Raw genomic sequence first — 144,179 nt, 5'->3', positions numbered from 1 at the left:
GGGCCTAAGCAACAACTCCGCGACCAGCTAGCTTCCTGTGATGAGCCTGAGGCATTGGAGGAGTTAATTAATTAATTTGTCTATAAGACTTGACAATCGTCTTCAGGAGAGAGCGAGGGAGTTCAGGGCTACTCCTACCCCTCGACTAGGAACCAGTTAGCAGACCAGTAACTAGCCTTGTGGTAGCTGACTCTGAGACTGTTGAGCCTATGCAGTTAGGCAGGACTAGGTTAACTCTGGAGGAGAGGTCCCACAGACTGACACTCTGTCTGTACTGCGGACACCCTGGTCATGTCATCCGCTCTTGCCTTCTCCTACCCAAGACTCCTCAAACCCCAGCCAAGACTACGACCAAGGTAAACCACACAAACTCTTCTGACCTGACTAAACGTATCCACCTTCCAGGTTTGCTTGGCATTACCGGCTCCACCACCTCTGTTGAGGCTTTAATAGATTCCGGAGCAGATGAGAGCTTCATCGACTCTGTCGTTGCTCGAACCCTAAATATTCCCCTTATCAAGCTCGATAGCCCTAGACCTATTAGTGTCATTGATGGTAGCTCGTTACCCCACGTGACTCATCAGACCACTTCAGTTTCCCTCAATGTCTCTGGTAACCACTCTGAGTCCATTAGACTGTTGGTGATTCCATCTTCTTCCTCTGCTGTCGTTCTGGGTCTTCCATTGCTTTGTCTCCACAACCCACAGTTTGACTGGGCTAATTCCTCCATCTCTGCATGGAGTACCTTCTGTTATTCCCACTGCCTTCGTTCTGCTAAGTTTCCTGTTCTGTCTCATTCACTGCCTCCTATCTCTCCGCCTGATCTCACTTCTGTACCACCTGAGTATCATAACCGTGGCACGGTTTTTAGCAAAGATGAGGTGCTCTCCTTACCCCCCCCATCGGCCTTACGATTGCGCCATTGAGCTTATCTCCGGGGCCTCATATCCCAGTAGCCATCTTTTTAAAGTGGCCTGTCACGAGAGGGAGGCGAAGGAGACTTGTATCCGGGACTCGCTGGCTGCTGGTCTTATTAGGCCCTCCTCTTCTCCTCTCGGGGCAGGGTTTTTCTTAATTCAGAAGAAGGATAAGTCCCTTCGACCCTGTATTGATTATCGCAGCCTTAATGCCATCACAATTAAGAATCGTTACCGTCTCCTACTAATTGACCCCTCTTTTGAACCTCTTAACAAAGGTGCGGTTTTCACCAAGCTCGACCTTCGAAATGCTTACCACCTTTTACGGGTCAGAAAGGGTGACGAGAGGAAGACAGCCTTCAAGACTCCCCTTTGTCACATGGAATATTTAGTAATGCCTTTCAGAGGGACTAACGCTCCTGCTACTTTCCAAGCCCTGATTAATGATGTTCTTCGCGACTTTATTAACATTTTTGTTTAAGTCTATTTAGATGAAATTTTCATCTTTTCCAGGACCCTTGATGACCACTTCCAAAATGTACGACTAGTCCTCCAACGCCTGTTAGAAAATAGACTATTTGTTAAGGCAGAGCAGTGTGAGTTCGGGGTCAGTTTACAAGGTTTTTTTAGGTTTCATTTTAGTTCCGGGCCAGTTCCAACCAGATCCTGCTAAGATAGAAGCGGTAGCCAAGTGGCAGGCCCCCACTAGTCGCAAACTACTACAGCAGTTTCTGGGCTTCGCAAACTTCTAAAGGAGATTCATCATCAACTCTTCTCCTCGGCTCCCATTCTCCATCATCCTGACACCTCTCTGTCGTTCATCGTGGAGGTTGACGCCTCAGACACTGGGGTGGGAGCAGTTCTGTCCCAAAGGTCTCCTGAGGACAACAAGCTACACCCCTGCGCCTTCTACTCCACGCCACAAATTGCTGAGGGGAACTATGATATCGGCAACCGGGAGCTCCTGGCGGTGGTGGCGGCTCTTCAGGAGTGGAGACATTGGTTGGAGGAATCTGAAGTACCTTTCCAGGTCATGACCGATCATAAGAACTTGACTTAGGAAAATGTTGTCACAACATGATCTGGAGCTAATAATCCAGCCTGCAGTTGATACAAAACTCTGCAGCGAGAATTCTTACCCGCTCAAGTAAAAGAACTCACAACATTTCTCCGATCCTTAAAACTCTTCACTGGCTTCCAGTTTCTTTTAGGATCAAATTTAAAATTCTGGTTCTTAATTTCAGATCTATTCATGGTCAAGCTCCTCCTTACATCACTGATCTGATCCAGCCTTACACCCCAGCTCGGGCTCTTAGGTCTGTGGATCAGAATCTACTGATGGTTCTTCGCACACGGTTCAGGACCAGAGGAGAGAAATCCTTCCAGGCTGTTGCTCCTTAGCTTTGGAATGATCTTCCTCTCCCTCTGCGCCTGATGGAGTCTACTGTCTCCTTCAAGAAACATCTTAAGACGTTTTTATTTGTTCAGGCTTTTCCTTGATTTTCTGGAACTCCTGTTGTGTGTGTGTGTGTTTTATCTTGATCTTTAAAGTATAAACTTTATTGAATATTGTTTTGATTGTTTAAGCGCTTTGTGACCCTGGTCTGGAAAAGCGCTATACAAATAAAAATGAATTACTTACCTGAGGGAGGCTAGGCGGCTAAACTCTCGTCAGGCTTGTTGGGCCCTATTCCTGAGACGGTTTAACTTCACCCTCTCATACAGACCCGGGAGCAAGAACACAAAGCCAGACGCACTCTCTTGCCAGTTCCAAGTCCCTCAAGAACCTGGGAACTGTGAGACCATCCTTCCTCCTGCCTGTTTCATTCGGGCTGCTGTATGGGACGTTGAGAGGGTAGTCTTGGAGGCCCATAGAGAACACCCGCCACTGGAGAACACACCACCAGGCCGACTGTTCGTACCCGAGTCTGCTAATTCCCAGGTCCTCCAATGAGGGCACGGCTCTTGGATCACCTGCAATCCCGGCACTACCTGTACCCTCAGCCTTCTTAAGCGTCACTTCTAGTGGTCTAACGTGGGAAGAGACGTTAAGGACTTTGTGGTAGCTTGCACCATCTGTTCTAGGGGGAAGTCATTACACCGTCCTCCTGCGGGGCTTCTTCAACCCTTACTGGTTCCGAGTCGCCTGTGGTTTCACATCTCGGTGGACTTCATCACTGGTCTTCCTCCCTCTACGGTAATCCTTACTGTGGTAGACCGTTTCTCCAAGATGGTGCACTTCATCCCTAAAGTGTGACTAAATGTCTTGGTTGTTAAATATGTTTTATTGCACAGAAATAAAATAAAAAATAATAACGTTGTTTGCTGACGCCGAGGGTTCAGTAGGTCATCCCTCCCACCGGCACGGTCGCGGCTGAGCTCAACTAAACTGAGAAAGTAACGAATCAGTTCATGAAGTTATTCGGTTCAGTACGTTCACTCTAAAGATTCGCTCTTTCAAAAGAAACATTTGCAAACGACACAAAACTAACCGAAAGATCGCGTGGCTTAGGAAACTGGGGAATATTGATAAATTTGAGGGAAGAACCCCGGAAAAAGGGGTGTAAGGAGCCTATAATTGAAAATTAACAAGATGGCGCTGAGATAAGGAACGGATGGCGCCACGCCACTGGGGGAGAACACTGTAATGTATGTTGTACCACAATGTTTTCCAGGTTCTGCTGTCTTTCGGACAATGAGGAATGGATATTGTCATGGCAGTAAGAAAGTAAACTTTATTTCTAAAGCGCCTTTCTAGACCAGGGTCAAAAAGTGCTTTAACAAAAAAAAAACAATATAAAGCTAAAATACATGTTTAAAAGGCCAAAACACATAAGACAAACACAGGTGTCCCAGAAAATCAGGGAAAACCCTGCACAGATAAGAATGTCTTAAGTTTTTTCTTGAGGGAGAGGAAGATCGTTCCAAAGCTTAGGAGAAACAGCCTGGAAGGATTTCTCTCCTCTGGTCCGGAAGTGTGTGCGCGGAACCAACAGCAGATTCTGATCCACAGACCTTAGAGCCCGAGCTGGGGTGTAAGTCTGGATCAGATCACTGATGTAAGGAGAAGCTCGACCATGAATAGCTCTGAGAGTAAGTACGTTTAAATTGATCTTGAAAGAAACTGGCAGCCAGTGAAGAGTTTTAAGGATCAGGGAAATGTGAGTTATTTTACTAGAGCGGGTAAGAATTGTCGCTGCAGAGGTTTGTATTAACTGCAGGCAAGACAGCTCGTTCTTGTTTAGACACCAAAATAAACTGTTACAGTAGTCTAAATGAGAATACACAAACTCATGGATTATAAACTCCATATCGCGTGAATTTTCCTAAATTTAGAGATTTTCTCAGTTGAAGGAAACAGTTTCTGGTCAGTTTTCTGCCCTATTGTTTTGAAGACATGTCTTTGTCAAATACAACACCCAGGTTTCTCAAGCTCAGTTTTACAGACTGACCTAAATCATCCAAGTACTGACTCAACCCTGAAATCTTATCAGGCGCAATAACCAGAGTTTCAGTTTTGTCCACATTTACATGCAAAGTGTTTTCACTTAGCCATTGTTTGATTTCTAGCAAACAGTTGACTAAGCTGTTCAGCCTCTGGGGCTCAGTTGGATCAAATGAGCAGTAGAGCTGGATGTCATCAGCAAAAATGTGGTTAGAAACATCAGGAATGATTTTACACAGGGGAACCAAGTACAGCAAAAATAATAAAGGACCCAAAACGGAACCATGAGGGATTCAGACCTTATTTGATTAGCTGACACACTGAAACTGCCCCCAGAAAGGTATAACGAGAACCACTGTAACACTGACCCAGACAGTCCCACGTCATCCCTCAGTCTTCTCAGCAGGATCTGGTAATCAACTGTGTCAAAGGCTGAGGACAGTTCCAAGAGAACCAGAACAGTGTATTTACCCGAATCAGCCGACATCATGATGTCACTGGACACTTTCAGTAAGGCTGTCTCTGTAGAGTGATGTTCGCAGAAGCCAGACTAAAACTTCTCATTGATGTCGCTCTGATCCAGGAACAACGATAACTGCTCAGACAACACCTTCTCTAAGATCTTGGACAAGAATGGAAGCTTAGAAATAGGCCTGAAATTACTGAGGTCAGTCGGGTCTAAGCCTGGCTTTTTGAGTAAAGACTCCGCAATGTCATGCTTAAATGCATTGGGAAAAAACCCTGTGGAAACAGAGAGGTTTACCATTTTGGTAACCCAGGGTCCAATTACATCAAACACTTTAATAAAGAGCCGACACGGAACGACATCGGACGAGCAAGAGGAGGGTTTCATCTTGCTCACCCAGAGTTATAGGTTTAAAGATGGCCCACAAAGTGGAGACATGCTCAGTGACAGCAGGGGTTTCACACAAATGAGGAGGGATTTTCTCTTTGATCAATTTTATTTTGTCAGTGAAAAATGTTCGGGGTTTCCTCTGTTCCGAGGAACACCGGCCCCTCCCCGGTCTCGTACGTGGTGGTGGACAAGAAAGACAGACACAGTATTGAGTTTAAGAGAAATAATGCTCGTTTAGTGAATTATGCAAAAGTCAGAGATAAGAACTTACGTGATCACGGGCGCTAGCAAGCAGAGAGATCTATCGCAGACGTCTTCGAATGCCAGAACGCAAAGATCAGACAAAATGGTGGATCTTTATAGTAGAATATTCAGGTTAACACCTCTAGTCAAATGTGAATGTAGGATTGGTCAGTAACTGTAAACACTTTATTCTAAGATGGCCGGTCGCACGTGATCGTAGTGGAAATTTACCAAAGTTGTTTTCTTCTCGAGAGAGTTTGATCCCAGCAACTTACTGGCCTGTTGAGTCTTTCAGTGTGAGTTCTCAAACAGGTTCACACAGACTTCCTGGGAGTCTGGGATTGTTTAATCTTTCTGTGTGTGTGTGAGGCTTTGTGACCTCGGCCTTTGAGTTGTGAACCTGAGTTTAGTTTAAGTGAATGCAAGAATAGGATTATTTAATATGAATTAAATATGAAAGATTATCAGTTAATCAAGTGACAATTTGAAATGTGTGCTAAATCCAGATGATTGATTACAGTAAAGTTGTCATTTCCTTACAAAAAGCTCAACAAAGCATTGCTGTCAGCTTTACAGAGGACAGGGGTGATTTGAGCAGCAGGACACACGACAGAATGTATTGTGTTTTTCTTATTTACTGTTACCAGTTTCCGAATTTAATCAGATCTGGCAGTTTCCATCATCTTCGACAAAGTCTCTTCAGACTCAGAAGATCTTCATTTGTCTAAGGGCACCGTTTTTTCAGAATTTTCAAGTTTGATTCAACATGTGTCACCTGATCCAGTATTTCAACACAATGATTAGTGAAACGGTGAATCAAACTGTCCACGTTATGGCAATCACTGAAGAAAAGAGGTCAACATATCAAAAAAACTGTCTGTCTGTCTCCAGGTTTACGTCCAGGTTAAACAAAACAATAGAATGATCACTCGGATGGACATCATGAACAGATACATTAGAAATGTCCGGGCCAAGAGTAAAAACTAAGTCTACGATGTGGCCTTTTTGGTGAGTGGGTTCAGAAACATGTTGCTCAAAATTAAAGGCTTCAGTTAAAGTTAAAAGTTCTTCAGCAGAGCAAGATGTGATCAACATGAAGATTTAAGTCTCCAAGAATAAGAACAGATTCCATTTGAATAATAGAAGATAAAAAGTCACTAAAGTCCTTCAAGAACACAATGCCGCAGGACCAGGTGGAAGGTAGACTGATACACGATAGAAAGGTCTTGTTGAAACAACTAAGATCATATGAGACTCAAAGGAAGTGAATTCCTGTGACTGAGTCACTTTGCATGAACAACTATCTCTATCAACAAATAGGCTTCCCTTCAACAGTCCAGCCAGCGGGACAAAGTTCATTAAGATTACAAACTCTTCCTCTCTCCGCCATGTCTCCTAAAGACACAATAAATCCAACTTTTCTATTGTGAATGGATTATTCATAGAAAAGGATTTATTTGAAATGGAGAGAGCATTCAACGAGCCAATGTGCAGCGCTGATGATGTCACTGAGGCGATGACAACGGAGCACAGTGGGACCTTTCGAAGGCTACTCCAGCGGTCACGTGGGTTGTAGCTGGACCGTTTGGGTAGCTCCGGAGTAAACACCGAATTAAAAAGAAGAAATTAAAACATCTGACCACCACTCCTGCGCTTTGTAGGCTAAGTAATATAGTAATATAATAAGTAAATAGTAAGGAGACTGTAGGAAGAGAAATATTCTTGTGAAAGAGATGAACGAACACTGGAAATCCCTGTCAAGTCGTTGTTACCCTGAAAGAGTTGTCTCACATGACAGCGTCACAGCAAGGTAAGAGTTTATTTAGCAAATGAAGAACGGAACAACTCCATGTACAGCTCCTCATTCTTACTGTCTTATTCTTTTAAGATACACTATGGGGCTTGACTGATGAGGCTTTGAAGGGTCTTCAGAGGATTTTAGGAGCAGGAGCAAGTCAGCATGACATCACTGGAACCATGACTCATGACTCTGATGGTTACTCGTGACATTTGTGATGATCTGTAAACAATTGTTTGATATGAAACCTGTAATAAAGCACTATTTGATGTAATTTCGAATAATGGTCCCATAGTATTCATCCCAACATGATCAATGCAGTTGTAACATCAGAGATGCCTATAATTGATACCATTTAATGCATAAAAAAATGAAAATTAAGTTTTAATGATAACAGTGAATATATTTTATAATGACGGTGATAAATATTCATGTACAATATTCATATTGTAGTTAATAGTTTATCCAGGGTCAAAGGCATTTACGCATTTAAAGTTTACTACTGAAGTCGTTTGTTATGTGCATGACATCAACACAAGCTGAATTATAAATACATTCATTCATTGAAAAAGAAAATTGAAAACCTCTGAACAAATTAAAATATGTCCATTAAAAAGTGGAGAAATTTAATTGTCTTCAGTGATTTTCTTTAATCGAGCAGGACTGGAACACATGTTTATCAGTTAACCACTGAAGCCTGAGAACTTCTAGAACAACCAGGAGTCCTGCTTCCTCAGTTTTACTCTATATACACCAAATTTTGACACAGGTAATATGAGCCCCCATGACTCTGCATGTTCATTATCAGACCAGTTCTAGAAGGCCAAACCCAGGCTCGATATCGAGTCTAGTGTAAATACTAATACTCAAGGCATGACCAAGTTGTTCAGGACTGTTGGTCTTCTGTGACTCTCAGACCAATGAAACCTGGTCTGTGTAACCTTTGAAACTGCTAAAATAACATGCTGGTGGAACTATAATGATAGCTCCTCCCAAACCGGAAGTAGTGTTAATCAAATATTAGCCTTCTAGCTTCACAGGGTCTCAAATGCCAGCCTCTTGTAGTTAGAGGATTAAGCCTTTCATTTCCAACTGGCCACATTGGTCTGTGTGACCTCTGACACCTCTAAAATCATATGCTGGTGGAACCATAATGATAGCCCCCCGAGTTGGAAGACAGCATGCCGCTTTTAAACAAACAATATCTCATTTTATTCTTGTGGTGTGACGGGACTACATTCTGTGTACGGCAGAGAGATACAGTATTTATTTATTCATTTATTTGTCAGGGACGATGCAGTAAACATAGTTACAATATGAGTTTCCAGATGATGCGTTGCATAAAGAATTGATAGCTTGTGCTAATTTTCAACTCCTGTCCCTGGTTGGGCCTTTTTACAATATTTACAAATACACAATAAAAGTATTTTGTACAAAACTATTGTGAAACATTTACAGCACATTCAAAAATCATTTACATACACAGTGCTACTTACAAATGGGTACATATTTGATTTGTTTTCAACCAGGCCTTTAACCTTGAGGTGAACATTTTAAACACAGATATGGTCTTAACTTCAGTGGGAAGTGAGATCCACAGCTTTGCACTTTTGTATGAAAAGGCAGACTGACCAAATGAAGTGTTGCAGAGTGTGATCGGGCAATTGTGGTTTATAGATCCTCTCGTGACTCTGTAATGACGTGACGTGATACGAAAACAGCTATACGCATGTTTTGATCTGATTGTACATCTGAGGTGTGTAAAAAATCATGCATTTAATCTGTTTTCTAGCTTTGTCTTTATTGTGACTTCCTTTAATTAAAGTTGTTGTATCAGAATGTCTTAAAAATCAAATTTCCTTTTATTTTGAAAGACTTAAATGTTGTGTAGCACTGCTGTTATGTGGCAATATAAATGCATTAAGTTAAATACATTAATCGTTTAACAAAAGAACTAGATCATGTCTTTGTCGATGCTTGTTTTACACCCTAAACTCCTTCTTATTAGCGTGTGTGTCATCACCTCTGCACAAATAGAATAAAATAGATCGGTCATAATTCAGCCAAATAAAAAGAAAAAAGTTAATAAAGGGGTTCATTGTGTTGTTATCTAAGCTATTTATTAGGGCTGGTGAACCAGAATCCACTCACATTAGTGACCGGTATGACCAGTAAAGGAGAGGCTGCAGATGTGCTGCCCAGCGCGTCAGGCCACGCCTGTCCAGCCTGGTGACACCAGTGCTGTGTCTCAAATCGCATACTAGCGTACTAAAAGTTAGTATTTTTAGTGCGTTAGTGCGTCTCAATTCTTAGTATGCGAAATTTAGTGCACTAACACGCCCACAAAACTGAGCATGGTTCGATGGACACTAAACACACTAAACAGCCGCCATCTTAGTGACGTTTTAAACGGAAGTTACGTCATATATAAATGCATATATATGCATATACTTACAGGTGCATTTTCCGCAGCAGTAGGAGGATAAACACGTCTTCGCTGCTGATACCAGCTTAAATATCTCGCGATTATTTAGATTCTCATATTTTTTCTTTATTTCTTTTTCCAAAGTTGCAATACGTGCTGCCAGCAGGTGTCGGCGATAGCGTTCAAACAGCTTGTTGCAACCATCGTTAAATAGTAGTAGAAGAAGAAACTGTCATGTGATCTCCGGTTAGTGTGTAGCAGCAGTGTTTGATTTGAGACATACTGTGGAGAATTTGCGTACTAGTTAGTACGTACACTAAACTGATGCATACTAACTTCTAGCATACTAAGAGTAGTATGCGATTTGAGACACAGCACAGGTTGAGTGCCTCACCCAGCCTGAAGGCACCAGGCTGGAGGCGCCAGGTGAGGCTGAATTGACTGGGTTTGAAGTCATGCAACCACAGAATCACTGCAGATCAGCAGCAGGAGCAAACAGCATGAGGCGCAGGGCCGGGTCTAGACAGGCATGTATGAGGGGGCAGCCACAAATCTTGAGGGGGCATTGTGCCAGGCCCCCTCTTGCCCCTGCCTAGACCCGGCCCTGGTTTGAGGGGGCACAACATTTATTTGAGGGGGCCAGGCCCCCTCTTGCCCTTGCCTAGACCCGGCCCTGATGAGGCGTCTTGTGGACTGAACCACCAAGACTGTTTGTGCAGAACAAAGCTTCAAGGAAGACTCAGGATGTAACTGGGCCTTGTTTCATTGCTGTAATCAGTAATTTCATCGTCTGACGGAGAACTATAAATATTAATGTTTAAAATTGTGTTGGAGAAATATAATTAAAAATGATTTCATCGCAATTAATTACAGTTAAAAACGAATGCCTTTAAAAATCATGTGAGCTGAATACAACTAAAGTGTGATGTATTTAGAGGTATCTTAAAAAGCTATTGATTTATTGCATAGTTAAAATCATGCGGTCAATTTAAATTCCACGCTGAAAAAGTATTGAATGTGTTAACTGTTTTAACTTGTATACTTGTTATATTATTTACTACTTATTTATAAAGTTCATTTTTGTTACTTAAACACTGAGTATTTAATTATTGTATGTTTCACTGAATGTGTTTATCTTGTTTCTAAAAATGTGTTTGTTTGTGTTCAAAGGTTTTTCACCTGGTTATTTACATTGCATCAAACTTCTAAAATAAATAGAGAAGAAAAAGAAAGCAAAGTTGTGATGAATGGAATCTTCTGAAGTCTTCGCGAAATTCGCTACCTTTTCAAGTGGAGAGTTTTGCACACTGAAACCTTGCAACAGTGAAGGCACTTGACAGGGAGAGAGGTAGTCGATGCCAGGGTCGTAACAATACGAAAAAAAATAATACAAAAAGCCAGACCTCAGTAATTTCAGGCCTATTTCTAAGCTTCAATTCTTGTCCACGATCTTAAAAAAGTGATAAGTTTCGATACATCCAAGAACGACAACAAGAAAAACATGAAAAGCATGATGATGCATGGAAGCATCTTCCGAGGACCTGTACACAATTCTTGGAAGCTCAAAACATTCCAGTTCTTGCGTGGCCAGCATGATCACTAGACGTGTCACCCATTGAGCATGTTTGGGATGCATGTTTTTAGTACACCCCGATCCAGATCGGCGTGTATGACGGCATGTTCCAGTTCCTGCCCATATCCCGCAACTTCGCAAAGAAAATTGCACTCTCTCTAGTGGCCATTCTAAGGCACACCTGTGCAATAATCATGGTGTCTAATGAGTTAAATGAATGTTAATTGGGAGCAAAAACAAGTGTGTTTATATTTTTGTTCAGTGTATATATTTAGTAGACTTGCGATATATCTTAAATATAGTTATTGAAAATGTGTTTAAATGTCTTCAGATTAGAGAAAAAAAAATTTAATACAAAAGGTTTTTTATACAGTAACTGTATGGTGCTCCTCCCTTGCTCAGACAGGTGTCAATTGCGATGGCCCTGGCATGCCCAAATGATGTTTTTAAAAAAAAAAGTTTTACAGAAAATATGTTTTTAGACCATTTTTCAAACAACAGAGTTTGTACGGGGTAAACCCTTCACTTCCCAGGGATCACTTTCCCAAGCCACATGTTGTAGTGATGGGATCGACAGTTCTTTTGAGTATACTGAATCACTAGAATCAGTTAATTAAAATGATTCGTTCATTCACCAAATCACTAACTCGGTGCTTATGGAGCCCTGACTGCAATTTCTTCTATTTCCTGAACGCAGCCAAACAATCCGTTACTAGGTTTAATGATTCATACCCAAGGTTAACATCCACTGCACTTGAGGAACAATGCAAAAGAAAAAAAAAAAAAGGACGCCCGGTGTGTTCACGGACAAGGACCAGTGACATTCGTGAGAAATTTAGCACATAGAGAAGATCTTGAGGTGTGTTCACAGCCGAACATGAATCCTCGTTCACTGAACGAATCCCTGACGCGCGAATCACCGGAAGAGAATCCTCTTCACTGAACAAATCTTTTTCGATTCCCCGGATGAGAAACTTTGTTCATTCACTAAACAAATATTTTTCAAAACCCCGGATGAGAATCATCGTCACTGAACGAATCTGTGTCACGCGAATCACCGGAAGAGAATCCTCGTTCAGTAGCAGCCTAACGTGACAGACTGTTGTGTGTAGACGTTTACAAACAAACATTGCAGCTGTAGTAAAGGTTCTATTACTTTTTAAAACAGTGTGTGTGTTTCCAGCCTGTCTAATAAACAAATAAAGTGTGACTAAATGTCTTGGTTGTGAAATCTTTTATTGCACCGAAATACAATTAAAAATATAAATATCAACTTAAATATGCAATCAAAAAAAAAACAACCTAAATACAAAAATAAAGAACCTAAACACACACACACACACACACACCAAAAGTGTCAAACAAAGGAAAGATTGTCTCTCTTTTCATCCAAAGATCTAGCCCCTACTCCATTTGCATTTAAAAATACCAGCTGGCTGACTTTTGATGTGCTGAGCCGATTTCGTCTCCGATATTATTTGCCCCATCTTGCTAAAAATTCTCTCCGATGGATCAGATGTGGCCACAATAGAGTCTTCTCTTCATTATTCGGTCTTGGATAGACCACGCCTCCATTTTGCCACTATGTGAGGGGGTTTGAAAGTATGTATAAGCGGCTCCTGCACAAAAGCACGGACCGTCTTGACTGGAACTTGGTTGTTGTGCTGCTGCTACCTCTTCTTCAGCCTGCTGGTTGGGGAGGTTCACCTTTGCAGCAGAATTGCTGAGATGCTGATAGGCCCTATTTGCATCCTCATCCCTGCCAAAGGCCTTCCTTTTGAACCTGGGGTCCAGTGCTGCTGTTTCGGATAGCAAAACATGTACAAGGTTTCTGCCTGATAGTAACAACAATGATAATAATGTTATTGTAAACATATTTCATAATTTTATTACTAATAGTAATAATACTTGTGCAATTAATAACTCTTTGCTCGAAAGCTAAGTGGCTAAAATTAGTTCTAGTTAACTTTTTTCTTTTTGATTTAAGTGACACTGATCTCACACCCTCACTGAGTGTTGAAGCCAGTGAACAGAAGCCTTGATTGAAGCACCTCTACAGTCAAGTTTCCATGGCAATGACCTAGGTCAAGCCAGACAAGGAGGAGCATAAAGCTTGATTGACAGTTTTACAACTTTGTTTTGATGCAACTGTGCTAGTTAAAAAAGAAGCCTTCAAATTCACAGTACTATCAGAACACTGCAATAATAAAATCATATACATACCCCTCTCCACTAATCTCAACGGTGACCTCAAAGGGTTTTAACACCTCACAGGCCTGCTTGAGTTCCTCCCACTCCTCCTGTTTTAGGGTGGGTAGTCTTGGGTTTATTAGGGCCAGAGTTGTGATTACTGCATCCTTATTTTTAATGATACTCTGGACCATGTAGAGTTCCATGTTGTAGGGCAGTCTTTCTTTAGACGAGCTTCTGGCAAGCCTAACTGTTTCTGGGTGGCCTGTAGTTTTTCTATGGAAACTGTGCTCCTGTGCAGATATTCGACAATAGCCTTCACTTTGTCAAGAGTTTTTTTTTTTTTTTTTTTAAATCGGAGTCATGCCACCGCTTACAATTAAGTTGAGGGTGCGGGCAAAGCAGAACAGGTGAGGCCAACCTGTGTTCTGAATTGCTTTCACGACATTGGAAGCATTGTCAGACACACAGGCAGCCACCTTGTTTGTGATGTCCCATTCCCTTGCAACTCGAATAAGCTGCTCTGATTGTCTGCCTCTCACTCATTTGGAAGCAATCCAGCAGGACAGAGACCATCTTATATTCATTTATAAAATGGCATGTCACTGACATAAATGAAGTTGTTGTTCGTGATGTCCAGCAGTCTGTGGTCAGACAGACAGCTTTGGCTTTTTTAACCTTTTCTTTGATTTTTTTTTCCCGTGTTTTATATAGATCGGGTATGATGGCATTTGAAAGAGTTTTCCTGCTCGGTAAAATGTAGTTTGAATTAAGTTCCTTTGTAAACTGGCGGAATCCAGTGTCTTCCACTATTGAATATGGCTGTAAGTCCAGTGAAATCATTTTGGCCAGCATCTCATCCAAGGCCTTTTGTCTGAGTGGGTCAATTGGTCTTGACACAAAATGTGTTTGTCTTGATTGAGTTCCACTACCACTAGGCCTACAAATTGCTCCTGTTGTGGCAACAGCAACTGAGCCTGGACCGGTGCTACTGGCCGCAGCAGTGCTGGTGGTTGCACTGACTGAGGTAGTGGTGGTGTCACTGACTTGGACACTTGTGCTGGCTGGAGCAGTTCTGTTGCTGGTCTTTAGAAGCAGGGACTCTCACCTCTTGCAGCTGAACAGTTGGGTGTTTGGTTCTTAAATGCCAGATTAGGTTTGCTGTGGACCCACCTTTTGTCAGGGTCAGGGTGCGGAAGGAAACCCAGGCGCAGAAAGTGTCCGATTGTCAACCTTGACAGATTTATTAGCAGCAGGCAGAGGGATCGTCACAGGTAGTCCAGGAAATATACATCCGACAGGTACGATATCCAGAAAAACAGGTCAAGGGCACAGGCAGGCAGAAAAACGTACCAGGGTCAAAACCGGGAAGGCAAAACAATCTCGAATTGGAAGTCTGAAATGTGAAACACGAACTAGACAAACACGGGACAACAAGTGTTGAACCGAAAAAGACTGAGGGAGAGTGAGCAGAATATGAAGGCTGCCAGCAATCACTGGCAGCTGCAGAACACAAGACAGGTGGAGACAATGACAATCAGCAGGGGGAGGGACCGGAAAGGAAACTCACAGACACAGAAGGGAGCAGGTTTCAAAATAATAAAAAAAACAGGAAACACCAAGAAAGACACATGAGACATAACAGTTCTTCCTGATCGCTTTTTCTTCACCCAATAATTAACCCGCTTTCTCACCTTGATCATATTATTATTACTCAGACATTAATTTATCCTACTTGGCTCTGATAATTGTCAAATTATAACTATTATCAGAACTCTTACTTTTTTTCCTCCATACTTTAATTTCTCTAAAGTATTTCTCGTTCCAAAGTTTGTATTATTTTGGTTTTGGCTTTTAGATTTGAAATATTTCTTCCTAATAATTTCTCCCCTAATATATGCTTTGAATGCCTTCTATCAAATTGATGAAGTTGTTTCATCTGTGTTTAATCCAAAATATGCATTAATATACTTCTCAATATGGTTAATAGAATCTGGGTCTCGTATCAGGTAGACTGGAAGTCTCCATTGGAAACATTGCTCAATTTTTCAAAGACGCATCTCAATGGAAATGCAGTATGGTCTATGACTATATGCTGTACCAGGATCTTTTAACAAAAGGAACCAGCACTCCACTACAAAGAGGAATAGAGGGAAAAGTACATAAACTTCTCCCAGAGTTTCCCAGTCTCTGTCTGAAGGAAGAAGTCAGAGTCCGTTGGGGGATCAGAGAGGAGAGGGAGCATCAGTCAATGTGACTTTTTAGGGGGATTTTAGATAATTGACCTTCCTTGGCCAGACCGGGGTAGTCCAGATTGAGGCGAGTCTCTCAGCAGTCTCATGGTGATCCAAAATGGGCGAATCATCAGTCAAGCCAAGCTGACAACTTCTTCAAGCTGTTATCCATTGCGCGGACAAGGTCGTTAACCGTTTAGTTTGCAGCCAAGCTCGATAAACATTTGAATTTCCATCACAGATTTCAATAATTTGTCAAACTTTTCTATAAACCAGGGACCTCATGTAGATTTTCTAATATAAACGATCATACACTTAAATCCAGAAAATGGTGCACGTACACATGATTTACTGAGACGATCTGGGGCTTATTTGAAACATATTAAAATGGAGTTTAACAAGAATAAAACTTTAAATCAGTAATTTAAAGCAATGAGTAGTGACGATTATGTGAAGATGGTATGATTGTCTCTGACACGAAAATATTAATATTATCACATTTATAAAATAAAAACGTTTTGTTTACAAATGACAAATGAACAACTGATGTGATGTTGTATTTATATAAGTGTGTTTTTCAAGGCGACGCTCCGATCGCTTGATCACATGAGGGCTTTAGTTGCCTTTTAATTCTTCAGCTTCAGTTTGATAAAACGTGATTGTGAACAACTGCGACTCTCGAAGAGAAGACTTGAAGCGATCAGAAGCCGATCATTTTGGTCGTTATATTATAAAAAAAAAGCTTATAATTCCTTTCAAAAATTTTACATTTGCGTGAAATAGCATATGACAATATTTTGTTTGGTGATTAATTTAATATTCACTCGTGTAACTACTAACACTTTTGTGTGTGTTAATATTAGATCAATATTGATCATTAACGTAACTCTGATGTGAACATCTCAACATGACTAGTAAGGCATACATCTGAGCAGTAAATAAGGACGTATGCCACCTTCAAACTTGTCGGGAAGTTCGACCTTTTTAACACTTTTTTCCTTATTGATCCATATGGACTTATGTATGTCCACACGTTTTTTGTGCGTACGACCATTTAGTACATGAGGCCCCAGGTATCGTCCAGCTTCAAACTGCAGAAACCCAGTTCTCATAAATCCACATTAGTATATATATAGATATATATATCTGCTGAATTCATATGTCAGCAAAACACAGCCTTGGATAATTTAAAGTCAGCATGGGAGAAAGGGGGATTTTCTCTTCCAAAATAGCAATGAGGCTTTGGAAAATGTTTGTTTCTAATTCAAGGACAAGGACAACATTTCACGTAAAGCGGTTAAAAACAAGATGGCAACATTCACTGATTCTTGCACAAAGAATAATTTGATCAAACTTTAAAAACCTGTTCCTCTAAATTGTAGTGGCTACAAGAAATTATTCAACACCTTGGTGAGAAAAAGAGGTTCCTACTGTTATACATGCATTCGTATTTTTGACAATATAAGATAAGACAGGAAAAAGGGTGGATGGCAAAAGTCACATCTTAAAATTATAATTCAAATTCACTCTAAATTCACAATTAATATGTGCTGTGACAAATTGAGGCATAAAATACCTGTTGTACGATGAGACCTTTTTAACATGTGTGTCTCAGAATAGCCGGACTCTACCTGCAGGCACAACCGCAATAGCATAAACAATAGCTGTAATTCAAAAGGATAGTATTAAGCAAGTTGATTGCAAACACTGGCGGCTCCACTGACACATCTCTTTGTTCTTACTGACAGTTTAGATCTCTTCTCTGTTTTCTGTCACATCGCCGCTCAGGTTACATCACTCCCTTCTCTCAGTTTAGCAAAGTCCCTGGCGTCGTTAACATCCACTTTGTGTCACAATGAATCCTCAAGCCATAATGATCAACTCTGTGGATTCATGGCTTTGGGCGAAGTTCGGCTTGCACTGTTGGTGATACTGCTCCCTCTATTCAAGTCCAGCTATTTGAAAGAGAGAAAACAGCAACAAAAACCACCCCAGTGCTCAGGCACGCACTGCGAAACCTGACATTCTAATTAGTTTTAAAAGTAATTGCTCGAAATGATTAGTTGAGTTGGGCCACTTTCCCCGTTACCTCTGAATTGCAAATATAATTGCGATGGACAGTAATTGGCCACAACAGACTATTGGTTATTGTTGTCTTTTGTGGCCTTCTGCATCATTACCAAAGCTTGGGCGCGGTTCAGCTTTTGAACTACACTGATCGAAGAAGAACACAAACACACACACACGCAATGCTACGCTTACCCATGCCAAACTCGCCTTCCCCACTTGAGCCCACTCCTCGCTCCACAGATCTAAGTTGTTTTCCATTCTCATCATTTTTTTTTACTAAACTCGTGTCTCCTCGTCCTTTAACCTTGAGGGGAAACAGACAGCTCAGCAGGGAGGGAAATGTTGCAACGTCAGAAAAGAATGTCCATTTTTAGATTGAAAGTTACAAAGGTATGTTTTCTTAGTGTAATGAGGTGGTCAACTATTGAGCTAAGTAAGTGGTTTTCATCCCAACCTTGCATGGTTTCTCTTTAGAAATGGGGTTTCTCTGAAACCAAATGCATTTTCAAACTATAACTAATACTAGCACAATGTAGGATCGTTTGCATTTTTTCTGGCTTTTCTGGCATCTCTAGCTGCAAGAGTCTTGAGCTGTTTATTTGCTAAAGATGAAAGAATTTGTTGGGTCAGTTCTATCGGTTCTTAGCCATTATGGAAATGAAAGGAACTGTTGTCTCATATACAGTGGCGTAACACTGTTTGGTGTTTACTGTATGTGTTAAGATGACAGTTAAAGAGGGGGGTGCGGAGCGTTGATGGAGTAAGACGTGTTGTGCGAGTCTCCTGTAGATTTTGTCTAAAAATTGTCATTCAACGACCTTTTCGAACATTTTTTCAAAGTTCATGCCTTTTGATATCACTCTTGGATTAATGGGACATGTCAGGCAAGAATTAAAAATCGCGAAAGGCTGCCGAACCATTTGGGCCTGATCCACAGGTCGAGGCAGCGGCGTCGAGTGACTCGACCCTGCCCCGAAAGCCCTTTGGCATTGCCGGCAGGTAGAGACGCAGAAGCCCTAAAGCTTAAATGATTGGCCTCACTGAGGAAGTACATTGCCGATATTTTTCAAAACGAACTACGTGCAGTATTGGGTGAAGACTTGAACACCTTTAAAAGTGACCTTCAGTCTGTAAAAACGCAACTTGCTAATGACAAGAATACTATTCAATCACAGCTAAAAGACATGAAGGCTACTGTTAGCAGAATGGAGGAGTCACTGTCTACACTGCATTGAGGAGCACAGTGAGCTCCGGAATAAGCATGAACATATTTCAGCTGAGTTCGCTAAACTATAGAGAGCAAATGTGAAGATCTCGATTCGAGGTCAAGAAGAAATGATATAAGAACCGTGGGAGTCCCTGAGAGTCTGGTCACAAATACGGTCACTGTCTTGAAGCTAATCAAGGAAGCTTTGAAGCTTGAGAAGGCGCCTCTACTTGACCTAGCGCACCGGACCAGCCAGCCCATGCCGAAACCTGGTGAACGGCCCCGGCAGATCTTGTCAGAGAGTTGAGGATATTTATTTTTCCAGACTGCACCGCCAACCGGTTCAGGAAGGAATTACGCGCGATGGAGGGGATTCGCTATGGTCTTTTCTTCCCGGCACGCCTGGCTCATCACGGTAAACAAAGAGACTTTACCTGTCCAGATGATGCGATGGCCTACATAAAGAAGATTAAAGGTCGGTAAAGTGACTATTCATCATCAAATTGACTCTTTCTACGGATATATTTACGTTTTCTCAAAAAAATTGAAGACTATATCTTACTTAAACTAAACTAATAGTGATAACAGGTCATGTGAATGTATCTGTTTACTTGTAGAAAAAAACGTTGCCACTCTGTCAACCATCACTGTTGAAATTTTCAAAGCTACGATCGATTTCAACCTGGTTGAGGGATGTGGTACACTTACTCAAAGTTGAAAAAATCAGGTATACAATGAGAGAGTTCACAGAAAAAATATTTCATATATGGAATGTATTTTTGACCTATTTTAAAGTTATACAGATGTTGCCGGACTGAACGATAACAGTTCATAGATGTGTAAAGTAATGAGCTGGGGTGGTGTGGGTTGGGTTGTTTTTGTGTCTCTGTATTTTTTTAAATTATTGTTTTGTCTTTCATTTGTCATTGTCTATCAACCAAAAAAACAAGAAAATGCAAATGTATGTATGATGCCATGTCCATCTTCTTGTCAATAAAAGGTATATATATACAGATCCTTCTCAAAAAATTAGCATATTGTGATAAAGTTGATTATTTTCCATAATGTAATGATAATAATTGAACTTTCATATATTTTAGATTCATTGCACACCAACTGAAATATTTCAGGTCTTTTGTTGTTTTAATACTGATGATTTTGGCATACAGCTCAAGAAAACCCCAAATTCCTATCTCAAAAAATTAGCATATCATGAAAAGGTACTCGAAACAAGCTCTTAACCTAATCATCTGAATCAACTAATTAACTCTAAACACCTGCAAAAGATTCCTGAGGCTTCTAAAAACTCCCAGCCTGGTTCATTACTCAAAACTGCAATCATGGGTAAGACTGACGACCGGACTGCTGTCCAGAAGGCCATCGTTGACACCCTCAAGCAAGAGGGTAAGACACAGAAAGAAATTTCTGAGCGAATAGGCTGTTCCCAGAGTGCTGTATCAAGGCACCTCAGTGGGAAGTCTGTGGGAAGGAAAAAGTGTGTTAGAAAACGCTGCACAACCAGAAGAGGTGACCGGACCCTGAGGAGGATTGTGGAGAAGGGCCGATTCCAGACCTTGGGGGACCTGCGGAAGCAGTGGACTGAGTCTGGAGTAGAAACACCCAGAGCCACCGTGCACAGGCGTGTGCAGGAAATGGGCTACAGGTGCCGCATTCCCCAGGTCAAGCCACTTTTGAACCAGAAACAGCGGCAGAAGCACCTGACCTGGGCTACAGAGAAGCAGCACTGGACTGTTGCTCAGTGGTCCAAAGTACTTTTTTCGGATGAAAGCAAATTTTGCAACATTTCAACTAAAACAAATGCTAGTTGATATGTATATTTCCTTGGTCAGTTTGTGACTTTGACTTTGACTGTCAGTCGAAGAGCCAGAAGGAGGCTTTATATTGTAATACAGGAACAAGAACATGGCCGTGGGACCACACACAGAAAAACACACAAGCATGCTGTTACAACCAACTATTCATTGTATTATTAGAGAGGAGAACAACTAAAACAGTAGCCTGGGTTGTATCATATTGCGCTACATTTTCCAAATTTAATACAATTTAATACACACATCGAGCTCTCAAACAACGAATATGAAGCTACCGATTGCTCTCGCTCGCTCTCTATTAAGCAAGGAGGGATATAGGTCAACCCTGTCAGACTAAGGTTTCTGTAAACCCCCCACGCCCCTCGTCTCCACCTCCCACTTGTTCATCACTCCTTGCCTGAGGATAGAGGTCCCATAGCTTTCCATTAGGACCTGAGTGAGTGTTCCGTGTGCAGCCGCGGCCACCCCACACTCCACACACACGATCCCACCCACCCGCACCATTAGTGAGAAGAAGCAAGAGTGGTATTTGATCGCCTACAGGGAGGAAACACAGGAAATCTCAGGCTGTAAAGAGGTTATGAAAAATATTCAACTCTTGTTGACTTTTGGCCTGAAATTCAAAAATTCATTAGTGCTGTGTCAGCACAGTGTGTTTTTTTTAATCTTTTTATATAAACTTGTATGATGTTTTTTACATCTTAAATATGGTTGACGTATTTAAAAAAAACAACTACATTTTAATGTGACATTTTTCTAAACTATTTCCACCATAAGGTTTTTTTTTGCAAGTTTAACCGTCTGTCAATAAGACCTTTAAAAAATATTCATACTGGGACAAGGAGTAAATTATCCTGGTAACCTGGTTATGTGAGCAAGTTCCAGAATATTGAGACCAAAACACATTGAAATTTGGCTAGTAATGATATAATTGTTCTTTCAAATAGAATGTTAGAATAATAGAATGTATCTAATTATATACAGTGTATCCAATACATTTAGAACATTATACTTTCTTTTTACGATATGGGTGGTGATGAGGAGTTTGGCATCCGTCTTCGCTCTTGCAGAAAATGTCTGCAGTACAAACAGTACAAAAATAGCTTTTTTTTTCCGAAACACCCCAAACAGCATTGTCATTTAAGTCATCAGAACACTGCTATTTTCCTTTGAAAGACTCAAAACTTTGCATGGTCTCTTCATACATCTTTCTAATGTTTTTTTTAGCATGGAAAAAGGGTGGTACCCATTCAAGTACAGACGTTTAGTAAATACACCCATTATTTGCTGAATCTTTCACAAATACAATGTACAATAAAATCAGGTAAGGATCTGGAATGTAGGAGAAAAATACCCAAATTGTATTCCAACACGTTTAAAAGACTACTGCAGGAGTCTCAAGCTAAATCATGGAAGATAGAATCAGTAACAAAAATAATGTATTTTGAACTGAAATTGTTTTTATCCTTCTTTTCAATCACTGACACCGCCATCTTATATGTGAAAGACTAAACATGTAATATTCTTGATGAAGTTTCATACTTTGATTATTAGCTTGTGAATATTGACACACAGGTTTTTGTAATCATCACACTAAGGACCCAGTCGCCCCTGAACCATTAGCATCTGTCAAGTCTAGAACTCTGAGGCTTGTGCAGCATCAGGAGGACTGGAAATCCTCAAAGCTGGAAGAGAAGAGCAACGCTGGCCCTGCCTTCATCTATTGAAGCTGTTCAGTCATCGTCACACACAAATAGAGAATCCTTGAGAGGATCGCAGCTCTGCCTCACATACAGGAACAGTGAGAGTGATCAAACTCGTCTGTGAAGTCTTGATTAAAAAGAACTAAGAGGCTTGATTAAAGGAAGAAAATGAAAGGAACCGTCAATGAATAGAGCAATTCCCTCATCAACTAACAGCATTGGGGAACACTTCAACGTGTTTGACAAGCAAAAGTTTGCCGCGAAAAAAGTCTGCCTCTGCTCCTGAGAAAATATGTAGGAATTTCACCATCAGTGTACGGCAGAGTGTGACCCGAGTTTACTTTTGGGTCACACTCTCTACCGTGGATTTGAAAACAAACACCATTAACAGTGACGGCCGACTTGTCTCGTTTAAAGTCTTTTCTCATGCCCACCTTTCACCTCTCTTTCACTTTTAAAGGATTTAATTAACCTGAAGTGAACCTGAGAATCCAGCACACAGATCCAGCCTGTCTACCTGTCTCAGCATCACATCTCCTCTACACTTCATCTATCCCTCGAGCTTCTTTCTCTTTAACCACTGACAGTGTTGAAGTAATAATTTCCATTGTAAGAAAAAAGTCAACTTCCTGAGAAGAACCTTGTTCAGGTTACTTACTGTGACTGTTTTGTTGGGGCAGCAAAGGCAAAAGAAAGACTTAAAATGTTTGAAAATCTTCCCAGACAATACTTGGGTAATAAAAATAAAGAGCATTAAAATAAATAAATAAAAATAGTTATAAATAAGAGCATTACAAGGTGTAATTATTTAAAATATATATATATTTAAAAACAGAAAATGGACAAAATGGGTTTTCACAACAAAAATCACTATATTAAAAAAGCCTCTACATAAGACTTTAAAACCATAGTTTTCTTCATTTGCTTGTTTTTAATTGAAGGTTAAATGAAGAGAATGTTGATGACCTGAGACATTGACTTTACCTTAAACATGTGTTTATAAATAGAGAATACATACACCAACATCAGCACAGCAGCTACACTGGTCAGGCTGACACTGCCTGACTCGGAGCTGTAGCACAGCTCAGCACAGCTGTCTGTTGTCTGCTCCCTCTGATCTCCATCTCTCTCTTGTTCTGTCCACTCAGCATGAAGATGATACCCACCTCTGCACACTCGTCCCTTTTTACTAGACTAGCAAAATGAGAAAATCAAAAAAAAAATGTAATGCAGTTCATTTGCAGTTCAAATTTAAGATATTAAATTACTTTTACTTTTAACAACAGAGGTTGTAAAGGAGAAATTATTTTCTTAGGCTTGATGACACTATATGTACCTTGTAAGAACGGGTTTCCCCCACCTGAAGAAATCATCTATTGCATTTTTTTTTTTATTGATTCTTACGTCGGATCCTTAAAGTACTTGATCTCTCGATGTCTGTGTTTGAACTGAATGTATGATGTTTTTTCCCAGTGCCAAATGTGTGAGTCAGCGAGGAGGACTGGTTGACATGTACAATTATGGTGACAACACAAAAATGCAAAAATGCACAGTCTTAGATTCACCTAGCAGCGACCGCTTGTTATTTCTGCCTTTTTATGTTTAATTTAAATTATTTATTTTATATATTAAACCATCCTTCTCTCCTTTTAATGTAAGTTAAGTAAGTAAGTAAAGTAAAGGTTATTTATAAAGCGCCTTTCTAGACCAGGGCCACAAAGCACTTTAACAAACAAAAACAATATAAAGCTAAAATACATGCTTTAAAATGCCAAGACACATGGACATACAGGAGTCCCAATAAAATCAGGGAAGCTCCTGCACAGATAAGAATGTCTTAAGTTGTTTCTTGAAGGAGTCAGTAGACTCCATCAAACACAGAGGGAGAGGAATCGTTGGATCGTTCCAAAGCTTAGGAGCAACAGCCTGGAAGGATTTCTTTGCTCTGGTCCTGAACCGTGACCATGAATAGATCTGAAAGTAAGAACCAGAATTTTCAAATGAATCCTGAAAGAAACTGTCAGTCAGTGAAGAGTTTTAAGGATCGAGGAAATGTGAGTTCTTCTTGTTCTTCAAGTACTCCGCCCTGAAGATGCCTTTGTTGATCTCACGTCTCCAGGACCCCCAGTCTAGTGCCCTGTCCTCCCACCCAACACCCAAGGCCTTTCCGATATGAGCGTTTATCTCTGTATCCGGAGAGAGATTGTCTGAGATAAGCGAGCCCAGATCGGAGGTTGTCTACAGATGCCAACTCAGAACTGTTAATGGAGATTGTGGGTGGAACTGGAGCATCCTGGGCCATTGCATCCATTTTCTTGATGTTTATGGTGAAAGCAAACTTCTAACATGCCTTGGAAAAGTGGTCCATGGAGCACTGAGGGCCATCTCGTGTGTGGCTCGCAAGAGCAGCGTCGTCTGCAAAGAGCATCTTTCTGAGGAGAATACGTGTAACGTTTGAATTAGCGAGCAGCCGTGACAAGTTGAAAAGTTTTCCATCATGACAGGTATGGATGTAGACTCTGTCGAATGAAAACTTGAAGGCAGAATTCAGGAGAAAAGGGAAGAAGATGGCAAAGAGCTTTGGAGCACATCCTTATTTCAAGCCGATTTTGATACTGAAGGGCTCAGATGTTTCACCATAAAAACTGAAAGTGCCTGTCATGTCCGAATGAACGCTGCAACTTACAAGACCGAAGGCTTTAGTTAAATCGATGAAGGCAAGATACAATGGTTGACGTAGCTCCCTGCACTTTTCCTGCAGCTGTCCCACGAACGACCCAACCTGAAGCCACATTGTGGGTGTGGGTATACACGTTCCGCTAAGACTTGCAATCTGGTGAGTACTACACCTTTCCCAACGATGCTAAGAAGAGAGATGTTGCGGTGGTTGTTGCAATCGCATCGGTCACCGGTTTTCTTATACAGTGTCACAATGTTTGAGTCCCTCATGTCTTGTGGAACCTAGCCCTCTTTCCAACAAAGGCAGAGGGGTTCATGAAAATGGGGTAGCAGTCCTGTTTTCCCTTGCTTTACCACTTCTGGTATAGCATCCTTACCTGGAGCTTTGCCTCGTAGTTGGCTCTGAGTCAAGTTCTTCCATGACTTGAAAGGGCTGGGATATTGTATTTTCTGTCGGGCTGTTTCCCTTAACCTTTGCTTTACCAACAGCTGCCACAAGGCAGTTGTGCTATTTCCCTATGGTTGGATCTGGGTTGGTATATACCAGGTCGTGTCCACACACTGGTGGGCCTGCATACCTTACCTTCAAGGCGCTCAGCTCATCTCCCGTCCGGATATCCCGTCAGGAACTCGGTCGTGCCCACTGCAAGTCTGCTTAGACAGGCACTGCCACAGGAAGGCCTCTAATGTGGACACATTTGTGTAGCATTAACGCCATCCAAGGGCAACTCAGAGAGTGGTCCCGCGTCTATACTTACACCTGGAAGGTAGAGGCTATAGAAAAAACGCATACACTCCCTTCGTGTGAGCCTGACATCCAGCCCCGTCCAGCCCAAACCTCACACAGTGGCCAATCTAAGACACATCTGTGCAATAATCATGGTGTCTAATAAGCATCTTGATATGCCACACCTGGAAGGTGTGTGGATTATCTCGGCAAAGGAGAATCAGAATCAGAATCAGAAATCCTTTATTTGTCCCGCGAGGGGAAATTCAGTTTAAACAACAAGTGGCCTTGACATCCCACCTTATGAAGGCTCTGGAGCGGCTGGTCCTTAGTTACCTGAGTCCTCTGGTGCGCTCCTCCATGGATCTGTTGCAGTTTGCCTACCAACCTGACATCGGCGTGGAGGACGCCATCATCTTCCTTCTCCACCGAGCACTTTCTCACCTGGAGTCCCCTGGAAGCACTGTGAGGATCCTTTTCCTGGATCTAAGCAGTGCTTTCAATACCATCAGGTCAGACATCCTGAGGGACAAGCTGGAGCTGTCTGGAACGGACACGCACCTCACAAACTGGATTGTGGACTACCTCACCAACCGTCCACAGTTTGTGAGGACCCGGGATGGTGTTTCGAAGACTGTACTGTGAAGTGTAGGGGTCCCCCAGGGAACAGTGTTGGCACCGTTCCTCTTTTCACTGTACACTGCAGACTTCCAACACCTGTCTCCCACCAGTCACCTGCAAAAGTCCTCGGACGACTCCGCCATCGTCGGCCTCATTAATGACGGGTCGTACCGGGGACTTGTCCAGGACTTTGTTGACTGGTGCCTGGAAAACCACCTCCAGATCAACTCCGGCAGTCAATTTCCGGCGGTGTCCCTCCATCTCCCCTTCACCACTGAACATCCGGGGACAGGACATTGAGATTGTCACGTCTTACAAGTTCCTGGGTGTTCACCTCAACAACCGCTTGGACTGGGTGGATAACACTGCTGCTCTTTATAAAAAAGGGCGGAGTAGACTCTACCTGCTCCGGAGGTTGAGGTCGTTTGGTGTCCAGGGGTCACTCCTGAAGTCATTCTATGACTAAGTAGTGGCCTCTGCCATCTTCAACGGTGTGGTCTGCTGGGGGAGCAGCATGACAGCAAAGGATAGGGCTAAACTGGACAGCATTATTAAGAAGGCCGGTTACGTCCTAGGGCGCCCCCTGGATCCTGTGGAGGAAGTGTCTGGGAGGAGGATACAGAGAAAGCTGGCCTCCATGAGGAAGAACTCACCCTCTCCAGCACACACTGAGGGCATTGAGGAGCTCCATCAGTGATAGGATGCTTCATCCCCGGTGTGTGAGGGAGAGGTACCGCAGGTCCTTCCTCCCTGCTGCCATCAGACTCCACAATAAGAACACAGCAAGATAAATATTTAACAGCTTTTCTTCTTGTTATTTTTGTTAATATGATAGTGTATATATAATATAGGGCAGATTGTTTATTCTATTCTATTTAGATCTTTCTTTTCATTTTATTATTCTATTTCTGGGTGTCTTTTATTTTTTTTATTTGAGGTATTGCGCTTGCTGTTGTTTAAACTGAATTTCCCCTCACGGTACAAATAAAGGATTTCTGAGAAGTGCTCACTATCACAGATTTAGACAGATTTGTGAACAATATTTGAGAGAAATGGTTATTTTGTGTATGTGGAATATGTTTAAGATCTTTGAGTTCATCAAATAAAAATGGGAGTTCAGTGTAATATGCCAATATGCAATTTTTAACCAACAATGTTTCCTTATTTCCGTCAGGTGCTTTTCTGTGGGTGCTGCAGAACTCTTTTTGAGTTTGAGTCTGAAAACTTGATTAAAGTAGCCAAACAAATCTTGTTTTATGTTTTAGCCATTGGCTTGGGTAACCACATTTGCGGATGGTACAACCCTATTATTTTTCACCTGCATAAATGAAAAATGGATGAATACATAATACAGGCATGGGAATAAAAGTTACAGTTGAAACATTAGCTGCAGCCATCACAGTTCCTAAACTCAAAATAGATGATCTCAATTTAAAATTCACAAGTGTGACACAATGGTGACGGGCAGAAGACCACAATTTATATATGCTATCCAGGACTCCTCCCCAGATGAAACACTAATAGACTCAGGGACTCATTCATTCCTCGTGCTATTAGGCTGTTTAATTCTGAGTTTGGGGACAGGAGTGGAGAAAAAAGAGAATGATGTTCTATGTTAATCTTTGTATCCTTTGTCTTTATTATTGTTTCCTTGATCTTGTTCTTGTACTTTAGACTTAGATTTTGTAACGTTGCACTTTTTTCCATCCATCCATCCATCCATCCATCCATCCATCCATCCATCCATCCATCCATCCATCCATCCATCCATCCATCCATCCATCCATCCATCCATCCATCCATCCATCCATCCATCCATCCATCCATCCATCCATCCATCCATCCATCCATCCATCCATCCATCCATCCATCCATCCATCCATCCATCCATCCATCCATCCATCCATCCATCCCTCCCTCCCTCCATCCATCCAATACTGCTCAAAGCATATCAACCCAGAGGGTAGAGTTAAAAAAAACAACATATTAATAGATTCACTTAAGAGTCAACTGTGTTGGATAATATACTACACTCTGAAGATGAAATCCCAATAGTTTTGTTTTTTTGGTCACAATGAGAAGTCAGAGCTCCCTCTATGGGGATGAACTGAAACAGGGAGGCACAAAGATCTGATTACGCACTTTATCTGAACACAAGCACCGTGTTGACATGCAGCAGATGAATATTAAAACCTTGAGAAAACCGAGTTGTGCTTAAAGCTAAATTCTATATAAATATTTCCTTTTTCTTAAGATGAACATGTACACACGATCTTGAGCTATCATCCCAGCAGGCACGATCACACTCAGGCAGATAATTCAGTGTCACAGGAAGCCGTGTATCCGACCCTCTGGCTCTCTCCAGACAGAGGAAGCAGCTGGACAAGGACTCACGGCGTCCTGGAACTCACTTTCCCTTGGGGAGCTGAAAGGAGCAGAGTCCCTCTTTGCCTCCGAGAATGACCAGCTGAGCTTCAGTGACGCTGTTTGTGATTGTAAAGTGCTGCTCGTCTGCCAAGAAAGGTTGCTTTAGTCAGAGTCAGCAGGCGGATAAAAGAGCAACTTAACCTGCTTTTTTTTCTTCTGATTTCCTTCATATTTCAACTATTACAAACAGGCTGATCCAAAATATAGATATCTTGGTTAATAATTTTCCTCTAGCCACAGTGGTTCAATATGTGATTCACAAGAATACAATTAATAACTTTTTCCTCTGCTTCTTTAAAAAAAAAATCCAGTTCATTAGAAAGTATTTTACGCTTACAACACAAATGTATGTATGCGTCGGCTTTAGAGTGTTTGATTGTATATAAATCACAGATACACTGTAACTGAAAAAGATTCAAATCAACGATCAATTAGAAGAAAAGAAAATCTATTATCTTAATGTCTGCAAATGGGGCAACAAAAAATGAAGATATTGGTTTTTAAACAAGCCCTATGTAGTTGCATTGATACATAAAAGTGGTTCATCACTGTGTCATTACAATTAGGAGAAATTCAACCTTTCTCTGCCTAGTACTCCATTGATAATAGGAATGTGCTTGTATTGCAAGTCGGAGTTTTTATCTTTTTTTTGCAGAAAGGCCTTCTGTAAACCTCTGATCTGGACTTCTGTTAGTGATCCTCTGCAACCAACTGCCTTTATTGAGGAACACGCTAGTTGATGGTCATGATGGTATTGACCTCAGACACAAACATGCTTGTGTCCCAAGTCATGTCAGGTGACACACATGCACACACACACACACGCTATTCATTCAGTGATATGCACGCTGCTTACTAAGTGCACATCAATATTTCATGTTTAGATGGCAAACATCTTTTTAACTGCCGATGCAGACTTCTGAAATATTAAACACCAGAGCTTTTGTTATGCCATAATGACGAGAAGAAAGAGTAAACAGGGAATTAATTACTCTACGCTCTCTCGCTAGAGACCCTCACCACCAACGGAAATGTGCTTTTCCAAGTTCAGCTTTTGTTTTTAATTCATGGAAGGGTTGAGAATGTGGATCCTTTAAAATAGAGCAAATTAAATATATAAATATAAATAGAAATAATGATATGAGTTTCTATATTGTTGGTTAACAACGTTGGTTATAGACCGGCAAACAACAAGGTGGTAGACTAGTGTACTCAGTGGAGGGTTTAAGGGAACACATAACTTGGTCAAGTCGGTCACCAGCTTTTGGTAGAAAATGAAAGAAGATGTTTTCTTAGCAGGGTGGCTGGACCTTTACTTCAAATTAGGGTGGGAAGCTTGGCCATCCAGGAGAGACTCAAAGTTCATCTACTGCTCCACTGGAGAATCTATTTAGATGGCTTATCAGAATGACTCATCAATTCCTCAGTAGTGACGGGTTCCCAGACTGTCCAACTGGGAGCAGACTCCCAGACAGACCCAGAGCATGATCAGTGTCCCATTCCTCTACTTTGGCTGCCAATCCCTGGACCCTATCCTCAGAGAGGCTGAAGAATTCCCTTTAAGTGATTTAATATATCAATACATCTCTTCTATAGCATTTAATTGTGTATATGAACGTAAAGGGTTAAAAATACATAGATACAAAACAGACAAAAAAATGTTTTATTATTATTTTTTCAAAAAGCACCCAAACAAGCAAGTCAGTCAGAGTCACTGTCAACTTTAATGATCCGACTGGTTGGGCTTTCGGCGAGAGACCCAAAGCTGTGCAGCGGCCAGAGCTATTGAGGACAAAAGAAAAGAGGAAAAAGGGAAATGCATCAAAATGTTTAGTTTGAGAGAGAAATGTAAGACACCGACAACTTCCTCGACTAGTCGGCTAATATGGGTTTTTAATGAGGCGTTTGACTTGATAAAAGATCTCGTCATGCGGTCAGCTGTGGTGTTGGGCCCTCCAGAGGAGTGCTGCTGCCCAATCAGATGGACAGAAGGTTGGTTGACCTGTTTCCAGGGTTGTGGTTGCTATGACGTGCAGTGACATGACAACACGGCAGAATGGAAAACTAGACAATATGTTGTCCAGGCTTTGGTCAATCTGACACACTTGCTTTGAACTTCCAACTGACTCATGAATATGAATATATAAGACGCTGAATTTGAGACACAATACAAAGGAGACAATGGATGAACCTTTTTTTCTGATGATGTAACATCAAGTTCACAGCAATTATGAAAGTGAACGAGATTTTCTAGAAATCAAAAATATATAGTTGTTAATATACATAAAACAATTTCCCAAAGGAGACCTCCAGAGGGATCAATACAGTTTTCTATAAACAAATGAGAACATAGTAAATAAGTTAATACATTTGTCAGTTTTCTGGTAAATTTGTATGTAAAAAAAATAATAAGCTGCTGCATGCAACTACCTAAGAGTGATAAAATGTTTTTTTAAATAAGCAATTAAAAATGGGAATTCTGTGTAAGATGTACGATTTAGACAATAAATAAAAACTCAAAACATATTTCCTCATTCAATCCCTTCCCCATACTCAATCACCATCATTTTAAACAGAGTACGAGATGTAGAAAAGTGTAGCATTTAAAGACACTTTTTATTCTTGAAAGACAAACATAAATTCTCTATTCATTGTTGAGATTTATGATCTTGTCTATTCTGAAAACATGTGGAATATCTAGTTTTGGGACCAACATACGTTTTAAATTATTCTTGAATTTTGAACTATTGCAGGCAACATTAAATGATGTGAAGTTGAGTTTGATATACTTGATGTATACTGAAAATATGATCTGTTATTCACTTGTTTAAGAAGCAAGTGGTGTTGTCATAGCTGGCTAGCACAGCATAATTGAAAATTGCTGATTACATAGTTAAAAGGGTTACAGGTAACGGCTTCAGTGCGACTCACACTTTACATGTTATCATTCAGGTTGGAGGCTGGAAACTGCATGAGAACATTTGTGACTGCTGAATTACCTTAAAACAAACACGGCCTCGGATTAGGGCATACGGAACTGGACCATAGTTCCTTGAGTCATTGGAATCCCTGAGGTTATCTCCTTCCAGCCAAACGTGCCCGTTCGGTACCTACGGGGAACATATGGGAAGAGGATGAATATGATTTAGAGGCTCATTTGCTTTGTAGATCATGAATTTAAAAGTGAGGAGAGTTGTTTAGAAACATTCACCCCCTCCTTTTGACGTCAACCTGCCTGTCCCTCTTCAACCCCATACCGTCTTAGGAGCGGGGTCATGGGTAACAGGCAGGGTCGGGGAGGATTTAGAGCAACTTCAAACAGGGTCATTAGGCTGTTGGCTGAGATCTGCGCCCCTCGTACCCGGGGAGGGCAGAGCAGAGAGGGGCCTGAGCTGGTCGGGCACAGCAAGAGAGAGAGAGAGAGAGAGGGAGAGAGGGGAGGGGGGGCTAAGCAGTGTCCAAGGGTCTTCACCGTGGTCCGACCTGCCAGTGGGGCAGTCATCCAAGCAGGCTCTAATTCACAGTGACACCAATTATGATTAATCTCATCACTTTAGGAGAGTAGGCTTGTCAAGGCCCTAATTAAGTGCGCTGTCCCCCATATATGTGCAGACAGGATCAACAACACATTATATTGTCATAATGGGCATCACAAACTGCGAGTCTATTTTTGTGTTGCTTAACTTTTTTAACGACAAAAGCCCACTGGATAACATTCATTAAAGAATATAATGTACGCCGGCGTGATGTCAGGTCTTCACCTTCAACTCAGAAGCTATTAAGCCCATCAGGCTGTGCTCTGATTGGCCCGTCAGTCACATACAGTGGGGAAACAACGTTTCATATTCAATAACTGAGACACATGACTGACGTGACAAAATCACGAGCCAGTGACATGTTGACCGAACACGAGGTAAACAACTTTGTGAATAATGACGACACAGATGAATATCATTAAAGGAGTCATCTGAGAAGCATATGTCAGCATGCTGGATTCCCACCATTACACCTCATTAACATGGTAACATATGCTGGCTCTCAAGCACAGGGCAGAGAAACACCACTGTTTGTCAACCGCCAAACCAGAACACCTCCAGTTTGCAAAAACTTCTGATCAGTTAAGACAACTTCTCTGATAAGACGTGTTGTCTTCTTCAGAGAGAACAGAAAAAGCCAGAAGAATTTGATCGGAGTTAAAATTCATCGACAATTGATCAAGAAAAAGAAGAAGAAAAAAAAAAGAAACTTTTAGATTAATGCATGTTGGTGCATTTTCTGTAATTTTCTATACAATTAATCAAAAATAACTGGGAGGTTAAACCCTAAAGGTCCTTTCGGCCTCAAATGAGTAATTATTTTGAGAAAACCAAAAATAAATCAGAGAACAATACATTTCAGAAAGTTGTTGACAAAAGTCAACAATATATCTATTATGGACAAAATGTGATTATTATGTGATATTAAAAACGACGAGCTGCTTTCATGTGTGCTGCTTTTCAGGTGTGGTTGACAGCAGAGAGTTCTTCATTCTGGTCTCCTACCTAGGTCCAATACTCATGGACATAATTAAGGTAAGTGATCATGTCAAACTAATACATGATATGAAATATAATCCTTAGTCTTGAAGGCCATGCTCTTCTTTGAGCAACATCAGATATCATCGTTTTGACACTGAAGCTCACACTTGGTGCTTCCTAAAAAGCGACAGGTAGTTAGCCATCCGGGAGTTAGAAACACAGGGAAGCACTAACTGTAAGTAAGTAAGTAACTAATTTAAATTTATAGAGCGCTTTTCCAGACCAGGGTCACAAAGAGCTTAAACAATAAAACAATTCTCAATAGAATATACACTTCAAAGGTCAAGATAAAACAAAGAACAACACAGGAGTTAAAGAAAATCAAGGAAAACCTGCACAAATAAAAGTGTCTTAAGATGTTTCTTGAAGGAGTCAGTAGATCCATCAAGTTCAGAGAGAGGAAGATCGTTCCAAAGCTTAGGAGCAACAGCCTGGAAGGATTTCTCTCTTCTGGTACTGAACCGCGTGCGTGGAACCATCAGTAGATTATGATCCACAGACCTCAGAGCCCGAGCTGGGGTGTAAGGCCGGATCAGATCCAGAATTTTAAAGTTGATCCTGAAAGAAACTGGAAGCCAGTGAAGAGTTTTAAGGATCAGAGAAATGTGAGTTCTTCCACTTAAGCGGGTCAGAATTCTCGCTGCAGAGTTTTGAATCAACTGCAGGCAAGACAGCTCCTTCTTGTTAAGACATGAAAACAAACTGTTGCAGTAGTCCAGGCGAGAAGACACAAACGCATGGATTACAAGCTCCAGATCATGTTCCGACAACATCCTCCCAAGTTTAGAGTTTTCTGCAGTGTTGAACAAGAGACATGTCTTTATCAAATACAACACCCAGGTTTCTCAGGCTCAGTTTGACAGACTGACCTAAGTCACCCAAGTACTGACTCAACCCTGGAATCTTATCATCAGGAGCATCACCAGAGTTTCAGTTTTGTCCACATTTAGCTGCAAAGTGTTTTCACTCAGCCATTTTTTGATTTCTAGCAAACAATTGACTAAGCTATTCAGCCTCTGGGGTTCAGTTGGATCAAAAAAGCAGTAGAGCTGGATGTCATCAGCAAAAATGTGATAAGAAACATCAGGAAATCTCTGAATGATTTTACCGGGGGAATCAAGTACAGCAAAAACAATAAAGTACCAAGAACAGAACCTTGAGGGCCTCCACACAACAGATCTGCCGATTCCGACCTCATTTGATTGGCAGATACACTAAAACTGCGCCCAGAAAGGTATGATGAGAACCATTCTAACACAGACCCAGACAGTCCCACTTCATCCCTCAGTCTTCTCAGCAGGATCTTGTGATCAACTGTGTCAAAGGCTGAGGACAGATCCAAGAGAACCAGAACAGTGAATTGATCAGCCGACATCATGATGTCAATGGACACTTTCAGTAAAGTGATGTTAATGGAAGCCAGACTGAAACTTCTCATGGATGTCGCTCTGATCCAGGAACAAAGATAGTTGCTCAGACACCACCTTCTCCAAGATCTTGGACAAGAAAGGGAGCTTAGAAATAGGCCTGAAATTACTGAGGTCAGGCGGGTCTAAGCCTGGCTTTTTGAGCAGAGGCTCCACAATGGCATGCTTAAATGCATGGGGAAAAACCCATGCGGAAAGGGAGAGGTTCACTATATTGGTAACCCAGGGGCCAACTACCTTGCTGCTGCTGGCTGAGTGCTTTGATCTTGTATTGGTCCTCCTCACTCCTGACCACTTCTTCAATCACCAGGTCGTTCCTCTCCTTTCTAGTGGCTTTTGACCAAAACTTGGGGGCTGTTCCCCACACCAAGCCAGCTCTCCCTGTCCTGCCAAAATGTTCTTTATGCATCAACCTGCTGATGGCCTGGTCAACAGCTTCTTGAGCTTTCCACTTGCATCCTGTACAAATGGGTCAGTCAAGTCTCTCAGCTCTTAACACGAGTCTGGCCTTCTCCCGTCCTCAGTACTGTTGATGTTGTTATCTTACACAGCTTCAAGGGAGATAAGGAGCTGGTAGAGGATGAATTGATAGCCCCAGACATTTAGCTTCCCTCGAAAGTGGCTCTTGTCGATCCTCTCAAGATTGTCAGTGAGCTGTTCCATGAACTTGGCAGGCATATGGATGTCAGAAAATCAGCCGTATACAGACTTCCCAAGCTTCCCAAGTTTTTCTAACCTCTTTAAGGGGCCTGGTGGTACACAGTGCTGTTTGGAGAAGGCTTGTTGCGTCATCCATATAACTCTGCAAGGCTGGTAGTCTTTGGCCGAACTGTGACTTTACTCCTCAAACCATACGCTTCCTGCCTATTAGAATCACTTCAAAGGCTGCAATAAATAGGATAGGAGAGATTAAGCAGCTCATTGCAATGCCTTTCTCAGTCTGGTGCCAGCTAGTGGTAGCTTCCTGTGTGGTGTAACAGACCTGGAAACTGCTGAAGTTTTTGGATATTAGGCTCTGGATGTTGGTTGGGACATAGAAAAACGCTAGTGGGGGACAGAACCATAGGCATTTTCCGGTTCCAGCCAGAAAACTTGGAGGTCTAACTTCTCATGCTTGGCTCTCTGGATCCGGTTCCAAATCATGGTTGAATGCTGAGATGCCTGTCATCTGGCAGCTGGTGTCAATGTAGATGTTCTCTAAGAGATAGGTGGTCATCCTCTTTGCCACTACTGAGAAGAAAATCTTCCCTTCCACATTCAATAGAGCAATTCCTCTGAACTGGCTGATGTTATGGGAATATTGTTCTTTGGGGATGAAGGTTATCACTGCTTTGAACCACTCTGATGGGACGGTTTGGGTCTTCTAGGCAACTTTCATTTGTTTCCAAAGGAGCTTCAGCACCATCAGGCAGCTCTTGCATACCCTGTAGGGCACATCGTGGTGCTGAGGCAGACTTGCCCAGAGTGCCTTCAGACCTTCTTTCATCCACTTTCCTCCAGGAGTTCCTGAGTGACCGCCTCTCCTTTACAAGCTGGAATATCTCATTCTCTCGCCATCCTGGCAATATTCTTCCTTTGCACCATTTCCCCAAATCTCTCCTTGCCTTCTTCGTATAATGTTACCAAAGAGGTTGAGCTTGATGGTTGCACTACCTAGCAGATATTTTCCCAGGATAATGTGCAGATCTTGGTCTCTCCCTTCTTGTTGGTGGTTCACTCTCTTCTTGATGCCCATTCTGTGGGGTTGGCACCTGGTGTTGTCTGTGCTTCTGATGTTGAGAAAAGTTATATTTTTCTCCCTGTACATCTGCAATTTTGGGAACAGTAGCACTATGGTGCTCAACCGGCTGTTTCCTGCTTGTCTGATCTGCTAACGCAGACCACCCACAGGTACATTTTCTTACGATCCGCTTATTAGTGATCGTCATTCCAGTTGATACCAAGTTGTCCGTCATGTTTGGTCCATTTTCCATCCCGCCACTTAGTGGCCCTTTGGGCTTTTCTTTCTTATTTGTGCTCGTAGACAGTTATGGTGTCCATCTTGGAGAGTACCTGTGGAGTGGGTAACTAGCCCGTCCACACCTGGTGCAGTCTTTCCTGCTGTCAGTTATTCTTCCCTGACCCCCTTCCAGACTTTCCTGGATACCAACTGCCCTATTTGCAGTAGTCACTGGTGTGTCCGATCCATACGTAACAGATGGGTGATGAGAAGATTAACAAAAGTCATCTCTCAAAACTGTTGTTTTTTTCAATGTCACAAATTTTGCAAAAATGATATAAATGTGTATTTTGCGTTTGTTCTTTGTGCTTGAGTTCCAAGATCCATGTTTTTATGTTGTGCAGTTTTTGGAAGCATGCTTTTAGGAACATTCTGCACAGAGGGGGTTGAACTTTTGAATTTAAAATAGCTTGCTTATGTTCTGAAAGAAATTTTCCCATCCTTAACAACATTCCCCTTAAAGCCTGCAACAAACAGCCAACAATAGTTACCCAGTATAATAATAAATGCATTTGTTGAACATAAATGAATTTCAATTCAGGTCAGAGGCTATTCTGAGACTGGTGTCCTGCAATGCAAGATACACTTAATTAGTATTTTTGTCAGTGACAGTGAAAAATAGGAATAAATCAAACGAAAATCAGTTAAATCCATTAAGAAAATAGTTTACACAAGGGGGGACAGCATATTTTGAATAAAATACATAAAACAAAAAATTCATAAATTGTCATGAGAACAAATTAAATTGTATGATTGAATGCTCTTGATATTATCAAGGGCAGTCAATTTTATGTTCTTTGTTCCATTTTACTTTTAACCCCAAATTACTAGAGTGCACTTTGGAATATTGCAATAGTTGATAATGTGAGGAAATGTTTAGCCATACTCACCAAGAATTCACCAAAAAAAACAAACAGTTTTAAGCATCTCAACATAGTCCTACATTTTTTCCTTCCCCAACAACATCAGCTCTTTAAATCCATGTTTGTGTTCAGGTTGAAGACTGTCTTTACTTTTGCATTTCATCCACTGAATGATACTCGGCCTGATGTCGTTATGCCCTGAACCTATTCTGTGCATAGTCTATAAAATACTCAATAAATTTTAAAACATAGCACACACCTCTACGCCCACCCATCATTGTGTCCACTCAGCTGGCACTAAATCTAACAGGCTTCAGAGAGATTGCAGTCCTGAGCTGTGGGTGTCGGAGAAAGTAGTAATAGAAAAGCAATGACAGTGGTTTCACCAGGAGAACCCCTGCTCACTTTCTGGTTTCATCACGGTTCTGAGGAAATATAGATGTTTTCCGAAGCTGATATTTCCACCAATAACTCACATACAATGTAGACTTTTGTTCACAGAATTCTGCTGTTTTAGGAGTATTTAGTCGTTTTGTTGTGCATCTCTGGAATCAAAACAACATACCTGTCTCGTTTGGTTAAACACACAATCACAAGGAACAAAGAAAAACAAAAAGGCTTTTTACACATACAATTATACTCACAAATGTGTGCGTCTTGATGAAACTTGAATCATTGGTGACTTTATCACCTCCCAAGCCGATAACCCGTTTACAAATATTCTCTTTTGGGTTGAAAGGACTTTTTGCTACAACTACGTCGCCCCTGAACAACACACAAAATAAGGACAAATGAGTTGAAAGTACACGCCTGTTCTTTTTAGTCATTTCAACAGTTGAGCAAACCATCACTGAGATCAGATTCAATTCGGTTTCCTCCTACAGTCCAAAAACGTACAGAGGTTGATTGGAAACTTGCAGAAATGTTCTGAGTGAATGTGTGAATGGTTGTATGTCTTTGTGTGTCCAAAGACAAACAATACAGAGAACTACTGTTCAGCGTGTCCCCTGCCTCTCGCCCGTAGAAACTGGAATGACTCCAAACCCCCATTATGGAATAAGCGGTAGAAAATGAATGAATGAAAAATGCCCCCCTATAATTATTATACATGCAAGAGTCATTCATAAAATAACATGACATTTTTGAATCATAGAAAGATGCGTATGATGAGCAGACTTACTTTTCTATTGTGAAACGACGCCTACTGATCCTCTCTGAGAAAACAACATCATGGTTGATGATGGTGGGCTGCATAGATGGACCGGAACACTGAGGGGGTGAATGATAGTTTTTCAATCCGGTTCAATAAAAAAGGAAGAGTTATTTAAAATAACTGCAAATACAAACCAAGACAAACTCTCCAATGTACTCCGTTGCACAATGCAGAATGCAGCCTGTTTGAATTGTGTAGCCGACAAAAAGCAGGGTCTTTCCAAGAACTTTGCGAAACATCTCCACCTTTGGAAAACAAAAGAAATAAAATTAAAGTTAAGTTATATGAGCATATTGTGGCGTTTTGTGTTGTGAGGTTGTGTCTTTTGAAGACTGCAGAATAACCACTCCTACCTTACCATTGAGGTTTGTTGAGGAAAACTATTTACAACTTTATTACATTCATGCATTATAAGGTCAAGCGAATCATCTTTTATTGACAATTTAAAAAGATAGAGAAGGATGCTGAATACCTGCAACTGATTTTAATGAAGGTTAATTAAGATTTTGAAACTCTAGAGGTCTCTCAATTTACTTTAGGTGAAGAAAACGGTTCCCACAGTTGGACTTCTGCTCAGATGGCACATTTCCTGGTGTTTCATTCTCAGCGGCGCAGCGGACAGTTCACACCAGAAAACTATCCTGAACTTTGATCCCATGGAGGATGAACTAATCAACACCTTGTGATTAGGTGATGGACAAAACACAGAAACTGTGACTCATGTACCCGAGCAGCCCAAGCCTCTGACACTGTGGCACTTCCTCCAGAATCATTAAGACATTTATCAGCATCTGTCAGCACCATAGAAACACGAGCATAGCATAACTTGCTCTAAAAATCCTTGTTAATACAGACACAGGGACAAAACCTAAAGCTTTTAAAGAAACACACCAGAGACACCAACTAATGGAAAAAGGAAAGAAAGCAAGTCTGTAATCATTTCCTGATGGAACAACAGAACACTCAAGCCACACCTGCAAAAGAAATTGATTAACATATTGTTTGGTCGAAAAGTTAATGATTTACACCAGGTGATGGAAGCATGAATCAACTGTGGCCCTAACGCAAAAATAAAGATACATTGATTGTGTAACGGACTGAATAATATAACTCTCAAAATCCAACTTTGTATCCCAACTCAACAAGAAAATATTTTTTCCTTTAATGTTTATTTTGGGTTACCATTTTGATTTTTTGACCATTGACCATTTTTACCATTTTTTTTAAGGAAATCAGCATCAACATCCCTTTCTCCTCCATTCACAATTTCTCTCTCCATGTCATCCTTGCCTCCCAGGATATTATTAACCAAAGCAAGCGGAGCGGAAACCAAAGCCCCAAATCCATGGAGCCCTGGAAATGACTTCCCAAAAATGGACAAGGATTAAAGCCCCCTCCCCCCTGTGCCTACCCTCCTCTCTGCAACAGACCAAGTGTCAGGTGGCTGTCCTGTCCATGCCAAAGGTGTTACCCCTAATCCCATTACCGTCCATCGACTCATCTTGCTTAAATATATACACAATCGTACATACATACATACAAACAAACAGACACACACAAAAATATATATACATGTATATATAAATATATATATGTATATATATAGACAGACACACTGCTGTCGAATTCGGTATGATCGACTCAATCTGTATCCCTTCTGATCCAAAACTTTATCCTTCACCTCCCTGTGTGCAGCTCTAGGGTTCTTTTTTGCTGGTTCCTGTTCGCCCATGGCAACCTTAATTCTTACCACCACTGCTGGATTCAATGTTCAAGCAGTTAAATGCTGTATGTTTGAATTACACTTTTCAGACATATTTGGCAAAAGAAAATAATTGAATTTGGAAGTCACGGTGGAAGGAACTGCACTTAACTAGGTTTAGACTGCATTTTAAAGAAAACATGAGAGCCAAATATTTAATAAAAACATTATCTCCTAATTAATCGTGATCAACGGTGAGCTGCTCACACCCTGTTTATTGTTCAACAGCTCAGTTAACAATACGGTTTGCCAAGGGGTTATGGCTGCACATGTTGTCTGGGTTGTCATTGGGAATCCCTGTGACTGAACATCTTTTCTTTGCCCTAAATCAACACAACTCCTGCCTAAGAGAAGTGTTTTTGATTGGATTATACAGATGTATCTATAAAAGCATGTACAATTAACTCCATGGCAGAAGTATGTGCTTTTCAAGTTTAATTTATTATAAAGTATGGCTGAGCATTATACTGACATACAGAGAGTAACACCAGTACAAAGAAAGGAAGGGAGAATAAGTTGACAAATTGCTAAAAAAAATTGAGTTTCGTTTCCAGTGTTCAGCATGCTAAAGCAGCTTTCATTGAAGGAGCTGAATAAGACCGATAAAACATGTACAATGTTCGAAATAGCCGTGAACCACCTGCAATTTTGCAGAAGTGTAAAAGTCGAATCGGGTATAGGTGAAAAAGCTGCGATCCACGCATCCAATCCAAGCGGTTTAATAACTATATTTGTGTTGGCGTCACGTGCCGCCGCTTGTGAAGCAGCTGAAAGCAGCAGCGTCTCTGAAGAGAAGATGTGAGCGGATGTTTGGAGAGGAAAAATCGCTTCACAAGATTCAACACCACTAACTTTATTAAGCATCTAGGGAAGCATCAATCAAAAATATTAACAGAACTAAAAGAATAGAACAAGAAAAATGAAAGACAAAGCAGTTAACTCTGCTGTTCTGTAGAGACGAGAGAATCTTTCAGTCGACTGCGTGAAAGTCAACAATATCAAAAGTTCTTGTTAGTGTTAATGATGACTTCATCATTGGAATCTGCCTTAATCCAACAAATAGTGAGTTTTTGTTTATTACCGGAATAATAATAATAATAAATAATACTGAGTAAAGGCTGAACGTTAAATTTACATTCAGGACGATCAATAATGACACAAAAATACATTTAACAAGTTACTTTACTTTAGTCACTTTGTTCCAAATTGTCACCCTTAGTATTTTGTTGTCAAGTTGTTGACAACTTGTCATCTTTACAGACCGTCTACATAGACGATACAGGGTAACAAAGTTTACAATTAAACTTATTTATTTTTCTTTTTGTTCTCAAAATGCTGATGAACATCATTTTTTTACTTTGAATAAATACCATCTTTGTAATTCTATATGTTATTATTGTAGTGATACTTTTATCAGTATTTCGTGTGAAAGGATGGTGGGTGGGTGTGATGACTACTACATTTATTAATTGGTTGATATACTTCTAGTTGTAGTACCACAAGGAAGAGGGGGATGAAAGACCATCAGGGAATGATAACTTCACCGTAGAGGAGGATCTGTGAACACTGAAATTAAAGTAGAGAGAGAATAAAGAGTTACAGTAAAGTTATGGGTTAGAAAGCTATACATTATGTAAATGTTGGCATAATGTGGTTTAAAAGTTGTTTGTGTATTTGCAAAAGAAATGTAGAAATTGCAGAACAAATGTTTTACTTTCTGCAATTTTGCAAAAGACTAAAAAAAAAGTATTTCTACCACTGTGTGTATGTTGTAATAGATTAAAGATATTGTGATTAGGGGTGAAACAAATACTCAAGAATTTAAGAATCAGCGATAACCAAAAAATGACAAATGAATGTCTTCTCAACTCGTCTAATCATTAGCTTTATTTTACGTTCCTATATTAACGCCATTAAAGATAGGGGAGGATTTTTCCCGTCAAACAGAACATCTTAGCCTCTCTGGCCTGTGGATACCTTAAGAGGGCTTTTTTGAAAAACAAGAAGAGGAAAAACACAAAACTAAAAAGGGACATTGCAATACCCTACATTGAAGGTGTGTCGGAGAGACATCTTCAATGTATGAAGTCTACAAAAATCCTAAATCAGAAGCTGGTCCATTCCATGAAGAAAAAACCCAAGTAAAAGCAGAGGAATGTGGTGTATGCTGTCCATTGCAGTGGAGAATGCCAAGAACTGTACATCAAAACAACCTCCAGTGCCGAAAGTCAGGACTTTGCGGTCCATCTCCACTTAAAGGTCACAGGACACTCGTTTGAGGGGAGCAACGTACAGGTGCTGGCTAAAGAGGAAAAATGGTTTAAAATAAAAATAGAATCATTCTTCACTAGGCTAGAGAACCCCTCTCTCGACAAAGATGGGGTCATTCAGGCTCTCGCCCTAGGAAATTCTTATTTTTGCCTATCCTATGCAATCCATGAAATAAACCAAAATATCAATTATACAACGCAGAAGAAAACGCAAAAAAAAACAAAACAAGAATTACTCTAAATTCTTACTTCTTAATCATTTCACATTTCACATTACAATTACAGTCCTTGAGTATTTTACCTTTCGATGTTTTGTTGAAACTCAATAGTATTCTACACAATATCAGTTCATCACTAAGTCCATTCCATAATTTAACTCCCAAAAATGAAACACATCTATGTATCACATTAGTTAGTTAAGACACACAACACTCTTATATTATCATTTTTTTATTGGAAGACTTTGTTCTCTTTGCTCTAAACAATATTTCGAATGTTTTTAAATGTACAATGTCTGAGAATTGAAAGATGCCAGACTTAATTAATTAGTGGTTTTCGCAATAGGAAGCTTTGTTGATTATTCTGTTAACTCTTTTCTGTAGTTTTATTATAGGACCAATATATGTCCTGCATGCATTTCCCCAAACCTCAACCCGATATGACATATATGGCATTGTAAGTGAGAAGTATAATATAATCCAGTTTCTGCAGTAGTAAGGAATGATTAATTGTATTAAACGCTTTACGTAAATCAACAAAAACACCTACAGCCTATTGTTTCTTATCTATAGCCATAGCTATATTTTCTACAAATCCCATCACTCAGTAACTCATCTTTGTCCAAAATATTATCCAATCTGTTTACAAAATATTGTTTGAGTATTTTTGAAAACTGAGTTAGCAAAGACAGCTGTCTATAATTTGATATATGTTTTTTATAGATTGGGATCACCTTAGCCATTTTCATCATATCGGGAAAAATACTTGTTTGAAAAGATTTATTACATATATAAGTAAATGGTTTGAGAAAACAGTCCATTACTTCCCTTATAAATGACATATCAAGTATAAGTACAATATAAGAGATAGTAGCATTTTTTGTATAGTCTAATAAGAGATATCAATTTATATATATATATATATATATATATATATATATATAGTACTTGTCCTTTTCCTTTGTTATGCATGTCATGAATTCCCTATATACAGTATATATATATATTTTTTTTACAAGCTTTTTCCAACCCTTCTGTAACCCTTCATGGTTTTCTTTTATTTTGGGGGATTTTGTCTTCACCCTTTCAATAGACAATGGTGATCATAATATAACTAAAATGTATCTAAAATTCCACGTGTCAGAAGGAAATTGCCCATAGAGAGAAAGAGTCTCTCAACAAAGCTTGTTTTGTAAAAAAAATAAAAAAAAAGGCGGCTACCTTTGCAACTACAAATCAGTTTGTTCCCCTTCTCACAAAGAAATACATTTTATGAAGGCAAATTAGGTGCAGATTTGTGCAATCCCATCAGAAACCACAGATTGAATGTGAACTGTAATGTAAGCTTTTTGAAAGTTCAAGTAGCTTGTTACTCTTATAGTATTGTCTGGTTGCATTGTTATAAAAAAACATTTATATGTAGGTATAAAAATATTCAATTTAAAAGGTTGCAAATAAATACATAATCAATTTTGAAATGTATATTATACTTATTGGAATTGGAATATTAAAATATCTAAGTCATTTACCTGAAGTTCAACCTTTTTAATATACAAATTATTGAATGAAATTATTAAAAACAAACTAATTCTACCTTTATATACAAAGTATTGAATTAAATAATTAAAATCTTAATGGCAATCGTATACAACTATACCCTTCTCAATAAATATAATATAAATAGTTTAGGAATTGAAGAAGAGATAGACAGAAGACAGATGGGAGTTTTGATCTTATAAGACTACAATGCTTTTTTGGGGCAAACTCATTGATATGGGAACCGTGTTAGTCATTATGTCCAGAAATGGTCAAAATAAGAATATAACTCAGTCATGATACTCTGTTGTCAGCCATTTCATAATGATTTTTGTTCTGCTGCACACCAAACAAGTCACATCAGCCCAAAGGGTACACTGGTCATATAACATGCCAGACAGATCACTCCAGGTCCATATAGATCTTTGGTTGGTAAAATGAGCAATCAGCTCAATTTTTCTCATTTAAAACTTTATTTTCACCTTTATTGCATGAGCAACACTTAGATAAGTCAGGTGTAATTTTTTCACCTGTGAGGGGAACCAGACTCATTCACAAAGCAGTGAACAGTCTTTCAAACAGCTGCCTTCATATCTGTTTCACCCCCTTCTCTTTTCAATCCAGTGTGCATTCATCATAGGTAGGGATTAAGGGATTTTGCATAACAAGATCACACGGCCAGTGGTTGATATCAAGAGAGTCCATATGCAGCCACATGGTTTTCACAGGCATCCTCAGTCATTGATCGTGTGCTCGCATGTGGCGTGAACGACAATAGTATCACCTATGTGTCTCAGAATGAGGAAAAATGTGAGCCACAGTTGCTCCTTTGGGAATTATGGCAAGATGGACATCCACGGAGACATCTGATTGGATCACCATTACTTCCAACTCCCACAAGTGCAGAAAATCCATTTTCCCCAAAGCCCAGAGATGTGGCGAAGAACAGCACCTAAATAGAATGCTATATAACAGTTGTAAATTAACCCAAAGTCTCTTAGTTAATCCTGGATTACACGCTAAACATGTTGCTGGGAAAACAAAGAAAGTCACTGCAGCCTCCCCGTCACAACCATCTGTGACCAGCAGCCTCCTGTGGTCCCTGCGCAGTGCAACAGTGGAGGAAAGGGTGATCCCAAATGAATAGCTGGCGATAGTAAACACCTCATTGTGTGTTTAACTCTGTGATCCTCTTACTGAGGGAGCACAATTGATTCACAGCAAAGCAATCATGAGCACATGAATAAAGAAAGCTGCTTTCAAAACATCAACTAGAAGCTAGAAAGCTACAAAGTATGACTGCCTATCACTTTGTTCAGCCAGCTGTCACAAGCATTTTGATTGAACCATTTTAGCAACGGCATAAATCAAGCTCGGATACATCAATGTGTATTTTTTCGCGCCATCTACTGAAGCATCTTGTATCAGCATAGATGAACCACTTCTTGATGTCAGAGGATGGTTTGCTCAGTCAAAATAAGCTTTTAGTTGCAGATATACATGTATTTTTCTACCTTCCTTTTTATAAACACAAATGCAGCGCACAATATGACGAGAAACATATTTCTCACAGTGTCAAGATATCAAATAAGTTATAAATACTAATATTGTTAATTAAAATACAGATGAATACAGTTATCCAACACAATAATTTAGAGCAACCTTTATTTCTCCATATGAGAACACAACTAAGGTAAATAAAAATTATTAAAGCCTTTACTGTCTATTCAAAAGGACAGTTACATTTCTAAAAATGAACATTCAATATTCAAGAAAAGGAGACTTCACATCTTACTCCATCCAACTGCTCATTCACACACCTATAATATGATTTTCCTTTGATTTATATTATTATTATTAGATGTATCAATTTAGCATTAACAAAATAGGTCCATGGCCTCTGTAACTCACCCGCACAGCACACACAGTAAAAAGGCTGATTCAAAAATGAGTGTGCTGAGCACTACAGCCCTCTTGAGGAAAATCCAGTAAAAAGAAATATGAATCGAAATAATAAACTATAAAAATGTCTTAATAATTAATTGCAATCCTTCTTCTGTTTTTTATTTGTTTTTGAAATACACATAAAGACGACAATCACAGACCTCCTTGGTGCAGGGAATAATAATAGGAGAAAATGATATTTGGTTATTTAAAAGCCAAAATAATATTCTGAGTATTAATATTCAATTTGAGCTTATTGGGGTCATATTACATTTTTAAAGTAGAATTACAGCTAAGGGTCTCCAGAGAGTTGAACCTGCCACTGGCCACAAATTGTTAATTGATAAACATGACCAGTCTATTAGTGCCACAAAGAGAATGTCAATTCAAACAGCACATGAGGGCCTCGCAGTCACTCCATACACAACTAAATTAGGAAAACATGGGCTGAGAGAGGGAGCTGGGCAACAGGGGGGCTAAGAGGCTTACAAGCCCCTTGTCAGATATTCCTCCACTCCCTAAGGATCCCAGATGGAATGGAGTCTGGAGGAGCAGGCAGCATCAGAGAAGAGACGAATCCCACCTCTGATGTCTTCCTCTGGGCAGCAGAAGGCAGGAGGGAGGGGCTATGGTCCTGTTGCGCGATGCTTAATTTGATCTTAATGTGAGGTATAAAAGGCGGCGGTGTGACAATGAAAGGGGGGCTGCTTCTTCTATCAATCCCAACAGCGTAATCCTGCTGATTTGGATGCAGACACCTGGCTGGAGAGTGACAGATGTAAAGATCTCAGTCATGAATGTGGAATCCCCTTCTCTTCAATTTGTCTTCTGTTAGTGGCTTAATTAAAGTTACCAATCTCCATATTGCTCTTTTCATTGTTGCCATGGGAAACACAGCCGTGAAACAGCTGAGCGAGGCGACAATTTTGAGAAGTTTAAACTGACAATGAATAGGTCAGCTGAAGCAAATAATGACCAAGTGATATGAATACAACTGGTACGAAGTGAAAGGAAGTGTGGGTTGACACAGTCCCCAGCCAATTATACTGAATGGAAAAACTATCCACTAAGCCTTATTGTATTGACCACAAGCGTGGATGTAGTTCATGCAGGGCGCTGAAAGAAGTGACCGATCTTATCTTTTGTTTTATCAGATTCACAAAAGAGTGTTTTAGATTTGATCAGCTATTCCTAGCATGACTTAAAAATGTTGCTTTTGCCAGTTGTTAAAAATAAATTTTATATTAGACATTAGTTTATTAGCTAAAGTAGGAGACATGGTCACATTCAGTGCATCACAATCAAATTGACCAAAATCAAAATTGCAATATTCGGTAAAGCCAAATAAACAAATGATTTGGAGTCATTATTTTTATTAAGGAATAAGTAATCTAAAATATTAAATCAAGTAATCCAGAAACATGCTTTTGTTGTTAGGGAATTCCAGGAACAATGAATTGCACAAACACATACATTGTCATTTAAAAGGAAAGAAAAATAAACTTCTTTTAGCCGCGAGTCATTTCATAATCATTTTTTAGTTTTTAGTTTTGCTGTTTTTTGAAACAGTTGAAAACGATTTGTGCATTGTTATTTTACTACTGGTCTATTATTTCCCTTTCAACAGTGTTAAAAATAGAGTCTATTGCCCAGGCACAAGTGTTGTACTGCTTCTTCTGCTTTACCAGGAAATGTCTGACATGTTATGGCTGCTGCTATTCTATAGTTCAATCAGATACTGTGTCAGGATGAAATGGACAATAAGAATCAGCATAAAACAACACACACGTAACATTGCTCATTGAAAAAGGAGTACAATTATGTCTTTGTGGTTCAATTAGTAGGGAGTGTTGAATGTGTCACTGACTTGTTCAAAAGCCTCTGAGCATGGCTCACACCAAAAAGACCTTCTGTACAGTGTATGGCCTAAAACCTGGCAATCCTTAAATTACTTTTAAACTTATATGTTTTTGCATCAGGCAAAAAAAGAAATCTGCAGAATAATCAAGCTCAAGAGAGACAAAAACAGAAAAATAAAATATATTAGGATTTGAACCCCTCTTTAGAAAGATTAAGATTTATAAATAATAGATGGACTATTCTGGCTATTTTTAAAGGGGTTTTGGACACATCATTTACTATCCAAAGATTGGTCGCGGTTTAAAAGAAGTAAGCTTTTAAGTCAGAGACCATATATGTCCATAATGGTCAATTACTTTAAAACATCCACAAACAACTACATTTAGTTGGCTATATATGGGATTTAAGGATGGAAAATATAGGGAAGCCAAACAACTTTTCTACCGATAGACATGTTAACAGAAATTAATGTAAGCTTCGAAAACCTAATTTCTGCAGTCAAAGAAAAGATGAGAAACAGAATGTATCGAATTTTAGATACAAATGAAAGTTGTCTCCTCTAGCTCCTCAATGTATCTATATAGGACACGTCAAAAATACAAAGTTTATATTTAGGTAACATTGGAGTGAAACACCAGTGTAGTTGTGTAGTACTACATTCACCATCCAGTAATGTTTGTGTCGTTTCTTTTACTGTTGATGAGATAATTTCCACTACAATAGACCTGGCATTTGTATAGTATTATTTAACATGATAAGATTAAAAAATGTATTAAAGGTGGTGATAAGATAAAATTGAATATCTATAGAATCTTATTTGTCCTTTAACAGCATACATTAAAGTAGACGATTAACAGTTTCAGAGCATTGGAAGGGTCGACATGGAGCCCATTCAGCCTCGAGGCAGGAATTTAAGACCAGGTGACTGGCACGGCACCGAGGGTGTAGAAAAATATTTCTACTGTAGTGTTTTCCCTGCATGTTGCACTACTGGCAGCCTGGGATTAATTCGAGATGCAGGTCATCTTGTTTGTCTGGTATAGTCTTCCTTCAATGCCCAGTGTTGTCAGTCATGATATATTCCCTTGGTCTTCTGTCAAGACGTGTAATTCTCAACAGTGCTGTCAAAACAGCAAGAAGGCCATTGCTGAGAGCATTCAAGAAGTGAGCAGTTGGACAATCGCTTCTCCCGAGCCTTAAAGTATCTGGTGATCTTACACAGCCTCTGACCTTAAGCCGACACTTTTTTGGCAGCTGTCTGGATAGTTATATAGATTACTCATTAATTAGCACATGCAAATAATTATAAATGCCAGCATTTTTATTAGGAAAAAAACGACTTATGGTTTATGGCCATTTACATGCAAGCTAAAAAAAAAACATGTTCAATGCAAAGTGTATTTGTATAATCTTAACTGTATGTAAATGAATTAAATTTAAAAAAAATGTAAGCACAGATTTGTATACATTACTTTCTAAGAGAACATTTGAACTGTGAGATAAAAATGACAGTCACACAGATAAGTGTTTTTGATACAGGCTGGTAAAAACTCCAAACAATTGCCTTTTTGCTTAAACTTAAACTTTTCCGTTATGCAATTTTTCCTGCAAATACTAATCTTCCTGTAACCCTTATTTCCGCACAGGAGGACCTTACCCTTTTAAATGTGTTGATGGACTGAACAAACATTTTAAAACATATGTATTTAGTACAAATAAGTTTACATTTTTATTAATTTCAAGTAAAAAATGTCCTTGTTTTTGGTTTCGTTCATAAGTGAGGTATTAGAAAATTATGAGAATTACATTATGTTTAGGGTATTAGGGCATATTGCAGCATCTTAAAGTTAAATGGCCAAATTATCTATTTCTAAAACAAAGTTATTAACTTCACATCCAGACAAACACCAGGAGGGTGGTTGCTAAATATTTAAAAAAAAATATATATCCGTGGGTAGACGTAGCTAATTTCTGTTCCTTCTTCCTCTAGAAGCCTATCAAGCTGATTTAATAGAAAAGGGGAATGGGATAACCATATTTTCCGATCGGATTAGGTGTGTAAAATCTCAGGTCGGGAAGATATGAGTCAATAACACCATAAGGTGCCATTGAGACTTCCCAATTTACCCCCCAAAAGCTGAGATTTTCAAATGAACTTCATATTCATTGCATTAACAATATATTAAGCTGTTAGAAATGCATTGGTCAAGCTTCCACTTTTAATAAATTACCAGACAACTTACATGCAAACAGCAACATATGTCCACCCTGTCATGGACAAATATTAAAGTAAGTAAGTAAGTAAGTGATATTTGTAGAGCACTTTTGTGACCAGGGTCACAAAGCGCTTAAACAAGTAAAACAATACCCAATAAAATTAAAGCAGAGTAAATGTAACTAAATTGTAACTCTGTCATAGTGAGATATCAATTGATAGAAAAATCTATCAGAACTTTGAAATATTATATATATATATATGTATATATATATATATATATATATATATATATATATTATAATATAATATATATATATATATATATTATATATTATATATATAATATTTCAAAGTATATATATATGTATATATATATATAATATTTCAAAGTTCTGATATTTATTTCACTATGACTAAGAGTGGAAATGTTAAGCTTGACAGCTAACAACAATATATTAATAGCCACTGCTTCAGCCTCCATTAAAGAAAGACAAAATACTTTTAGTGATTTCAGTGAGAAAAACAGTGGGTTTCTTATAATGACAGGGTGGAAAGCAATTTCAGGGACCCATGCAAAATTTTAAGTATGATTATGAAAATAGGTTATCAAAAATGACGTATTATATCAGTGATGCTGTTTATTCCCACATACCCGGACACTCTTCGACGCTCATTTGCATAACTGTTGGCCAACCACAAACTATCCCCGAGTGTACAATTATTATATTATTATTTATTACAATTTAACCACTTGTTACACACACTGTTGTTATTAGAGCAGTGCGTGTGACATGCCAAGATCACGTACATCCAATAAAAAAAGGTATAAAATGAAGGCAACACATTTGACTTATCAGTGTCCTGATATGTTGCCACTTATAATAAGACCTCAGACTTTCATTATTTATCTACATTTTCATGAAAACTGAGTGAGTCTGAGGAGGATACCAAAGGTCCTTCAAGTGATATTGAGTCAAATATTCGAAGGTGAATTTAAATGGTGGAAATGATGTTAGCAACAAAGCAGCATTAGAACTTGTGTTACATATGTAGTTGATCATAAAAAATGAGAGCACCTGGTGTGTCATTCGTCCATGTACAAGGAAAAGCAATGATGATTAAAGGACGCAAATCTCTATATGTTCATGAAGCCAGATTAAGTTTACCTCGTAATTTCCTTATGATGCAGGGCAACAATATCAAAATTATTGTTAAGTTCAATGCAATACAACAGATTGATTAAATATGAGGATGGAATAAGCGATATGTCTCTACTTACACCCACATTGAGGGATTAGATCCTCATCATAAGGACGTCTATAAGCACAGACTCAATGTCTGACAGCTTCCTCGCAGAGCATCCAAACGATCTGTCCCGCTATTGGACGAACTGCAGTAAAGTCGATTCTGATTGGACGTTGCACTCCAAAACAGACCGGCATTCACATGCATCGAAGCAGCATGGCAGCTCCGCATAACACAGAGAGTATCCAAGCTGAACGACCAGCCTTCAATACCACAAGTTTTCAGAAGAAGGCGCGAAGCAAGTTATTATCCATACCTGGTACCAGACCCTCAGTCCAGAATGGGCAGCTGTTAGTGTCGACTGGTGTCACGTCACTCGACTTTCTGCTCGGTCAGTGTTTGGATGTAGCATTAGCTCTTAGTTAGCATAGACTTACTGATGCTTACTAAAACAACGTGTTCCATCTACATTTTAACTTATTAAATAATGGCATTTTTCTTATTAAACCCTTACATTCTCGTTAGTCGAGTCACTTTCATATATATAAGATAGTATTTATGGCTCTTTTAGTGTCATTATGTTACGTTCAAAATAATTACCTGCAAATGTTATTGTGATTCATGGTGCTTTGCAAAAAATAACAAATATTAACTGTATATAGTTAAGATAAAAGTGGAGGGATGTCTGAACACGGACAGCCCATGCTTTAATTGAAATGCTCTTTTTGGGAATAATAGACAGCCAATTTATTTTAAACTTAAATTGTTTTTTTTTACTCTGACGGTTAAAATTACAATTAAATGTTAATATTGCGCTTTCCTTCTATCAAACAGGTGGTGGGCTTGCAGTTGGAACAGTGCTCCTCATTGGTGAGAGTTTTATTATGTATTAGTTACTTTCCTGTCATTTATGCCACTGTGCTTATTTATTTACACACATGATGTATTGCATTTTTACCATTCATTTTTAGTTGTTTGTGTTGTATTATATGGGGGTATATATGTATATGGGGTATTGCAAAGGTAAGCTTTGTGTTTGTCACATAAAGATACTCTAGATGTTTATGCTATCAAAGGTTACAATAGAAGGCAATGTTTAACCTTTTTTCTCAATCTTTTTTATTAAATCATTATCTGTAAATTGCTACTGGACATTAATCTATCTGCTCTTTTTAATCCTGAGCTCGACTGTATGCCAGTACATACAATAATATGTATTCTTCTTGTGGATCTCAAATTCTGATTTTTATACTTGTACTTAAGCAGTGAATAGATTTCAATTTTGCTCATGTAATCTGATAATCTGATATTTGAGTACCATCAGAAATAATGTTGCCATTACACAGTTTTGAGAAAAAGCAATAGGAAATTATAGCAGATGATTCACAAGTTGCTCTATGTCCTGAAAGACAGTCATTAAACTCATTAGTATGTCAAACAAGAGCAGCCACTTTCTTCCCAATCCAAAACAAAGATGAGCAAACTCATCTCCAGGGAAGATGCCTGCAAAGGAAAATAGACAGTTTTACATGCTATCAATGAAAAGAAAATATATCTACCATGTCTGAAATGTTTTTAAATAATCCATAACCAAAATATTTTTTACAGGGAATTTATTTTTTCTAAATGTGTTTCTTTTTAAATTAATGGGGTCCTTATCTCATTGTTGGTCATCAAATTGGTGACATAAAATGCAACTAACTATTATTTAAGGTCATATTTTAAGTTTTTTTCATACATAATACATAATAATAACAAGAAGAGCTTTAAGCAAGTATGTGTTGCTGATGCAAATTCAAAACCATTCTATTTTGGCAATTTACACCGGCAACGTCTCTGAAACGTCATCCGACAGCAGTGATTTTGAAAGGTTTACTAATTTTACTGTTGCACCAACAAATTCATTTGTTTCAGTTTGTTGGTGCATGACAACAAAGCATTTTAAAACTGTATTTTTAAAGCAACCAAATTTCACTAAAATATCCAGGTAGAAAACAATTGCCTGTGGGTACCTCCTTTTTACACTTTGTTTTTACAGGAATCATACCTTTTTGCTACTAAGAACACTAGGTTTTATTAATGAAGTTTTATTTTTTTAAATATATATATATATATATATATATATATATATAAAAGAACATAGTCTAATGATGGGCTTGAAAGTTTTAGTTCTCTACAGACCCGAAGTTAGTTACGGATCACTGCTGGTCGACCTACCAGAAGCCCCAGATCTGTTAGGTATCCGATTTAATCGATCGTCTATATTATTAATCGTCTGATAAGATAGATGTGTTAGATGAAGGATGATTATTGGCATCATTTACTTCCCATCTGTTTTAAATTGTTCTTTTGGTTCTGTTTTAATCTGACCTTTAGGTTGAGTTGCATAACATATAATCTACTAGTTTAAGGAGATGGTTTTTGCCGTTCTCTTATTTAACTAAAGTAATTTTCAGTGCTTTTGGAGAGTCTTTTGTTGATCCTCTCATCTGGACGAATAAATATGATCAAACACAAATGATTTGCTTAGGGTGAATATATATTTTCCAAAATAACATTGAAGTAAGTCGGTTATCTTGGGACACAAATGTAAAAAGCTTTATCGTTATTATTGGTATTCATCATCGTCTAGGCCTTCTGCGTCGACAGACAGTAAGGTTAGGGTAGTCTTGTTTCCCCTTGAAGCTGTAATTTGTGTGTAGCCAAGGCCTATACCAACTGATGATATTGCTTTGCCCTTTAATTCATCCCCCCAATCGATGCAGAAGTCAATGATTACACACTAATGTGTTCTTCCCTTCCATTTTGTGAATCAACGTACGGTTGGTTTCATCCAGTAATGAGAGACACAGTAAAGGTGAAATGTGTGTGTACGCTCTCTGGTGTTTGTCTCTGGCAGAGTGTTGTAAGATGGCGTGTATGTCTGTGTGTGTACATACACACACTTGTATTGTTGTATGTGGGTGTAATGGGATTGGGGGAGTTTGGACTGTGTGTTTGTTTGTGTTTGTTTCAGGCGGTAATCAAAAGTCTGCCCCTTTAGTCCTGATGGCCTGTTTGCAAGACACAGACATTAAATTATCAGACTTGTCGTTGTCTTTATCTTTGAAGTGTCTTGAGCTGTCCGTCCTGATTCATCAAGCAGTGGGGGGATCAGGCCAGTATGGCTGCTGTCTGCAGATCTCTCATCTCTCCTGTTTTGTTAAGTAAGAAACAAAGCACTTAGATCCAATAAATTAAACATCAGTATCTTTTATTCTCTTGTACCAATATTTTTTTCTTATTTTTTTAATACAGATTCATAAACGAAAACATTAATTTTCCAAGTAATGTTACCTTTATCCGAATCACTTGTTAATTTAATCACAAATTGTTCTCAAAATCAAAATTACACAGATTATTGTAAAATAGTTTGATCCAATAAGAATCAGTCATTATTACCATTGCATCATGTACAATGAGATTAAAGGTGTAAAAAATGTTGTTAAAGCATCATTATTAAAATGCACATAACAGGGATAAAACAACATTAATAAGTTAATAAGCAGTCAGTAAAAACAACGCATGTCACCATTCATCCTGTTAAATTAACTGCTAACCCGCTTTCTACGTGAATTAATATGCTAGTTTCTTTTATATTATTTCTTGCATGCATTTCCATTATTTATCAATAATATGTGGGTTTTCTGTTTTAACTATGTTACCCTGTTCCTCACTGTTTTACTAACTTAATTATGGCAAAACACCAAATGATCAAGATCACTGGGACATGCTGAAAATATACTCATTGGAAGCTATTTTTTTAAGGTTAAACACTTAACAGCTTTTTTAATGTAAAATGTTGATGTCACAATACCAACTAACAACTTCTGCAGGTAGGTGATAATCATTGCATTAAAGGTCACCAAGATATGATTCTTTGATTTCTTGTTTCTTTCCTGCACATGCCCAAAACCCTGATTGAACATGTAAAACTCAAACTAAATAATCAAAAACTTGAATTAGCTGGAACCATCTTAAAGACAAATATGACCAATATATGAATAATTATATGAGTAATTTAAAAGATACTGATGTCAAATTAAAATCATTATTGAATATTAAAATGTTTACATAAGGTCGCTTACCAAAAGGTCGCTTTAAAATATGATTTTCTTTAAATATAAAATTGAAAAATTAATTTCATGTTCCTTGTCTTGTGTAACCTTTGCAGGAACATATGCTAGCCATGGTACTGCTGACAGTTTATCTTGAATGTATATTGCAGTTTGTTCATGACGAGACTTTTTATTTACTCTTTTTAATTCTTAGGTACCTGAATTATGTGTTGACTAATAGTGAGTAGCTAAATACCTTCAGCAATATTCATACATTAAAATCAAGGGGAGAACAGTGACCTAGATATATGTCCCTCCAGCCTCACCAGACATGATTCAGGACTCTTGCACTTCCCCTCTCCTTTGTAATATTTGAAAGAACTTCAGGCCTTTCTTCCGTTGCTTACCCAGAGCAAATGCAAAACGTGAATTATTATACCGTGAGTGTCCTAAGTGGCTCGTCCACCTCAACGATATGACAGTCCTCCACCCCTGTTGCTCTCCTGCCCCTCTGCCACCTCTAGCCCCCACTTCTTACCCCCCGCCTCAACAGCCTAATGACTCCTGGAGGTTTCATTTGTAAGGCTTCCATAGAAATACAGACACAATAGGCCCCATCTTGAGAGGGCCCATCTGGGAGTCTTTGTGGGGCCTTCTGAAAGCCACAAAGGCCTGCTGACCTAGAAACCCATCAATAAGTGAACAGGGAGCCCCACCGACAACAAATTGAAGAGCCCTGGAATTTCCTGGGCCAACCTTAGTCTGTAGGTAAGGACATAGACGGTTGATGTGGGCGGAGGGAATTCTCTGGATGTTTGTGGATAACACTTCAGGATGTCATTCCCAAGCTGTCGGCTGTTTGTTGCCCCTTACCTTAAACTGTCACTGCTGCCTTTGTCCCCTGCCCACCGTTTTACATTGTGTGAAGAGACCTAGGAAATCTTTACAAAATGGTGATTGTGACAGGAAGCAACAGCAGCATGCTGGGTAGAGTTATGAGCTCTACATGGGGCAGGGATCATGGTGATGATGATGCTGTTTTAGTTTGTTGTGAGGGTGAAATGGATAAGGAAGAGCATAAACAGAATCCCTAATAATGCATATTTTAATTTGTGTATATTTTTTTTACTTCAGAAGTATTGGAATGGGAAACTTTTATCTTCAATATGTTCCTAAAAGTTATAGTTACTTTCAGGTTTTTTTCCTGGTGACAATGAGTTCTTTTCTCTCATGTTTTCATTTAAGGTTTTTAATTATCATTGTAGAACTAATGCTTAAGAAAAATAAAAGTGTCAAAAGTTAGTAGTGCAGTAAAACCATCAACAACAGCAGATCTAAAATTGTTATGTGAGAACACCATTGGAAAACTGAACTTTAGGCTTACCATATCTTTAATAGTATTTTCTTTTGTATTTAAACATTTGTTTTTCCAGTCAAAATTAATATAGTAATTAACAGCAATGTGTGTCATATGTGCCCATTATAATATAATGAGTCTAGATTACAGTGATGTAAAATGCTCAGACAGGATATTTGGTGCAACGGGAATAATAATGTAATTACAAATTATATGATTAATCAAGTACTTCTTTATTTACCTGTGCCACAAAAACATTTATGAATGTAGGTCCATTTTAAAAAAGGGCTTCTTACTTTCTAATTAATTTATGAGCTTTTACCTATTGAACTTCTTTTCCCCAATTCAATAAGATATTTTTTTATATTCTTCACATAAGCAAAAATTGTTATGCAGCTTGTTATTGCTTGTGGAAGTTTTAGTGAAAAGCCCTGTGTCTTTTTGGTGTAATGTGTAATGTATTTTATTACACTGGTTAAAAATGCTATCAACAATTTGAAAAAAAAAACATTGGCAATTTGAAGACAGCAAAATAGTACTGTCTAACATTCATAATAAAGTATGTGCGTTTTTCTTCCAAAACCTGCTCTAAGTTCAAATAAATATGGATTAAAGCCACATACCTCTCTTCCTGTTAAAAACCATTAGAAAAGGTAAAAATATGCACAGTGTAATACAATCATACATATAAAATGTATTATTTTTATTAGCTTAATCTATTGGTGTGTATAACTTTCTTTTGAGTGTTATTAGACAAGAAGGTCTGTTCTGGGATCTTTTTTTCCCTTCTCCACTAAAGTCTTACTTAAACTGTTAAGTGACTTGAGATACATTTGTTATGATAAGACAGTTTAAATTGAATTGAATATAATAGTTTTTGTGAATTGTGTTGCATAGATGACAGTTCTTGCACACAACAGAGTGGCGTGTCAGATATATTATTAGTACTTTCCTCGTCTGGTTGTCCTCTTTCTGTCACATGGTCTAAATAAAAGCTACCTCTATATTTAAAGACAGACGTTCAGGTGAATCTCCAGGGCAGGCAGCTTGTCTCACCCCGATTTATCAGATAAGTTGGTGATCTCTGAAAGGCTGACAAAAGTACGGTTGAGAAATATTTGGTAGACCCAAAAATGAAATTCAGGTGCTACCATGATTGATTTAACTGGTTTAGTCCACAAAATATGGTCATTACACCAATTGAAGTCAGACACTGTGATGTGAACTTCTTGTTACGGTGTGACCAGATGGGACAAACTATTCAGGAAGGTGCTGCGGCTGATCACTGACTCCCTTCTTAAGGCTAGTGGACAGGCTTTCCCTCACTGATTTATTGCTAGTTTTCTTTTTTTTAACAGGAAGGAACCAAATTTCATTGTTTTACCACATCATTAATACATCTCTATACTAATTTATTGTCCTCCTTTTTTATTCCAGAGGAAGACCGGTATGATAGCTATTCTCGCATGATATTCAAGTACTTCTTGGCAGAAGGACTGGTGTGTCGACATGAACTATTCTTGGCCGCAGCTCAAGATAAAACAACTGACATCATCCAGGTACGTCCGTCTTTGTAATGTATGGTGTAACCAAGAGGTGTCCAAATCTTATTGGAGCTGGACCACATTTCATGACATGAAAATGAGCCATGGCCAAATCTGAACATTGGCATCAACATTTTCTCATTCAGGAGATAAACATTTAAATAACCAATCTTCATTGGAACTGAGTAAAAAACCAAAGGGGACCACTTCCCTGATCCGCCAAACCGACACAGATCTGTGTCGTTATACTCGGGGAGAGCTCCCACTCCTTCTAAGGAGCGCCCACACCGCACAGGGATGTTCTATCGGCTACCATATTCAACAAAACTACTATGTGTCAAGCTTGCAGGGACAGAACACACCTGTCGGTCCAGCTCAGAATGACCCTGGCCTAGAAAGTCGCTTTACAAATATATTTACTTTACTTTACTTACTTACTTTGTCTGGTCTCACACACTAAGTTTTCTGACTTTCATTCAGAATCCTTTTATTTGTCCCGCGAGGGGAAATTTGGTTTAACAACAGCAAGAGCAATATACCAAAAGGTACTGGAGGTCTGTGGTTTATCAAAAAAAACCTTTCCAAACCTCTGGTTTGTCAATTTCCCCGTCCACCGGCAGAATGCAGCGGCCATCTTGCTTGTTTTGGTTACCCTGGCCACAAATCGAAAAGATTTCTGGAGCTTTCCCAAACTTGTGATCGGCTACAGCTCTTAAAAGCCAGGAGAAGTTTTCATGTCTACATCAAGCCCTGTAGCTTTGACATTAGCATCGGAATAGCTGCATGCTACGCCGTCGTTGGCTCTTCTCTCTCTCAGGTGCAAAGGCGTAAACCAATCGGGAACCCCATTAGAGGGCGGAGCTTGTAAATACCCCCCGGGCCGTACTTTGAACATTCTGCTATAGCTTGTATACCAATTTTCAGGGTTGCCCAGATGGCTAAAACACAAATTTACGTTACCATGACACATTTCCTGTTGTGGCGACAGTGAAGTATTGCCCAGAGCATAAAACACAAGACACAGAATATGTTAACGAAAATCGTGTTTTAATGCTTTTTTGATCTTCTTAAATAAATTAAAATAGAGTGATGGATTTCATTTCCACATCACCTGCAAACTTAAACAAAAGTAGTTTTTTTTTTTATTGTCAAATACAACATCTAAATTTTTTTTTTTCTGAATTGTAAGGACAAGAAATGTAATGAAATGTTTTCGTAACTCAACAGCTAAGATATAGTTGTTAGCAATAATGGTTGGGCTCTTATTGACCGCATATAGGATTCCCCAAAATATGCCGGGGTCAGTAGGGGTATTTTAGGGGTTGTGGGCAGCATGGTTGTGGCATTGTTGAAATGTTTCCTGATGCATCACTCTATAAAGCCGGCTGTAACACCAGAAGCTGACTGCCACCCAGGAAATGGGGGTGGGGGGTGTGACTCTCCTACTGATTGATAGTGGGAGGGGTCACTGCTTCACCCTCTCTTTACATATCAAAGCTTGATGAAGACAGGGGAACTCCCAATGGGAATATATCACATCATTTAGTGTTTTCACAGCTATTCACATTATTGCAATCTATACCTGCAGTTTGTGTGATTTTTTTTTTTTATTAATTTTTTTACCAGTAATTAATGTTGAATGTGATCAATTAAAGATTCTGTATCAGTACACAAACAAGATGAATATTAAAATATATGTAAGGTAATCTTTTGTATTTTATTCTGTTTTATGAATATTTTAAAATGTTTAATTCATAAACCAAAATGTTTTGTAGTGAGTAACACCAATTATTACTTATGGAGATGAATTTGGTAAAGACATAGAACTAGAAAATGTATAGATGTAGAAAATTATTAGGTACATTATTTTAATGTAACTGCACATATAATAATACTTTTTAAAACTGAACTCAAATCTTCTGCACACTACTATGGTGGCAGAGGACATTTTCAGGTCCAAAGATTTATGTTTAAGTTGTGGTATTAAGCGCGGATTTTTACAGTTTTTCAATACATTTAATACATAAACAAGTTAATATGTTCCTTACTGCTTTTGTTTTTAAAGTGTTTGATAGTTACATGTAAGGTTTAATTAGGACTTTTGTTAAATCCTATACAGTTTATTTATTTATTTATTTGGAACAGGCTTGTTAAGGGGTATTTTAGAGACTTGTTAGTTGTTATGAACTTGAAATAAATATAGGAGAAACAATTATGAAAGTACATTAAGAATCTTTTTCAATTTTTTTGGTCTTTTAAATGCTATTAAAATTGAGTTCTGTTTTTCATTATAATATTATAAATGTGGACATCAACCTGTGATTCTGATTAATCATTGTTTTATGTTGCCTTCAAAATATATTTTGGTAGTTTCATTTAGAACTAGGAAAAGTGTTTCAGACTCAAACTATTCATAGAAATTTGTTTAAATTTATAAGAGAATGTTAAATAAACACTAAAAATGAAATATTTGCCACAACACGTCTGCTTAACAAAAGATTAAAACAAGGTAACATGCTTGCCCTTGAATATGCCAGTGGCCTATCCAGGTAAGCAACTCAGACAGTGGCAAAACGACAAAAATCATGTGACCACACCCTGACTGCATGACTGGAAATCACCCGCAGTTTTGATAAAGGGGTTACAGGTTCAAGATAATTTCAAATTTAACTGAATGTTAATGGTGGCTGATTCAAATTAAATATTTTTGTACAGGAACTTCCTGATCCCATACTGGATGATGTTGCAACCCACAAACCGGTGGAACAGCCCCGGCTAACTTGTGAGACTCGACAGGATGGTTTGGACGCGATGAAGATTGCCTGGCGATATCAGAATTTACCAAAAATGCAGGTAAGTAAGTAAGTAATATTTATTTATATAGCGCTTTTCCAGACCAGGGTCACAAAGCGCTTAAACAAACAAAGCAATACTCAAAAAAGTATATACACTTAAAGGTGACTATTTCTTGACCTTTTTTATTTGAAGTCAAAAACCTCTCTCTTAATATTGTATGGAACAGGACTGGTTGGCTGGTCCGAGTGAATCAGCAATTGTCTCCAACACTAAATCCATCAGCCTCTAAACTCTTTTGTGGAGTGAATGAAGCCTCAGCCTCTCCTTTCAGAGTTGGAGCAGATTACTCACACTTAGCTAGCAATAGGTAGGCTTTTCACTGCTCCTCAACCCACATATACACACGCCTGCACCCCTGCTTAGCCTGGGAAACAAGACTACTTTGCAGCCTGTGCATTGACATGTCTGCTCGCTCAACCTTGTGACCCAGACCTGCGCCCTTGTCTGTCCCCCAAATCCTTTGCCATTCCCCCTTCCAGGGTCGGCAGCGCTACACTACTTCTTCCGCTTTGAGTCGAGGTGACCCTCCCCGACTCTGCAGTCTCCCTCTTTTTGTTGATAATCCATATCGCTATGTGGATTAACAGCACACAGTGTATCCCTGGGGATCCTATCCTTCATTCTTTCTCCCTGGAAACTTCTTTTTATCTGTGTACGTTTCTCACCTCTCCCCCTTCCCCTGTAAAATCGTCTTTACAAACCACTAGTAAGCCCCAACAGAGGATTTGCATCCGAAATTCACCCCCAGAGTCAACGCTTACTTTCCCTTGCGCACACCTCTCCTGGACTGGCGTATTGCGTCTCTCTCTTGATGAAGACATCAGATCAAAGGTGAGGCCGTCAGGGTAGGGATGGAACGCTAAGCGGGTTGCCCAACTCACAAAGAGAAGATGAGCCCCTGACCCCCCTGCCCTGCTGACCCCCTCGTCCTGCCAGAAGAAGAACACATCGGGGGCTCTAATCCAGATTAGAAGTAGATTAAGAGCGCCTCTAACAATGGAATCCCTGGTTTCACTCAGAGAGAGGAGCTAAATCTCTCTCTTTCAACTGCAGGAAAACATCCGCCTTCCTCCGCATCCCCAACACGTTTTCTTTCACAGCCAGAAGTGGACTTTAATGCGAAGAAATGATTAACACTGTGGCAGTAGTGGTTATTTAACTCCTCTCCTGTTTCAATGTTAAGGAGTGACCCATAAACAATGCAATTGCTTTACCATGGTGTTAGGAAAACACAAATTTAACGCTTCATTATTTTCTATACACTCGCTGAAGTTCTGAGCTTTTAACATCTTATAGGCTTTGTCTTCATAATGTTTGATATATTATGCTCATGATTATATTTGCATTCATCCTCAGAGTACCCTCGCCTCTTCTTCACGGTTTGGGCATTACTACGATGTGTCCAAGACAATGGATTCAGAAATTCGAGAGGCGGCGAGGTGCCACCACTTTTACCTTCCAGAGCAGCCGGTGCAGACATCGCCCCCGCACAGGTAAAGCAACTAGACATCGTCCTGCAATTGCCTGGAAACCAATAAGACATTATGCTGAGAATTGTGGTACAGCACATGACATTGTCAACAATATATAGGGAAACAAATAAGACATCGGCCAAAAAGTCCAGATGAGCAAACATGGCACTGTTCACAAGATATAAATCAAAAGCTCATGCATAGTCTTTTTGCCAAGTGTGTATGATGGAATTTTAAGATTTTTCTTTTTCATTTTTATCAAATGATATAAAAAAAATTAACATGATAATTGAATTTGTAAGTTCACCATTTCATCGAGAATATTACAAAATTCCTAGCTCATCTTATCATATTTTAAAATGCCACAATCCAGATCCATGTATGTATGTAACATGCTTTATGTTAGTCTTTTCATTTGCAATTGAAAAGTAATAGAAACCCTCTCACACAGGCATTGAATATTCATCCTCTCATCAAGGTGCTCTTGTATATTCAAATGAGGGTCTTGTTTGCACAGCAATGGTTTCTCCTGCGTTGAGTGCACTTAGAGTTCATAGGTCAGTCAGCGTGTTTGCATGGAGAGTGCTGCTAAACACACAAGGGCACACGAAGGCGCACTCACACACTCTTGAGTAAGTTCAACAATCTGCAGAACAGAGATTGTGCACAGACTTTAGTTGTTTTTGCCCGATTCTATTCAAGATAGCTCCAATGCAAATATATTCATGGCTGTGGACGTTCTGTCTTGGGCATTTTAAGTTGAGATTTTTACTTGAAATGTTAGCAAAATTAAGTGACTTAATACTATGTTTTAGAAGTAGATAAGCATCAATGCCCATGTTGGGAAAAAAGCTCATCAGAGGTCTCCCTTAGTTTAAGTAAATTTAAGAAAAGTTTGTAACCCCCATCACAGTTATATATTTTTGTTGTTGTCATAAAAATACATTCATAGATAAAAAATACTCTTTTTGCCACAATGATTTATCTTGAAAAAAATGTATTTTGTTTAAAAATACTTTTGCCTGTTGTCACTCAAAACGCTTTATCTAGACCAGGGCTGTGAAACTAATATTTCCAGAGGGACAGAATTTCTGAAGGATGGTCCATTCTATAGGCCGGTCAACCCCTCTACTACTATCTCCTGTTGAATATTATGCTTACAGAATAATGTATACATAATTTTATAAACCATTTAGCATGTATGTATTGAAATAGCAACAGCTCATAATAATAATAATAGTAATACATTTTATTTTAAGCACCTTTTAAGAGACTCAAGGTCACTCCACAATAACACCAGTTGGTGGAGAATAAAAACGGCACACAAAACTAAAGCTTAACTAAGTGTCTTCTCACTTTATATTCCTTGGAATGATATGCCTCTGGCATTGTGTAGATATTTTATGTCCATTCGTCGTTAAACCTCTAGTTTTCTCTGTTTGCTTTGCTTTGCTTTGAGACAGCCATCTTGCATTAACTAACCTGTAGCTTCTCTTGCGTTACAAAATGACGCAGATCTTTCGTTTTATCTTATTTTTGATAACCCATCATTGATCAGTAAAAAAAAGAAAGAAATCATGTTAAATCAATTTAACAATGGTATTAAAGAGATGATTAGACATAAATGTGTGAAAATATTCTCAGGCTGTTTTTTTTCTGGAAAATATCAGCCCTCATTTTATATCGGAGTCAGTACATTTATACATCCCAACATTGCCTGACCTCTTAATAACATGTTGTCTCCTCTGGTCTTGTGAAGGTGCTGTCAGTGGCCATGTGAGTGACAAGTTGGCACTACCCCTGCCATCAGGGCATCTGAATGGTTTTATAGATATTGTAGACATTTTGACAGCAGGAAACTACACCTGCAGAACACAAAAGTGCCCCCTCCTCAGACCCAAATCTGAGATCCATGCTTATATATGCGCACACACACAAAAACTCCTTAGCAAGCTTCGCCCCCTTGCACGTGTCCACAGCCCCATGTTGTTACCCTGGCTGTTAAATTGCTCCGTTTCACTTGAAGGCATAATTGGCACCAATTGCTCTCTAGGTGATACAGATCCTGTTGTTTAAGACCAAGCATCCCCCTCCTGCCCTGCTTCCTTCCCTCAATGAAAGTGGAACACTGATATAAAGAAGCGGCTTTCTGTATGATCCTAATTAGCTGAGTCGCTAGCCCCTGCAGCTAAGCACCTAGATCTTATTGGTACCTGAATAAGGGGAGCTCAGTAGGGGCAACTGAAACACAAAGCTGCCCCACACAATGGCTACCAACCAAAGCAACCTTTTGCTCAAGAGCATGTCAAACCGTCCCTGCCCCCACCACCTACCAGGGCATGGGCATAGATGCCTATGACGTCTGCTGTCCCTTATTGACCAAAATAGCTCTATCATTAGCCTCAGCGGGGTCAGGAGCTGCTATTGTTGGAGGGTGTCATTGAAATGGAGTACATTAGTGCAGTTACTGCAAGTGTAATCGGAACAAGTGTGTATTATTGTTCTTTATTTAGGCCTTTCGGTCTGTAACCAATCTATGTGTATCAACTCCTTGCAGATCGATTTGACAACTAACAGAGAGACCCACTGTGACTCACAGCAGAGTGGTCATTACAATAGTAGGGCATTCTTAAGTGGAGGGTCGGTGTAAAAATATGGGGTTTAATTTCTTTTGGCCTTCCTGTTTGCACAATGCAGACTCAGCTGTTATCAATTAGTTTAGTGGCAGTGGCGCATGTCACCTGATTTAACACCTTAATGCTGCTCTCTAATATTTTATGTTATCAGCCTATTAACATGGCGACTACGTCCACCTTCTCAGACATCATCCTTGTTTATGTTAATGCATTTGCACGTCTCATCTTTCTGTCGAGGCAGATAGCAGTTCCCCTGGGAGCTGACAGAGAAGCATTCATGTTGTAATTTAATCAACCAAATAAATTAATTGGATCTCTTGATAAGGATCATCTTTCTGCTTCAGTGGCCCAAGAAAGGCAAAGTCAGGAGGAACTTGTTGCTGTCACTGAAGTTGTGGGGATAGGCTTTGTCCAGAATACAATAATAATTTACAAATGTAGAGTTTAAATCTGACCTTTACTTGGATGATGCCTACAATAATGACTTTTTCCCAATTTTCATTTCAGTTCCATGTTGCAGTCGTATTCTCAGTTGCTAAAGTCTCTTGAAGAAGTCATACGCAATGAAGGATTTCTTGTGACACCAACTGTGGTAAGGTTCCAAAATAACCGGATGTGGTAAGGTCACCAGTTTATTAATCGATGTGATCATTCACATTAAATGGTTACACAAGTGGACAATATTGTTGGTAGGCCTTGTTTGATAAATGAAAAGCATCATAGTAACTTAAATCTGACAAAGGTAATAATAAACCAATAGTTTTATCACCTTTGTGTCCGTCAAGATAGAGCTGATGTGCCTTGCCGGAAAAATCCAGTTGCCTCGTCTGTCCATAGGACATTCTCCAAGAGGCTTTGTGGCTTTTCAACATGCATTTTGACAAATTCCAGTCTGTTTTTTCAATGATTTGTTTTCAACCATGGTCGTCTCCGATGAAGTCCACTTTGGATCAAAACGGGATCGTGCAATCTAACACTGATGTACCTTGAATTTGGTGTACACCTTCAATGTCTTTAGAGGTTGTTCCTGGCTCTTTTGTTACAGTTTGTATTGTCTGTCTCTTTGATTTGTCATCAATTGCAGCCAATTCGTCTTTATTTCAATTAGTATTTTATGCCATAGATGTGCTATAACAATAGCTTCCAATTGTATTTTCCCCAATATCGTTATGCCCAACTGCTTGACATTGTGTAGGTCTCTTCAAAGTTGCCAAAAAGATGACTCTAAGGGTCTTCCATATTTTCTGTGGTCACCACCCTCCAGAGGAAAGATAAACTATTTTTTGAATCAGCAATGTGTCAATCTGTTAATGTTGAAGGCTGCCTCAGAATATATACATAACACATGTTTCTCACTTAAGAAACTAAAAACATTAAAAAAAAAAACTTTACGCAAGTACATACATGTTGTAAATCCCTAGGTATCAGGAGCACCTTAATTAATTCTAGCTGATTCATTTTAGCTTGTTGCTGGTTAAATTATGTGTTCTGAACTGTACAGGCCACAGGTAATCTGTTGGTCAGGTGGGGTGTTTTCTACCACACCTGTTTTAACTTAATATGAGTTAAGGTTGTGCTTATACTTATATATCTATGGAAGGAAATATTCTAAGTTCTCTTATTAACTCTTATTAAGTATCTTATTAACATGCACTTGGCAAAGACATTGAGAATCAATAACCATGAACACATTTTTGAAGTGAGTGGGATGATAAAAACAGCAGGATTATGGTACTAGATGGTAATTAGTTTTTGGTTCCAGGCTGTTTTTTTGTTGTTTTTTTTCCCATACGGTTGGCCCCTGTCTTTGGCTGGACTCTACTGGCACTAGTCCCTGATTTTCCTATAGGCTCAAATAGAGGAGTTGACTTTGGCCAACGCTTCCAATGTTGCCAGAGCAACAGACATGTAGCTATAGTCCCCTTATGCTCGGTTTGTCCCTGCATACTCGTAATTAACCCCTTTAAGACCTGTTTTGCGAAGGAAACATCCAAAGGTGCAGGCTGATTGTTAGAGCCACTGAAGTTCTCATTTGGAAAGTTTGAGCCAACTGTAAAGGTTGTATGGACACAATGGGGTTTGTTTTTCTTAGGTCCCAGGGATGCAGATATGGATCCATTCAAAACAAGTGCCACGCGATGTGAGAGATTCCAAAAAGACTAAAATAATAGAGGTGGAATGATGATATGAAGTCAATGTATTGATAAAAAAGCTTACTTGATACTTTTCCACTCACCTTTGTTTTGAGAGTCAAGGAGCTTTAATGTTAAAAGCCACTCGTGGTCCTCTAGGTTCAAGTATTATGGCTCAATGTTGTGTTTTTGCCAGTGGGCGTATCTCTTGTTGTTGGGTTCGGTGTTTTAAGGGAAGTCACTGTACCCTTACCCAGGCCCCCTTGGCTCCAGATCATCACTGGCGTGCCAAGAATGTGCTTGGATTTCTGGGTGGCAGCCATATTGGGAGCCTGTCTGACAGGTCCATTGTGCCTGCGTCAGATGGCCTCTGTGATTGGGCAGTTGTGTCCAGTCACGTTTGGGCACTGTGCTGCAATCGTTTGTGCTGCAGACATTACTTTCCAGCCTATGATTGACTTTGTGGGTCCATTCCAAACAACAGCAGTAGATATTTAAATACAGAAAATTTGACACGGAACACTTTATCACCTTGATAACAAATAATACCATAAACCTGTTGTGTGTGTGTGTTTGAAAAACATTTCCTCATACCTCAAGTTGTTGCCTTTGTTTCAATTTCAGCAGCCTCGTAACATCTTGCGGATTGGACTCCACTCTCTTGGTTCGGTGTTGTGGGGTGATGACCTGTGTTGCCATGAGAACCCAAAGTCCAGCCATTCCCTCAACACATTTCTCTATGGGCTCAGGGCATTGCTGAGGTCATCCCTGGCCGTTGCAGTCGTTACAGTGCCATCACACCTAATCCTGGTAATGTGCTCACCATTACACACATACTTTTCTTTCTGCGTTACCTCTCTGTCTTTAAGTTACGTTTTAGTCACATTTAAGCACTAGCACGTTTCAAAAGTCCTGGTTTGGCACTAATGATGAATTAAACTTTACCTCTTCAAACCTTAATCAAGACATTTGTCAAACAGTCATACATTTGAGATGCACCTGTTGATTACATTTATTTTTAGGGGGATTATAAAAGAGCAATTTTGCCAAATAAACTCAGATGCAGAGAGAGTTGGCGTTTCAAATCACAGATTATAATATCACTCTCTCTATACAGTAAATATCTAAATGTTTTTTTTTATGTTTTGGATTAAGATTTTATCAAGGAAAAATAAAACCAAAACTATTACTAAACCAATTAAGCTATGCTTTTCGGTACCTATTTGGACCTTTTACATCAGGAAAGATCTGGGAACCTTAATGAATGGGTTTACATTAGCTGACCTGTTTGGAATTTTATATCCATGAGTCTTTGGCCCATGAAGATTTCCTTTCACTCATTTAGAGTTAGACAGAAAACCCTTGTGACTGGCCTCTTCTTCATTGGCGCTCATTGTTATCCTGATATGACTCAAGCCTGTGTGGGGCCTCTTCCTCAACGCACCAGTCACCACAACACTCATTTGACTACACACTTTATGAAAAGGTCTCTTAATCTATGTTTGTTTGTTTGGGCTTTAATTACATAAAACTATGCACAATAGAGTGTGACTTTGGGTAATTTATATTCTTACAACTGTCCCTTTGTGTGTGTGCATATGTGTTTGCTAGTATGAGTTTGTGTCAAGTCTGGCCTCTCAGTGTGAAGGTGGAGTCATCTGCTGAGGCATATGGCAAACCCCAACCCTCCGTCCCCCAGACTGTACTTCATCAGACACCACTGATGATAAGAGCCATCTGAGATATATGATATATTTTGTGATGACCCATTTAAAAATCTTGTTCTCGAAGTTTTCTTTCACTATAAAGGCCACCGTCTAATAAAAACATTTTAAACATCCGTGTCATCAAATGGTGACCTGGCTCTTCGTCTGTTTGATTACAGTGCTTCGGCCTTGGCCTGGTCAAAAAGGTAGAATGGCTAACAAGCAGATGTCAGCTGTACTAGAAGCAGTCCCCCTGTCACTCTCTGGCTGGACTTCCAAACCCTTAATCTGTCTCCTCCTTCTTCTCCACCCTGGGGAGAAGAGTGAATGAACATGGGGGGAGGAAAAGTGAGGGATTTTTGGATCGAGTCAGGTGTTTGGTGTCTTCGCCAACAGTGAAGGCAATTGAAGGCAGTTACATGAAGAGATTGAATTATGTTGCAATTATTTTAACATTGAAATTCTAATAAGACATGATTCTCTTCAGTGCTCTTTGGAAATGGTGACATTTGAAGTCCAGATTTAATGACAATCATGTTTTCCTTTTTAACAAATTAATGAGTGGTTATGATTCTCCATTGTTGTCCATGTTAATTTAATAATTAGCTCCGTTGACAAAATGCGGTCGTTGGAAGATCGTCTAGACTGGGAACAGTGGGCCCGCTGGCCGGGTCCATGCTGGACCAGAAATCTATTATTGAGCAGGTTGGGACGCTGAGCAAGTCGCTGAAAGCCTCCTCACAGCAGCAAAGAGCCACAGTCCATCTGAAACATTAATTAGGCTTGTCCTGGCCTCATCCTACACTATTATACTACCTCCTGCTGCCACACCCATCCCAACAAGTAAACATGGGGATAGCACATACATACTGTTTATGGAGTGTTTAAAATATGAACACATATTTAAGATATTACATCAATAAATATTTTATTTTCAATAAGTATTATAATACACTGATTGATGGGTTGCAATCCAAGGGAAAAAACACAGATTTAAAATAAATTCTTCTATACACATACATTTATTATATTATGTTGATTTAAACTATTTTCAAACATGCATTCATTTATTTTTACCTTTCTGCTCTTCCTGGTGTAAGGCGAAACATTCTTCTCTTGAGTATTTCTTTCCCTCTTACCCACATTTGCAACATATGTTACTCAAAATAATATATAACACATTTTTTTCATTGTGTTCATTATTTCACAAATTTAAAAAAGAAAAATCGAAGTAAATATGTTTATATTTTGTCTTGATACATACTCGATCATGATAGATTGATCCAACTGTTTCATCAACTCTACACAACAACACTTTTGACGTTGTTTGAACTATGTTAAATTTTGAATTTAGACAAGTTGCTATGTGTTGGTTACATTTTTTTCAAACACAAACATCATACAAATAAAAAATAACATGCCTATTCTCAAACTATCTTTCAAATTTCAGGTCATACACACAAACTGTAAACCCCTCGCCTCCATATTTGTGTGCCCTCTCCTGCAAATGTGGAACGTGTTTTTGAAATGTCAGATGCACCAACACGGTAGCATGGAGGTTGAAAATATGGTCAGAACCTTTGAATAATTTATCTTAGTTTGGGTCAATGAAGAGCATTACATTTTGATTTTAACTATTAAGATGACTTCCAAGGATGACGCATGTTTAATTATGAAGTAGGAAAAAAAAATTAAAAATCTGTCAAATACTACAAAATAAATAGAAAAAATGGAATCGGAAATGGCTAGTGTCAAGGGGCAGCATTTAAAGCAGCAGAAAACATTTAAATTCATTACATGCACAACATTTAATAACTACAGTATGTTTGATGTTTGCCTTCTCTTTAAAAATGTTTTAAAAAAAACTGCTGTGTTATTTAGAACTTGCATGCCATTTATACAAAAAGGTTTTTTATTCATATAAAAAAACTGGTGGTCATACTTTAAATGAAAATCTAATCACAACCAGAAACGGACAACAATAATTAAGATATCAAGTTTTTAATAAAACTGTTTTATTGGTACATTGTTATCTCCGATTGCTGCAGTCGTCTGATACATGTGACCCGATTAGACTTGTACCAAGCACTCCATGTGTAAACTCTTTAAACTATTTTGTCTTTGCCAAGGACTCTTATTTGTGTCCTAACAGCTTCCTTATTATTGCTGTGGCGTTGAAGCTTGGATTCGGCCTTAGACGAACGTCCTTTGCCGCTGAGCTCCATTAACGTTTTTAATAATTTGTTGAAACCAAATGCTGACACCAGTTTTAATTAGTGCACGTGACTGACCTCAGATACCCTCAAAGTGCAGGGTAGGTTTGACAGGAAGACTGCTCTTTCTTTAAAAGTAGGACAAAAATGAAAAGGAATAAGAAAGAGCCGGAAAAAAAGACATGAAGGCATGAAAACTGCATTAGGTGGTGGCAGCCAACACAGAAAGAAGGATGTGAATGATTCAAGAGGCAAGTGATTAATAATGCACTGCTCCCTCTCTCCCACATTCCCAATGTTGCTCGACCTCCTCCCCCCCCCCCCATTTGTGTTATCCTTCGCCCTTTTGTATATTCCCTCCTTACTTTTAAATTCAACCCTGATTTGTCCTCTTCTTCTGACCAAGCCTTTCCAGTAGGGGGAGCTCTTCTCATCAGGCTGGGTCATTCCCCATTTTGCCATGAGAGTTAACAAAGTGCTTGATGAAGTACCACGACTTCAGTCTGTAACCTGTAATGTTTGCTCTGCTGCTTAATGTGAGCAAATGTCAAATAGCCACGTTTTCACCTGTGTGGCCTGAGCGTTCCCTCGCCTCTGTGCTTCATCTCGCTCACCTAAGCCATGGGCAGGACTGACCTGGCCGTGGGAATGATGACCTAATTTAATTGCAACGCTGATGGCCCGTCAGGAGGCTTTTAATTACCTGCTCATGTTTCTCCCCCTCCTCTATGTTACAGAACAGGTCCATAATGGGCAGAATAACCAGGCTATGTGACTATGCCATCGCCCTGGAATCTTTCAAAGGCTCCGAGAGAGAGACCAACCCTCTCTACAAAGACTACCATGGTAAGAACACACACACATGGACTCTGTAGCGTCAGATACACACACACACACAGGCAGTGCATTTAAGCTGTGACTGTGCTGTGGATGGAGGCAGGGCAGCCCCCTTGCAGGCCAGGCTGTCAGTGCACGTTAGTGTGCTGCTGCTCAATCAGACGTGCTCCTCAGTAGACAGGCCGGGGGGGATTCAGCTGCCACGCTGTACCCCCCCTCCTCGCACCCTCACCCCCTCCATCTCTGCCTCCCCCCTCCAGCAGAGCCTCTCTCCCTCTCGCCTTGCCCGCTCTCCATCCCTGGTCCCATACCCCTGAGGCTCTGGAGCAAAGCAGACCAACACTAGGGAATCGATATTCTCACCATCACTCTCTCTTCCTCTGTGCCTGGATTGCTCTATTCCTCACTCAATGTCTCCATCGCCAGCATGCACAGCTAATAAATGGAGGGCAAGGGGCTGGGAGGGAGGGTGAGGAATGCCAAGGAGGCGAGGAAAAAGTAGTGGAAAAGGGACCGAAGTTTACCCCTCCTTGTCTGATCACTTTTCCACCAAGGTTTCATCATTCTCTACTCGCATCCCCCTTTTCTTTCACTCTATCACTCTCCACACATAAAGGTCAGTTTGAGAGATGTGGTATTTTTAGACATGCCCACTCACTCTTGCGCTTTTCCTCTTGTATCCCCCCTTCTTTCTATCCTCGAGTGAGACAACTCCAGTTGTGACAGATGAAGGGACGAGGCGTAAAAACATTCAATTGTAAATTTTGGTGCCACTTAACAGCATGTTTTATTTAGAAAAAATATAATGATGCCATTCTAAGATAGATAGACACAGGTAACAAAATACAACAGTAAATTGCTGCTGATCTCTCGAATGTGCATTTTAAATCTAATTGTTTCGTTTTTCTTCATGTTAAATTTTTTTCTCACTTAAAGATTTTTGGAATGATTTGGTCTGTGTTGGGAAAGCCATTCATTCTTCAGATTGTTATGATGTGTATTTTTGAGTGCAAACACATCTGGTAAGTGTGAGAGTGTGTGCTTGTGTGTTCGTGTTTGAGGCAGCAGTTCAGGGCTGCTCAAAGCATGCTGGGAAGCCTGTCACTGCAAATCAAGCAAGAGGAAATCAACCAAGTGCACAGAGGAGAGAACCCACCATCCCCCTCTTTCTCTGTCTGTGTCCTGTTCTCCATTTCTCCCCTGATCGCTCATATTGTATCCCACGCTTTTTTGTTTGAACCTGAGTTGTACTGTGAAGGTACAACTTTGGCGTTGTTCGCCCACACACTGTATTTCCAAACTTTAGCATTGGGGCACTGAGGACACTCTCTGGCAGTTACTATCTTGCCTTCATGACATCAACTTAAATTCCAAAAGCTCATGAAAATCTTAACTACTTCTTTAAATAGATACAAATGAGATATTTCAATAGTCTTTACATGTTAATTATGTTTCATCATACTAATATTTTTATTAATTACTTTTTTTGTAATTCTATCCATTAGATTTTAAGGTTCATCTCAATTTTTTTCCACAATATTAAGCTTTGAACTATGAAGTAAAGGTCTTAGTTGTTTTAGTGTTTGGGATAATTCAGACTTCATTATTCTCATATTTAATCAATGATTGTTTTTTCTATATTATGGCACACACATATTTTCCACCAATGCTAACTTCAGTGATAATAAAATGTTTATTTTTCTCTATTGTGATTTCATTGGTTTTTGATCACGTCAATTTCTGTGTATAGTGAAAGTTGTAAACAAATTATGTCTTACCAGTGTGTTCAGTTTTCTAAACGTTCTTGTTAGTGTGTAAATGAAGGTGCAGATGATTGAAAAAAGATGAATTATTTTATTTTGCTTTTTCCTACGTTAAAGGAAAAAAGTCCAAGTATCTGTGATATGTGAAAATCAAAGAACTCACTTGGATACTGTCTTTTTAATAATTATCACTATTAATTGCTGTTTGCTTGTGTCATCAGCAGTTACAAATGAAAATTAGATGGAATCATTTTGAAAACATTTCTGATGTTTCATGTTGTTGGAGACCTACAGTTTAATAAATTATCTCATGCCTTTCGTTTAATAAGTGTTTACTTTGTTCGGCCCTCACAACAATTCCAGATAAAAATAGAGTGGAATTCAGCTGTTTAATTGACCATATGTTGTTAGAGGCTAACATTACCTATTCTACTCTATTCATCATTGTTAGGGTTTCATACAGTCTAAAAGCTGTCATTTCAGTAATATTACTAAAAAAAACTCTTCATCACAAGACAATCTAAGAGATCATTTTCCCCTTTTTGTCCCTTTTAAGCTGCTAAAAAAAGAGATAAGCTCCTCTTGGGCTTCTATTACAACATGATGCAACATAATGCTTTATTTATTTGTAGCACTAGACTAAAAGACGAGTAGACAGACCAAAGTAAAAAGATGGAAAGAAATTATAAAGGTAATTATTGCTGGATGGATGCAGAGAAAATATACTGTAAATGTGTATATTAATATATTTATTTATATTACAGCTTTATAATAAATAGCAGTGCTAAATACACAGTTACAGCATTACAAACAATATTAAAAAATATCATCATCCTTTTTTTGTGCTTTGGTTTCAGTTTTCTGTTTCGGAGAATTTTTCAAGAATTTTAATTTTTGTGCATCTGTTTGATTTGTAATTTGTTGTTTTTATAGGTTTAAATATGTTGTAATTTGTTGTTTTTATAGGTTTAAATATGTTGTAAATGTGAAATCATGAAATGTTTTTTGTTTTCTTATCTGTGACTATGCATGCATCTTTACCGTTTTTGTCACAATAGTCTTCGTCCCTAAGCTGTTGTACGTTTCCCTATTTTATCACCAACCTAGATGTATTTCTTCAGCATGCATCCCCTCCATGAAATGAGTATAGACTGTTTTCATTCTAGTCTACATGCATTGTTTTAAGGAAGTTTCATTAAACCACAAAAGCACTATATATGTATATTTATGAAGTAAATGTAAACTTTGTCAGATAATAAACAGATAATCCATAGAATAGAATATTTGTATTCACTTTTGGAATGAATGTGGCAAATAATAATGTTGGTTGAATACTCAGCCCAGTGTTTTGCATTTGATTAACATATTTAGTATTTTAATGTCTAGAGGACAATTTTCTTTGTGCAGGCACAATATTGACTGATATTTGCATGTTATTGTACACTCTTGCTGGATATATAATAGTTGTTTTGCTCCTTTTCTGTCATGGGCTTCACTCTGTCCTCTTGTGTGTCACAGGTCTGCTCCATGTACGGCAGGTACCTCACCTGAACTGTCTGGTGAGTCAACTTCCTGACCATAAAGACCTGGCCTTTAAGCTCAAGAGGAAGCAGTTTAGCATTGAGGTATGTCGTCAAGGTGACCACAGGCAGGCTGATGCTGTGTTTTTCTGTTTTTATGCTTTTTCCCCATCAAATCCATGTCCACCGGATCAGCTTTTCAGTGATGAAGGTTAACATTGATGAATACATCCCTTTTCCCTAAATACCAAGCTTTCATCCAGCCCTTGGTTTAATAGCTCTTCATTATATACCTTTACATCTTAAAAAGCATCCTGCAACAAGAAGAAAAAAATGACATTGTCATTTTCTAAAATTAAAAAAGTTTCTTGTTTGAGAAATGTACTCGCAAACGCATGTTATGCATTCAGCTGCCTATGTCTATTCAAAGCCGGAACACAAAAAATACTTTTCTGAATAAATAATTTAAAAGTCCCTTTTTTGGTTCATTTGAGGGAGGGTCACTATGTGTTTCTTGTTTGTTCTCCATATTTGACCCTAAAAAGTATTTTAAGAAAATAATCATTTCCCTATGTACTGTATGTACTGTTTTGAGTATTGTTTTGATTGTTAAAGCGCTTTGTGACCCTGGTCTCGAAAAGCGCTATATAAATAAGTATTACTTACTTACTTACTATGAGGGCTTCCCCTTGTTCTAACCTTTTTAAATACTCTTAAATATTTAGCGTTTACATTCATCATTTCATCATTCTTTTTTTTTAAATTATTTCCTATAATCCCTCCTTCTCTCTTTTCATCAGGGACGGAGTCATTTGATTTCCGTCCCATCATCACTCTCACTCTGTCAATCAGTCTGTCACTGAACTACCACTCTAGAGAGAAATTAAAAGAGGCCCTTCTCTTAGTGTAGCCTCTTGATTGGTCCTCATTACATTATCATTACCTTATCACACCCTCTGGTCAGCAGCTCTTTGTGAGGTCTATTGTCACAGACAGGAGGTTAGGGGTAGGAAAGGAAAGAACCCCTTATCCCCCAATCGTTGCTTATACTTTAAAGTCAGCCCTTTATATGTACCATCTTTAAAGCGCTTTCCCATCTCTCCCCCTCCCTCTGGTGACCTAATGAATAAACCACTGTGATGTGGATTTATAAGGTCTGTAAAAGTCAAGGTGGTTATCCTAAATATTCTTTTAATTTGGCTTTTGTAATTAGCCAATAGCATCCTTGCAGTTGGTGTAGGGGCTCTGGTCATCTGTTATATGGTGACCCAATTTTGTGTGGCTTGTTTGAAAGGCCTTATTCAGCAAACTTCAGGAAGATAGGGAAGCACTTGATGGCAGAAGTTGAATGTGGTCCTAATAGTGATTCAGTTTTTATTAATTTGATATTTTATATATATATATATATATATTATATTTTTCTTAATAAGTCAACACCAAAATGTGATTTGTGTACTGAATGGTCACATAAAACTGTTCATGGATGCTAAAACAGATTTCATCCACAATTTAGACTAAAAACACACATTATTTTGTCAAAATTGCTTTATTCTATTTGCTGCTGTGTACATATACATAAGCAAATGTTTGTTTGTTTTTTACCTTTGCCTAGGAGGTTATGTGATTGTCTTGTCTCTTAGCAAAATAACTTAAACACAGATGCGTATTTCAATCAAACTTTCAGGAGAAGTTGACAAAGAACATACAATTACATTTTAATGATGTTCTGTACTTCTAGCTAGGTTTTGTCACTAAGTTACATTTCTTTTAACCAGTTTTGGCCTAGTTCCTTAAAAATAGTAGGTAAAAAAAAGTAACACATTCACAGTAAATTGTAACTTCTTACAGGCCAGTTTAAGGTTGGATGCTGTGATCAATTCAGACAAAAGGTGATAATAATAAATCCTTTGTTATTAAATAAACATTTATAAACATAAGAAAAATTTAAATAAATGAGGTGTGCACTCATCTTCATTTTTTGGCCGATATAGATTTTCTTTCCTGTAGGAACTAAAACACGCACAAATCTAACTGTTTTACTTTTTAAATAACAACAATAAAAAATGAAAATGATTGTATCTCATTAAATTAAATTAAATTAAATTAGAACTCAATGTGTTTAATCAAATAAATAACTTGAAAACCAAAAAATTAAAAAAGTGCAGAAGCCGTAAACGAATCAAACCCACGATGTAAGCTTCACAAACATTTGTATTTCTGCCTTATCACCTGACAGGTGGCTTCTCTTTGTTCGAGCAACTTTTGCAAATGGCAATTTATGGAAAGTCAATGTGTTTTTTTTTCTGTGAGTTCATATTTCATTGAAGTGATGCTGGGTTCAATTATACAGTGTTCCGCATTTAGTCTTAAAATGCCAACTATAGCAATCCTATTGTCATTCAATGCATCATTTCCATGTGAGTAACCATCTATGTATCCAGTGGTCATTTATTTTAAGGAGTAATAACATGGAGTTCTAACTCATCGTGTATGAATATGAATAGCATCTTGTATAAAATATATTTCATGGGATGTAAGTCTCAAACCTACTTCCTTTCGTGTGACTTTTCACTGCTTTGCCAAGTGAGCTCATTGACTTGAATGTTAAGATGTGAAGTAACAAGTAAGGAGCCAGTTTAAATTGCAGTAATGATAGTAATGATAAACGGATAACAATAAGTTTTACTTAATGACCCGTTTCGACTGCTTCTCATGCAGCTCCATTTAGTCTTATAAAGAAACACAGCATAAAATTATTTTACATTTTTTATTACAAATAATTGTGCATTGGCTGCCAGTTTCTTTCAGGATCCATTTTAAAATGCTGGTTCTTATTTTCAGAGCTATTCATGGTCAGGCTCCTCCTTCCATCAGTGATCTGATCCAGCCTTACACCCCAGCTCGGGCTCTAAGGTCTGTGGATCAGAATCTACTGATGGTTCCTCGCAAATTTTTCCAGACGAGAGGAGAGAAATCCTTCCAGGCTGTTGCTCCTAAGCTTTGGTACAATCTCCCTCTGTGTTTGATGTATCTACTGACTCCTTTAAGAAACAACTTAAGACTTTTCTATTTGTGCAGGCTTTTTCATAATCTTCTGGGACTCCTGTGTTTGTCTTATGTCTTTGCCTTTAAGAGTTTAAATTATTTTAGGTATTTTTAAACGTGTATTGTTTTTGATTGTTCAAGCGCTTTGTGATCCTGGTCTAGAAAGGCGCTTTAAAAATAACTATTACTTACTGACTTACTGACTTACTTAAATTGTAGAAGTTCAGTTAAGTTTTGGGTTTACTGACTTGTGAAAGTTTTAATGCTAGATAATTATCTGTCTAGTGGTTAAAAGACAATAGTTTCCTTGCAAAAGCTCTGGTTTTAAGAACACGACTATTTACACAATTATTTAATCCTTTAAGTTGTCCTGTAGCTTTTATGCTGTGTTTTTTAAACAAGCTCCTAGGTTGTAGCATGTCTCAAATGTTCCTCTTCAAGGGAATTTCCCAGATAACAGGGTATCTTATCATCTCTCTGGCATCAATCCTTCAAAAATAATTTAAACTTTGACTGTGACATGATGGGATCTTATGTTGAGAAAGACAAGTAAGCCATGAGCTTTCTCTTTAGCTCTGTGACAACGTTTATACTTTGTTTGACCTGCTGCTCTACCGCATCGGTTGGCAGCTGATTGACACCTAGATATGGTGATTGGATTCTAAGGCCTAGTGTCTGGCATGTGACAGTCCACACCATCCGTGCTAATCACCCCATTTACTCCAGCTGCAGGACTTCTCAGCCTGAGGCCACATTAATGCAGCCCTTTCTCAAATTGTCTGCTCCTCATATCTGTGATGTTCCCATCATGCTATCTGTTTTTATCTCTAACTATACTTTGACTCTTAATTTTGACAGATATGTAATGTGGTTTTGAGTGAAAAATGATTGACATTGCCACATCTCACGTGTTTGGCCTTCCTGCTACATGTCAAAACACCTGCACATTCAATCATATCACTAACTAATTACTTTACTGCGCTTTGACTTACACTGACATCGTTTTTTGTTTCACTCTGATGGGTAAGTTCAATAAAATATGATCGTATTTGCAGTAATCCATTATATTCTAACTAGGTTTTTGTACAATTTATTAAAACCTCACCCCTGGCACGATCATTTGTTTGTAGTCTGTTTGTTCTGTGATAAGGTTACCATGGTAACTGTTGACGTTTGAGAGAGTTCACACTGCGGTTGATGAGCAATTATTATCCTTGATGCCTGAAGCTGGAATTAACCCACGGCCTTGTCTGAGCAGGTAGAGAGGGGTTAGGTGTTTTCACAAGATTAACACATACTCATAGACACATATCCAAAGTTGCTGGCTCCCACACATGGCAATACAGACTTGAATGAAGTAGCACAGCCACATACCTTTTCAGACACGACCGACATCACACAGTCATTTCCCTATACCTTTTCTGTGGTTGACACTGACCTTTACCGCCAGTTTCATAATCGTGATGCTTTTAGAGTGAAGAATGCTTATGGTATGCAGATGCTTTCTCCTTTACCTTTGTTTGACCCTTTAAACTGACAGGCAAATGCTCCCCGTGGGGTATTGGGGTTAGGGTCACGGGGTCAAGTACAGTATAAGTTAGGGATTTGTGTCAAATTAGTCGGGCTATTTAGAGGTGTCTGTTTCACTGACGAGGTCTGTCACATATTCTGTAAATACCTTTGATACTTTGCAGGCAGGCTGAAGCCCTTAACCAGTTCATCATCATTGTGTCTTGTTGCTGTTTCAGATTGTTCTTAAGTAAAAATACAACATCCACTTTATGTAGAAAACCGACCTCTCAGTAAATGTTTTAGGGGGGTGGACTCAATCAGGTCGAAGGAAATGGGGAACCATGTGGGCCCGTTTAATTTCAAGGAAATGGAAACCTAAGTATTACATCATTTTCCGAATTTCATCTCCTTTTGGTTATTGTATGGAGATTGAAGTCAGGTTATATATTTGCGTTAAATAATGATATCCTTAATGACTTTGTAGGTTAACAGTTATTTTCTGCAAAATGGAAACAGAATTAGAAGGATGACACAAGTTGGATGAATAAAACTTGAAGATTTAAATCAAGGGGAGGTGTGTAGATTAGGTTAATGTTTCTTGGCATGTCCTCAAAATGTCTTTATGACTGCGCCTGTGTCTGCCCCCTGTTGAAGCCTGTGGGTGCAGAGGGAAGGGTGTTAATGGACCTATGTGACGAGCAGAGCGAAGGCTTGGAGAGAAGGCGGAGGCCTAAGCAGAGAGAAACGGTTAAGTGATTCTCAGGTCAAGTCTCATTAAAATGAGGGCTTTTCCTCAGAGGCACCATATAATATTATTGAGAGAGGAAAATAAATAAAGGAAAAGAAAGATTTGTGATTCCAAAATTTATAAGACAGAGAGCCTTTCCTTGGGGCTTGTTTTTGTGTTGGGGTTTATTTGTTTGTATTCAATGTCAGGGCGTATTTACTCTTCGTTTGCATCTATAGTAATTGTGCTGTTGAAGATCAGACAAAGGTTTTTTGGGGGAAAGCAGAACTCTGCCATTCAATATTTTCCCTCAATAAAGTCACAATGTCTTGATTTAAAAAAGGAAATAAATTCACTGAATCATATATATATGGATCTCTAACTCAGCCATATTTTCCTACCTCTTGTCTCAGGATTTCAAATCAGATGGGAATGGACCTTTAAAATAATATTACATGTGAATAATTTATGCTTCCTTTCTTGGTGCTCACATTTTGGAATAAGGTGTGCTTATTGGTTGGTACATTTATGAGAAGGAGCTCTCTGTGGAGTCTCTTCACTGGCACGCAATGCCCAAGATGCACAATATACATCAGATTTAAATTAATTATTTAATAAGGGTTTTATCTATTCTGCAAATGTGCAAGTGTTTGAAAAGCCCCATTAGTTTGGAAGAATGCAATGTCTTCTGAGAGATTAAAATGCCATATTTATGATATAGGATATTGTTCACTTGATTGACGGGTCCCTAGAATCCTAGAATCAAGTGACATATATCACACAACACATGCATTTATAAAACCAGGGTGCAGTGCAGGGTGCACCACCATCCTGCACCACCGCTTTCTCCAGCTGACCGGTATAGCTGGACCTAAGATCGTGCTTATCAGGTACTCCTCACTGATCAGCATCCATAGCAGAAATATCGATCCTGAGGTAAAATGCGATTGGCCCAAGAAGTCAATCACAGGCAACTCAAACTGACACTTTGTTGTGTTCACCATCAACCAGTGCTCATCAAGATGCTTGAAAATCTGCCTAAGGTCCAACAGATGCCGTAATGACTGATTGGAAACCACAATGTCTTCAAGGAAGACAAACAAAATGTTCAGATACTGTAACACTGAACCTGTCAACCTCTGAAGGATCTGAGCTGCATCTTACAGACTGAAAGGTATGCATAGGAACTCAAACAGTCCAAAAAGTGTAATCACCACTGTCTTTGGAATGACCTCGGCAACCTGATGAGAATTATGCACCGAATCCACTTTGTAGTAAACCATGCCCAACAAATGAACCGCAAACTTCTCAATGACAGAAATGGGATAGCGCGGTTCTAAATGCCTCTATGGTGTACCCAAGTGGCTGCACTCAATTATTGTCTAGTCCGTCTGACAACAGTAGTCTACCAGAAAAGGTTTGTCCTACAGTGAATACTTCATAAACAGCAGCTCCTCTTGATTGCCAGCGCACCACAGCTGCTTCTAAGCGGCATCTCTGCCATTACCTGGCGATCCAAAAGTGCAGAGGGAAACACACTGACGAACTTTCTCTCAAAAGCCAGATAGTACAATCACAGCCCACCTCGGTATGGTCGGCTGAAAACAACTGATGTCTTCCCCGACTTTGACACCTGTGTATTCACACTCTACACAGAGACTCCTCTTGAAGTCAGCTGGATCCAGTCTGTCCCTCAGCCAAGCTGCAGAAATCAGCAATGTTCGTACTCTGTGAGTTTGAGGAGGTGTGCGCCTCAGCAGTTGATGCATGCGCCTCAGCAGTTGATGCATGTACAGGTGTGGAAACAAGAAACCTCTGTCTTCTGAGCTGAGTAAAAAACCTAAACCTAACCTAAACTTTGAAGTTACAGCAGGTTGTCCTCTCGGGCTGTTGCAACAGACAAGAAGCGGCTTGAGAGAGGTTTACATTCCATGTCTTGGGGGATCTCTCAGAATCATCACAAGACTTCTAGAAACCAGAGTTTCTGCAAGGAAAACATTGTCTTTTAACCAATAGACAGTAAATTATCTAGCATTAAAATGTTCACAATTCAGTAAACCCAAAACTTAACTGAACATCTACAATTTTAGTAAGTCAGTAAGTAATTGTTATTTTTTAAAGCACCTTTCTAGACCAGGATCACAAAGCGCTTGAACAATCAAAACCAATACACGTTTAAAAATACCTAAAATAATTTAAACTCTTAACAATAAACAATAATATCTGGAAAATCTCCTCAATGTGTTTAAACCACGGAGCAGGATCGCTCTGTCAGAACTCTGAAAGCTTCACTGATGTGTTGAAACTAGCCGGCCATGGGATTTGGGGCGCTGTGGGCACCTCCATCGGCTACTTCGGCATGAGTATGAGCATAAGTCGTGATCACCAATTTGGCAGAATGAGAAAAGAGACATGAGTTGGATTTACTGTTTATCAACAGGTCATTGGAACAGACTGACACATGCCACTCATAACAGACGTTTGTCTACATTTTTTAGATCCCACAATCCCATGATCCCACTAGGTGAGTGACCGCAACCCTGAGTACCCACTACGGTATAGTTATGTAATAACAAATACCATTTTTCTCTCTATAATTTGTAAAACAAAATTGACCAAACTTACCCGGTCATTGTAATTTTCACTGTTGTGCAGATAAGAATAATCTTATTTTACTAATATTCGTGTTACAAAATGAAATTATTATTAATTATTATTTCAGTGGAAATATTGCTTCATTATTGCAGCTGAAGGTGAATTAGCAACATATTTATTTTAATATATTTGACACAAGATAAATAAATGCACTTCAAATTACAGTTTCCATTAGAGATTCAATCTAGTGGCATGCACACGTACCAAGCGAAGATCTACCAATAACAACTGGCTGAAATACAGATGATACAGGCTCACGTAGTGCTTCCTGCCTTTAAACGGCAGGTGTTGAGAATTCATGTATGGCCACTGTTTATACTGTCAGGGAAACATGTTCAACAATTAAATTTTAAAATTTAAAATAAATAAATGATACAAAACTGTATTGTGCAATTGTCTTGTGAAAAGAGCAGAAGACAGTGGTCCCTATCCACTGTCCAAACTGCTGGTTTACTCATTAACCTTTTTGCAATTTAAGCAGCAGTTGCTGCTCAAACAGGGTGGGTTGGGTTCACAGTTTGGTCCCGCAACTTTTTTCCTCCGCTTTCTTCTTAAAGCTTAACATTTATTCTGATATGTGGTACTTTTGGCTGGTCTAGTGCTATGAGTTTACCATCGCAAGGAAATATTTCATCTCGGAGTCAGACAGTAATACAACAAAACAATACTAGGCATATTTACTAATCCTGCCACAGCGAGTAAGAATGGGGCATGCCTGAACTGGCTATGGAAGTGAAGCTGTTGCATCAGTGAGCAGTGAACCTTTAACAAGGTCCATGCACCACTCAGCCCCCATCACATAAGACTGGCCACATTCGATTCACTCCTGATTAAAGTAACTGCACTTGTTTTCAGCTTAAATTAAGACGGGATATTCTAACTTGCATTCTACCCTACATCCGTGGGGTGTTGTTGGACTATTGGCTACATTTAAGCATGTCTATTAGCATAATGGTACTGACTAGGGAATCGTAGGCCGCTTGGAGCTTGTAAATTGGGTCTTCTCTAGATGTTTGCCTACAGTCTCTCTTAAATAGTAAAGAAAGGCACTTTTTGTGGACTAGGATCTTACAATTTATGCTCTGATTTGAACCATGAAAGCATTATAAATATTGTTTTGTTTCGACTGATGTAAACAATATGATTGATCTTTTTTTCTACAAGGAATTATGTGTTTTGTTCTAAATATAATTTCTTAAAATATTGTGTTGAAAATGTTTGTGGACTGCTGAATTTTATTTACGTAAAAACATGCTTTGTTGTCCTATTTTACTGTCACTATTTATGTTTTTTTGCTAGTAAATTAATGATTGCAAAGGCAAGTATTAAGTCTCAACTTCTAGATGATCCAGAGTAGGATTGGTAATGTGGTCTGACTTGAGCATTTTGATTTTAACCACACTTGCTGTGCTTGGAGGAAGAGGACAGATCTGCACAACACTAAGAGCACCATCCCAACTTCGTATGGAAGTGGTAATATAATTATTTTGGAATGGTTTTTTAAAGGGAACAGAACAACTACACTTCTTTAAGTGGAGGAGGCCTTGCCAATCTTCAGACTTAAACCCAATAGAATATCTTATGTATATTACGTATATGGAGGGAGCTAAATGTCTGAATTGTCCAGTGACAGCCCGAAAAGTGTATGATGTGGATAAGATCTGCATGGTTGACTGGGCAAAATCCCTGCTGCAGTGTGTGAAAACCTGGTCAAGAACTAAAGAAACTGAAGCTCTATTAATGAAAACACAGGTTTATGTACCGAATATTAAGGTATTTCTTCTGATGTATCAAAACCTTACGTTATACAATAAAAAATTATACAATGTGATTTTCTGGATTTTTGTTTTTAAATTATTATTAACAGTTGAAGTGTACCTAAGAGGGAGAACAAATCGACAACACTTTTTTAACCTCATATTTTAGTGATTATGTATTAATTAAAATTTATTTTAAAGATTTATTAATAAAGGTTCGACCTCGCCAACAAAAATCCACTAAGTAAACTGCCTCAATTGCCAAAAAGTTATCTGGCCGGAGTAGTTCAAAGGTGGAATGTTGATCCAGAGCAGGAGCATCCTACTCAGGAAGGCTCTCAGCTCCATCCTAAAAATAACTTTCCCACACTCATACCATTCGGTGTCCTGCAGGGTCAGGATGTGTATTTGTCACTGCACATTGTTTTTATTTTCACTCATTTAGTTTGTTAAAGTTTAAAGGGATGCCTCTATTGTTCATATGTGAAATGATTACTACAATTTTAAAATAAACAGGATTAGTTAATTTACAAAGATTTTGAACGTGAGATCAGAACCAAAGTCAGATGGATCTGTCTGTAAATCGTGGTAAAAAATGTTCTTAACAACAGTTTGGGTGATTCTTTGTTTGAAAAAAACAAATTGGCTCCCTTGATCCTTTCCTTTTGCTCTTAAAACCTTAGAAAACTAGTGGCATTTGTTTCAGTTAATCATGGGACCTACTTAACCCCTGCCATGGTGTATATGGCTGTATTTAAAAAAGGATCCACACTATCAACAGGGAGTTGTTTAAAATGGTGTTGGGCCATTGAGGGCTATTTTGCTGCTGAGTGAATGTGGCCATGCTCATGAATTTTATGAGGGCAAGTGTCCCTGTCCTTCAGAGTTCACAGGTGGCTATTGAAAGGCACGGACAGATGATGGAGGATAGTTAGGACACGTATAAAGGTCTGAATAGGCTTTAATAACACTCTGTGGTTGAGTCAGAGGGCCAAGCAGAGGACAAGTCTGCACTTCAAAAGGCATGTTAGAGGACAAAGTGAAAGCTTTTATAAAGACATTTGTGACCTGTTAGTTATGTGAAAGTCGTTTGACTATTATTTATGCATCAAAAATGGACAAATTTTTCTGTCGTTCCCTAACCCGTGCAATGGTGGTGTGTGTGTCTGTGTGTGTGTGTGTTGGTGGGGCTGCATGGGTATACACCAGTGTGTGGCTTAACCAAACTCTCCTTTTGTCCAAAACAATGATGATTGATGATGAGTGACAGGGGTGTTAGCAGTGGGATCTGGGGGACTGAATGTGGCTAAGCAGTACATGCTGAAACTCTCACAAAAGGTCAAATCTGAGGCAGGCTTCTTCTGATCAGACACGGAGTAATGTACGAGTCGGTATATTTCCTCTCAAAGCCAGCCCAGATATTAACTAGTTCTCCCAAGCATGCACCATTTGTATTAAACACTGCTTCACTAAACTGACAAGCTGCTTTAGAATTTGAATCAATCGATTATTTACATCTTCAATAGATTGTTTTGGGGAAATGTTTTTTACCAGCTTATAGAGTATAGAGTTTGAGGATTAAGTATGAAAAAAGTTGAAAATATTACCAGTGACTCCCTCTTAGCTGTATACAAGTGACCCACTTGGTTCAAAATAAATGCCTTTTTGGTAAATGTTTGTAACAGGCAAGAACATCGCTATTCTTATCAATTATCACTTAGTTTTGTCTGTATTTTATAGCTACAGGTAGGTAAGAACAATCTTTTTTATTAGATGCCAACATTTTGAATGCAATAAAAACTATGGCTGGAGGTGTGTCAGGTTGTTTGTAATCTGAGCCCATTACTGTATTCTTTTGTAGCTTGTTCACATCAATATATTTCTGGAAACTATAGTTGGTTCACATTCCAAATTGAAGTGAACTTTCTCTATGTGTCCATATTGACAATGTCATGTAAAAGTAAAAGCTTTATTACTGACAGTCACTAACTTTCCTGCCCTCATTGTGAACTTTAACAATGTGTAACTGGGGGATGGTCTATTTTGCAAAAGTTGAATGATCCTAACGGAAATGTTATTCCTCTCTCTGTGGGACGAGTGATGGAGTATGCACAGTCATTGTTGAGTTAAACAAAATCTATACATTTTACTGATAGAGACAGAGTACAGCTGCCCCCCATCCCGACAACCCCCGACACACCCACTCTGCCCCAGTGTTGGCTCGGTATGAGGAGTTGCGTGCAAGTGTTTCCCAAGAGGCAATTGCAGATTGAGGGTTCTGAAGGCCTGGGGATGCTCTAGATGGCAGTTAGCAAGGAACCAATATTTTTGCTTGCTCTCCTTCTTCCCCTCCCCCTTCTTAAACTCAGGCTGTGAGCGTAATGGGGGGTGACAGCTCACCTCTCCCTAGCGTGCCTACAGTCTTCTTCAGCGTTAGACCCCCTTAGAACCTCCTACCACCCCCTCAAGCCCCAGAAGGCCACAAAGGTTACTCCATATGTTAGTCTGGGTATTTTTTTATTTTCTTTTGTCACATCATTTTCTTTCTATTTTATTCTGTTTACATATAAAAGTATAAAACATAAAATGGGAAGATAAACATAAAAGGGAACTACAGCTCATTTGATGAAGTAATAATTACATAAGGGATAAAGTTATACTGAAAATGAATGGAAATTAAATGGATACAAAAACTCTACTCACCACTGTTGAAATGCCATTTTTCGTGATGTAAAAAAACCTCCACATTCTCCACCTATAACCTGTACAATGCAACTGATAAACGAGCTGAAAACTTTTAAAGGGGAAAAATAAAATACTTAACATTACCTGGTTGCATACATATGCTCACCCTTAAGCTAATACGTTGTTGAGGCACCTTTGGCTTTAATTACAGCACCCAGTGTTTTGGGGTAGTAGCCTTTTAGCATTACACTTGATGTGGCACTGTTCTTTGCAAAACCTCACCAAATCTGACAACTTGCGAGGGCATCTCCTGTGCACACCCATCTTCAGATCACCCCGCGTATGTTCAATGGGATTCACGTCTGAATTGCTTCAAATTATAATTAAATGAGTGTTTTGATTTTTAGCACTCGAATTGATTACACTTTGTGGTGTTTGGGCTCTTCTGTGTGTTTTCGTGTGTGTGCCATGCTGTAGGTCTTGGATTGTATAATGAATTGTATGTGAATTGCTGAGAGGCGTTGCGTGTTTATATGAGTGAGGAGTGGAACACAAAAGCATGTGTAGTGGTGAATATTGGAGTAGGTTGAGTGTTTGCAAGGTCACTCTGTGTAGAGACAGAAGTGCTTTCCCCACTCAAACACACTTGCTCTTCCTCTTTCCATCTTTTTTTTTTCTGAAGTCCTGCCTGTGCTTTCCTGAAATCATAGTCACTATTTATGAGAGGCTCTTTCCTTACTGCAGTGCACTTATTCCCATTTCCAAAGTCCCTCCATTTACATTTTTTAACTTTCATTAGAATCCAGAGTTCAAGTCAACTTGCGCAATTTAATTACTGTGAAACTTTCTGAAAAAAGAGTATCATGTTCTATCACTTTATGCATGCTGCTTGGCAAAATGTGCTGTACTTCTTTAGGTACAGTATTTTAAAGATCAACATTTGTTTAACATAGCCCATTACACATTATACAGAATTTTCTCACAATGTAACAATAAGAATAATTAATTGTATATATAAAAACGACCCCTAAAAGTGAGATAAAGTGTACTAAAATAACTAAAAATAAGAACCAGTAGGAAGCAATACAGAACAGTGCAACAAATGTTATTTATAATTACTTTTGGGGGCGTCCAGAATATATTCACTTTAGTTTCCTTTTTGATTCATGAGTAGTGCCATTGTTATCCAGTGTATTATTTTTCCGATTATAAAATTGACAACTCTGTACACATCATTGAGAACATACATTCAAAACAGGCCATGTAGACTTTCTATTCCGTGTCACATTTGGAGGGTCATTATAAAACATAACACAAAAAGTGAAAGATATTAAGATTTTACATATGGCAAGTTTATGATCAAATGATACATTTGCGCTCAATGAAGCACTTTGTTTGCCTGTCATCCAATGACATGATACTTTGTTTCTCATTGTCAGCGTTTTCAAATGTCGTAAAACCATTGAAAGCATTAACAATAACATACCCATTATTAGTATGGAAATGAGAAATACAATGCCGTTGACTTGTCACATGACTGACAGTTTAAGACACTGCTGGTTCACTAATGTGTATTTGAAATATATTTGATGTTTTTTAAACTCTGACATATTATATTCGGGTGGCAGATTCCACCCTGTTTGCCATTAAGACGTATTTCTGCTAATATTTGCTGGATTGTACTGACTTGTATTTTAGGGTGCAGCTCAGTCATAACAGGGAGGGTGTCGTCTGCTGACAAATCACTGTCTGGATGAGAGAGCACAGCGGCATCCCACCTCATTACCGTAGCAGCTCACTAACCAAGGGACCGACACACTACTCTCTGTGATTAAGATGTAAATTTCCTCTAATTGGAATGTAAATTCATACATTTATATGAAGACGTCAGCTGTCAGCTTGCAATATTGTGTCCTTTTTTCTTCTTCTCCCCTGGTCCCCAGGCATCGACAAGGTGCCTGTAATCTGTATCCTGCTCTGGCAGCCCATTCTGGGATTTGCTGTTTGTATGGTGCCAGATGCATTGTCCTTCCTCCAGCCCATCATTGTAATTCTTCCCATTCATGATTCTGTGTTTTGTTGCTGTCTGATTTCCTCTTGGTACCTGTGTTTGTTTCTCCATGCATGGCTGAGCCACCTTGCTTTGGGGACGGGAGGGACTTTGAGACGGACGCAGGGTCATTGGGTGGCCGTATTTTGTGTGTGCATCCATTACTTCTGCTGAATGTTCCTCAATGCAAATAAGTCTGCCTCTTTGAGAGGAAGCACATGTATCAGAAGTAATTAATTTTACCCTTGAATGCCAGCTGTGGTGTTTGTGTGACGTGACCAAAGTGAGCTTTCTCAATAAAAAAGAGGTGTTAATTTAGGGATTTGGCAGATTAAGTTCACATGTTTGCCAAACTCTACTCCTTATAAAATAATTTTCTACCCTAAGTTTCTTGGCTTGTAGTGACATTTTGATGCAACATGCAACATGCCAAAAGACCGCTTACCTACTATAATTTGGGTTCTTTTGAATGTACTTAAAACAAAATATAGATAACATACAGCTGTGTGATTAGGATTGATTGCCAAAAACATATTTAACATGTCATTGTATGTTGTGGCCAAGCACTTCTTTGGAATTCAAACAGGCGCAGAACAATTATTTTTCTTTTGGATGTTTTTTTCATAATCAAGCTTGTTTGGGCGTGTGCATAAACGTCCAACATATTCCCAGTATCCCTGTCACGCATAGGGAGCGTGTGAAATCTTTGTAGGAAACCGCTATAGTTAGTTGTTGGCTCTGTTCCCTCCACAGTTCCTCTACATTCAAATGCCTCTTAAGCATGAAATATTTTGAAATTTTTGTTGAGATTTCGTGAGATTTCATAAGAATGCTTTTTTTTTCTAGTTGATGACTGCTGAGGCCAAATTAACAGGATTGTAAACATCCTACTTCAGAGCTCAGCAACCTTGCCATGTAATGAGGAATGTTCCTCATCAGGTTAAGTCACTCAAAGAACCTAAGCAAAATGTATTTGACAATGAGCTCTTCGAAGTAAACTTATTGAAAAACACTTTCTATAACGGTGTTGTTTGTAATGTATAACAAACACATTCATAAGACATTATGATTAATTAATAGGGCTTTATAGAAGATATGACAATGGTTTATAATAAGTGCACAGATTTTTACATATAGGTTTCAGCTGCAAAAACCTACTCCAGATTCATGAAACAGGCGGAACACTCAGATCTGATCTTAATCACGTGTGCATTTGATGAATCCCAAATTGGAGAGTAACTCATGGTAAAGAGTAACTTATTATCATGAATATGTGCCCTTGAAGAGAGAACGATGACCACATTAAGGGGTGAAGATGATCCTGTCCACATGTCAGACACACCGCAAACACAGGGAGGGAAATGAATTTTTCTGAAGTGGAAAACTAAATATTTAGGGTCAAATGAAGTTCAGAAAAACCTTTTTTTTTCTTTTGTAAGTAGCGAACTTATAAATACACATTTAAAAAAATATATATATATTTTCTTCTGTTAGTTTAGGGAGGTGACAGAGGCCGTTAATCATCCTAACATAACTGTCATATGATATGATATGAGATGATAAATATATAGACGACCCTATAAGATCCCTAACAGACGAACCTCTAGCTCAAGAGGCTTTTGGAAGTTTGACCTGCCGTGATCAGCTTTCTTCTTCCGGGTAATGTTGTGGTTGAGTTTTAGTCTTGCTATCAAACCCAGGACTTCAGTTAATTATCTCCAACAAAGTCTTCACTTTGGTATAAATTATACAATTTGAAATACTTGATTTTATTATTTTATTTTATTTATTTTGATTATATTTATTTTTTAAGTTGCCATTCATTAATCAAGCCATACAATATATCGGATATATATATAATGAATACAAAAATTCTAAATGAATTAAATGCGTTTTATTTATTTGTTTTGTATTTTTCCCCTCTCATTGAGTTAAGAATCTCAGCAATATAATTAATAAGCTGTTCAGCTCTGATGATACTAATATTTCCCATGGAGTTGGGCAAAACATTGACTCATACAAGTGGCTTGTTAACTAATATCAGTCATGCTTTGAGCATGAATGTGTTGTTATTGTGAAACGGCTCAAGATTCTAATGCTCTCTAATGGCTGAGGGGAACATCAGGAATTTTGACTATGCAGCCACAGCATGTCAGCGCTACTCCACCCACCTGTGGTACCAAACTTGTATGGCATGGCCTCCTTCAATTATCCTGCCAACACAGAGGAATCTTAATAAACCAGCTCCCTTCACTTTAATTTCAACCATCAGCTTCTGTTCATCGTACAAAGGCAACAGCCTGGAAAAGTGACATGAGTCTACATGGTTAGGTGATGTGGTCACATATATTTGTTTAAAGTTTGGTCTGTGACTCAAAAGCCCCCCCTCCTTATTAATGTAAATATCACAAAAAAGGTAGTTTTCAACCTTAATGTAATGCATATTTTACACTCTTGAAATCATTATTCAAACCCCTGTCGCATTGTTTACAAGACATCCTCTGTTGCCCCACTGCATCACACACCTACCCAGACTTGACTCAGCCTAGTCTGCATTTAGGAACAAAGTGGGACAGCGAGCGAGACGTATGTCTCCCAGGTACAACGGTTGGTCATGCAGAAAGATCACACATGAAGAGGGAGGTGGGATCAAGAAACTGTTTACTTTCTCTCCTTGCCTAAATGCTGACGCTCCCAAAAAAAAAAGACGGAAACATGGTTTCCTTCATTTGACATTCTACAATAAGCTTCAAACTGAAGATGTTGGTGTGACTCAATCTACCGTTCAGTTGTTTACGTCTCAAAGAGCTGAAACATTTTTGAACAATATGTTCTGTATTCTTTCATTTTGATCTGTATTACTATTGAATACACTTTATTTCTCTATATCGTTCATCACATACATTATGGCATATATTGCTTAGGCCTTTCTTTGCTATCTGATCTGACAACTCTATGAAGCATAAATCATGCTCGTGCTGATAGAAAGTACGTTTTAAGTTAAAACATTTTTTTTTAAATGGCTCTACTTTCCAAATTTCTGCTTATTTTGAAGTCCTAACAACCATGGTTTCTTTTTATTGTTTTAACCTTGATTGAAGCTACTGGTGCAAATAAATAAATAAATTAAACAAAGTACTATTACCTTTCAATTGCAGGATAATTTAAGCCAATCACTAATATAGCCTAGCACACACCTTGGCAATTTGGGTCCTTTATGGAAGTATATGAGTGCCATCAGAATACTGATGGTTGAATTTAACATTTCAAATATTGTAACGTTGAATTTGTTTTTTAAATAATTTAATTCAATTATTTGAATATTGAAAAGTTGAATTTGTTTTTATTTAATTATTGAAATCAATTATTCTAAGTTTTTTTTTATTAATTACGTAATTTTTCATTTCATTTAAATTATTCAAAAATATATTTTCTAGATTTAATTTTTTTTTATTCATAGCCTTTTAAATTTAATATTAAAAAAATTGAAGTATTTTAAATTCGATATTGAGCAATCCAATACCTTTTAAATTTAATATAAAAAAATTGAAGCCTTTCAAATTCAACATAATTGCGGGTCTAACAGTGCCACCGGACAAAATCAAACCAGTACTGAGCTAATTGATCGTACTTTTCAAGCCATTAATGCAAGACATAAACGATCCGGCGACATCGAAGAACTGCTCCATCAATTTAGGCATTTTCATGTTTTAATTTCTGTCTTTAATATCTTTAAAAATCTTACACTACATCTCATGATCAATCAGTAGATTCTGATGTCAAAGGATTAAAGCAGAAAGAATCTTTTATTTTTTCAAGTGATGCCATTTTAGAATTAGCTAGTATCTGGTGAGACAGTGTCTCTTCATAACGCTTGTTTTGTGAAAAAAGGTACTTTCTTCTAAATTATTCCCAATTTGTCTTCATAAAACTCGCACCGTTTTTTCACATTTTGTGATTCTACTATAAAGGGTCGTACCCTCAAACCCAGAAAATGAATCCAAGAACTTTTCCTTTGTTTATCCAACGAGGAATTCAATGAACTTGTGTTCATTCCTCATTTACATATGTCAACCATAATTCAATTAGCCAGAGTCAATGATTTTCCTCTTCCTGATCAGAAAAAAATCGAATGAACATCAATTTAAAGTGCATTAACAGTTTATATTCATTAATTTTAAACATTAATGACATGGATCACACTCTTGTAAATGAGTTCAGACGAGCTCAGGTGTAAATGTCGATATTTTACAGGCATTAACACAAATACTTAATTTACAGAGACAATCAGAGGCTTGTTTGAAATATTTGGGTTCAGAAGAGGAAGTTTAACACAAATAGAACTGCAAATCATTAACTTAAAGAACATTGAACATTGACAATGATGATGAAGATTGTCTGATTGTATGATTGGGCTTCACTTGCCCACTTGCACAACACACACACGTATTCTTGTTATATTTATAGACTAAAAGTGTTTGTTTACATATAGCTATAATGTGGTTGTGCATTTATATAACTTTGATTTTCAAGGACAGAAAATATATTTTTGAATAATTTAAATTAAAATATTAAACTAAATGTGTGAAAAAAATTTGTGTAATTAATTTTGAAAATATTCAAATAATTGAATTCAATTATTTTAAAAACGAGTTCAAAGTTACAATATTTGAAAAGTTAAATTCCACCATTCAATATTCTAATGGCACTGATATACGTCTATACTCCCTGAGGCCACACATGGCCTAAAGGAAAATATTAATCTGTTCATAAATAATATTTCTGAAGTACTATGTTATATAATAATAGTAATATAAGAACATCCTTCCAATTAAAAGTTTGTATTTATTGATCCCCACTTAATTAGAAACATAATTTGATCATGTTTCCCCCAACATGAATTGATTAGAGTTTTTTGACACGTACTTGCCACTTAAATAGAAAAAGTTCAAATATTAATTGTATTTTGTTTTATACGTTTTTTGATTGATCTTTTACACTATATTTACATTTTATACAATCATGGACTTTTAATATCATATATGCACTGCACAATATTTGAATTGTATCTGTATTCCAACAATTTTCCATCGATCAAATAAGATGTTTTAAGAATTGAAAAGGACAAGTAAGATTTAAGTTATAGAAAATCGTATTTTTTAATCTGTAGAACATTTAAAAGTTATTTTCTACTAACCCTGATTTGACGGAACCAATCAATATTCACAGTATATAAAATGTGGAACCTTAAGAAATCAAATTGCCCTCCACGAGCACAGAATTGTATCATAGACAAGGAAGTATTCATACTTGTATAGCAATATATAAAACCTGCTTTGTTCTTTCTATAGCAAAGAAATGCTTCTTTCATGCAAAACCGGTGTCTGCTGCGCAGGCATCTCATGGCTGCCTGCGTTAAAACAATTAAAGTTTGCCCCTCCCGAACCACAACAATCATTTGCGGATGTGTTGGGTGAAATTTAGCAAGAAATTATCATTTTCTGAATCACTTCACTCTGCTTGCTTTGTGGTGTTTATTTCTTTCTGCGCTTTGTCTTTGAGATCACTTAAGACCAGGAACCCCCGCCTGGTCATCCTTTCTGCTCTTTCTCTCTGTACTTTTTCATCATTATCCAACAGCACTTTTCTGTGCGTGAAAATGCTTTCTGAACAGCCGCCTTTCTTCCTTTTCAGGCTGGATGTCATTGTTGCTGCCTGTGGGCTGGGTGTATTTATTTAGGGGTAATTGGTGTGTAGATGAGTGAGGTAATGAGGTGCATCCACACTTGGCTGCTCCCCTCCCTGCGACCCAGAGATGGACGTAGCCTAGTGGTGCTGGAGCTACTCACTGCCATCTTCCTCACACAGCTCTTTCATACACAGGTGGACATATACTCAATTGTGTATGTTACATGTGACCATTCATGGCATCTATTTATGGGTTGAGTAGTAGGGAGCGTTGTTTGCCCGTGACTGTCTCCACTCCTCGTTTGACTTGATGCTTGTGTTTATCTAAGTGATTTTCCCCGTGTGTTTGTAAGTGCATGTATATCAGGCTGAGTGGGGTGTTCAATGGAGCTCAAGGAGGACCTTTGCCTACAGTAGCCCCCTGCCAACCTCGCCTGACCACGATGTCCTGCAGAGCTACCTAATGATTTCACTTACACCTCCCTTATCTGTCTGGTCTGTGCGGCAGCAACCGTCTGATGCTTCAGCCTTTACATGCCATTTGCTGCCTCATATCCTGTGAAATTCAATTGCACAGCAACAACTGCAGTTGTAGGGGGATAGCTCTCTCTCTCTCTCGCTCTCTCTCTATTTCTCTCTCTCTCTATTTCTCTCTCTCTCTCTCTTTCTGTCTCTGTCTCTCTCTGTCTCTCTCCTTATCTCTCTCTTTCTCTTTTTCTATCTATTTCTCTCTTTTCTCCCACTCACTCTCCTTTTCTCGAACTATTCTCTATCTATTTATCTATCCATACCCTCTATCCTCTATAGCATTATACATCAATTCCAAATTTCTTTCACTTAGTTGACTTCATTCTACATAGCTGAGTCCCACAAAATTTACATGAGTAGGAATTACAAACGGATCTTGGACTAAATGATGAAAGAATATGAGAGTATTCTTTCGGCAGATCAATGGATATCTTGCCCAAATCAGTCGAACAAATAAGGACAGAATACAGTATTTAGGTACTTGTTAAGGTCATTTTGTCAAATAATTAATTAATTTGAATTGTGTGAGTAAAAAGAACTTCTTTAGCATCAAACTCTGCTCTTGGCGTATTCTGACCCCAAAGAAGGGAACATGTGACATTAAAGATAGAAAAGGGTCTCGAAATATCACAAATGGCATGGTTGCTGATGCTCCGTGCCATAACACATAACAGCTGTGCTTAGTGCTTAAAATATAGTCGTATAGCATGTTTTCAAAAGTCATGATGAATTCCTTAGACAAAATATTGATTTGGTTGAATCAAAATAATTAATAAAACGGTGTTCGTTAAATTAGGTAACATTAACTCTTTCTTAAATTTGCTTTAGTTTCTGTTGTGTAAGAAATATGCTGAATTTTTTTAAACCCCTGAATCAACTTTTAGCTTGATCATCAGCTTCTTAGTATATTTTTCATCTTCTCTTTGTACATTCAAGTAAAACAGCCAAATAAACATTTCACACAATAACAGTTTTTGAGAAGAGTATTTTCATTCATAAGTTTTTTAACCAAGTGCGTTTAGATGTGTGAGGCGTCCCCACAGGTGTTTGATGGATAATAAGATGCATGGGTTTTTGGTGTTGTTATCGGAGTAATTGGTGTAGACCTGCCAACCTTTGATAGACACACAATTACTGTATGTGATGCATAAGTGGACTCATTTTAGAGCAGGATTTTGAGTTGCTAATGGTGCATTATTCAGCTTTTGGTCTGTCCCCAAAAGTGCCGGGCCAAATCAAACACGCCGCTGCAGGGTAATTGAGGCCCATTCGGCACCCCCTGCGGTGAGCAAGGCAGAACTGTAATCCCCTGACAACTCTGACTTGGCCCCAATCTGGCAGGCCGCCCATTTCCCAGCAAAACGCCTAACTCAGGCATCAAGAAGAATGAAGAAGCTGATGGTCAGATTTGGAACACTTTCCAATTTCGTGATTCTTTTCAACTGGCAAGCACGCTCTAATCGTCTCTGTATTTACCATCCTTTCATATTTTAGGAGATGGCATGAATGACATAATTGGACGGTAATTACACACCGTCATACTAATAACTTGAATCATTAGTCTTGAGAATGTCATTTTATTAAGAGTTCCTTTTTTTATTTCAAATTACTATTTTCTTGTGCATCTTACTTTTACCACAAGACAAAAGTTGGTTTCAACAAAATTAAAAATAGATGTTTTACATTCTTTTTTATTAACAATAATTGTAGTCCAATTTCTAAAAGAGGAAAAATCTGGTCTTTGTAATAATTGGCAAAATAAAAGATTCAGACACGCTTGTATATGTGTTGGTTTGTATCTCTTTGTCTATTGCATTGGTAAGTCTGTCAAACTGAGCCTGAGAAACCTGGGTGTTGACAAAGACATGTCTCTAGTACAACACTGCAGAAAACTGATCAGAAACTGTTTCCTTCAACTGAGAAAAACCTCTAGACTTCAGAGAATGTTGTCACAACACGATCTGGAGCTTATAATCCATACGTTTGTGTCTTCTCGTTAATACTATTGTAACAGTTTATTTTCATGTCTAAACAAGAAGGAGCTGTCTCGCCTGCAGTTAATACAAAACTCTGCAGCGACAATTCTGACCCACTCTAGTAGAAGAACTCACATTTCCCCGATCCTTAAAATTCTGCGTTGGCTGCAGTTTCTTTCAGGATCAATTTTAACTTACTTTCAGAGCTATTCATGGTCAGGCTCCTCCTTACATTAGTGATCTGATCCAGCCTTACACCCCAGTTCGGGCTCTGAGGTCTGTGGATCAGAATCAGCTGATGGTTCCGCGCACATGTTTCCGGACCAGAGGGGAGAAATCCTTCCAGGCTGTTGCTCCTATGCTTTGGAACGATCTCCCTCTCCCTCTGCGTTTAATGGAGTCTACTGACTCCTTCAAGAAACAACTTAAAACTGATTTCCCTGATTTTCTGTGACTCCTGTGTTTGTCTTATGTGTTTTGGCCTTTTAAAGCATGTATTTTAAAGCGCTTTACAAATAACCTTTACTTTACTTTACTTACTTACTATTTGCTTTTTATATTCAATATAAATTCCATTATTGAAAAAAACAGTACAATGCTTAAGAAAATGTAAGTTTAAATATTCGAATGGCTCTTATCTACTTCATTATGTATCCATTTAAAGGCTGTGTCTGAAATAGAGAACAAACTAGGGACCTGGGAACATCCTGAAAATGAAAAAGAAAATATTCAGAAGAGATGGAGTGCGATGAAAGCCAAATATTTGTGTTTGATTTGAAATATCTCCTGTGATATGTGGTGTTATCAATTGTGAAAGACTATCATTTAGGTTAAACAAAATCCTTTACACAAAAAAATCTCTTTAATGCACACTCATCGCACAGTCATCACAGTGCGGCACATAAAGAATACAACTTGTATGTCCATTTAAACCTAAAAACTAATAAAATATGTTGAAAATAAATAAAATATATATTTTTTGTTTTTTTATTTCATCTGATATACGCAGGCTGAGGGTTGATGAATACCAGATAAAGTAAAATGTCACTTTTAAGATAATGGACCTTACATATGATTGAGATAGGAACATTTCTTACTTGAGGCTGTGATATTATTTTCCAGCAAAAGTGTCTCTCGGATGTCCTCACATGTGCCAACTCTTATAAGGGTCGAGGGCTGAGAGGGTCTCACATGCCGTTAAAACTAGCACTAGTTTTCTGTCTCTCCAGGCTGGGCTCACTTTTAAATAGCTTTGGTAATGCGTAACAATTAACACGGAGCCAGTGCTGGAGGTCAGAGGGCGGCCGTGTGTTTCGGGCTAAATTAGAGAAAGCACCAAACAAGGATCCCATTACCCCATAGTGCATGTGAGAGCCAGAGGTGAAGAGAGAAATGGAAGGTGGTGAATTTTTTGACAGGGCAGTCGAGGTGATGTCTCATTCCCTTTGACATGTTGAACATCCTAAAGGTGGCTTTGCCAACAGTCTACCCAGGAAGCACCTCACCTTGCTGTGGCTAAATTTACACAACCACCTGCCCACAGGGAAAGTGCAGTGCAGGTGGAGCGCGTTGTATGTCTAATGGGAAGAGAGAGAGAGAAATACTTGTATTTTGTTTATATTTTTGACAATCATATACTTGAAGCTAATGGTTCTTCATATTTCTGGGTCTGTCAGTAGTGGTGTAAAGTAAATATTACTGGATTATTTACAGATTATAGAGAATTTAGCTAAATAAAATAGGGTGAATTTATGGTATTATTGTATATTGTATAAGCAAATGTATAACGTAGATAATGTATAATACAATTACAATATATCAAATATTTACAAATTAAAGGTATTCAATTATCTATAAAATGCTTGGTAGTTTGTGTTTCTAATGGCAAATTTGTTAAAACCAAGTTATGTATGTATTTATTTAAGGATTATTTTTGCTCATCAATTTAAAGAACCTTACCAATGACAAATTTAGATGTTCCCCCATGACAGAGTTCACACCATTCTCCTGTGGGCTGATGTGGAGTGAATGGCCTAAGAAGATGTTTGGTCGATGTGTGGCCCGGCTGGTCTAAGTCAGCAGTAACGATGGGCTTTGGCCAGCATGCTTGTTAATGTGAATGGGGTTACTCTGGGCAACACCTTTTCAGCTGGCTCCTATGAAGTCCCCAGTATGGTGGTCTTTGTCTACACAAGGGCTGTCCTCTCAGCAAAAAGGGCTCTTTTTGTGAGGACTATCAAATGGTGATGGATTATATCCAACCCCCTTTATTCATTCAGGCTTACTGACCAACTTGGATACATCCAAACATACACACGCTCACGACCACAAAGATGCTGAACGTATTACTCTCCTCATTTTGTTTTAATTTCAGTCAAATATCTTAAATCATGAAACTCAATTCATATTCAAGCCTTCCACCAAAAGGATCTTATTACTAATAATTAATTTTGTTTTTTAACAACTATAAATTTCTTGATCAAATCAAAAATATATATCTAAACCCTCAAAGTTGAAAATGTAAGATAGTAAACTTTGACTTTTGTGGAAGAATATCTTTGTGTGCACAATTATTGGGCAACTATTCGTGTGCACAATTATTATGCAACTTATTAGAAAACTAATATTTTCCCTACTCATTTGTTTATTTTCACCCTATAAGTGAGGATATTTTACAAACTGAACATTTATAAATGAACATTTCTGGAATGAAAAGTAAACATAGGGACTAAAGAAAAAAAGAACGGTTGCTATACCCCTCTTTTCAATAATATGTACAAGCAATTTATTCATGGAGTGTGGCAGTTTAGTGATCAATTCACAATTAACTATTTGTGCAGCTGTAACCACAGCCTCTCAGAAACTGTTCAGAGAGGTGTTCTGCAATTCTCCCGATTAAGGAGGGACCAAAAGTTTTCAGCAGGGATTAAGTCAGGTGAGAGACCAGAAAAAAAGAGGGGCTTGTCTTTATTTCTTTCATGGCCTATAGTGGCCAGCCATGCAAATGAGTTCTTGGATGCATGTGAGGGAGAGTTGTCTTGCATTCAAATAATAGTCTTCTTGAGAAATGAAGACTTTTTGCTGTACCATTGCTTGAGGAAAGTGTCGTCTTGAAACTGGCAGTTGATTTTGAGTCCATTTTCAACCCGTCAAGAGTCACTCTCATCTCATCAATCCATAATAGCGCCGTCTTGACGTTTTAACTTATGCTTCTTGTTCAAATACTGTCTGCCCCCCCCCCCCACCCCTCTTGATAAACCTTTTTGTGTGCAATCTTGCTGAGAAGATCATAGACAAACGACTAAAAAGTTAGATTTTTTTTTATCATCGATTTTTTTTGTAACTTTATATCAATAAACAATCATATTATTTACAATATTGTACATGATTTTATTAAAGCAGTTATTGCTAAATAGGGTGGGAACACGTTTCTTTTCGTGTGTAGAGAATTACCTCACAAACAACCTAATCTGTAAGACTCAACATTGGCAGCCTAAATTTAGGATTCAATTAAGTTTAAATACTTTGTGTCTTCCCCTTTTCTCTTAATAGCAAACCCAAATAATAAGAACGACAACAGGTATTGAGAAGTTGATTTTATATCAGTTTGAAGTTTTGTCTATACAATGCAATGTAATTATTGTCTGAAAGTCAAAAGATGGAGATATTGGATTTAATCATACCCTGGTTGACAGAGTTACCTCGAATTGACCTTTGGAAGATTTTCTCCCCAAAAACTGAACCCCATCATAGCATCAGAGACGAGAGGCAAATCGTGTGCCTTTTTTGTCTGGAGTCTGAGTTTATAGTCTAAGAAGTTTTGCTTCGGGTGTTTATGTTGCCATTTTCCATGTGTTTCATTTTACCATGGTACACTCTGAGTAACACAAGAAAAAGTAAATTATTCATCTTGTAATATTGCTGAGAGAGTCAGGTAGGGAAAGGATTTTAAGGAAAGAGCCTCTGTCTGTCATCTAAAAATAAAATGTACAAACAATTTTGTTTGCCATTCCTTCAATGTGCATCAATAAGCTCACGTTTATTGTTAAATTTAATTTGGTTGTCTTGTATTTATCTGAAACATTAAGGAAACAGTCCAAGGCAATGGGTTAGCTCTCTTGCTCTATTGTTTTAACTGTTGTGTTCTTCAAATATATTTTTCCAACTCCGTTCACTGACAAAACATGCAGGTAAATTACCAACTGTGATTTGTGTAAAGGTTTTCATCGAGTGTGTGATGGTGGCATGAGTGCTGTCGGTGGAAACCAGGTCTTCCTTTAAGCACTCCCATTCGCTGCACAATATTGTCTACTAACTAGTTAAACCAGTATTGAACTGAACCACTATATAAGCAGCATTAACTTGTTAATTTTTCTGAATATGATGATAATAGAGCCTCATTTTGATTCAGCCTTGCAGCAGTCTGTCTGAAGTGTGAATATAATAGCAGAGCATCTATATTTCACTAGAAAACCTGCTACAGCTGAATGTGTCAGTGATGCTTGAACCCACAGGCTGGATGACTGAGGGGTAAACATGTGTGTTTGAAGGGAGGAGGGCACAAGGTCCCCCAGATAGGCTGTCATAACCCATGCTGCCCTGCTTTGTGCTATGGGTCTATCTGTAGTGAAGGCAGCACTTAGACATGTTTGTACTCTTCGCCCTCTACCCTTCTCCCTTTCTCCCTCGGCACTGTGTCGCTCCAGGGTGGACCAGCACTCCCTGGCTCTGCCCAAATCCATAACACCAACCAACTCACCACCCCCTCCCTGATACCAACTACTGTGAGGGTCAACGTGCCCTCGCCCCCTCGGCCTACTACGCCCACAGTCCAGACCAACACTGCCTTCCAATGACAGACAAAACTGAGTTGAAAAGAGCCAAAATGGCCCCACGCTGCTTCCCCTGTCAAAGCTCTTGACAGACCAAAGCCGAGGCCCCCCCAGAGGAGTATCTCGTGGAAGATGATGACGATGGATGCTAACAAGTCAAGTTGCTGTGTTACACCGCAGTTGCACTTTGGCCCTTGTTTGTCCATTTGGTTATTCAGACGCATCGCAGAGCCAGCTGATTACCATGCATGTCATGTATGCCAACGTGATGACGGACGCTATCAAGTTCTGTTTTACATGAATGTGTGGAGCGTGTAAGGAGCTATTCAGGACAACAGGAACAAACATTCCATTAGGTATTAAAAAAAAACTTATATCTTCAGCTACTGAATTTCCTGTTTTGACATGCATTATTTTAATGAAATCCCGTTATTCCCTTTCTGCACGGGATGTAATTACCCTCGAAATGCTTACTCATCCTCCTGCTGCCTATTCTGTCAGATTCATAAGCCGTGAAGCAGAAGAGGTGACTTGCTTGTGTCTGTCAGACATTCTAACCGTCATCAGTTGAGCCGTTATAGATCATCCGGGATCAGGCTGAGGGAGACCAGTAGTTTTAAATTGGTTCATCATTTCTGTACATTCATCATTCAACCATCTTCCACTATGACACATTGACAACATCAACTATTGAATCTATGTAATTATTGTATGAAACAGAGCTCTCCATGGAAACTGCATTAACAGTTTTACATATTACCTTGAAATCTATAGTGTCGCTTCAGATGCTTGCACACATATACACATATACATATATTTATATGCCATCTCTGTCTTTTCTCTTACTCTGACACCTCTTAACAACTCTGCAAATATAGTTTAATTAGTCTAATAACATCTTTATATATATATTTGCAAGTATTTATAATTAATAAAAGTAAACTAATTAAACTAATCTTATATTTTGTATTGCAACAAGTCCTGTTGCTGCTTATTTTATCATTTCAGTTGACATTTTTATACCGTTAAAAATAAACTTTTTTTTTTTTTTAAGCAAATTGGTAAATTTTGGTCAACAGTAGTTTTGATGATGATTTAACATCTAAACAGCCATAAATACATTTTTTCAAACAATTTACTTCTTCACTCATTTAGTTGTAGTTTATCTTTTGTCAAAATGTAAGCTGTGATCGGAATAATCACATTAAAGTTGCTTTAATTTAGTAATCGTTCACTGCCAGTGAGCTAGCAATGCTGGTTAGTATTAGTACTAGAGCTAATGGTAAATACTTATATTATATATATAAGTATTATTATACTTATAATATTTATAAATTCAAATGGAACTGCAGAACACCATCAAATTAAACTTGATACACTTGATATTCATATCTATTAATATACATTTTACCCCAAATATTCAGTTCAGTTCAGTTTATTTTAAGAGAACAATGAAGTTTAAAGAAGTAATTTAAACAACATTTTCATAGAAATCTAAATCTTTCATTGAAATGTGAAATGTAGAGTGAGACTGTCTTGCTGAACCACAGGAGAAGAATGTGGACTGTTGGGCTAAAGATACACTAAAAGCTATTCTGTAGATAATAACCAAAATTCCAAATATTAGTGCTTCAATTTCTAAAGCTGTACTACTGTAAGTTATGACAATTAAAGTAAATTAATGTTTGTATGCTTTATTTCTGTCTAATATTTCACCATTTATCACCTCCAAGATCTAGTTATTTATATATAGATGATGATCATCATCATCAACAGCAAGAGTTCCTCACAAATGGATCATCACATAATCTTAGAAACTGAAATTTTCTTTTGTGGGAGGACACAATGCTGCAATCTTTTTCCGTTTATAAAATAAACACATCTTGACCTGTAAAAGCAGAATAGTAAAACATGGATATTTTCCTTTTCCATGAGTCCTGAGTCACTGGATTTTCTTAAAGCCATGCCATAGATTGTGTTGCAAGTCCATAAGCTTATAAGCATAACCTTTGTTAGGCTCTGGTGGTCTAGAATTACTGAAGTGATTGGACTTATTCCTGTTTCTTCAGTGTCTTCAATTGGCAAATTAGCTGTAGCGCTCTGTGGAATGGCTGCTTGCACATAGAGTCATGTTTTTAACTGTTCTTAACTTGAAAGTCACGTAACTTATCAAGTGATTCATGTGATCTTTGTTTTATTTTTTCAGTAGCTAATGTGGAAATTGTACCAATGTTTTACTGTAACTTTGAGTTAGACAGGTAGCTAGATGTGTAAAGGACAGTTGATTGTGTGACAACTTTAATCAATTAAAATCTAAAATCTTTTATATTTGATCAATGTTTTGGGAACCTTAGAATTAAGAGACAACAACACATTAAGAATGAAGACCACATTTGTCTAAATTTAAGTGAAATGAATCCTCCGTAAAACTCTGCAGGCAACAGCTGGCATGTATAGATCTCTGATTTCGAGGGAATCAACCGAAATAGTCAAGTGATTGATCCTATTGGTTGTTCCAAACTGACATATGAACGTGTGGAAATGGATTACTCAGTACAAGCTGTTGCAACCAGACAAGATGGATGACTAGGAGCAACCTGAAGCATAACTCTTGATAGAGCTGATGAAGCACACAGTATGCACACAAGTATCAAATAAATATTAATAATAATGCTTACTTGTGTTGTTTTGTTTTTTTTAAACACAGCTGCCAACAAGTTATAAATATTTTTGGGGTGATATTATTCAGTAGTGGTGATTACACTTTTGCAATATTAAAAATATATGTTTTGGCGGTTTCCATTTTTATGTTTTTGTGTTAATTCCAAGCTAGTGAAAAGCCAGCTAATTGGCTAAAAGATGAATTTACCCAGGTGTCGGGACCATATTAGTATTCAAGGTCATCCTACACAACACATCTTGTTGTTCTTCTTTAAATCATGGCATATTTTTTCCCTTTTTTTGACCATATTAAATTCTTGGAGTCAAGAGATGGGCTAACCAAGTTTTTTTCCTAAGCAAATAAAATTCTTGATTTATTAATTTATTTACTGATTCAAATTTGGGCATAGAAAAGTAAATCCAGTTTGCAGTTGCTCTAAGTTAAATGAGGAAATATTTTTTATGATTTTTCCATGTTACATGTCTGATGATTTTTTTCTTTGAATGCCCCTTCAAAAATGTTTATTAAACACAGAAAAAAGATTATATCAACCTAACAACGTCCAGATTTTAACTCTGCAGCTTGCGTTAAGTCACTGTTTATGGTAAATACGGTGTCACTTCCATCAGGGTGTTCGGACTTGGGCTAATCTGATTGAAACGGCCGGACCGTTAGCTGTGTGTTCCAACAAGGTGTTGGGTTTCCCAGAGTGCTAAGCTGTACAGTGACACAGGCTGTTTGAAAGTGTGGCTGAAACTATGGACGAAATGACTCGTTAAATTGGCACCTAATACTCGGATCATTAGTAAGCCGTTACCCGCCTGGAATGTCTTTGATGACGCTGCTCTGTGTGAAGGGCTGCTGTGTGATTGCCAGCTGAGAAACTGGTCCATTAGAATCTGGGAAGATGTGTACACGTTCTTTTTAAGACCAGCATTGCAAACTAGACAACAATAAGTCTGTGACATTGTTACAGTGGATCTAGTTCTCTCAGTCTTTTCAGTTGAGCTGAAGCAACTTGTTCATTCTGGGTGATAGTATTAACCCTCTTAAGCCTGTCTTTGGGCTGGACCTCAGGGCTCATTTTAAGTGCCTGGCTCTTGTTTGCTGCTTTGTCACCCCTCTGATTGTGCTTGAATTGGCCAGGCGCCACAGGTGAATCACAACTGGTCAGCACCACGGAGAGTTGCTGGCGTCCAGGGTGTGTGAAACATTTCCTCGAGTCACACTTCCACAAGACTGCCAGGTTGTCAATTTTCCCGCCATTCCCACTGCATAGCAACGTCCCCTGTGTGAAGGTTGCCAGGCAGCAGAGAAAGACTTCTCACTCAAATACCCCTCTCTTTGTCACCAAGACTTTTCCGGATGTCCTTGTTTACTTCAGGAAGTGTGCATGTCTTCAGAAACTAGACTCTGGGGGTCTAAACGCTCCAGAAAGAACTAGGCTTTGTGAGAGCCAAAAATGATATGGAAGTATCATGGAAGTAGTAGGTGCCTGTATGTCGTCTTTGCTACTGCCTGACTCTGTGGAGGTCCCTAAATTGTGTCCTTCTCTTAAAGCTTTGGCCTTTTTTGAGAGCCTCCCACAACAGTCTTGGCACTTTAATTTTGTTTGTGATTCACTCATGGAGTTCTAAAACCAGAAGCCGGTGTTTGATCATTTTAAAGGTTCAAAAGTGTCACGCCAAAAGTGAGGTGGGAAAGAGAATGCAGACTTATGAGATGACTCACCCCAAACTCACTCAAAGTGTGCCCCTGGACTTAACTAGGATTCAACCTATTTTCCCCGCACCAGTGCAGGCACCACTGCAGACAGTTATAAAGTAAACTGAAATTAAAAAATTAAATTAAACTAAATTTGAAATCAAACACTATATGCAGACATTCAATCACACTTGACCGAGACTGAAAAACAGACGTCAAACCTTAGTTTCTGGTCTGGTAGTCATTCATTCAGACCTTCCACTCTGATTCTCCAAATCTCTTCTATGTTTTTATCAACTCCTACAATCTTTAACCCAGATGTTCAGATGTTTAATGTGTTGTACAAGCACATTAAACATCTGACCCATGTATTTGAATCCCACTGAGGTAACTGACTTTTCAATTTCAATACATTTTTTTGCTGAGTAATAACTATGCTTTGATCATGGCAGTTGTGTGATTAAAGGCTCTTGGCAGGAGTGGTTAACGTTTCAGAGTTCATGCATTACACAGTTACTTTGAAAAGTTTTTGTGTAGCTGAGGTGTTGTTGCTGTGCGGTGGTGAGTGGTCGATGGCATCAGTCTGCATCTTCTTCCATCTCTGATGTTCTCATTGATCGCTCTCATCTGCACCCAAACTCAAAGGTTAGAGGAGCTGAGCTCACCGGTATTGCTTTGACCTTCGCTCTGCACATGCTCAGTTGGATTACCAAGCCAGCAGCCAAACCGTCCCGGCGCAGCCAGGACCGGGGGGTGCGTGACAGCCAAACAGCAGTGTGATGTCTTGTTTCCTCATCTCGCAGGACGTATATGTGATTGATTTTTCTCTCTCTGCCATGTTTCCGCTGCGGTGCACTAAGCAGCAGCGAGTCCAGCTCTGATCAATGCATTGTTTTTCTTTCTCACTCACACTCCACTGAGCTAAAGACACCAAAGGTTACACAGGTGAGGCCTGGCACCGCTTCTGGAGCCCCCGTAACACCCCTCTAGGTCCTATCTTTTCAGTTTGTATGGCAGAAAGTCAGTAAGATAGTTGAACTCGGTTAAGGAGAAAAGTAAAATGCAGTCTGTTTTTTTCATCCACTTTCTCACACGTGTTTGAGCTTTGTAGATATCATTGAAGTGTTGATCTAAGTGTTCATTATTTAATGAAGCCAACACAGGAAATCTGTTTAGTACTATGCTAATAATAATAATAGCTGAATGTATTTCACAATTTAAGCCACTTTTGATTTGTCATTTTTTATTTTTTGGTTTTCATTTATTTATTCAAACAAAATGACACACATATTTAAGGACTCCCTCATCACAGTACATTTACTCTTCCACATCTTAATACAGTATGTAGTGTGTGTGTGTGATTGTGTGTGTGTTGGGCTGCTCTAGTCGTCTCCGGTTTCCGCCTGAGCTCCCACGCTAACTGAACATGGCTTCATCATTGGAATCTTCTCTGTCGTCCACTGTAACTTTACCTCGCCCATCCCAGATTAAATTATAGTGTCTCAGCAGTCACCTGCCTTAGATTATCTGCTGACTCTGGTTTCACCTCACAAAGGACTGGTGTTGGACAAAGCTCCGGCCTGGGGAGCGAGACGCGCCTCAAAACCTGTGAGCTTCTTATCAGCAGCAGCATCAGGGATTTTACACTCGGATGTTCCGACGCTCTTAATCCAGAGAATTGTAAAGGAAGGAAGTGCTGTGACCCTGGAGGGGTCCAGATATTCATGTAGTCCCTACGTAAGGATGCAGCTAAACACCTTGCTCTAAGAACTAGATGAGTATCAGCAGGAGAAGGGGGAGGGCTGCGAGATTTGACCGCTGGGTTTCAGGTGTCAGATTCTTTCAGTGGCAAATTACAGGGTTTGAGTTCTGGAGTGCCAGGATGCTTTTAATTCTACTTCCTCAATAGTGGAGAAAAATACTTAACCTCCCCTCGAACCCTCTCCAGGACTATGTTGGTCGAGGAGTTTCGTCAGCTTTGACTGCAGCCACTTCAGGCTGGAGGGTCCTTCATGACCCCCTTTGTGCCTCCAGTTTGCATTTGAGATTAGCCCCACTTGAGTAGAAGACTGCAGAGTTAACCAGAGCAGAAGCTAGCCGTGTGTCTTCAACTCATTATGAATGTCCTTCATTCTACTGGTCAGGTTTTGGCTGCCCAAACCATCAGGGCAGATATTTTCTTTTGCTGACTCATCATCATTTCTGTCGCCGTCCTCGTTAACCAAGCAAACTTTTGAACAAGCATCCACTTCACTTCACGCACATAAGCAGACTCTTGCTTCCATATATGCGGCCTAAAGCTCTGTCAAGCATTTAGCAACACACTGGCAGGTTTGACTCCTGGCTGGCCGGGCTGAGCTGAGTGCTGAAGCATCTAATGCAATTTCAGTCCGACATGGTTCTGTGTGAATACACACGTCGACTGTATGTTGATCCGCTCTGGAGCTTTTTATTCACCAGCTGATCTTACAGTCTCCCCCCCTTTTCCCCTCTTTCTCTCTGATTTCTGCAGAGGCTGCACTTGCCTCCAGACTTAACGGAAACGGCGAGTCGCGTGAGCAGAGGGGATAAAGCGGGGGGCGTCGCCGCAACTTCTGGCTGCGGCTCTTCAGGACACAAGCACCTGGATTTCTAGAGCACTCCGCATCGTTGCCACGGGCAACCAACACCTGGACTGCCTCTGCGCTGGCCTCTTTACCGTGGTGACCAGGTTGTCCTCTCACCCACGTACTGTCAACCGTGATAACCTCGCCAACCTTTGCCACCTGCCAACTGTCTTCGCCGGCGCCGAAGAGCTGAACACCCACGGACGCATCGACACGTCTCAGCCGAAGCTTTAGTGCTGCTGGAGACACCTGCAGGAACCATTTTTGCTGTGCTCTCCTCAGTGATTAGTCTATCCAAGTTTAATACCAAATTAAACTATATTCTGACAACTAACGAACAAATGTGTTTTTGTCTGTTTAGTGCCAGTTTCACAATAATTAACACATTTACAGATGAAGGTGGGTTGTAATGTATTCAAAAGTTCCAACTTTATTTCCTGCTACACAATTACATGGACTACATGACCTCTGCCCCACAAAAAAATTCTACTGCACGCTATAGACCTCACCAGTTACAGCCAGCTTGTCCAGTTCCATCTGAGCGATACTGTGTCCAGAAGATATGGCCATCAGCATTTCTTAAAGTAATTTTGTTTGGTATTACTCTATCATCCTATTTTTATTTTTTACATTTTTGTCATTAAAATACTTTTTAGATTTTTTTTTCTTTATTTTGTATTGTCTTTATGAAGTTTTTATTTTACCTTTTTTTTTTAATTATATTCATTTAAGAAGAACGGTTCTCAACATTTCTTCATTGTATTCAAAAATAAATGCTGTTTCTATTGAAGCTTTTTTATTTTTTCCTATATACTGTGCATGTAATCGATCATTGTTTAAATAATTTAACGGATCATCACAATTATAAGCTCTAAAACATGGTATTGTGTTCAAACCTTTTATTAATAACTTTATTTTATAACATATTTTGTCTTGTAGTTTCTTGTTTTTTAATATCTTTAATAGCCTTAATTCACTTTATTTCTCCTGAGATGTGATAAACGATCCATATTTTAACCTGACTAATGTTTTTATATTGTCATTTCTATCTTTAATATTGTGTGTTTTATAGCCACAACTCTGGAAGTCCTCATGAGTAAGAATCATTTGAAACTTTTCTTATCTTGGAGCATCAGTCTGGGTTCAGTTCCTGGAATTGAGAGTGTCGTCGAAGTGAAAGAAGCTGTCATTCTTTTAAGTATTGTGTGTTTGTGTGACAAGCGACTGATCCCAGCTCTGCTCGACTGGTTTCAGGTTCACACTGGGCCGCCTCCACTGTCACCCTGAAACAGTGCCGGTGAGCAGGGTCCACCTCCAGTCAGCCACAGTGTGAATCAGAGAGTGTTGTGTTCGTCTGAAAGTCGGGTTTTGGGTTGCAGGCTTCACACCTCATCAGACATGTTTGCTGGATGAGCTGCTCTGCTACGACAAGCCCCAAAAGAACAAATTAGGTCAAACGGTGACATGGCAAACACCAAGGCAGGGAAGAAAACACAACAACATGAAATATTTAATACTTCATCTGAGTTTCCTGCGGACGTCTGTTTGAATGCGTTTGTCTTTCAGGAGGAAGCACGTGTCACCTGACAGCTTCCCGCTTGGTTGCCACACTACAGTCGCACAAAAATGACATCACACTGACGCAAGTGAGTCAGTTAAGACGTTATATAGATGGTGTGCTTTGACATTGGTTTGAAATCCAACTCTTGCTTGTTTACGGCATCGTGCTGACTTAACAAGTGTCAAGAATATGCTCATTCCATTTATTCTGATTGTGATTATTGTGTCATCCTATAGGTCGTAAAAATGATTCATTGAGATCCACAAGTATCTATCGTGTCAGTATAGATTTTTTTTAATCACTCAGTCCCGGCCAGACAGTGTTGTCGATAGACTTGATCGGAAAGATATTTTAAGTGATGCCCCGGTCAGCACCAATGTTTGCACACAGACTAACAACTTCACTCTTACACAAACGTGCACACACACACAAACTGCAACTCTTTCAAATATACACCAAGACACACATAGACACAGCGTCCAGCTACTACACAACGCCGTTACTACACATTCACACTACATAACACACAGCCCTCTGAAACAAATGTTACAAAATGAAGACTCAGTTATACACAGGCAGCTGTACTATTACATACGTGAATCTTTTGAACTCCAATAGGAAATTACTACACAAAAACACACCTTTATAACAACTTCACACTGTAAACACTCCTACACAAATACACTACAAAAATCTTCTATTAAAAGACACACGCAACTGACTGGACACACACTATTAAACACAATCTCACAACACACTTCTGTGCCTACACTTAAACACTTAGTTTGAAGGAGTGAGCAAGAGGTTTTGAAACTTCCGTGAAACCTGCGCTGGTTTTATTTTGAGCTGCATTATTGCATTCTTCTGCGTCGCTCCGCGTCCTACTCTTAGTGAATATTACTACTGTGCTTCATACTGCCCCCTCCTCAAGCCTCCAAACCCTCAGATTTGAAGTCTGTGGATTTTAAATATGGGTTTGAAAATCTGCCTCCGAGTTTGGGACCCTGGTTGCCTGGAAGAAGCTGGAGTTCACCGAGTCGTTCATGGCCTTGTGGACTAGGGTCGTCGCCCCAAAAGATACAAGCACTGACTCTGTACAAGATAGTCGGGTCACTCAACCGTGAGGGATTCAGAGTCGAGCTACAACATCAAGATTTGTGTCTTTTAATTAAGGGTGGTCAAGCTAGGAGGACACGATGGGGCCGACCCAAGACCTCCACCTTGACTCATGTACATCTCTCGTCCTGTGTTGACGCTTTTTCAGCGATTGACGTTTGCTGTACTTTGCTAGAGTGTATCTGCTCATACAAATATGCACAGCTAGTAATCCTTGACTTCAATAGTTTTGTATCCTAATGGCTACGTGTAAGAATAGAAAACTATGCCTTCAGCCCACAACTCACCTCCACCCGAGCTCCCTTTATCTTCTTGTCATCATTGCTGGTTCAGTTTTCAAGCTGATTATGACCACCTTCCTGGTTTTGTATCCAGAACTTAATGATGCGATAACTTCATAGTTTAAGTCTTTGGGGTTTTAGGGCCTCAGTAGTGTTGTATGAACCGTCACACCCCACCTCCATTTAAGGTCCCCTCAGGTAGTCTTAAAAGGTAAGTGTTGTCGTTCTTGTCTTTGTTGGGTACCAGCGTCCAGACCAATAGAGGCTCTAATCTACCGTAACATTATGACCACCTGCCAGATATTGTGTTGCTGTGTGTTGTACGTCAACATTTCACTGGACTGTTGTCTGACCCTAAACCCCTCTTCAGATCCTGAACACCTACCGCTCATTATGAGAAGATTTAACACGTAACAAGTTGAGCTCACCTGAAGTGAACAGCCAACTCTAACAGGCAAAGTCACATATGAGCAGAACGAGGGGTCGGACTGTGAAGACACACAGACACACACTCCTGCTGAGGCAAGTGAGGCAGAGTAACTCACTCTGCTACTAAATCGCTTGTTGGGCTCCGTTGTTTTTCCGTCACACTAGCATAACTCAAATCAGACCCAGTGATTGGGATTTGTTTGACCTTTCTGTGTATGTGTCGACAGACATCCACAGTGTGTGTGTGTGTGTGTGTGTGTGTGTGTGTGTGTGTGTGTGTGTGTGTGTGTGTGTGTGTGTGTGTGTGTGTGTGTGTGTGTGTGTGTGTGTGTGTTCGTCAGAAAGCAGTGACCAGACAGCGCGTTTTCTTGAAGACACAATTTTACTGTACAAAATGTTTTATATTTTTCACAAAATACATTTAGAAAGCTCCATTTTAAATAAAATTAAATTGAAATATTTAAGAGACAGCGTGTAGTTTTTTTTTTTGTAATTTTCTTTATCTCAGAAGCTCAGACGTTAAAACCCAGAATGTCCATGTTCTACACACACACTGAAATAAAAAGGACAGATGATGCTAGAAAAACCCTCCCATGGTCTCCGGATATAAATAAGAACCACTGCGGTCCTACAAAGCCGATGTCATTGCAACAGAACGTGTTTACAAAACAAAAAAGACTAATTTACTTCTTTTCTTTTTTTTAACTGTGTACTAGATGAAATACAAAGGCTTTGGTCTGTTTTACAATCAACAATGATTAAATCTGATATGTACTTGTAATCACTGCCAAACACTGAAGTTTAAAACTCTGTCAAGCAATGTTTCATCATAATTATAGGAATTAAATATTTCTAGTCGCACATGTTTTGACCATAGGACACTATAATACAACTCTAGCTAAGAGACAAATTGTACCTGACCCTAAAGAAAATGGTTTCTCATGATGCATCGGAACATTTATAGTATATTCTCCAGGTTATAAATGAAATTTATTGGTGGAAATCCTCTTCTGAGATTCAAAAAAAGAAGGGAAGACAAGTACTTTACATTTGGACATAACAAACTGGATTATATCAAAGACGCAGTCTACCATTTACATACTTTACAGCGTTTTGTTTTTTCAGCTGATCTCTGTCTGTGCGTCCTCCGTCAAATCAATAAATATCATTTTTTGTGGATATGCCGTAGCATCCGGGTGAACCATTCACAGGCTGGTAGAAAGTCTTGATAAAAGAAATAAAAAGATCGTCATGGCAACTTCTCCTCCAATATCCTGGTTTTTCTAGCAGTCCCTCTATCAGAACGTCTCACATCAACATACAAATGGCCGTTTTTACTAACACCAGAGAGAAAAGGAAACAATGACTCAAGTTTGAAATAGAAAAAAAACTTGTTCCGTAAAAATGTAACACCGGCACTTCACAGAGGTCCATTTTTTGAAACGCTCCAAGACTTGAGTCCAGTGGAAAGTCCAGACTTGATTTTCCCAAGAGTCTTTTTCTCGTCCTCGTCCAACCTTCTCTTGGGATTTGTTTGACCTTTCTGTGTATGTGTCGACAGACATCCACAGTGTGTGTGTGTGTGTGTGTGTGTGTGTGTGTGTGTGTGTGTGTGTAGGTGTGTGTGTGTGTGTGTGTAGGTGTGTGTGTGTGTGTGTGTGTGCGAGAGAGAGGAGCCGGAGGGCGACGGTGTTTACAAAGTGAAGTAGCTCTTCTCTCTACTGTAGTCTGGACCAGTACTGAGACATGTCAGGCTCGCTGCCTGGGACTTGGACAGGGACAGACACTCCAGGAGAGATGAGTCCTGCCGAGAAAGAAGGAGAAACCACGTCAGCTCCGCCACCATAAAATGTGATGAAAAGCATCTAGGATGTGCGAGCAAACACAGAAAACACTCCACGCTCCATAAACGGCAGCTTCTGGGCTGACATTTAAGCGACGACACAGATGAATCAAATTAATTAGCAGAGGAAATGTGGCTGTGCATGATTAACTCGTCATGACTGGAGCTGGGATGAGCTGCTCCCAGTAATGGGCCCGGACTAAACTATGGCCGCGGAGTTACGTTGACAGGACGGCGTCCCTCAAGTGAACTCATGCGGCAGGAGGATTTAAAGTGAAGGTAAACAATGCTTTCTTAGTGGAAACCAAATTCATAGACAAAAATAAGCTTGTGAATGAAAATGTACACAAATTAATATTGTTTTATTAATAACATTACGCAATTATTTGACACCTAAAAAATATTTTTTACCAGATTTTCCTAATTATTTCAAATGAATTTGATTTCTATGATATCTAAATCTGAACTGTTTGCAAAATAAGATACCGAAGTGACAAAAATCCAAATTAAACAAATATATTTCTACTAAGACCACTGTTTATTGAATAAAGTTTCATTTCTTATGATTGTTTAAATTTGTAGGATATTCGATTTCATTGTGCTCCTCTATTCAAGCCATAATAGGTAAGAAGCTTCTGGCCACCACAACATACAAATAAAATAGGATTTATGTATTTTGTTTTGCAGCGTGATTTAAATGGATGACTTTTGTTGGATTCAATCATTTTCAATGTATATAATTCATGTAGAAAATATTCTTGTGCACTAACAGGAGATTATTAGCGAAAACAAATGTTAAGAAAGTCAAACACAATGAGGTGGAGTCATGGACTTTCAAAAGGTTGCGTTCACTGATGCGCGGGCAGGTATGGTGTGGTTGTCTTTCAAGCATGTAAACAATGAACTCGGCCTACCTGTTGAGGTGGTACCAGAAGCGGTCATTGATTGGCTGTTCATATGTGCCTGCATATGAGGGGGCGTGTATGTGTCGTAGCTCCGCCCGTTCACAGGCGGACTGGTAGGCAGCATGCAGGAATAAGAGGAGGTCTGGCTGGGCTATAGATGAGGGAGAGAACGTCACGTCAGCTGAGCCAACCATCAACTATAGATTGACTTGATGCTTTTGTGCGACTAAGATGAGCAGGTCCTGTGTGGCTGCGGCGAGCATTTGTGTGTGTGTTTGTGCCACACTCACTTGCATAGGTAGGTTGTTCGCCATGGTGAAGCTGGGCATGGGGGGCAACGCGCTATAGGTGTTTGTGAGTGCCGAGTCGGGTCGCCCTAGCATTGACCCTGAGGTGAACGACACTGAGGGAAGAGACAGACAGGAAACCACTGTAAGTTTTTGTCATCCAGCTCAAGATTTCTATTGTCACAGGTGTGTGGAGCTACCTGGTGTGGTGGGCTGTGGGATGGCCTGATACACACTGGTGCTGAAGCTGCTGCTGATAGGGATGTGACTGGAGGAGTTGTTGGCTTGACGCCGCTGGTTCCGCAGCTTCTCCTCTCGCCTCCACTTCGCTCTTCTGTTGGAGAACCACACCTGGGGGCAGGAAGTCATGTAAGGCCAGATGCATTGGAGAGGTTCATTGGTGGAGCTCGGTGTCTGGGAGGAGCGCTCACTTGTATTCTGGCTTCTGGCAGGTCGATCTTTGCTGCTAGTCTCTCGCGTGCAAACACGTCTGGATAGTGAGTTCGTTCAAATTCTGTAACACAAAATAACCACGTTAGCATGTGACTACAGGTACTACTGTGTATATACTCCATGAAATAAATGAGAGGGAACGATAGCTGACCTTTCTCCAACGCTTCGATCTGCTCCTGTGTGAAGGAGGTGCGGTTCCTCTGCAACTTCCTCTTCAACTGCAATCGCATCTGAGTCTCCTCCGAGTCCTCCCCATTTGAACTGATGGAGTTGGTGTTCTCTCCTGCGCCGTCTGGTGGTTGACACCCGTCTGCAGAATCACAAGTAAGACTGATGAAGTCAGTGTCATGAGCAGCACTCATTTTTAACAACAACTGTTTGGCTTGTACCGTGAACACACATCATCAGTCAGATTGGACAGTGCATGAAAATACCATTTTCGTTTTGTGTTCTCAATAGATTTGGAGCCTTAAAATATAATGGACCCAACTCAATCGTTGAATTGGGTGGCCAAATCTGGCCCCCAGGCCTTAAGTTTGATATAAATAAAATAGACATTGTTTTATAATAAAGCACTAATAGTAACAAAGCTAATAATTCTTCTCAGATCGGAAGTCAACTGGTCAAATTTCCAGTTCTGTGTCAACAGGTTTGTCGAGGATGGTTTTCACTGAATTGACTCACTGATTGATGCTCCTATGAGTGTGTGTGTTGACTGATGTAAATAAAGATTTGTCGGCACAAAGAAGCACTGTAAGTCCTACTGGTGCTCAACTGTTGAAAGAAGGTCTGTGTGTTTATAAAATATTGTGGGAAGAACATGCAGGCTCCGTGTTGTTATCGCGACTCAACAATGGCGTGTTTTCTCAAAAGGTGAAGAGAAATGTGACAAAATGTAGCTCGCCTCCTTTCACAAATGTGTTTTTTAAAGAAAACCCCAAACTCTCCTGCCCCTCTCTCTCTCTCTTTTTTTAGGCCAGAGAAATGGCTCAATGGTGGCTCCCATATGGGCGTTGGTATGGCCATTGAGATGACCACCAACTTTTGAATAGAAGAAGACGCTTTTCAGCGCCACACAAAGCCTGCAGGAGTAAGGAAACCATTAAACTATGGCAGAGACGAGCAGCCAGGCCTGGGTGGGTGGAATATATGGGTGGTGGGGGTTATTTTGGGCAGGAGATGACAAAAGGATCCTCTCTCACACACATAGTGGTTTTGGCTTTGTGTGGAAGAGGATCCCAGTCAACAGAGCTTTGAGTCTAGTGTGTTAACCCTTATCCACGACCATCATTAATCACGTCCACGCCACTCAGTATTTCTGTCTACAATTGGAAACAAATGAGTGAGGAGAGAGCATGCGACCCCCTGAACAAGCCACATAAGGCCTGTAGCCCCCTGAGCTTTACAGGCCTTATCGACTAATGTCTGTGGCGTTGTTGGACATCATTATCACACTGAGAAGTTAATGCCAAATTAAGCAGGAGGGGGGGGGCATCTGTCATATTTAGCCAATGATTGCTAAAGAGAAACTTCGGTTTACACTTTATAATAAGCCTCTTGTTTGCTAACCTTGTCGGGAAAGTGTTAATCATTTATATCTGTTTAAAGGAGGCTAGTCCATATGTGGGGGATCCCAGAGGGGCGCATGGTTACTCATCAGAAAAATTGTAATTTGATTCATTATTATTTTTTAAATAATAGTTGTTAAAATGGTAATCCAATCCGAAGTTTTGTGTTAAGTTTTAATTAAACAAAAAAAGATAGTTAATTTTATTGTCTTTTTGTATCACCTAATTTGATCGAAATTATATTGTATAGAATAGATGATTCAAGAATAATGGTTTTCATACAAATCAGTGAAATTTAAGTTCAAGATTATTTAATATGCGACTGAATAAAAAAGTGGATTTGTATACGTGTGGTGACAACTTGGATTAACTTATTTAATACATTTAAGGATTAATTAAATCAAAATGTATAGATTGAATTCACTGTGAATCTTAAATGACAGATTGAAAAATGAGAAAATATGTTCCTATTGTACAGATTAAATTACCCAAGATACACTTCAACCTGCTATGTTTGTTTATTACTTTGCAAAATAAAATAACACACATTTTCCGGTCAAACATCAGCCTCATCTGTTGTTGTATTAAAGGACCCTTAGAAAGTGTAACCAAAGAATGTTTCCACCCTATGTTTCTTCCAAACTCTCCCTGTCCCCACACTGAGTTCCTTCACTCTGGATAATCCATAAAAAAGAAGGGTGAGTGTGCGGCTATTATCCTTCTGCCAGACCCGGTGACGCTGCGACGGGATTTGTTTTCTTTATAAAAGCGCTGTCGAAAAAAACTCATTCTTTAGTATCACGATGTCTCGACCAGTCAGGCGGAAAAGCCGTAAAAAGATACCGAACCAATCGCGGCACCATTCAGTCGCCGGGATCGGATCAAAACACTCTTGAGAAACCGCTTAAAAGTGAAATGGAAAGTAAAAGAATCAATCCTAGGGATGGGATTTGGAGCCATATAGCCAATGAGCAGCGATTGAGAATATTTTTTTGTATAGAGACATCTTCTTAATGACTGTTTACTTTTCAATTACAACTTTTGCTTCTGCTGCAAGTCTCCACCTATCGGATTACTCCTCCTCCTCTAAGTCTCCATGATCTCCTAGAATCTCAAACCCAGAACCGTCCGTCAAATGTTGTCACTTCTGTGAAGTACAGTTTGATCTCGTGTTTGACTGAGACTCGTCAGGGTTGAAGCAACAAGAATGCTGCAGACAGCCAATCAAAGCCTCTCACAAACGGACCGGTTCAACCAGAATGTATGTTTTTGTGCTTCGGGAAAACCTGAGTGAAAAAAGAAGCCAGATCTGAAATGAACGTCATCATTGTAGCACGACGTCATCGTTAAGGCAATGATGCAGTTTGGCAGCAGGAACAGACATTCCACCTGGAAACCACCCCGGACCAACCAAAAATGTAAATGCATGATCTCAGGTCACACTTGAAAATTATTTATATATAATTATATAATTATATATATAATTATATATATAATTATATATATATATATATATATATATATATATATATATATATATATATATATATATATATATATATGAATAATTGTAATGTGTGTGTGTATAATAATAGCATATTATATATTTGGACATGCATTTATAACAAATGAATGTTTAACTTTTTAAATGATCTGCGATATTCGTTAGGCTTAACTATTGTTACTTAAAAAGATTTGAAAAGCTAAAATCAGAAGAAGAGTATATCATTAGGAAGGAAGAAATAGTCATCCAAAAATGTAGTGCATTGTGTATTATTAAAGATTACATTTTACTATGATGGACGTATTTTATTATACCGAAGTATTAATAAGTAATTGTAGTCTATTAATCAATATATTAACACTTACGGTTTGAATAACATTATTATTATCATTATTATTAGTGGTACTAGTAATAACAATAATAATAAAATCAATCAAACTAAACCAAGTCCGTGCACGTTGTTGTGAGAGACTGAAATAATTCAGATGACGGTGTATCATGTGCACTTGATAATAATGCCTGGTTCTGAAGGTCCACGCAGAGCTTCTCAACACTCCTGCATGTCGCCACCATGAGAGACAAAGACTCCCCTAATGAGCAATTACACGTCGCGCGGTCTGTTCCCATAACTGATCATTGCGTGTGAAGGAAAACATTCCTTTGTAACGTCCCCCGCACACAAGCGGCCCGGACCCTGCTGCCCACCAGGAGGGAGGAAACTGGACCGACACCTATGCTGAAAGGACAGGCCGCTGTCACGCACCCACGTCTGGGACAGTGGAGGCTTTCAGGAATAATTGGGGATCTTGACCAGGCCAACGTTGACACACGTTAATAGAGCGGAACCCCTGGAATACGCGGCGAGGATGCACCCCCTAAAATTAGCTCGCACTTCTTCTGGTAATGAGGCTCACCTTGGTTGGGCTGTCCTGGCACCGATGTACCGGGGTACCAGCCGGGCCGAGTCCCCCAAGTTCCTGTCTGACCGTTGAGCATTCTCAGCTTGTCATACATGCCATCTGCGCCCATCTGTTGCTTTTCACTCGCCAGGTTGCGTAGGACTCTGTTTATCGATGACACCTGAGTGACGGATGAAGGGAAATTAGGATTGAAAGTAGAAACGGAGTTTATGTTGTTGTAATGCTCTCATGTCTGCGATCGTGGCAGATACGCTTCTACATTAGCTCAAATTATTCTGATACACCAAAAAAAAATTATGTTCAGTATTGTCCACGAGTATTTAGTAAATGATTAAAAACGAAAAAAAAAGCAACAGGTCCTTTTTTCCCCACCATAACGTTATTAGTTAGTATACATCTGTAATATAGACCACAGGATGAGGTGAATTTTTTTTTTTAGATTATTATAAAAATGTAATTTATTCTTAAGATTTCCGGTGTCCACTGACGGCCAGTGCAAAAAAAAAGAATGGAAAAATATAATTAATATCTTTAAACATATTAGTTGATATGCGCCACCATTCTCAAAAAAACTCCAAATCTGCGTAAGAAATGTGTGTATACATTTTCTCACACACATACACACACACACACACATATATATATATAACGTATATATAAAGTGTATATATATATAAAGTGTATATATAAAATGTATATATATATATAAAGTGTATATTTAAAATGTATATATATATATATATATGTAGACTTTGGTGTCTCTCTAACCGTGACGCCCCTCCCTGACTCCTGACTCCTGGTATAAGGCTCTCCTCCACTGAATGCTTGATCGCGCATCTCCATTCCCTTCCATGTGGTAAATTAAATCATGCACACAACTTGCGGTGTGTTCACTTACACTTGGAATGTTGTCGTTGGTGCAGATGCCCTCCGACAGAAGCCTGTCCCGGATCTCCCAGGCGAAGATGGACGGACACTCCCGCTTGTACTGCGCGATTTTGGCGACCACCTCTGGAGTGGCGACCCGGGGTTTGCTGCCGCCGATCGCTCTCGGTCTGATGGAGCCCGTCTCGTAGTAGCGACCCAGGATCTTGCTCACGCAGCCGTTGGACACCTGGATTGTTTTGAAAAACAAAAAAACACAATTCACATACATTATTTAGGACTATTAGCGGAATTTCTGTGAGGGCGTCAAATAAGAATCACCTTTTCACTGTCCAGCACTTGGACTTCATCATGGGTCTACAAACACAAAAAAATATGCCTTGAATGGTATATTAGGCATGAGCTCTAATAGACGCAGGCAGATCATTTACTTTCTGTCTGTTTGGGGACTTAAGGTTGTTTTTTAAGGGATACCATGATGTGTCTAAACGTGTGCGCAGTGTTTGTTTTCTTAAATACTCTGCACTGGTGTGGAAACTTGTGTTTTCTGGTTGTTTAAAAAAAGAAAGACTGAGAATAGGAGTGTTTTTCACCTGCAGGATCCGGGAGATGTCGCAGGGTCGAGCTCCACTGTGTGCAAGTTCTACTATTTTCTGTCTGGTGGAATCCGGCAGCGGTCTGCCGTTAACAAACACACCACCAAGCTGGTTCACGCCACTGTGACCTGGTGGAAGAAAAGCGGATTTGTGTTTGTCCTCGTGTGACAGGTAGCAGCTTGTTGAATTTATGATTTTCTAAATCGGGGAAATAAATCATGCACACGTTTTAAGAAACATAAACAGCATAACATGTGATCTTCTTGGATGAAAAACAACTGTTTTAGATTGTATTATTTTAGTTTTTAATCAAATAAAGAGATGCAAAGTATTATTCGAAGAGAATATGTTTGCGCTTCCAAACTGGTAAATAACCCGCTTAAATTAAATTCTTAAATTCACATCAACATCGCTCAGCTCCCCAAAAAAAATCATAAAATGTCGCCAAATACTTAAGGAAAACGTAATGAAACGATGAGACAATAAAAGCATCAAAACGGATTAAAAAGCCAATGTAATACGATGTTTGCCGTATCCTTAATTTAGAAAACATACGCCGGGAAATCAACAAAAACACTTCCGTCAACAGATAAACACAAGAGCCGGCAAAACGCACTCATTGATGCGTTCACTGACCTCCTAACACGGGCTCGGAGCGTGAAAGGATTGTGAGCAGCTTTTTTAATAAGGACTCTGAGATCTGCGCGTATCACCGAAGAAATCCAACTCCACAATCTTCTCCAGCAAAACAAAAAAACGACGCACATTTTTATTTTTTCCAAAGAAGACACTATGATCTAAGACCAAGTTCGCAATAATCGCGACCAGAGTTGAACAATATTCAAATCATAGATAAGACTTGAAGGTAAAACACAAACCCGATGAAAACACTTTTTAAAAGGTGTTTCCAGGCTGACACGGAGAGCTAAACTGTGTGCTAAAAGAGTTAAAAACCGCCAATGTTGTTGAAAATGTTTAGCTTTTGGGTGGAATAAGTGTTGAAATAGTGGATCGCGCAGTAGAAAAGCCGAGGCTGAAGCCCGCAAACCTGAAGCCGAGAGGGAGAGCTCGATCCGCGCAGTGGCCGCGCTGCTGCTCCGCTGCTTCCCCTGCGCTGCCGCCGCTACATTGACTCCCGGAGCAGAGGCTCCTTAGCAATAAATAAGCTCCAAATATAGAAGAGGGGGAAAATATGATGAGCCTGGCTGACATTTGTCTTTAAAATAAAGCTAGCTGCACGTCAAGTTTGAGCTTAATTTCTGGAAATAGGCGGAAGTCGCCTCGGATCATGCATGGGAGGCTAATTGAAAAGATCAGTGGGAGCACTTGTGGCAGGCATGTCACTTTATGACACCGCTCTGCTTTTGAAAATCGCATCGTCACGACAAATAGTAGCATGATAAAACGACCCTTTCTGTCTGCATTTGGATATCACTCAGACAAAATTGGACGCTACTCGTTTACCCTCGCAGGGAGACTTCGTTTTAACGTGGCCAGGGGCGAGGCGCGCACACAGCGGCGAGGGCGCGCCTGAATTCTTAACATATTCAAAGTGACATGCCGTTTTCTCCCCCTTGTTTGTATTTGACAACAAATGCTCACAGCCACTGCAGTCCTGTTGTGTGCAATCGGTGGGCGCCTTTTTGCTCAATATTGCACTTTTTTATTTAACATTGCGTGAGATAAACCCATTACAGTGGGTAACGTATCCCCTTCTTGTGATCTGATAGTAAATCCATTATCATCCCTCTTGCTCCTTTTAATTCCCCCTAATCCCGGAATTACCAGACTTCTTACGATGAAATTTAGCAGCCATGTGTGTTTTGTTTTCCGGGCTGATTTACTGCAATCACATAAATCCTGTGGATCCATAAAGCCGTCAGATAAAAAGCCTCCTCAGGTTAAGTCTTAATCATGGCACAATTCCCTGAAGTGGAACTGGCCCGCTGGTGCGGATAATGCGGCGTGTATTCTATTGCGAGCGGACTAATAAGAAAACATATGGTGTCATTTTGGACGCTCCCCACCATATACACCCAGGAGTTATTAGTACAAAAGCCAGCGAGGCCGTCGCGACCTTTAGACAACCCATAGGGCCGGATCCAATGATATCTGTTCGGCAATTCGCACCAGACATCACACGCCAAGCCAGGGGAGCATCCCATTAACGTCAATCGGCCGCAAAGCAGCCGCACATGGTGTCGCAGTCATCTTAGACACGGCCCTGTCATTTCTATAATAGACTCTCCGTGCACATTCCACCAGTTTGTCATAAATCAAGACCCTCGTATACAACAAGTCCGCATGCGTCGCAAAGGTTCGAGAGCCAGCAGAAAGAAATCACATCACAAAAGTGAACAAACTAAAATTAAAAGCAAAAAATATATCTTTTCTTGCGCTTAACAGATCATAAATCGCTAAAAATATGTGTTTTAAAGTCGATTCATTTTGGAAGGCCACACTGTGTATTACTTTCCCCTCTTCTGTTTTATATTTGAAAAGATAGACGACATTTAAAACAAAAACAGAAATTTTCTTTCTTGAAAAATGTAAATCTTAAATTTAAAATTTTTCAAAATTCGTTTTTGACACTTCCAGTTTTTTTTTAAACCTATAGGATCTGGAATGTAGTTCCCGGACAATAAACAAAATATACCCTCTAATGAACGGAATGTATTAAAATACTATACATTTAGACGTTTTCGATATACGATTAAAAATCCGTAAACATTTGATCGATGCGCACAGTTGACATCACGGACACGTCATCAAGGTATATGGAGAATAATGCAATAAAATTATTCCACACACCTTCATCACAGATGTCAAACACCTCTTGTCCAGCAGCAAGAGAGAAAATGTTTCATGTTTATCCTTTTGGTTTCAAGACAAACACACACACAGACACACACACACTGACTTGAAGAGGCCTGCAACTACATCAATGCATTGACTTATGTATCGTTTGTGTGATTGGCACCCATGACAATGTCCTTGTTAATATGCATTTATCCGCTGTGAGTAGTGGGGAGGCCTGCGGTAATAATCTCCCGAATATGGACTCATCTACATACAGACATTATTGCTATTGCTCATGTTTCATGCAGGCTCTTCTCCTCTGCTCATCGTGGATGCAGCCTGGCAGTCAGCTCTAATGCAGACGCCTGTGCAATTATTAAATAGCAGCTCAAGCAGAAACAAAAATTCCCCTCCCTCTATATTCTTCCTTCCTCTGTTAGGGCGCTGTGATTAACTTGTTCAATAATAACTTTCCTCCATATAACATAACAGATCTAAAGCAAACGTTAAACACACTGCTAATGCATTCACTTTTGAAATAAATGTCAGTGGGTGCTTGTGAGTTCACAACGTTCACAGCAAATAACAAAAGAAAACAACTTACTGTTTTGCATCATTGAGGCTACTCCAGACTCCCACGTAGCTTGGTTGTGGTATTCTGACAACAGAAAACAGGTTAGCATTACCAGTAAAATAACATTCAAAGCATTTTTCAAGATCAGTTTCCTTTTTGTTGTTATTGTTTTTGTGCGGGGTTGTGTGATAAATGTACACATCCTTCGTGTGAGGTTTTTTTTTAGGATTTATTTATAAACTTGCCTGGAAACAGAGTTGACTGTCGACTCTATAACAATTTAGTCAATCATCTGCCGTTTTCACTACTTAATTTCTCCCTAGGACAGAGCAGAACAACATATTAGCACAGCCACAGCTACACGTGTGTCCGACATTACGCAGAAAATCTTTTTTTTTTCGCTCTAATTTAAATGTTTTGTTGACCTATTTCATCCGTCACCTTTTTCGCTATTTTTACTAGATCGTCTGATGCGTTATTTAATGTAACATTTTGTTCTTCTTTTAAGCATTTATGAATTTCAAAATACATTTGACAATATAAGAAGGAGCGAAAAATTACGAGAATTTACTTAAATATAAAAATTATTCCAGTCAATAAGGTATATATTATAAAATATATATATATATAATAGTCAAGTCGCCAACTTCATCAGACACATGTCAAAATTAAAATGTACCGACAGACACCGACAGCACTTGAATAAAAAATAAAGCATACGTAATGTCACGAATTCCAGATGACTAACGATGAACGCACACAAAATACTTTTAACTGACGTCACATACGTATTCTTGATGTCATTTCAACTATTATTCTAATATTAACTGCTTGTTTTTGTAAAGTATCATGTAAAAGTAAAACAATAACTAGATCTCTGAAGAGAAACACGAATTTTAAGTTCTTCAAAAATATCTGCGTAATGCTGTCCGGGTACTCCCATCAACTTTGTGTGAGTTAGACAATAGATGAATAGTTTTCTATGATTATTTGAATCAAGATATTCCTGCTCTTGTGTTAAGTGACACGCGTTGTCTACTTCGCCTCAGTGTCTCGCTAAGGTGCAAACCAGAAGGTGTTACATATCCCAACAACTTTTCTGTGCACCTCCAACTCATGGCGAGAGCTCGGCCTGTGCGACCAGGAACGCACACACACACCCACAGCTTTCCTACCAAACACACCAACAAGTTCAGATTAATACAAAGAGCCGGAGGCATGCATCCACCCCCTCTGCGACCGTTCACACACATACACACGTACAGACACACACGCACACATACACACGACCGTGACCCCGGTGCCGCTATGGTGTGTGTGAATGTTTGGCCTGCTTCTCTATTATTTGTTGGAAAAGCGTTTTAGAGAGAGAAAAATAGTTTTGTCTAAAGTGATTTCTTGTTGAAAATATTAGGTGGTTAGACTGCGCGGCTGGTGCTGCTTGTAACGCTGTTTTTTGGAGACACAACAGCGCAGTAGGGCGCTCAATTGGAAAAGACAAATGCATTAAAGCAGCATTTGAATGGAGGGGAAGAGATAAAAAGGGGGCCAGAGAGGGAGAAGTCTCAAGTTTTCATTTTCTCTCCCTGCAAGTGTGAAATAGTGAGACGTGTAGCAGACTATGTTTAGTCCAAAGATGCGCGGCCGAACAGACGCATTATTCAATAAACACGCTCATTAATCAAAGCGCAGATTCCATCACACTGGCCTCAATAGTTTGGCATGAAGCTGTAACACACACAACGCGCGGTGGATGTTCACCAGCCTACAGGAAATTAAAACATGTAGAACAATTCAGAATCAAATCGTCGGATTTTAGCGCCGTGTGGATCGAGTTAATCATTTGTTTAAGGTCGAAAGCTCAAACGTTGTTGTTCCCCATATTAACCTCCATCTAATCTGCATTTCTTTTCCTTTACTTATCCACAACAACAATGTCTTTAAGGCCACATCATGCTTATTCTGACCCCTCGCAACATTCTCATGCTGAAATAGTTCGTGTAGGATTTTTGACCGAAAATGGATTTAATTAATTCTAGCTAACATCGATTAGTAAATACAGAAATATCCTAAAATAATATATAAACGTAATGTTGTCTGATTGTAAGTTGTTTTTTTATTTGTTGACATGCGCAACATTAAGCACTTAATGTTGTCATTCGTTTTTAATTTATCATCATCTTTTTATTAAAACGCAAGTAGTTATATTTAACATAGAAACGTGAAATATATATATATTTATTTATTTGTATACGTAAAAAACTCTTATTTACTCAACAGTGTGTAGATTGTTAAAAAAAATAAAAAATTAACCGGACGTGTTTTATTTAATCAATCAATAACACTTTTCTTGAGGTTGATAATTTCAGGATAGTTGGACATTAATTATTTTAATTATAATTCACTTCATAAAAGACTGTCCTTTACTGAAACACATCATATTACCTAGGAAATAAGATTTCGTTTTTTAACTATTCATTTATTATTTAAAAATAATTTCAAGAAGTCGCTCGCTTGACTGCATGAATCAACCTGACACCTTTGCTCAAAGGGTCATTGCGCTCCATTCTCCACGATGATCCGATCCTCTGGACCCGAAAATGACTTTTTTTTTTTTACCTTGTTACTTGTAACTGTTTTGTTATTTGAGCCACTTAAATCCTTCCTGTTTGATAATACAATATTTGCACAATGTCCTCTATATAAATATTGACATTTAAATGAAGGTTTAAATCTCACCTTTTTGGGGCATCCTGGTTGTCAAAGTCCTAGACAAAGTCTACAGTTCTCCACGGAACAGAAAGAGGTTAAAAAAAAAAAGAGGCGACTCTCTCCCTTCCCCTCTCTCTCTCTCACACACTCTCTCTCTCTTTGGCTTTCTCTTGGGAAGTTCAGTGGAGGAAAAATTAGTTTCCAGTGGTCTTCGGCGGAGACGGAGGGGATATCCCTGCGAAAGAGACAGAGATTGACAGTGAACTCAGATGTCAGGACGCACAGAGTTTGGCGAGGATGTGCGCTGGCGTGTGAGAGAGCGAATGAGAGACAGTGAGAGAGAGTGGGGAAGAGAAAGAGAGAGAGAGGAAGAGGAGGAGGGAGGGTGTCAGGAGGGAGGGATAGTCGTGGTGGTGGAAGGAGGTGGGGGTTAGAGAATGAACACACCTATGCTGATTGGTGATGGAACAAGTGTATTAATGTATGTGTTCCTGCTCTGCTGTGCTTCGCCTCCCTCCGCCGCTTTTCAGAGGCCCATTAGCGCGACCCGACCCCTGTCATCATCCCCCATATAAACACTTCCCCCTGCGCCACTGCCGAGCGGGAAACGGGAACGAGTAACAGCGAGGAAGAGAATAAGGGTGAAAGAAAAAGAGAGAGAGGGACAGAGAGAGAGAGAGAGAGAGAGAGAGAGAGAGAGAGAGAGAGAGAGAGAGAGAGAGAGAGAGAGAGAGAGAGAGAGAGAGAGAGAGAGAGAGAGAGAGAGAGAGAGAGAGAGAGAGAGAGAGAGAAGGTCTCCCCAGCCCACTAATCAGCTCACGCATGCAAATACTCGACTACTTACTTTCTGAATTTTTTTTTTTTCACAGCAAAGGAGCAGGACATTCATTTTGCACTGGCTCATCTTGGATTCTCCTGCACACGGAGGAGGCCGCAGCTCTAAGTGTGCATCCGGAGCAGCGAATAAATGTTCTCTGACTTGTCAGTCACTTCACTCGGAGAACTCTGAGGGAAAAATGCTGCTCCAGAGTTCCCTTTGATTTTCTACACTTGTACTCAAACATAAGTCAATTTGGTGCTGAACCATAGAGATGAAGTACGAGACATTCAGATCCAATTTACAATCTATTTTTTTATAGAGCTCATACAGACAATCAGCACAGAACACAAAGTGCTGTTGGAATTTTTTAATGAAAATATAAAACATAATAGCAGTACATTCCATATTAATAATTAAATTATACTTGTTTTTCGTTTGAAAAAAAACTTGTTTATAACCCCCACGTGCTTTTGTTTACTCTTTTGGGTATCACCTTTCACTGAATTGCCCCCTCCTGTCAACAAGAACACCATGCGTAAAAAGAGCGCAGCCTTCAGGCCAAGCTCGGCTGCGTTTTACGAACACATTTACGAGGAGCTCCCACGTCACTCCCGCCACCTGACAGCAAATAGCACGCGTAAAAAAGGTGAAGCAAAGCAGCAAATGAGTGTGTAGTCATGGACACGCGCTCCCAAACCCAATGAGTGGCTATTAACGCACGTCTCAACGCACCCAAAAAGAGCCCGTGTGTGAGGAGCCACGCTGCTCCTCTGGAAATGGGAATTGTATGGATATGGAAGGCGATCTAAAGTAGGAAAAGGGGTGCGTGAAAGGGCAAAGAGTGGGGGACAGGGGAGAAGGAAGGGGTGGTTTGGAGTTTTTTCTTTTATGGGGGGATGTGGGTGGTGGGGGGTGAGGGGTCGTGAAATGAAGTCATGGAGGCCTACACTTGACTTTCTGTGACATGAGAAAAAGTAGAAGAAGTCAGAGCTCATCAATAAAACACTTTGGAGGTGAAAGAGGCTCCTAACAACCATCACATTCCGTACCGAGGGTTCAATGAGTAGACAAACGACGCTGCCAGAGAGAGAGAGAGAGAGAGCGAGCGCGAGAGAGAGACAGGCTCAGTTTGAATGGGGGCCTCAGTGGGCCGGCGAGATAATGAGCTGAGAGGACCGCGGCTCAAACTGTCACCGAGGATCCCGCGGAGAGGAACAACACTCTGGCCAATACTCCTTCATCAAACAACCCGTAAACTAAACGAGCACATTCATCTGTTTCTCCTTGCTGCATTGTTTCTACTCACTTAGACTGGTGGCTCGGCCTATATGGCTGCCGTGAATGGACGCAGCTTATGTCAGTCAGCAAGAGGAGGGGAGGTGGAGGGGGGGCGTCCAACATCACCCCCACATCCACCTCCTGCCCTTATGAGACATGGAGAGCAGCAACTTTTCACTCACTACTGTACTTTAAGATGGTGTTTACCTAAAGACAAGTGCCTCTTATGGAGCCAGGTTGTCGGTTCAAATCTAAAAAATGTGGACTATCGCTATATAGACTTAAGCGTCTTGCTCAAAGACATCATCCTGCAGAGGAGAATTCAACCTTCTATATTCCAGTTGTAAGCTTGGTAACTTAAATTGACTCCGTATTGATAACTTAATACGACAAAATAATTATTTTAAACTTTTTTTCGATTTCCCCATGAAAACGTTTTTTTGCGCCACAAAGTACCTTTCGGCTCCTGGTGGTTTTTTTTCAAGATTTAATTTATATCTAAAATGCAGATGCTTTCTTTATTCTTCACATATGATAGAATTCTAAATAAAGTTATCCTTGTGTTTACACGTTTCTTCTCAGATTATTTCAAATACATAATCAGTTTGGAGGTTCCAAATCATAATGGGCTCATTAACCACTTCTTAGAATTGTAATAAATTAATTAAAACTGTGAAATTACTGAAATTGCCTTTGCCCCTGGTGTGTTTGTGGTTTGATTAACTTAACTTTGTGTAATTAATTTATTGTGTGTGTAAAAATGTATCTAATTCGTTCATTAGGTTTAGAGAAATACTTTTAAATGTTTGCATTGTTTTCTTAAAACTAGAAATAAATATTTACCAAAAATAATAAACATTTTATTTCATCTTTTTAAGGAATAAATCAATTTGACTGCAAAACTTCTCAATTTAATCTGAAAGCAAACTGAAGAGAATGTCATGTACACATATCTGTGTGTTTGTTAGCTTCCTTCAGGATATCATACGCGTCATATATATTTCGAGAGATGTGCATCAGCATCCTCACTAGTCTGTTCGAACCTCACTCTGACAGTATGTTCTTTCTGGTGATGCTTGGATTGTTGACATCGTGATCTCAACTTGCAGCAACTCTTTTGTAGTGCAAATGTTATTGGCCCTCACTTTTCACAGACTGCAGCTGTCAAGAATTCACAACCTGCTCCAGTGAAAGGCAGAATCCCTGATGGGTGAGTCAAGTAGTTATTTTTGGGTAACAAAAACATCCAGTGGATTATTGATTCCCTGCTTAAACACTAAATCCATCCCAGGTACAAGTGCGTTGTCTTCAATCCGCGCGGATTTGTATTTACTTCAACGATGAAGAGCAAACAAGCCCAGAGTTCCAGAGAGAAAATATCAATCTATGTTGTTCAGGAGTGTATAGGGGCAGCTGGGCAGAGGCGCGCGGTCAGACGGTGGAGTGGGTGGGGGTGATGTTGGGAAAGCAATTAGCCCAATTCGGATTAGCAGCAACTAATGTCACAGGCCTTGAAAAGAAAGGCTAATCTGGACGCTATTTTCCCCAGAGGCAACGTGGTATTTAGACCCTCTAGAAACTTTTCAATACAAGAGAAGAAAGAAAATACACGATGAGGGAGATGGCGTGGAAAAAAACACAGTGGCATTGTATTTTGAGATTAGCCGAATCAACAGGGATTATTATTTAACGTTCTCATTTAGCTTCGATCGATCGTTCGGGGATGAGTGAGGAAATGATTGCGTGTGATATTTATACCCATGGGAAATTGTGACGAATAATCCAGAATTTTGGTTTGACATAATCTCAAATTGTCTTGATTGAGTCTCCTGTGGAGGACGATTAGAGCATATTTCATCTTTGTATACAGTAAATGGAGGATCACTGTGGGATTATAAACGGAGAAACGTGATTGGATTTAGAGACAAATAATTAATTCTTAAATTTATAATAAAATGTAATTGTATTTTTTATTTGAATAAAACATGATCAAATAAATAATTTCATTATAAAAAATTAAAAAATTAAAAAATGTTTTATAATGATGTATTCCTTCCTATGTAGCATAACGTTTAAGTGTTAATTTATTGAGACTGTCTTGGCGAATCCTGTTTTTTTTTTATTATTCTCAACAATCATCATTATCATCACTATATATCTATTTGGAGATACCAATATAGTTATTAACAAACAAGTCGTATTATTTGCGGATTGTCCTTTTACATTAAACGTGAATATATACATAATTAGGTTTCGGTTTTGACCTTTTTTTGACCACGTATTTTTAAGTCATTAGAGTGTTTTCATGACGATGAAATTCAGAGGAATTATTAACACAAAAAAATACAATTATGAATGATTGTCAACTTTTAAATGAATATATCTGACAATAAACATTGCACGGACAACGTGGGTTTAGCCCACGACTAGGCGCAGAGCAGTCTGCTCCTGGCAAAACACTGGCATCCGAGAAGTTCGATCAGCTGAAAACTGGTCGGAACCAACGAGTCCACACAGTCACACACGGATCGATCCAAGTGAGACGACACTGAGTTTGCTGATGATTTCACTACAAAACATTTCAAATTCATTCAACTTAAGTAAATCTCGCGTAAAGTTCCAAGATAAAGTAAACCCAATTGACTTATTTAGAACGCTGTACGGAGTGACACTGCACAGGTGTCAAATGAAGTGTCAATTCAAATGTGCAATGTGTCAAAACTCACCGAAAACGAACAGCCAGACGTCAGCAATCCTGCGCTCACGTATTATCTTTCTCTGTGTGGATCTCGTGGTTCCCACGCAAACTTTTATGTCCCGGCAAACATCTATCAAGGTTCGGATCCGTCGTGGAGATGAAACGTCAATGAGAGTCAGAGAAAAAAATACGCGTCTCTTACAAGCAACTTTCAGCCCGCAGTTAACAGTGATTGGCTGGAGAGACGGATCCACGTCACACCGGCGCTGACAGGACGCACGGTGCGTGGGGAAGTGCTGCTGGGAAGGGCTGGGAATTGGGCAAAGGAAGTGGAACGGGGACACAGCGCACTCACAGCCCACTCTGCTGGACAACCTACATATTCAATGAACACCTGTAACTAGTTTACACTCATCGATCACATTGTATTTTACTAAAACTAGTTTTATAGATTATTTTCTATATATATATGTATATATATATACATATATATATATATATATACATATATATACATATAAATACTATATATTCTCCAAACAGATTAAATAATTCTGTCACAAACTAAGGTCATTTTCCTACTATACATCTCTTTCCAGATTTTAACGTTAAACATGTGTTTTTTGCTTTCACTGAAAATATAAGTAAAGGTTTTAAGAAAGACACAAACGTACAACTTGTTTGACAGCTTTTAAAAATGAAGTGGATATTTGGACATAATGAAGGCAGACCTATTGAGAGATGAATAAAGACTTAACTTATTTTTCTTATTATTTTCTGCCTTTTATTTTACCATTGTTATAAATATATTTCAGAAACTAAATATAACAAAATTTTACTAAATAAAAAATAAAATGCTTGTGGAAATGTGTTCAAATTAGATTTTGCAACCTAAAATCGTTCATATAGTTAACATCAGCTGTGAGCGGTACATAGCTCGGTACATATACACAGCCAGGGTGAGGGAAGGTTGTTGTTAGAATAACCATTTTGAACATTTGTTATATCTACAGATTCTAGTGTTGGCCTGCAATTTGTTCAATGCTAACAGAATAATAGCTGGTTTGTTGGTTTCAACATGATTCAAATAATCTTCACTTGGCTTAAAGACGTTCTACTTATGGTGTAGGTATAAATCCAATTTATATTTGGGTTCTCTAGTCTGGAATCATCAGATATCCCACAAAGAAAACCATGTGTACATTCATCCAGCTATTTAGGTAATTAACATCAACAGCAATGTTCAAAAACCTTTTTTCAACCAAGCCAGATATCAGCATATGAACTATCCATGGAGCTAATCTCAATTTTAAAAGTTTCTTCTATTCAAATCTTTTTCTAAAAAGTTGTTAATGTTGTGTGCATGATGAAGAGTCATCAATTAAACTCTTTGAGTTATGGAGCACTTATGTTCCACTTGGTTACCTCTTGCATCCAATGAAAAGTCATACGCTAAAAAAAAGTTATCACATTACATAAATTAAATAAATGTAGGGCCATCGTACTGAATAAAATTCGGTGGAGGTCTGTATCCTCTGATTGCTTACATTGAAATTGGAAGTATTTAAATGAAGACACATATCTCCCTTATTACTAGTTTGCCATACATATGGATTACATTTCATCTAAATTGGGCATATTTTGAATTCCCTTGACCGGGTTGAGTTGCTGTCCCTCTTAAACCGTCACTGAGAGGTCAGCAGTCTACGAGATCATTTTCAATACATTTTGAGATCAGGGACACACACCCTCTATTATACCACCCCACCATACAGGATATAAGGTAAGGTAAAACTAGATATGTATTTGAATTTAACCGACAAATTCTAGAGTGTCTTATTTTATTTTTATTTTTTATAAATGAAGACGTTTAAATTATAATTTTAAAAAGTACAATCGCAAATTAAAGAATAACACATCTATTAGGAGTTAATAATGACGACAAAGACACGTGCACATTTCTTCTCTTCCCCTACTAGGTCAAATAACATTCAGCAAGTGTCCATCAACATAAATTATATTGCAGACCTTTTTCTACAGCTCTATAAAATCGTCATCAGCGCATAATGCAACTTGATCTCGCCTGCAGGCTGACTAAAAGCCTTCAAGTCCTGATGTTTGTGTCAATTTGAACAAGACGGTGAGTAAATGGACAACCGCTCCTCCGCCTGTCTCCCAGGAAGACACCGGGCCAGCGCAGGTATACATCGGGTCGCGCTGTGTTTGGTCCATTATTTAAAAGGGGCTGGGACCATTAGGGAGCTGCGATACTGTGCAACGCAGCAGGGTGCTCGACATCCGCGCTGGAAACCGCACGACTCCGCTGCTGCTTATCAGCCTGTCAATAAAAGGAGATGGGCAACCAGGTGCTGCCTTTCCCTTCCACACAGCCCTGCTCTCCAAAAACTGATCAGCCGTGAACGCAAATCTGTCCAGTCGCTTTTTGTCCCCCCCCACCACCACCAACCCCCCAGCCCACTTCCTCCTGGCCCGCCCCTCCCACCACCACGCAACACTATCTTACAACTATAATAAACAAACGCCAAGCCGGTGGTGAGCACATGGCCGAGCTCCTCCGGAAAATAGCGAGCGAAAACGAAAACTCCATTGTGCTACAATCCAGGCCCAACTCAGAGAATTGAACGTTAAAATGATAATAACATATCTGTTGATAAAAAGTAAACACGCTCAGCTAAAGGTATAATGAATTAATGATAAAAATCCTTCTTTTACGCGTGGATGTTTGTCCAGGGTGTTAAATGCCTCTCACCCCAAATAGCTGGGATAGATTTCAGCCCCACAATTGTAATTTAGGGGGTTATGAATGTAGAAATATGTAAATAGTTAAAACTATTCCCGATTTTCTTTTTGGATGGAATCATGCTAAGTTCTAAGCAGAATTTTAAAGAAACCTCAATAACAATCATTCAGTTTATAGCTGGTCAACAATGTACATGAACAGATGGTGTGGAAATTGAGTGCTTTGCAAAAGAAGTTCGCATTCACTTTGTCATGCAGAATTGTTTGTTTTTTACTGTGTGCAAATTAACACGCAGATATTCCAGATCAAGATGAATATTTATTAGAACATGCATCTTTCAGTGTTTTTCAAATATTTTTCAGATTTCAAACTCTTTGAATGATGTAAAGAATCTGAATTTTTACTGAAGTTCACGTTTAAAGTCATTGGAAAAAAAATGTAAAGAAATATCTTATGACAACTAAATCATTACTGAGGTAAGCTTTAAAACTTTTGGAGATAGGTTTTTTGAAAAGGAATTGGCCTGCTGGAGGTTGACAGCGAGCTAATTAACATTGTGTTTGATAATAAATTAATGATTATCTTAAAGTTCAATATGTTTCTTCCACAAGAGCCAGCGCAATAGATTCTTATCAGAATCAGAAACAGCTTTATTCACCAAGTATTTATGACAATATATTACTAAAAACTCAATTTTAGATGTGTATTTGATATGAACTCTAAAATGGTTATTACTTGATCTTAAAAGTTCTTCTTGAGTGTCAACCTGAATCATCAACACACAGGAGTTTGCAGGGGGAGTTATTGCACGGGGAGGATGCCAATCACTTGCTCAATGTAGCTGATCAAATTTAAAACAAATTGTGCAATGATCGACCTCCCCTCTCTAGCCATGCAGAACGTTATGTCGCCTCATGAACTTATTGTTGACTGGTGATGCAGCAGACGAGTGGAGGACGCGGCTGCTGCTGGAGCTCTTGCTCAAGTTGTTTCTGAAATGACATAGAAGTTTGGAGAAGTTGGAAATCTGCTGGACCTGTTGCTGAACGAGTGTGTTAATGTAAGGCAATTTAAGATTATTTTTTCATCTCAGTGTGGGTTTGTGCTGCTCACTCTCTTCACCCACCATTGTGGAGCAGTTTAAACTCAAGTTAGCATGCTAAAGGTTATGGTCAATCTAAGAAGTAAGCAGGATAGAACTTTTACATCATCCAGAGTTTTCACTCTGTCTAAAGGTGTGATATTATTGTTACAAAACCTGACAAATGATGATGTTTGCGTGTGTGATTTTCATTAATCACACCATACTTACACAGCTTGCACATAAAATCAACAGTTTTAGAATGTCATCAAAGTTTTCATTGTAATGTACAGACAAAATGTAAAAATGTCACTTGAGCTGGTGGATTTTTCATGGAATTATTCATCAATTATCCATGGAAACATTTACACTCTTGATGACATAATCAATCCACTTGGATTATACTTCAAGCTGCAGAGAACACTAACTTACTTTGTGCCATGTGAAGAGGAACCTCTCTACTCTGAGTCAGGTGACACATTTCCTCACCCAATTGGGTTTTTTCCTACTTTAGGGGTGTATAAAAATAACCTGAAATTCTCAACACCATGTCGGTCGCATGGTGGAAAGTTGATTGGTGCCACTTTCACAACAATTTAAATCCTATCCAGTTAAAAACATTTACAGGGAACAAAGGAAAAAATAGGTAAAATGTACCCCATGTATTAGATGCAGGAACATTTAATTCAAATGTTTCCAGAAATTACTTAGGTAGAGTTTAAAGAAATCGGTAATTTGGTTTTTAAACATTTTTCACAGAGTTAGAAATATTAATTTTCCAGCTTGATGATTTTTGCAGTGCCACACCACCCTGGTTGGTACAACTGAATGGATGATAATAGTTTAGCGACTGAAGAGAATAAGTTTATTAGGCACACCTTTCTCCCTGGTGTGAATGTTTTAATAACCCTTCCACGCCCACGTGTGCAGGGGTCTGATTTGTTTTCTCTGTGCGCTCCCCGTCGCTGGATAGAAACATTAGCCGAATTCCCTCGGGGTGATTAGATGCAATTTGTACTGAGTCGACAGGCACGTCCTGGATGTTAGGCATTCACTTTAGCTCAACATGACAGGTCCGACTTCGATCTACAATCGCATTTGCAGCGGGCGAAAACTTCTCAAGACATTTACAGTTTTGCTTGAAATAGAAAAAGACGACAAACTATTTTTTTTTAGTATATTCCACATCTTTCACCTCTGATAGCATCCCACGACGACGGATCCTCTTTTAAAGCCCGAATTCTCTGACCCTTCAAATCAGATTGTAGAATGACATGTCTTTTAAGAGCGACACCTGCCATACACGCTTTCCCATGATTGATTCTGATGCGTCATGTTGTCCACAATAATGTGGCTGTTTTCCGCAGCGCTGAGAAGGCGCGTTTATCTGCGCCTCGACACGGAGGCTGAAGTCAGCGTCCGTGTCGCGCCCTGATATGACAGGAGGGGGAAACGGGAGCTAACGAGCTTGTCAGTTGTCCTGACAAGACAAATGAGTGCTCATCACTCTCTGCGTTTTAATAACGTTTAATGGAAACGTACTGCACCGTTCAAAATAAAGCGTGTCCAACGAACGCACACATCGCGCTCAGTTGGCACTTAATTACGCACGGTGAGGTAAATGACGCATCAGCTGATGGGTGTTGGCCTGGATTCAGAGAGAGGGATCCATACAACACACACAATGCACAAATCAACAAGTCAACACTCACCGAGCATGCGTCAGAATTTCAACATCTTCACAACCAAAAACAGCCCGAGGACGAACATGCACGTCCACGTCAGGAAAACTTCACAATTGTTGTGATGGAAATACACGTATGTATTTTGTGAAGAAAACGGTGATAGAACTGATGTAACAAATGACAGTATTGGTCAATTTGTCATTTGTTTACATTTTTAGATATTGTTATATTTTCTTTTGAAAACAGACCTGAAAGAATATTACTGAAATAATGAACAGGATCTTTCTGTAGTGACGTTTTGCTGCTTGAGTCTAAGAGAGCTTTAATGGGATTGTGTTGGAATCAACAGTCAAAGCTAACATGTTGAAAGTGCAATTGTTTTTTTTTTGGAATCAATGCTTTTATGTCACCCAGTCAACTTCAGAATTATTGACTTAATAGCTTACTCTAGAGGGCAGTGTTTCTAGTATGACTGCCAAAGAAATGTACCTACCAAATTACAATATGGATGAAATTAAATGCAACGTGCTACGTGTAAGAATTTTTAAGGGTTTCCTTGAATGTGTTATACTAAGAGAATTATTTTACAAATAAATTAAACCCTTGATTGCTGAAAGGGTTAAACCAGACCAAATCACCGTCTTGTGATAACCAAATATCTGCAATCAAGAATAATGTTTTATATTCATGAATTGAAGGCATTAAAGTATTTCTGCGCGGTTTGAAGTAAGATTTCTCACTGATAATGTATTTAATCCTTTTGCAATGGAGTAGCTAATGGCCATTTTTCAGGTGCAGAAATGCCAACATATTGGCGACTGCTACTTCTTATTATATAATCGTTTTAAATGTACATTGTTGGAATCAATTGGGTGATTAAATGTTATATATTATAAATATAAATATTATCATTAAAAAATAATAATAATAAATTATATGATAAATTGAGGACATAAAACTGTACAACTGTATTGGAAATTGATTGTCGCCATTCTGTTTGGTTGAACTTGTGATATTTCAGAATTTGAAAATTCAGATTTGAAAATGTATTGACGTGAATATACAAACCTTATGAGTATCTGTTTTTTGATCCCTTTTCAACCATGCTACAACAGGTCTTCAGGGATCATCTGAGAGATAAAGACAAGGAAGTATTGTAAGACTGTAACATAGAATGCTGATTGAAAGTAGAATTGTGGGGCACAGAGGTGAAGATCAGCACGACTGAGAAGGCACAGTGAGTGACAGGTGACCAGATGGCATTTGTAAAGTTCCCACTCGTCTCTCACTCCCGGTGGAAGGAGGCGTATGTAAAAATAGACAACATTTCAATAATGACATCACCTGACCTGTATTCCTTCTCTGGTAATACAAAGAAACCCGCTCCATGAGACGCGAAGGTTGCAAGAACCATGGCAGAGAAAAACGCATTATTATGCACGTTGCTGCTGGCGAGAGTCAACACAGGGAATCAACTCGGATCTGTGTGATAGGTATAAATGAATGCAGATAACTGGGCTGTGTAAAACAACGCACACTAAATCAGGCAATAACGACGACAAACCGTCTGGAAAATGGAAGCACACACAGTGCAGCAAGAAGAAATCAGTTCCAATCGCCTTCTCGTCCCCTCCCCGCGTCTGGATGACAAACCTTATCCCGGAGAAGTAAATATTTTGAGGATAATTGAACTGATTGTAATTTGCAAGTTTCTCTGTCTTGAGTAGCAGCCCAACAGAGAGCGCGTTTGTGCGTAAATGGCTTTCAGGCCATCGTTGACACACTCACACACACGCAATCACGCGCGCGCGCACATACTTCGTTACACACTAAAACACATATACTTGCCGATTGGATGTGTCATTGATACAATTATTAATTTACCGTTGATAACGGGGTTCTAATGAGTGATGATTGTTAAAACAGTTGTACAACAAACAATGGATTAGTCTCTAAGGATCCTACTTTCCCCTGAAATATTCCTCCAGCAGTTCCGAAGACAACAGATGCAGAGCCTGCTAGCTCAGCTCTATTCTATCCTCACACAAAATAATTAGTAATTTTAAGTTACCTATGAATTTATTTCTAAATTAAATTATACGTTTTAAAATAATATTTAAAAGCGTTGGTAAATTATTCTCTCTTTGTAATTTAATATATTGTAATTAAAACAAGTCATAATTATTTTTTATCAGGGTTTGAAATCATTGAAGTATTCTCAAAACGATTTTTTTCTAAAAACGTTGCCTGTCACTGTCTATACATTGTTACAATGTGCGCAAACAGGCCGCGAGATGTCTTTAAATCTAATCACAAACGAACCATAATTAGACGAGTAATCAGCGCCGTAATTACCAGCCTGTGCGCACAGCGCTTTGATATGGACTGCGCTTCACGGCGCACAGGCATCCGCAGCGGCGGATAAAGTCTTTATTATTATTGCTGGAAAACCCATCTGGTAATGGTCTTGGACCCAGACCTCCTCCCCCTAATCAGGGTTTTAATTAAAGACGGTTGAGGGCCACGGAGAACACGAAGGCCAGTAATTAAGACTCACATCGGACCCTAACAGATGCAATCTCCCTCCTGTGCCGCCAGGAGAGAGAAAAAAATCCATGTTTATGGAGCGGATTCTAAAGAGAGCTTTGCGGGGTTACAGGGAAGTCTAAGTAACGCGACGGTACACGCTGAACACACAACATTTACCTCATCAGCCACACATTCTGCGTCGAGTGTGAGGGAGACTAAAGCAGTCTATACGTGTTTGTTTTCATATTTCTCTGACGTGTATTGATTGGGGGACAGCTGTAGGGGGTTTTGTCGCAGCAAAGAGCCCCCGAGTCAGCCCGCATTAGTGTGATGCTGCGCACTGGGCCGAGATCTGAGGCTGCGACGTGGACAGAAGCTTGACAACATCATCATTATTATTACACGGACACATGCAAGGAGAGACGGCGCTGCTTCGCTTTTTAACCCACTTTTTAAAAAAGACCGTCGCGAGATATGTATTTTTGGAAAGCAAGGCTGGCGTGTATTATTTTCAGGATATTATTATTTCGTATCCGCGTGCGTACAAGTCGCCATCAAAACACGTTTTATAGCAATGAACACTGTGTAATAATAACAATAATAATAATAATAATAATAATAATTATAATCATAATAATAATAATAAATACATCAGCAATACAACAAAAAATAAAAATAAATCATGAATGATAATAAAAACGAAAAAGGGATAACAGCAGAAAAACAATAATATTAAAACCAAAGGTAAAGTGAATCGAAAAGAACGCAGTTAGTATTAATCAAAAAGTAATACTTATCCATACAAGATAACAATGTTTTACAGAAAAAGAAAGTAGTGGCAAATCGACAAGTTAATAGATAAGAACAATGTATAAAATGTATTAGTTAAGCCTTTTAATGTGGATGATTCTCGTGTAATAATATTAAATGTGTTTGAAAGTGCATACATGTAGTGATTACGTAAGGAATTACAGTGTTGAGAAATGAATGAAGGTTGTATGAATTAGTTCCATAAATGTAATAATGTGGCACCGGGTTAAAATACGAAAATAAAGTTGTTTCCTTGTAATATCCTTATTAACTTTAAAATGATATTTTAAATGAGAACATATTAACAGACAGGAAAATTGATGGATTTACAACCAGCTCGCTATTCTGGATGGCGAACGTTTCTTAACCACCACTTATGGAACTTTCCTGCCCCCTAGTGCCAAACCAGAAGACTGCGCGCACGATAGAATTGCCCCAGCTGTTATTGTTGTGGGTTAGATATCATAACATGCTGTGGGATTTATTTGCACACCGCTGAACTGACCTGGAATATTTGTGTGAAACAGGCATCTGCTGAAATAGAGACGTCACCAGGGCAGGGTGGGACAGTGGTTTGTCTGTGAAGATGAACAGTTTCAGGTTTAATTCCCATTGAGTGTATTGAATTAAGGACTGTAAATAAAAAGGACATGGAATGTCCTAATTGGTCCCTGTGTGGTGTGTCCGAAAAATATTTAAATTTAAACTGGCATCCTTATTTATTTATAAACAAATCAACATGTCGTCACTCCTGTAAGGCACCCTACTTATACTAAAAGTTCATTATGTAGATTTGAAAATCATCAGTCATAAACTAATGTCTTAGGCTGGAAGTCTTATTTCTTGAACCAAAAGGTTGCACATGCATGGCCTATGATTGACTTTGAATGAATAAATGTTCCTGGATTGTTGCACCATTTTTCTTAAGTAACATGGGAATGTGCATCGTGTTGGTCTGCTACACAAAGTGTTTTATCAGGGATCTGGTTTTATTCATAGTGAAGGCAGAATAAACTGATTCAATGATGTCGCTTAACAACAGGTAAAAAACAAAGGACATGCAGAGGACAGGTGTGACTAGGATGGTTGATCAAGGGTGAAGTGGAGGCAGACTGGTTGTAGTAACTCATGGCCGTTAATCACTTTGTTTTCTTTTAGCAGTTCTCAAGAGCAAAGATGATGGCAGAAGGTGCAGAGAGATGACATCATTACCTTTCCTTGAAAATGGCTGACAAGTTTGGTAACTTCTTATGAAACTGCAGACACACAAAAGCATGTAAGTGAGCATCTAAATGATCATTTTCTGCCAACCATAAATACAAAAAACTGTTGTGTATAATTCTACTGATCTATGCGTGAATTAGACTTGTAGTCCACCTCGTTCTCCATCAATGATCAGTCATGGTCCGGATGTTCTGGCCACAGGAAGCGCTCAATTATCCAGT

At 39.0% G+C, this 144,179-nt stretch overlaps 3 protein-coding genes across 10 annotated transcripts; 1 reads left to right on the top strand and 2 right to left on the bottom strand.

The window, feature by feature from the left end:
* Positions 1-30,598: 30,598 nt before the first annotated feature.
* On the bottom strand, positions 30,599-52,177 carry immp1l (inner mitochondrial membrane peptidase subunit 1). The gene is made up of 6 exons (XM_087793601.1): positions 52,114-52,177; positions 39,161-39,271; positions 38,994-39,082; positions 38,458-38,578; positions 31,947-32,057; positions 30,599-30,729 (listed from the first exon to the last, which is right to left on the bottom strand). Exons 2-6 carry the CDS (start codon positions 39,263-39,265, stop codon positions 30,649-30,651), a joined length of 507 nt encoding a protein of 168 aa, XP_087649727.1. The 5' UTR covers positions 39,266-39,271; positions 52,114-52,177; the 3' UTR covers positions 30,599-30,648.
* Positions 52,178-52,295: 118 nt separating this feature from the next.
* On the top strand, positions 52,296-111,199 carry elp4 (elongator acetyltransferase complex subunit 4). Its single transcript, XM_087793998.1, has 10 exons — positions 52,296-52,470; positions 52,914-52,949; positions 58,971-59,092; positions 61,793-61,930; positions 63,290-63,426; positions 66,549-66,633; positions 68,798-68,983; positions 72,830-72,938; positions 76,211-76,317; positions 110,546-111,199. Exons 1-10 carry the CDS (start codon positions 52,296-52,298, stop codon positions 110,666-110,668), a joined length of 1,218 nt encoding a protein of 405 aa, XP_087650124.1. The 3' UTR covers positions 110,669-111,199.
* Positions 111,200-114,519: 3,320 nt separating this feature from the next.
* pax6b (paired box 6b) lies at positions 114,520-129,400 on the bottom strand. 8 transcript variants are annotated; one of them, XM_087792954.1, is made up of 14 exons: positions 129,100-129,395; positions 126,606-126,679; positions 126,391-126,444; positions 125,799-125,822; positions 122,985-123,115; positions 122,713-122,748; positions 122,405-122,620; positions 121,501-121,666; positions 117,666-117,824; positions 117,493-117,575; positions 117,262-117,412; positions 117,065-117,177; positions 116,784-116,925; positions 114,520-115,830 (listed from the first exon to the last, which is right to left on the bottom strand). In XM_087792954.1, the coding sequence occupies exons 3-14, from the start codon at positions 126,401-126,403 to the stop codon at positions 115,745-115,747; spliced, it is 1,320 nt and encodes a 439-aa protein (XP_087649080.1). In that variant the 5' UTR covers positions 126,404-126,444; positions 126,606-126,679; positions 129,100-129,395; the 3' UTR covers positions 114,520-115,744. The 8 variants fall into 8 exon arrangements, with proteins under 8 accessions (XP_087649080.1, XP_087649075.1, XP_087649082.1 ...); XM_087792949.1 differs by lacking the exon at positions 126,606-126,679; XM_087792956.1 differs by lacking the exon at positions 125,799-125,822 and having other exon boundaries at positions 129,100-129,394.
* Between the last annotated feature and the right edge of the window lie 14,779 nt (positions 129,401-144,179).

The sequence above is a fragment of the Callionymus lyra genome, chromosome 6 (assembly GCF_982586985.1).
Source record: "Callionymus lyra chromosome 6, fCalLyr1.hap1.1, whole genome shotgun sequence".
In the NCBI taxonomy this organism is placed as follows: Eukaryota; Metazoa; Chordata; class Actinopteri; order Syngnathiformes; family Callionymidae; genus Callionymus; species Callionymus lyra.
The sequence above is the reverse complement of the archived record's forward strand: the minus strand, read 5'-3'. Positions and strand labels throughout refer to the sequence as shown.

What these genes read in the sequence shown, in the direction of transcription:
- immp1l (XM_087793601.1), bottom strand. Translation starts at nt 39,265, where the DNA reads ATGTTTCGCAAAGTTCTTGGAAAGACCCTGCTTTTTGTCGGCTACACA. An exon ending in CGTCGTTTCACAATAGAAAA is followed by an intron (nt 38,579 to 38,993) that starts GTAAGTCTGCTC and finishes TGTGTTGTTCAG; the next exon opens with GGGCGACGTAGTTGTAGCAA. An exon ending in GAGGCCGTGTTTGTTTTAAG is followed by an intron (nt 30,730 to 31,946) that starts GTAATTCAGCAG and finishes TGTCCTCAATAG; the next exon opens with CTCTGGCCGCTGCACAGCTT.
- elp4 (XM_087793998.1), top strand. Translation starts at nt 52,296, where the DNA reads ATGGCAGCTCCGCATAACACAGAGAGTATCCAAGCTGAACGACCAGCC. An exon ending in TGGAACAGTGCTCCTCATTG is followed by an intron (nt 52,950 to 58,970) that starts GTGAGAGTTTTA and finishes TTTTTATTCCAG; the next exon opens with AGGAAGACCGGTATGATAGC. An exon ending in AGAATTTACCAAAAATGCAG is followed by an intron (nt 61,931 to 63,289) that starts GTAAGTAAGTAA and finishes ATTCATCCTCAG; the next exon opens with AGTACCCTCGCCTCTTCTTC.
- pax6b (XM_087792958.1), bottom strand. Translation starts at nt 124,199, where the DNA reads ATGTCAGCCAGGCTCATCATATTTTCCCCCTCTTCTATATTTGGAGCT. An exon ending in CCCACAGCCCACCACACCAG is followed by an intron (nt 117,178 to 117,261) that starts GTAGCTCCACAC and finishes CTCTTCCCTCAG; the next exon opens with TGTCGTTCACCTCAGGGTCA. An exon ending in TTCTGGTACCACCTCAACAG is followed by an intron (nt 115,831 to 116,783) that starts GTAGGCCGAGTT and finishes CTTTCTCGGCAG; the next exon opens with GACTCATCTCTCCTGGAGTG.